Genomic DNA, 144179 nt, shown 5'->3' on the forward strand with positions numbered 1-144179 from the left:
GAACAAATAGCACACCCTTATTATGATTCTAACAAACTTTTCCTTTGTTTCGCGTTTCTCCGAAACAGTTATACCAAAGCATTTTGCAATTTGAGGGTAAGGTGTAGTAGGTGATTGAACAAAGAGAGCATAAACAGTAAGTCTACGTGAAGTAGGGTAAAAGGTTTTGAAATGCCTAAGATATTCCAAATAAATCTAAAGTAATAAAAGGTGCTGGGACCCACGGATCGCTTTATTGTACCTTGTTTTTGGATATCTCAGAAATTCCATCGTCCTCATGTAAGGAGTACTGTTTCCTTGAATTCTTTCCGAACCACTTGTATTAAAGAGTGGAACCAACTACCTGTTGACATTAGGAACAGTACAACATTAGCTGGGTTCAAAGTTCAGTGTAAAAATATCTATTAGACAATTTGAAATGAATTTGTATACATGTTAACATTTATTTGATGTTATGTAGATTGGCCAGCCTACTTTAGTTTTGAGTGCTTTGTGTGGTGTGGTTGTGTATGGGGGTGTGAGGGTGTGGGTGTGTGTGTGTGTGTTTATGGTCTCTTTTTTTATGTAGGTTTATCTGTTGCCATTGTATATACATTATGATTGTTCTGATATATACTTGTCATGTCGTAGTGTTAGTGCGTGAACTTACGTGGTACCTTGGTCTGCTGTCGGTGGTTTCAGTGACTGATCTAAATGTTCTCTCAACTGCTTATTATGATGGGGAATGTCACTTTACATCATTGGCGGTTGGCCTTTGTGCTGCTGAGTCCCAACTTATTCATACCTTGCATAGGGCCCCACTCACAAGCCTTGATTCTTTCGGGGTCCTAAAAACCATGTAAATTTTTGTATCAGAGATTTGTGTTATAATTGTCATTTATGTTCTTTTTTTTTAATAAATTGACATATTCAAATTTCAAAACCGATTCTCACCAAATAAACTTTTTTTATTTCCTCTAAGAATTGTATGCTCTGTATAACATTTTATAAAGTGGTTATTAAATATCTTGCAAAAATTTATAAAGCTGATCCCTAACCTCAACCAATGATGTACCATAACTTTAACATCAACAATATATTGACCTTTAGCTATACGTTGATAAAGAGAGTATGATGGAAAAAATAGCAGTAATTACGAATCCTTCCTATTCTGTTTCTGAATTGAATGAGTTCGAACAGATGGGGTTGAATCATGCAAAAAAAAAAAAAATAAGTGGAACCTACTTGTACAATTTGTAATAGCAAAAGGAATGATTTTTGATAAAGAAAATGGTAACGATTTCATATTCCGTACATGGATATGTGAATGCCATGTGTAATGAGGGTGGGGATATCGATGACATGTTTCATGCTAAAGATGAGTACAATAACTTGTGAGTCCGCATAGGGATGGTAGGTTTGGTTGAGATGGAAATTCAGGTTTTAACTTTTTACAAGATAATTAGAAACTTCTTACATGAAATATAGAGGCGTACAATTCAAAAAGGAATTCAAAGTTTATTCGATGAAAATTTGTTTTGGAATGGCTGAGATATCCAGAAACAAAGAGGGCTTAATAAAAGATGGGTCCCGCCTTTTGTTAGGACATCTTTTTTTTTTTTACTTTGTTTTCATATTCAGCCATTTCAAAACCGATTTTCATCAAATAAACTTCGAATTTCTCTTAGAATTGCATGTTCTTTTATACATGTATTTCTAAAGAGCGGTTACCTCGTAAAGAGTTAAAACCTGAATCCCCTTCTCAACCAAAACTACTTGATATACCATCCCGTATAATTGGGATAAATAAAATGGGAACAAGACAATTGTGACGCCACAAAGCATGTCTGACATGACGCGCACTGCTTCGTACCGTCACTTGCCCTGTGAAATGTCACCAATTTGTAGCAAGACAAATGTGACGTCACAAAGCCATTTTGATATACGCATTGCTTCGTACCGTCACTCTGTGAAATGTAACTAACAAAACAAATGTGACATCACAAAGCAATTCTGACATTGCGCACTGCTTCGTACCGTCACTCTGTGAAATGTTACAATTCTAACAAATCTATTGTGACGTCACAAAGCAATTCAGACATTGCGCACTGCTTCGTACTGTCATTCTGAAATGTAAACATTTGTAACAAGACAATTGTGACGCCACAAAGCAAGTCTGAAATGATGCGCACTGCTTCGTCACGTTACTGTGTGAAATGTAACCATTTATAACAAAACAATTGGGACGTCACAAAGCAATTCCAAGTCCAACATTGCGAACTGCGTCGTATCGACATTCTGAAATGTCTACCAATAAAAATGGTAACAAGACAACTGTGAAGCAAGTCTGAAATGATGCGCACTGTTTCGTCACGTTACTGTGTGAAATGTAACCATTTATAACAAAACAATTGGGACGTCACAAAGCAATTCCAAGTCCAACATTGCGAACTGCGTCGTATCGTCATTCTGAAATGTCTACCAATAAAAATGGTAACAAGACAACTGTGAAGCAAGTCTGAAATGATGCGCACTGTTTCGTACCGTTACTCTTTGAAATGTAGCAATTTTTAACAAAACAATTGTGAAATCACAAAGCAATTCCGAAAATTGCGCACTGCTTCGTATCGTCATTCTGAAAATAATGCATATAACAATAATATGGTAACGAGACAATTGTGACGCCATAAAGCAAGCCTGACATGACGCGCTGCTTCGTACCGTCACTCTGTGAAATGTAACAATTCTAACAAAACTATTGTGACGTCACAAAGCAATTCCGACATTGCGCACTGCTTCGTACTGTTATTCTGAAATGTAACCATTTGTAACAAGACAATTGTGACGCCACAAAGCACGTCTGAAATGATGCGCACTGCTCGTCATGTTACTCTGTGAAATGTAACTATTTATAACAAAACAATTGGGACGTCACAAAAGCAATTAATTCCAACATCGCGAACTGCGTCGTACCGTCATTCTGAAATGTAAAATGGTAAGACGATTGTGACGCCACAAAGCAAGTCTGAAATGATGCGCACTACTTCGTAACGTCACTCTGTGAAATATAACATTTTCGAACGAAACAATCGTAACATCACAAAGCATTTCCGACATAGCGCGCTGCTTCCTTGGGTCAGTGTAGGGTCCTCTCACAATATCGCATCTAGTCTAGCTTCTGGACTCTTTTTACTCGTAGCGGTGATTCAGTGTACGCGACAAGCCGTATGAGGGCGTGACACTCGAGGATTGCTATACGCCGAGAACTGCGATACCCGAGAAAAAAATGGAAAAGGAAAAGGGAACGGAGCCCAGACTTTATGGCATCCAGCACACGGCGTCTCGCCAGTTCGGGGTTCCACTTTGAGCATTAAAAGCAGAAAAAGGTCATCTGTACCAGCAGAGCATGTTGGTTTTTGAATTCACTAAGATAAGCATCTGTGATGTAATGATTATTCACCCGACAGCAAAAGCGGTATCTGACAATATCAATAGAGAGAGATTGTTAATACATTCAATGCAAAATAATGAAATGGATGCTTTCCAAAATGCCAATGGAAGGATCATTCTGGTCACCTTGTCTACGCAAGTCCATCCTTTGTTTAAACATGACCCTGATGAATTCGATAAATTGTTACGTTGGGCAAGCTTACTAGTATGTCTTCTGTCGCTTGAAACTAGTGGAGTGCCTAATTAACTAAGAAAGAAGAAAGGTCATTTGTACCCATGTGCCCATGAGCTAACCCCGAACTGGCTTATACTGTAAAGCCCTTCTTTTATGAACAGCAACCTGTCTATACATTGAATACGGACCAGCGTCTGTCCTTTTTGCTTTCTTATCATCATCTATAAGATGAGGCCACAGAATCCACTCACTCAGAGAAAGCAAACTTAATGTTTGCAACATTTCCATTTTGATTTTGCGAGGATGGGTAATTTAACAAAATTATTTCCGCTGTTCAAAGAGGAATGAAACCAAAATATACACATAGAATGAGTGAGCTCAGCAATATTGACAGAACACATCTGCAAACAATCAGTGGAAAGTTATGAATTTTTAAAGAAGTTGTATAGTTTTGTTTTGTTTGTTTGTTTGTTTGTTTTTTAGATGGAGATTCAGGATTTTAACTTTTTGCCAAGTAATAGAGACCACTCATATAAAGTAATAAAATGCATACAATTCTAGGAAGAATTCAAAGTTTATTTGATGAAAATCGATTATGAAACGGCCGAGATATACAAAAACAAAGTAAAATAAAATGATCCTAATAAAAGGTAAAAGGCGAGTCCCACCTTGTATTATGACCTTTTTATTTTTGTTTTTGTTTTTGTTTCTTTTTCTGATATCTCACCCATTTCAAACCAGATTTGCATCGAATAAACTTGTAATATTTCCTGGAATTGTATGCTCTTTGATATTCAATATCAGAAGTTTCTAATTATCTGTCAAAGAGTTAAAACCTGAAACCCCATCTTAACCAAATCTATACCGTTTTAATAACTATACACAGCCCTGTCGCTGTACACAAGTGTAATAGCGCACGGGGTCTGGTCGGGCTACCGTTTTAAGTTTTGGTGGTGCTATTGCTGGATGATAAAACTACTGCAGTTCCTGCCTTCAGGTAATTACCAACAGACAGAATTCCAAAAATTTCATTTTCTGAGGAAAGTTCACATTTGCCCGACTTGTCACCGACATACTATGTTACGGCAATTTTATTCCCCCTCCTTTCTGAAAGGGGCAAGTCATGTGTTCTTTCTTTATGCTAGAAAAGTTGATGTGTTGGAATTGTCTTTATAATTTTCTCTTTATCATTGTCCATACTTGCTGTCATAAAGTGTTGCAATCTTCTTGTCAAGCGATGGCTGCAATTTCAAAATTCATATTTTTTGAACAGATTGTCCGACTTTCCTAAAATTTCACTGATGAGTTCTACTAATATTGCTGCATTCCCTCAATTTACATAATCATACAGTGGTCTTGTATATCTCGGTTTCATTCTCCTTTTTCAAATAAGAGAGGATGAAATGGGGATACTAAACCAAATTGTAAATTGCATAAATATAGCCATTTATAATGAGCATGTATATATACATACATACTACCTGTCTTCATAAGAAATATATACATATATATATATGCATATACAAACTGGTAATGCATTTTTGACCAACAAAGCACGGGTTTACTCCACTCAAATTTTCGGCATCCTTTGCCTTCTTCAGGAGTCTTGACAAAAAGGAGAATAAATAAGTCCCGAAGAAGGCGTTGGATGCTAAAAATGTGAGTCGAATAAACTCATGCTTTATTGGCTAAAAATTGATTACAAGTTTGTTTCTTCATTTCTTTGTGGAGCCAATACGTGAAATCTCAACATGTTTATATATATATATATATATATATATATATGTGTGTGTGTGTGTGTGTGTATATATATATATAAATATATATATCACGACAGACTCTCACTTTCATACACACATATTTGTAAACAAATTTATGCTACATTGACAGATGGCATGAAGTCTCAAATTCTCTCCCAATATTTGAATATTATACAGTTTCAAAATACTAAACTTGACTCACATTATCTTTATATCACTTTTGACAGTTTATTACAAAAAAGAACTTTTTTTCTTTCTTAGGAATAATAACCATTTAATAAATGTTTGTACAGCTGAAAGAGTCAAATCCTTTCTTACCAGCAAAAACAGAAAGAACCCAAACGGAAAAAAAAAAAATACCAAAACACAGGAACAAACAGACACAGAGAAATTTCTTCTCCAGAGATATGTAAATGCAAATAGATTTTCAACATTCATACAGGTATACCAATATCTCCCTTGCATACATACAAATATTCACAAATAGATAGCAATAACAATTACCTGTGGACAATAACTAACCCGCCTGCTTGATTTACACAGGTAGATCACAGCCATGACATAATACAAAAGTTAACATGTTCAAGCTGTTGAATTCTATCCCCCCCCCCCCCCCTCACCCATCACAACTATATTCCCATTTTTATATCTTGGGGTTAGTATGTGGGCCGTCCCCCGTCCCCTGATGAAAATATCTTTTCGTCTACTGAAAAGGAGAAGATATGTGAAAATTATGCCTTCAATGAATGACAAGGTCTGGACTTGAACGTCTTAGTTTGGCGTATTACACAGGTTTCACACAAACAGCGAGAGAGAGAATTCCCTGTGTTTCATTTTTGCCTCCTAGCTGCAAATCCAGAAGGCAGTGCAATACACAACCAAGGTGTGATACGGGGGCTGTATACTCTAAAGCTATACACCATCCCTGCAGGTGAAATTTTGTGAAAGTCAGAACAAGACTGCTCAAGAAGGCACCATCCCTTTGAACAGGTACGAGTGCGACAAGATCATCAAGTTATTTGCTCTCAACAAAACTGTACCCTGCCTGAGAGATTTGTTCTTGCCCCTTCTCCCCCCCCCCCCTCACCCGATATCCCCCTACAAACTCTTGTACAATAAATAGTATTATCATTAATGACATATCTGCTACATATACAAATCAAAACATACATATAGGGTCATCAACCAGCCATCCTTGCATCGCATGAAAGAAAATCATATCAAAAGTAGCAATATCAAAACTCATGTTTGACTGGACAACCATTAGCTATATTTGACACAATGGTTTAAACAAGCATACAGCCATTCTCGCCCCACTTAAACACATCTACATATTCTCTTCAAACAAATGTTCTTCTATAGGACCTACACCTGCTGGAAGAAAACAAAAACAAAACAAAGACAACAAAACCTATATCATTATCACAGTGAGGCAGTCTCTAGTTGAACTATGCCATGGCAACAGGGCACCATTTTCAGCACTTTTGTTGCACCTCGTGAGCAGAAAAACATTTTTGAAGGTGAAGGGCATGGGGTTGCATCTCAGCACACACCACTATCTGTTGTTTCTCCATCAGCAATGAATTAGCTCCATGACCGCCTAGCAAACTTCTCTTCACATGACTGTCTGAGGCGATTGGCAAGTTTTTAATTAAACCATCAAACTTAGGCCATGTTCGAGCTCTCAAAAGTGAAGTGAAGCAAACTATACCAAACCATGCCAGACTGGGAGAGTTTGAGCACTCTCGAGAAAGCATACCTCATGAGTTATTTTTTGGGGACTCGAGTACAGAAGAGACCCATGTTTTGTAGCAACCCAATGCGCTTATGCTACATACATTTGTACAAGTGTCCTGAACAAAAAGAATCAACTTTTTGCATTCTGATGTAATGTGCGTAACGTGCATTCTTCTCATGCTAACTTTCGGTAGAGTACGTAATGCTTTTGGAACACGCAGTGAAGTGGTCCACTTTTGGCTTGACATAGTATAGTACACTTTGGGAGTGTTGAGCTCTCCTCTGGCATGGCTATGGTACTTTACAATATGCTTTAGGAGAGGGCCTAAATGTACCCGTAGCAAACTGTAATGGTGAAGAAATATGGGCAAAGATGGGTTACAAGAACAAAAAAAAGGGGCAGTAGGGGTGGGGCCAGGAGGAGAGGGGTTGGTCAGGTTTCCAGTGGAAATCTGTTCATCACCTGGACAATGTTGACTCAATGACCACCCGAATGCAAAATGCATGACAGAAAATAATTTAATGCGCATTGTCGTCCCACGATATTTCAGATCAGCCAGTTTACACCAACACAGTCGACCTCACAGTTTCATCCCCCCCTCCCCACCCTCATCAGAATGATACTGTAAAAGCTGTAATTGTAGCATCATTAAAATCATTGGGAAAACTAGCTGTGTCATTGTGTAAGATAGCTTGCACAGGTTTGAATCTCTGGCTTCAGCGTGTATGCTTCACTTGTAACTTCTATCTCATGCTCAAATTCGTTAGTGACTCTCTACCTTGTGATACGAGAGCAGTCATACCTCTTTTTGGTACCAATACACCAATCACATTCAAAAACTCTTCAATAAAACAATGGCAATAGTCCCCCACACTCACATTTTTTGCACAAGACTCCACAGAAAATTAGGCTTGAACACGGCTACAACATACGAGTGAGAAAAATATGTTATGTATATATAGACTAGGATCTAGTGCATTTACATCACATTTATAGTGCAAACAACTAACATTACGATGATACTACATAATCTCCATCAGCTATGTATGCATTTTTACCTTTTTTTCTCTCTTTCTTTATAGAATGGCGCTTAGCAAAAATAATGTCTCAAATTTTCATGCACAAAGTTTCTTGTGGTGCTCACACACAGCGAATTCACAATGTTTCACCAGATTATGTCAAAAAGGCAGTGTTTGCGATATATGAAATATTTGCTGCGACACTCGCAACGACAGGGGACATCCAAACGTGGTGTCTGAGGAATTTGTGAGGTGAAACTTATAGTGTGGCTTACACAGCCATCAACATTATCTCTGACTTCGTCACTTGCTCATCAACTGAATCAACAAGTAATCTTCTACTCTCATTGTTTTCAAAAGGACACATAACATTGCTTGAACCAATAATGTTCAGTTTAGGGAATAGACAGGGATCTTCTTTCCAACCCCCCCCCCCCCCACCAATGGCATGGCTTTCAAAACAAAGCACCATGCTGAGCTTGGTGCCATTGCTTGTTGGTTTATAATAAGTTACATATAATGGTATAGGCAAATCTAACTTCACTGCTGCTTGGCTGCATCAAGTGTGTGCTATTTGACACGCATTTATAACACAAACAAAAAGACTTGATCTGTTGATTACGAGTTTGATATTCTTTTTCTCAAAAAAAAAAGTGTTTCAAGAAAGATGTGTACTTTGAAGTATCATCACATTACCACACTGTCTTGCAAAAGAGGCAGACAAAGTCAAGAAAGTTGACAGATTACAACAGTTTGGCTGAAATGGGAAAGATTTGTTAAATGTTCATAATCAGAAGTTTGCCACCTTCACAACCTACTTCTCAGATTTTATATTACTGTTTCATCAAAATGGTCCCCCCCCCCCATGACCAATAATATTATCTACTGAATTTTAAACAGACAGACTGTCTTCAGATGTCTTATCTCATCAAAACTTGAAAAATTCTATGTTTCAAAGTTCAAAGTTTCCTAAAACTATTTAGCTGGGAGTGAGATTTCTTACTGATTTGTAATGCAGAGGCTTTTATTTTCTCTCAATAGAAGAAAAACAAAAACAAAAGAAGCCTTCCTTGAATTTTTTTTCATGTAAATACACAAATCCACAAACATGATTTTTTCAGGCAGTGTTACATTAGAAGTTTTGTGTGTCTGTGTGCACAGCATTACTGAAAAGTTGACACAATTTTTTTTTTGAGCATATGAAAAATGCCCTGTGTAATTACTTTTCCATTGCACCAATGGTATTACAATCAATCATAAATTATGATTTAAGAAATGAAACCTACGAATTGATCAACTTTGTGACAAGAAATGTAGAACAGGTGCTCATAAAAAAAAAAAAAAGTTGAGTTGAGAAAGATGAATACTTATAGCGTAAATTTCTCGTAAGAAACAAAATCTCTTTAATTGAACATACATTGTATGTTAGGTGTAGATATAATTACCTCAGCAAATTGCAAAAATGTATTCTTTTCAAAGAAAAATTACTGTAACTACCAATATTGACTACATGCAAAAGCTTACATCTCAAACTTTCCTTTATGCATTATTGGGCGGGGGTGATGGGGTAGTCACAGTGAATGTGTGTTGGGTGAATATACGCAACAAATACATTGATATAACAAACACTTTAACAAGTTAAGACCACATCCGAGAACCTGGTATACTCGGCAGGTGTGTCTGTGGGAAGTGGGTGCTACAGCAAAATCAGTTTGTCCTGAAAAGGTTATGACAAATTTCACTGGCTGAAAACAGGCCTTTGAGCATGAGGTGGACACCGTTTTGAGTGATATGTCAACGCACCACAAAAACATGAGGGAAGAAACGATACACATCTCCTGGTATGTACACTATGAAGAATATGATAATGTTTTGCTAACTCCACAGGGATTACCACGCTAGCCGGATAATCATTTCACTCTCACTCTAACGCTCTCTCTCTCTTTTTCTTTTTTTTAAATGTCATCACTTTCTTTTTCATGTTTATGTTTCATTTTTCATTTTCACACATGTTCTTTAAAAAAATAACACAATATAAAGAGTTGAAGACAATATGTGTGTTTTTCAGGACCTGTTCAGGTATAAAGTGAAGTGGTGTTACTCTTCTTATACTTTGGAAAAAGGGAAGAAATGGACAGACAGACAGACAGTGCAGACAAACACACAGCTGGCTGAAAGTAGAAATATAAAAGTAGATAGACAGATAGATGGACAGATAGGGGAAGATAAGATAAAATGCAACTGAGAGATATGGAGAGAGGCATAAACAGATAAACATAAAAAAAAGAAACAGATAGATAGGTAGATAGACAGAAAGACAGATAGGTAGATAAATAGACAGAAAGATAGACAGATAGAAAGCTAGTTAGATAGATAGAAAGATGGATAGATAAAAAGATAGATAGGTAGATAGATAGATAGATAGAGAGGGAGCAACCCAATTTCAACATCTGTGCACTAATGCCACTAGAGGCTACAGACTGCGTTCTCGCAAAAAACACTCGCTGATGCAAGGTTCGAAGAGGGCAGCCGCGCTTCTCTCCTCGCGACCACTTCTCAGAGATGTGTTCGGGCAAAGACCCATTCTCATCCACGATGGGGTCAAAGAGATGGCGAAAATTCCTCCGTGCAGATTGAAATGAAGTGCTTGGCAGCGTGTGAGCGTCTGAAATCTGGCTCTCCTCTTCACAGAAAAAAAAAGTAGCAGTTTTTTTGCTTTTGCTGGTGAGAGTACATTCCATAAATTGTTAACATTTCTGTGAATGTGTTCAGAGTGTGTAGTGTCACATGCTTTTAATACACATATAATATATGTATATGTACGAACTTCAAATGTGGAAAAACAAAAGAAAACAGAAGAGAGAATGACTGCATAGGATCAGTCTTATACGGACACTTCGTATGTCAGAATTTGAGTTCTGTCCTCTCCGTTGGCTTGCACTATGTGGCTAGTGTTGGAGCGTTTTGAGTTAGCCGTGTTGTGATTGTTGCGCCCAATGTCCGCCTTGGATGATTTGCTCCGCGTCGGCGCGTTGTTGGGCGGCTTCTCCTGGCCCCGCATCATCGACTCCGCCTCCTCGCTCATCTTCAGCGCGGTGACGAAGGAGATGGGCCGCCGCAGCCGCGACCCCTCCCTGTTCCGCATGGGGACGTGTTGGTGAGGTTCGCTGTGGTTGGGGGCACTGTTCGCTTTGTGATTGCTGTGCGCGTGGACGTTGTTCTCATGGTGGTTTACATTGTTTGCTTTCCCCGCGTGCACATTGTTGCCTCTGACGCCCGTGCTGTACGGACTGTGCATGCCCCCCGACGAGGGCGTGCTATTTGCCTCCCAGTCGCGGTGGTTGCGCCGGGACGAGGGACTGTTTATCATGTCGCTGCTCCCGTGCGACGGCGTCGTGGACCGGCTCTCTAGGCTGGCGTCGCGCCGCGGGTGCCTGCTCCTGCCGTCGACATGGGAGGAGGGGGAGGAGCGTGCTGTCTCCTGGAATTGGTGGAAGTTGACCTGGGTGTAGGGGTTGCCGGGGGGTGGGGGAGGCGGCTCCGCCTCACAATCCAATCCTTGACTCTCATCGTCCAGTGCCTCACGCTGGATGTCTGAGAAATATGGGACTGCATGGTTGTTGCCTACAGCAGCGTGTACCTTGGGGACAAAACGAACAAGAAGACATGTTAGAGAGGGTTACCATTGTGTAGCTGTTGTTGCCTTTGTCCTAGCAAAGTGAAGGATCTATTATGTTTTCGGCAATCAACAAAATTGTGGAGGGGAAAACAAACTTAAGGTAAATCTTGACCATACATACAATGTATGTTTTCCTTTCTGTAGATGTTCCTGTATAATCCTCCTCACTGAGCAAAGAACAATGTAATACTCTGTCTTTATGATTCTTCAGCAGGCTGGCTTAATGAGTAAGATCAGGGCCCTGTTTTATGAAGAGTTAAAATTGATTATATAGTTGATTTCAACTGTAAGTCTATGGCAACCTGTGTGGTAAGGAAATTTGAAATCGATTTTATCTTCTGATAAAATGGGGCCCAGGGCTGCTAACACTAAAAAATCAACATCAGCAAAGTCCCAAAGAGTAATCAGAGAGATGACTGTGCATTTCTCAAGCATTGGCTTTTGAATTGTTTCATTATGAATAAAGATATTGCTTATGCACACAAATCTCTAATGGGACCAACATTTTGACACATTTTTTTTTTTCGTAAATTAGATCTCCATTTCTTTTTTGTATATTTGCTATAGTTTACTTTGTCCACAGGAATACTTAAAGAAAAAAAACTCTAAAAAGAACAGCTGTCAGACAAAACAAAATCACCATGACAAACTGCAGTGATATTGACAACTCTCAACATCATCTTGTAACTATGCTTTTAAATATCTCTTGCAAAGGCACGGAAGAGTTTTCACATACAAACTGTAGAAAAGGCCTTTGAACCCAAAACCTGAAGTACATGTACTGTAGCCTTATAATGAATTGATGAAGAGATACATGTATTAGGTCTTACGGATGCCAAATTCATCAACCTGATACATTTGACATCTACAAGAAAGTTCTTTTTTTTTTTATACTGTAACTGGGGAAAGTTTTGCAGAAAGGAAATTTCTGTGCATTTCACCGTCTGTGATACCACCACAAAATTGACAATTGCAAATATCTTATTTATTCTGCATTGTCCACATGAATTCACACTCCCACCAGCATAGTGTCAACAGTCTGCAAAAAAATGTAAGCCAACAGATTTCATCCTACTCTACACACCAGAAAATTACTTGCACAAAAAAGAAAAAAAAATCTACTTTGACAATGTTGAATGAGTCAGACACAATTCTATGACAATAGACAATGGAAGAGAAAAATGACATCACAAATACAATGTACGTTGGGCAGTCAACTCGATGTGAATCTACTGGGACTTGATGATAAGCATAGACGTAGGAAATGTTAAACTGAAATGATGTGATAGACACACACCTGTCATACTTTGGTATTGTAGAGGATATACTTTCACGTACTAATAGGCAGAAACTTGATCTACAATGTATGCAACAATAAATTCTGCTGTGAAGATTGTATTTGATCTTCCAACACAATATGTACCATTTGATTTCAGCATGCTTCCCACCCATATGAGGGCATATTTTGATGGATGCAAAACTAGGAGCATTACACATAGAAAGAGAGAATTTTTTTTCATCTCCCAGCAATATACACAGCCACACAAGCATTTTATGAATATACTGTATGACACAAACTGTGTTGTTTGTCACAAAAGCCCCGACAGAATGTTACACTACAAGTAGGATTGTAGTGTGCAGTAGGTCGAGGAGTGATTTCTGAAAGAAGGTAACCTGAGATCATTCTCACTGCAGTCCCATCTATGCATATCTATGTAGCCTTTTTCTCTTCAGCCCTGAGATAAAAATGGAAGATGCACACACCTTCTAAAAATGAGCATGTAACAGTAAATCAAATATTTAGAATGATCTGCCAAATGAATTATGAATAGACCTTCTTTATGCTTGTCCAATGTCTGGATCATACAACATGGCTTCTTTTCATGTTTAAATTCCATGAAGCACTGTTGACATTTAACCTTTTGAACTGTACTTGCTGGGCTTTGCTCCAAGTTGTGTATCCATCAAATAAACTATGCAGACAATTTATCACCAAAACTCATCGATACCATGACCCTGTTTGCAAATAACTTGTTCATTAACACCACATCTTACAATAGTAATAACTATCAGGGCTTCATTCTGAAACCCCAAAGAATAACTGATTGCAGCCAACATTGCAACTTTGAAAATATTAGCATATACATCACTCTCTTATTACAATGTATTGTCACAGAGCAAGCCATACTTGCAATTTTAGTTGGAAAAAAAAGATAGAGAACTCTTGGTAAGAAGGCCACAGTGATACTGTAGCAGCCTCTCATGAGTGCATGTTTTTCAAGGCATTAGCCTACATTTTGATAATGAGCAATGCTTGTTGATGGGTTGGTAATAAACTTGAGAGCCAGAAGGGTGTTATTGAAACACTGTGCAAAGTCAATGGAGTTAGCTCCTTCTGGCTCTCAACATGAAAACTGGATCCTGTGCTACAGGTATTCATAACCTTGTGAAGATATGACCCAAGTCTACTTTGGTTTCACAGCATTCCGGTTAGCATCACTCGGCACACAAGTCATACCATATCTACACAATGTACTTCGCGATTTGAAAGACAGTGTCACAAGTTCTCTTGAATTTTGTAATCGAGGTCCATGCTGATAGAACGAGAAATAGATATTGTCGCTCTTCAAAGAAAACAGGCAGCTATTTTCTATCTCTGAGACGATTACATACACTGCATTCATTGCAGGAGGCAACATTTTCATGAGTTTTTGACTTTGGGCAACATCAGTTGACTCACAAATTTGCACAATTACAAGCACTGCAAAATATATTGTGTATACAGAACCTGCAACTTAATGAGCTGTATTCCACTGTAATATCCTAGGAGCTCCAAATTTACTGCAGTTTTCGAAAATACTTTCGACACCAAGGTCAAACTTTCCAGAGACATTATAACACAATTTTCTGAGGAAGTACAATCATAAAATATATATACTTGCTCTAGTTTCCAAAAGTGTTTACTTGCTCTACTTTCCAAAAGTGTTTACACTCCATAATTGACATAAAAATAATATCAAAATAGCACATCACTGGCCACGTTGAGTTTCCTCGAATCTCATTATAGGCAAGAACATACGTGACCGTGCACCTCAAAACGAACATAAAGTCGCACACACTGATTTTGCGTGAGGGCAGAAAATAAGTGAAATGGGTCAACCTAGCCGAACTTTACTTTTTCATATTTTCTGAAAGAGCGGGTCTTCTTCTATATTATGCTAAAATTTGGTATCATAAAACGGGCAGAAAAGTGTGTTTTTTTTTAGCAGTTTATCTCAAACATTTTTGGTAGAATAGTGTGATTAGGTGTGTCTTTAGAATCCCTTTTTCATTTCTGAAAAACCTTGTCCATGCTCTTCACTTTCAACTCTAATAACTTTTGAAAGGATAGTGCTACTGCTTTGAAAATTGGCATTAATTATGGACAGAATGTGTTAATGAGGCACGCTTAATTTCAGTTTAATCTGATAATCCCTTCATTGTCGTTACTCTGGTGGTTTACTTCCTGTTTTTTTGTCCCATTCATCGCACAGCCAGCACGGTTTGGTAAAGATTAAGCGCTTGAATAGACACTGTACTTCAGAGCCTCTTTTCTCAGTTCACACTTTTCCTGAGTTTGTGCTTTCTTTCCAATATTTAGATAGGTTAGGAGAGTCCATTTGATTTGAGTTATACATCATTTTAAAGCTTAAAGTCTGCTCTTTCAGAATATGGTCTTAACAAAAATTTCATGTCTGGCGACTTTTTGTTAGTATTGAGGTGCAGGGTCACATACATCCTGCACCTCACCAATGAAGGTAATGGAGGTATGACAGGTATTCAATTGTTTGTTTGTAAAAAAAACCCCTCAAACTCTTGTTGAAAGAAGCTCAATAACATTGCATCATAAGAGACCAATTATGATTGTATCACAGATGTGCAATACTGCACAACAGACACCCACTCCATTTTGTTAGAAGATCATCCCTTTTCGGGTAACTTAGGATGACCTTCTCATTAAAGGTAGGGTGGATATAAATAGTTCAGTAAGTTAGATTTACCTTCAAAAAGGCCCCCATCTTATCTCACAGAACCTGCTTAATAAACACTACATACACACCAAAATAAACCCAAAAATTCTCTCGTGTATATATTTATATCACTAATTTCCAAGGCCTTGAAACAATAACAAGGCACTGAAGAAATTCTAAGTTTCTACATAGGTGCATATTTTTGGAATGAATAACTTTGGCGTATGCATTCTGTATACAAAACAATGACGAACATATGAACAAACTGGCTAAATCTCTATGTCATCAGCCGAGAGTTTTTGCATTTCTCGGCTCAAAAATGCTAGTGATGCATAAAGTTCTGTCAAATGATGCGGAAATTTGAATATATATGCACATATACAGGGATTATACATGTACACTACTTAATTGCTTTGTTTTGTTTTTTTTTTCTGGTGACATACAAGATGGCTTATCTAGTTTGTATGAGACTATTAATAGGAGGCACAAATCAAGTGGTATTTCTAGGTAATTGATGACATAAAGATTGCTTTTCTAATACAGATATACAGATATGAATATGGATCGGTATCTTAGAGGGCTACACTAAATCAATTCTGATGTCTGTTTGAGATAGAATGCTGTTACTAATGAAATATGTGGAATTAGTTTTGTCTTCTTCTGCAATACTGATATGCTGAAACAAAGCTACATGAAGATTGAACTTGAATGTCTGTGGTCAAGGATATGTAATTCCAGCTGATGAATAATGGCATGGAAGAGTTGCCCTTTAATAGTAATAGTAATGACACATGGATCCATATTTGTCAGTAGCAATTCAATTTCCAGGCATCATTACATAAGGATTCTTTGTAATGACCATTCAGATTAAAGATGCACGTGAGATTTTTTTCCCCCTTTGCTTTTCATGTAAGTTTACAACAAGAAAATAAGAAAGAGATAGTGTAGGTGAATAGTGAATAGTGTAGGTACAGTGTGTAAGGACAATTGTAAAGATTTCTTAAATAATTTCTGTCATGGTTTCTTTTGATATTAATCTATGTCTACTGGCAGAGATATTTGATACAGTTTGTAAAGTTTCCAAATTCTATTTTTTCAAATTTCCTTATGATTTCAGTTCCTATGGGGCCTCCTGTGTGTTACCTTGAGATTTTTTTTTTTTTTTTTTGAAGGAAGAAATTTTGAACTTTAATATCCAATGTAAATCATCCATATTGAATGCTCCTAACTTCTATGAATCTTATCTCAAAAAGAACTCTTTTTGTGTGTTTTGAGAAAGGAGTTTTGAAGCTGAAGATCAATCAAAGTAGAATCACTCACATTTTTTCCCGACTTCTTGTAGAGGAAAAAAAAAAAGATTTAAAACTCAACAAGTGGGGTACGATCAGCCTGAAACTTGGCATAGTTAGCAAGAAATCTTTTATATATGATTACTACAAAGTGCTGCTGCGACTGCTGACCATTTTTAATGGTTCTGGTTTGTTTCACTCACATCTTCATTGTGTGTTTGCATCGCAAATGGAGAAAGGAAATCTCACTGGTTTATAAAAACTGCATAGAACACCATTTAGGCTTCATTTCATGCCGCTTAAGTTTAGATTTTGCTAGGAGGATAATTCTGACAGAAATAAATCCAAACCCCATATTGGACCTTTCTATGGCAAAGACATAGCACTTCCAGAACTACCAGAAAATCTGCACGTATGACATACAACTGTAGTAATTTTTCACGCGCAGCCCAGTAAGATGAATTTTGAGTGTTTTCATTTCCGCGGAATCAAAACATTGTTTAGTTTGACATAAAACAAGCAAAAATATTTGCATGCTTTTATTTTCGCTCTAATTCCTGGTTGTGCAAAATGCATGAAAATTTCCACTTTTAAAGGGACTGTACAGTATTGGTTGAGGTGGGGATTCATGTTTTGAACATTCCTAAGTGACATAATGAAAAGCCTCTTATGAAATATGAAAGAGCATGTAATTTTAAGCAGGATTCAACGTTTATTTGATGAAAATTGGTTTTCAAATGGCTGAGATATCCAAAAAAGTGCTAATAATAAAAGGCAACATGCCACAACTTTATTAGGATCTCTTTGTTTCACCTTGTTTTTGGATATCTCAGCCATTTCAAAACCGATTTTCATCGAATAAACTTTTGATACCCCTTAGAACTGCATGCTCTTTGACATCTCATAGAGTGGTTTCTGAATATCTCGCAAAACGTTAAAAGCTAAATCCTCACCTCGACCAGAACTGTACACACCCTTTAAGAGTACTATGGGCTTTATGATGTATTATTGCAGATTGTGTCACTGCAAATATGGCACACTTATTAAATGTCTCGAGGACCACTCCAGTGCTCTCCTTATTATGTGAACAGCAAACCGATGAGTGCGCTCCTAAAACACAGCATAACAGCCGCCAACCCAGTTACTGGTAGGTGCCATCCCCCAGGGTCAACTGGTGTCCATCACCCCCACAACCGGTGTCCATCACCCCCACAACTGGTGCCGATGTGCTCTGGTTTGTTGCCACGCCTACACTTGGTGGTGATAATGGTGGTGTTGCGGTGGTAGTACTAGTTGTGAGTAGTTGTGGCGGTGGTCGAGTAATAGGAGAAAACGGTAAGAAAAGGTTTGTGGGGACACCGACCTCACCTGATGCTGGGACCTATTGTTGCCCGTGTGCTGCGGCGTCGCGGTGCGCCCACTCTCCACGCGCACCTGCACCTGGCTGTCGGAAATTCCATTGCCCGTCTGTTGCACCGGCATGTACATGGCGGCAAGGGACACTGGCTTGCTCTTGAAACCGACGTATCTGGGGGGTAAGACAGATGCACACACACATACACAAACAATATGACAAACGTGGGTTGAACTTGATTGTCAGTGAAAAGAGCTTGTTAATTGGCTAGCTTGTGTCTCAATGTTTACATAGGGAAATATACAGAGTATTGGAAAAAAATCATTAAACATATTAAAGCTAAACTGCTGAAAACACTGTCACAAGAAAGCTTTTATATGCACAGCTGAAAAGGTAGAAGAAAAATGATTACTTTTAAGGATTGGAAACATCTTATTAAAAATGAAACGGCATGACAATGTTATGAATCACTTCTAAAAGAATTGGAAATGATTGCTAGATTGCTAGATACAGAAACAGTCATTGAGTGACAGCTGATAGCAATCTTACAATCGGTTGCAAATGGTGTGGGGGGGGGTCGACTGAAAGATAAGAGAGCGAGAGAGGGAAAAAACGATGAGATTTTAATATAAAATTTTAATCAAGGAGGGCAGTGGAGAAATATTTAATCATGGGGAAACTGCGCCCACGGGGGTCATACCTGGATGGCTGAGGTCCGCAAAAAACTTCCATGCAATTTCTAAAGCATCCCTTGTCGAAGGGGTTGTGGCCGCTCTGGAATTTACCCGTTACCTGTCGGTCGTGAGGACGTGGTTTGGATGAGGAGGAGAAGAGAGAGAGAGACAGGGAAGGGGCAGAAGGTATGAGAGCAGACAGATGCAGAGATTGCAGAGGATGAGGAGTTGGAGGAGGAGGAAGATTGAGGAGCAAAATGAGGAGGAAGATGAAGTGGAGGAGGAGGAGTAAGAGGAGAAAGATGTGAGGAAGATGAGGTTGATGAGGAAGAGGAGGAAGATGGAGAAGACAAGGAGGAAGATAAAGAAGACAAGGAGAAGGAGTTAGAGGAGGAGTAAGAGGAGAAAGATGAAGAGGAAGATGAAGGAAGAGGAGGAAATGAAGAAGAGGAGCAGGAAGAGTAAGAAGAGGAAAATGAGGAAGAAGATGAAGACGAGGAGGAGAAGGAGAAAGAGGAAAGATGAGGAGAAAGAAGAGGAGAAAGATGAAGAAGAAGATGAGGATGATGACAAAGAGGAAGAAAATGAAGATGAAGATGATGAGGAGGAGGAAGAGTAAGGAGAGGAAAATGAGGAGGAAGATGAGGAGGAGGAGGAAGAGGAAGAGGAGGAAGAGGAGGAGGAAGAGGAAGAGGAGGAGGAAGAGGAGGAGGAAGAGGAAGATGAGGAGGAAGAGGAAGAAGATGAGGAGGAAGAGGAAGAGGAGGAAGATGAAGAGGAGGAGGAGGAGGAAAAGGCAGAAGATGATGATGATGAGGAAGAAGAGAAAAAATAAGATGAGGAAGAGGAAAGAAGAAGATGATGATGATGATGAGGAGGAGGAGGAGTAGACGGAGTGAGGGTGGGGTGGGAGGAAAAAAGAGAAAGCAATTATGTGATAACATCACAAAATATTTGTTAATCTTAACAATCTGCAAACATACCTAATGGACTCGTCAACAGAACACAGCTACAATGTATAGTGTAATATGGAACAAATCAACAGACATTCTCTTCAAGCATTTTTTTTTTTTTCAATTGCAGACTTTTCCTCTCAAACGCCCATCTGTAGCCACTTGATAATCATTATTTTCAAAGATCTTATCCCTTTTCTTCAGGGCTACTGCACCCAGCTTTAAAAACCTTTACTTCATGTCTATGGGGCAAAGAATGGAACCTTATCTCCCTGCATACCTTCTCTTGATTTTATTCTCTGACTTATGCAGATACGAACAGTTACCTCATGACAGTACGCCAGTACAGCAATTGCCATATTATGTTAGCTATTGTTTTGTGGCAACATCAGGGACGCAATCCTTGAAAACAGCCTTGCACTATTCTGAGTCCCGAAGAGGCATTTTTTTTGTGTGTGTGGAAAAACAACATTTTTTGCCTTTTTTTGCAACAGACATATTCAATGTAGTAACACAATTTGAGAAAAATGTAGTAATTTGAAGCATTTTGGGCAAAAACGGTACTAATACAGCAAATAAAGGGAACAGCTGGCATCTCTGTATTAAACATGTATACTTCATCTCAGATTGAACTTCAGAAGCTGTAGTTAATCTATTAAAGCTATAATCGATCTCTCTCTTCAAACTTCTGTCCTGCTTTCCCACAACAAACAGAGAACCGCCAGCTTTTAACCTTTCTCATGCACCCTACTTTCCTACCAGTACTTCACAAAGCAACAGAATAAATTACCGAACAATCAAACTTCAATGAATATTCATGGCCATTTTATGCCCTCAAGGAACAAGGACCCACTGAATACCTGGAGGACATCTTTCCCATTTGGTATGTCGACGTGCAATCAAAACATGTCTCAAATTGTCAATGGATAAACTTATCCCCCCCCCCCCCCTACAAGAAGATGAACCAAAATCAGCCAGGGGAGTTGAAGTGAATGACAAGAACCAAATTCTTGCTGAATGTCACGAATATCAGATGGATCTGGAAATTGATTGCGCCGCAATATCACGTGTCACAAGGGCTTTGGCACAAAAAGAAAAACAAACACTTCATGCATGCATGAATTGTGCAATCGTTTCTGAAAGAAAAAAAAAAAGTTGGTTTCGATTACATTGCAGGTTCTTTAAGACAAAAGAGCAAATAAATGACAAGAGAAAGGAAAAAAGATGAGAGAAAAACAAAAACAAAAACAAAGCAGTGCAGCACAGAAATATCATCTTCATATTTGTGAATAGCGAGTCCCATTTGCCTGCAGCAATTGCATCAAAACATTATTGAACTGCATAGAATTTTAAACAGATGAACTGTTCTTGGTTTTGGACAATTCTCCATTAATTCACTTCATGCGTGAATATCTTGATGATGGGAATACATTTTCCACAACAGAGATATGTACCCTTTTCTCTATTTCTCTTGATCAGTATACAATAGCTGACCTCTTGTTGGGATATAGAGCCCTTGTTATTCGAAATGTTATTCGAAATACGAAAATGCTACAAGTTTCTTGCCTGATCAGGAAAGAGAAATCTGGGCTTCACATTGATATGAGAAGCTACTTTAGGTCAATGCATACTTTGGTTCTATTCTTAAGGGGAAGCATTTTTTCTTTCGGGCAAGTAAAAAATATGAAACTTGATGATTTTTACCTGCCTAATGGGGGCAAGTGAATGTTAATGTCCAGGATTGGCAAAAGTATGAAACTTGATGATTTTCCCTGTCTGATGGGCAAGTGAATGTTAATGTCCAGTCCTGCATACAGGATTGGCAAACTCTGCGGGCATGTATGTCTCATTGCAATGGACAGACCTCGGGCCCCTTTCAAAAAACTTGTCATCAGTGACAAGTTGTCATAGATGTGACAAGCTACTGAAATCCTTGCATCTGATTGGATGAGAGCAAATTTGTCATAGAAATGTGGCAGTTGTCACTGATGACAAGTTTTATGAAATGGGCCCCAGTTCACTAATGCACGCAAATTTTATATGTTCCTTATTGGTGACAAAATTTGAAAAAAGAAGAAAGAAATTTGATGGTAAAAACACTCCTTGGCATTTTCCCACTACAGTTATAATCTTTAATTGCTGTTGCAGTGAGAGAAAGCCTCTAAAGGCAACCCAGTCACACAGGCCTCGAGGATGCCAGGTGGCATGCTCCAGTGTACCTCTGCCCTGCATAGCCATGGCAACCTACGTGAGGGCAGCAGACAGGCACAAATTCAAATGCACATTTATGGCAAAACCAGTCTGCAACGAGGGTGTGTGTGTGATGACTGGCGGCACCAAATCTGATCCGTGTGTGAGCGTGTGTCTCAGCGATGAGACAATTTAGAGAGTATCCCCATGCCCCCATCCCAATCCCATCCCTCCTTCCCCCCACCCCCCCCCCCCAAAACAACCCTGTAATTGGGAAATTGGGCCAGAGGGCGATGCCCTTACCTGCTCGTTGGTCGTGCGGCCTTTACAGACGAGGGATATGTGGAACACGGTGAGGACTATGACTGGAATGAAGCAGAGGGTGTCTAAGCTCATCACTACGATACTGAAAGGGTCATAAAGGGGTCACGCAAGGTCACCACAGGGGCAGGGTCAAGGAAGAATACAGAAGAAGCGACATGAAAATAGTGCGTTCACAGCAACATGTACAATACTACATGTACCTGTTCTAAATACACTGTATGTATAATGGTATACATACAATGTATCATATCTTGGTTGCAAGCAAACATTCAAAAGAATCAGATCACACAAATTGGATATATATATATATATTTGCACACAAAGCAATTGATAACATTCATAACTGAAAGGCTTGAATATGACATCAATCTGCCAGCTTTTGTAGCACCATTTACAAAATTACAAAGTAAAAAATTCTTATGCATGCAAGGATATATGATCAACATCATTGCTGGCATGTTCACTATATTAAATGCCTCTGCTCAAGAAAAGAAATCAAGTAGCAAATATTACACACAGGAAGCTTGGGATAGGTACGGTAGACTGCTTCAATATGATACTTCCGAGAAACATAGTTTGCAATGTGGTAATCATACAGACAGGCACCAGTCACACAAATACTCGGCTTACATACATCAAATTCAAGCAAATACTCAGTTGGAATTCAGCAGAATGGAAAGAAAAAAGGGTATTTACAGATTAAGGCAAAATAACACACACACACACACACAAACACACACACACACAGACTCTGTGCTTAATGGAAAAAAAATCTGAATCGCACTCGGCCAGAATCACGATCATAGGGAATACTTTCACAATTAACACTGATGCAACTCAAAGGCATGCAAAAAAAGAGGAAGGCAACTGATTGATATTCCTAATAAGGCATCATGCAAATATCAACACGTTGAGACAAAGTCCACATTTAAAGCAGCAGGTGCAGAAGAAAATACACGCCAAAAGTATTGCAGGTGAATGAAATGCATCGTCGAGACCCGAATTCATAAGCTGTGGAGAGGTGCAACAACGTACGTACGTACATAATTGTGAGTGGAGAGCGTGCGTGCTGGGGAAGAAAAAAAACATACCGAAACACACAAATACATAATGAGCATGTATTAATAAATGATAAAAGTGAGACCAGTATCAAAGAGTAGAATTGTGGTGAATAAGGAGAAGAACAAAGGGTGGCACGGGGGTTCAAGCAGACTTTTCCGGACTCGCCGTACCTGCTCGTAGGTCGTTCTGCCTCTGGACGAGAGAGAGATGTGGAAGCCGGTCAGGCCAAAGACAGGCAGGAATGTCAGCCCTACTACACACATGATGACGATGCTGAGGTTAGCGGTTAAGTGCAAATTGGTGGTAGCAAAACACTACACAGATTGCAGTTATGTGGGACTACGAGTTCTGGAGTCCAGAATGGGTTTTGTCATTTTAACGTCAGAAGACATGGTGTGTTACATAATGGTGGAAATGATCAAGTGTTAGTCATGAATTATTGGGGTTAGTTTGATGTCTCAACAACAAAAACAAAGAGGCAAATGACATCTGTTACGAGGGCTGGTATGAATTCAAGACACAGTGTACAAAATGACACTAAATACTGCTTCCAATCATCATGAAATGACATCTTTTGTTTATGAAATGAACTGATGGAATTTCTCACGTACTAGTGAACGTGCACACACATACACAAAAACACACAGCACACACTATTAGACACCCATACAAAACATACAAACACACACACACGCACAGTACAACAAAATATCCATACATAATGTTCATATGAGTGATTTCATACATGTGACCCATCAATACATTGCTGACGATAGCCCAGATACATCATGTACATGTACTCAGAGCTGAGAAAACTGTAAAAGACATGTGATGGCGGAAAAATGTGAATTTCATATCTAGCAGATGCAATAAACACAAGTATGTAATCACCTTCTTCTATCACATGCAAACTGAGGAGTTTTCCTCCAGCTTTCTGTTTATAAACTAATCAAAATATCTATTTAAAAGACATCCATTAATCACATAAATTATGACGAACAGTCCCCTAAGTCATCAAACCCTCAAAACCACAATATTGTGCTTTGGTGTTGTATCTCTCTATTCTATTTCATATTTCATTATTATCATAATATTATTGTTTGTTTTTATTACTATTCATTGAAAAACTTAAGCAGCATGTACACGTAGTCGTATTATTGTGAAACTGAGTGAATTGGACAAGACATCATCTGCCATCACAACATTTTTTTGAGGAAATATTGATCCCCCACCCCCTGAAAAACCTTGTTTCAGTTTTGTTGCATTATTAAAGTATTCTAGTAATCCCAATGATGCCATCCTCATCACGTTTCCTAAGTCTATTTTCAGTGCCTGTGCTGAAGAGGCATCAAGGTTATATAATGTACATCATTTGTACTTTAATATCTCTGTGCCCACCATGGGTAATCTCATCACATACAACACCAATGGCATTTTGAGATGGCAGTTCTTGGAGAGTTTACCCTTCAATTCCTCAGGAAGGGGGAAGGAGGGCAATGTAGACATGTCTATCACAATCACAATCAATAAAGGCACTAACATATTCTCCATGTTACGTAAATGAAGAGTCCTACTGGTGTCACAGTCATCAAATGTGATCACCTTGTGATATCTGTCTCATTCTGGATATTTTTTTTTTTTTGACGTCCTTAACTTTAAATTTAAACTTAACTTTATACTTATAAACTCAAAAACAGTCATAACCTTCAGGAATACATTTTTTTTTTCCAATAACAATCATTCCCTTTACATGTAAAGATCCATAAACTTTCTCCCCATGTATGACACTCAGAACAACACTCTATCTCCCCCCCTAGCTCTTCCTCCTCCTCTCTCCTAACACATTCTTTTTGTATACGCCTACCAACATACCTATTTTTTAGAAGTAAATTTAACTCTGAGTGCTCACTACTATCACACAAAGGTGACAGATACATGTAGACATACACTGGTTTACAACTGAAATGGGCTGCGACAAAAATCACACATGTATCACTGAATCACACATTGGATGATGCTCAGTGACGGCTACAAGGCATGGCTGTGGAATACAGTGAAGAATCTTGCAGTAGGCCTGAAACTTATTGTAAACCAGAAATGATCACATGCATTTTAATTTCCGAAAATTTAATGTCGCAAAAAAAAAAAAAAAAAAGGACCGTCGTGTCCACTTTCGCGAAAATTTCATGCCGCTAAAATATCTTGCCTTACAGTACTCTGGGGAAAATTCAGTACGGCAGCAGAGTATTACAGAAGAAGGAAGGTTGCAGAGAGAAGTCACATCAATTCTATTCAAACGATCAAGAGAGGGAGATAGGGAGAGGGATATTTCCTTTCAGGAAATCTCATTATCAAATATACATAATGGCCTACAGTGACTACAAAACTGCACCTCAATGCCATGATGAATCAGGCCCTAAAAAGGAATGATATCTTGGCAAGTGACCCATTTTACAGGTGCGCTCCATACAATGCTTGAAGTGATCAAGAATACAGTGCTCAGTAGGCAAGGGCTCCTTTAAAATGTTGGCTTTCATCGAGCAGTTCATCTGTTGGACAAAATTCATACATGCATCGTAGATATGTTTGCTTCACTTTGCTCTCATCATGAACTCCTACATATGTACATGTATACCATATCATCAAAAGAACTTATCGGTTGCTTCACTAGTTCACATCTTTACAATGTACCATCAACAATGGAATTGCTTTAAAAAGACTGACTAGAATGGTTTCTAAAAATATTTCACATTATCTGATCATATGAGGTGTTTATTCCTCGACAATTTTCAGTTTTGCATTTTTAACCTTCACAGCTTTACTGCTGTCTATATTCATCAGTACCATATTTCTTCCTAGCCAAGATGTAGCTAAAAAACATTTTAGTTGGTCTTCAAGCCTAGGAAATGTCACATTTACCACATTACAATTCAGGAAAGGATGCTTGTACCTAGTGCAGATGAGACCCATTACTGACAAGGCCAAAGACCTGGCTCGCTTCTGACTAATCTTTACTTCGACCCATCTTGTTTTGGGCCGTTTTCACAGCAGTTGAGAAAGTCGTAATTTGAATCACATTTGGACTTATGATTCAAATCCCCCTCCGCGATTCCATTTTGCATTCCTATGGCAAAAATACGTAGACTGAATAATGATTCTAGCAATGTGTCATTACACACTCTCCGTGCATGTGAAGACGGAAAGAAACCACATTGAAGTGGTTCATCATGACAATCCAAAAGTCTCACAAACATGACTGTCCATCACTCCATTTACCAATCCTGCTATGGTATCACTATCCTTTAAATAATAGATGCTCAACCTTTACCCGGTGTTTACATGCACTTTTAAGAAACCGGTGACGTGCGTCAGGAAATGAAAGACAGACAAGACGTTCAAGAAAGAAACAAAACAACCCCCCCCCCCCCAAAAAAAAAAGAACTATGCTGCTGCTTGGCAGCTTTTACGAGTATGAATCAGAGCAAAGTCAAGGAAAGGCAAGCCGACGCTGTGTGGCTGTATGCTATTGTACACTGTACTTTAAATCTTAACATCGCACATTCATGACTACATTGTACATGTGAAATATAAAGTTTCTGTATTTCAGTCAGCTCACAGTCTTGACTGCCAAGTCATAGCCCTCTACTGCAAGTCTTGTTCTCAATCTTGTATTTTTTTTTTAATAATCTTTAAGTCTTACTGTTTTCCTCTACTACTTTTCATCCCATCCAGCAACTGATTGATTTGTGATTCTGATACACCCTTGTTACTCATCGAATGTTTTTCTTTTTCTTTTTTTCTTCTCTCCATTACTCCCAGAGACTGTATGTAGAATGCTTCGATCTGTTTTAGATCGTAGCTACAGCTGTTGGCTATTTCCGCGCTTCGTCATTTTGCTGATACTTTATAGCAAAATCTATGACTTTAACTCAATATACATCATGTCTACTCCATCAGACAACATTTGCGAGGACTTTTTTTGCATGTGTATCATGTTGTATGATTGGCAGGAGGACTCAAATTCATCAATCAATCCCGAGTCTGAATATTTGACATATAACGACACGAATGACAAAATTGGACAGCATGATCACCACGATCAAAACCTGACCCTGCATTTGGCTAAAAGGAAAACAGAGAAGGAGAGAAAAAAAGGTCATGCTTGACTAGGAATTGATAAACACAAGTGTATTCTCCCCCATCATGAGCTAATTCAGCACAGCTTCCGTGCGGTTCCAGGCCACACACATTCCTCGCACATTTCAACTGAAATGTGCCTGATGCGGCATACCACAGCACGATACTCATATTACGGAAGTTCATTTTCCCTGCCTCATTAGGTCCTGTATATGTGCAGGTAATTGCATACAAATGACGTCCATCCCCCTGAGAATAAAACAATACCGCATAACCAGTCGCCTTCAGGCAATCTTTTAGCATGCACACCTATAAAACCTCAACCGCCCCCTCTCATTCATCAATCTACAGTGAGTTATTTTCAGTCTACTGATACAAAGCAGATATGAAATCAAACTGGAGTTCAAAAAAAAAGAAACAAAACCCACAATAGTCATACTTTGTTGTCACGTGTATTATTAGTAAAGCCATCAATCAGGTGTGGTACTTTCATACTACAAATGTATATTCATATTCATAACCCTCTGAAAGAATTTGGTGGAAAAAAAAATTTGAAATACATAAACACTATCAAAGTAGGGCTATCAACCTGAAACTATACGTACATCTGTTTTATATCTAATGCTCTGTATGTTTTCGTTGCATGTACAATGTATTCCTATCTACACCTCGGAGAGAATGAAAATAATATGGCACTACAATTTATAAAATGCAAAATATACATTAGGAGATGAAACTGTATACGAGTATGATTATGAAATGATGCATCTCATCTACAATTTTGTATACACTGGGATATAAAAATGCACTTGATACATTTAAACCATAATAGAAGATTAGTTAGAACTCACCCCCTCCCCCCCCCCCACATTGTACATGTACAGCAATCCTTGAAACTGTATCATTATGCCAATTTGTGGTGTTTTTTTCCCCCCTCCACATTGGCACATATCAACGGGTGGCCGATCTCCAATGATTTGATACCATCCGAAGCACACTGATGTATACACCATTTGGTGAGAGCTGGAGCTCTGCTTTTGATAGACACCGAAATTGGACATGAAGTCTTTTGGCACCGCGCTGGGCGAGTGACAAAAACAATTCCAAATTGCCGGGCAGACGCGATTCATTTGATCGCATTTGCCGCAGTCTCCCGAGTTCCGACACTTCTGCATGCTGTCGGCTTTGCGTCATCCCGCAAGACGGGGGTGATGTGGGAGGGGGAGGGAGGAGAAAAACAGTCTCATAACTGTCATATTTTGCTGGTTTGTTTTGCTCCGTCGGAGATGCAAGACCTTGGGATGCAATCATTTTGCCTTTTCTATAATTTTTTTGTTTTGTTACGTTTTTTTTACCACACTATTGACAAAATATAAAAAGGATTTTAGCCCACTGTGGCAAACAGCAGCAAAAAAAAAACCAACCAAATAACGGCACCTACTGCCTCACACAAGCTTCTGCTAAAATCAAAACAACGCAGGATCACAAGATTCAAGAATTGTATTATCTATGGCAAAGTTCCCCCCCCCCCCATCTCACCTCATAATCATACAGAGATGACAATATAAATGTTCTAGTGAAATTATGATCCCATCGAAAAAAAAATGACATCAAAAAAAAAAAATCCAAATTTTTGTGTCAGCTGATTGGGAAGCCCTATGGAAACCCAGTATGAGGTATCTATTGCCGAGTATCAAATTTTTATTGTGAATAGCACTGACTGATACTACATTGTATGAATGAAACATCGGCTTAATACCAACTTACCCCCTTTTCAGACGCATGCCATTTTATACCAAAACTTGATAACGAAACGACGTATAAAGAATCATCGTATAGCCGACAGACCGTTCAGACATTAATTTTGACCGTTCTGGGAAACGTCGTATAGATGTGCAGTTTCCCACTACGCATGCTGTTATAGTCATGAGTGACAGCTGTGGGGTCACCTTTCGTGCGCGCTCCCATTAAGCCCCGCCCAGTTATACCGTTCTATGGTCGCCATACGTTCAGACGGACATGGAATGCTGATTCGTTATCGAGTTCTAGTTCGAAACGATGCTCTGACCGTCGTTTCGCTATACGTCGTTTCGTTATACGTCGTTTCGTTAGTCAGCGTTCAGACGTATAAATTCATCGTATAGCTATACCGTTTTGGTATAGCTGTACCGTTCTAGTATAAATTTTTTTTGCGTCTGAATGCCCTATAACATTTGAAAAGCTCAGGTGACTATTAAAAATCTGCCCCCCCCCCCCCCATTTAAAGCATTGTAAAATCTGATAAAGAAAAACATGTACAGTACCTGTCATTTGTGAAAAAGAAACAGTGCACTGTGTAAACAGGTGCAGGTACACACACACACACACACAGACACACACCCCGCAGATGGTAGGAGGAGAGAAGTTACAGTGGCGACAGATTTTCCTCGACTACTATAGGCGCCCGAGCGAGGCGAGCCTAAATGGATTGGTCAAGTTCTCGCCAGATGGCCACGCCATGTGGGGAATACCCTGATTGGATTTTCCCTCCCGCCACCAGACCGAGATTTGTTGGCATTGACGTCACCACGGGTGAATGCACGCATGCTGTAATGGCAGGGGGGGGGGGGAACGGGTTAGGGAGGGGGCAAAGAGGAAAATTCGCCCCATAGGAAAATAAACGAAAGGAAATGAGCGGCTGTTGTTCTTCACTCTACCTATTCACATTGACATCCTTTTTCATTCCATTCATTCTTTAAAGTGTACACCTCTCCATGAGTGGTAAAATCCATGCAACCTCAAGACAAACCATTCTGCAAACCGCATTGAACCTGAACTGTCCGTAAGATTATCTTGCACTGAAGGATGAATCCTGCGACAATCTCTACTTCGTACTTGGTAGAGTGCTCCAACCAGAAGTTCAACAGTTACTCCATTTCTCAAGACGCACGCACCTGCAACAACCACGTTTCCATTCCCCTATAAGCCCACCTTAGTCCCAAAAACCACATATTTGAGGTTTGCTGCTGTTAACTTGAAACTGTGATTTTTCACTGTTTACGGTGTTTTAGAAGTACAGTGAGTGTTCACACACACACACAGAAAATTTTTTGAATTTGAGCCCTTTGTTGTTCACATGATATGTGAACAAGAAAGGGCTAAAATGAAGACCTTAAAAATGCTGTAAACCTATACAAAAGTAAATCATACTTTGGGATAGCTTACAGCATCATTGAAGTCTAAAAATTTAAACCAATCCTTTAAAGTGGTGAAACATTAAATGAAATATTCAAAACTACTATTTTTCTTTCAAATTGGAATACTACATCTAATTCTTCTCCAATGCACTGTACATAAATTACTTTTATAGGTTTATACACTAAGTACCATACATCTTGATTTAGTCCCTCTGAAAGCCCTTATAAATAATCTTTCATGGCGCTTCACTTTGTTTTACGATTCAGTGTTGATTTCCACCCATAGTGGGATCACGTTGTAACGAAAGAACGATCCCATTAAAGCTGATAAGCAAAAGTACATTTGTATATCAACGAGAGTAATACACACTGAGTTATTTGCTGAATGCCACACGTGGCATGTTTGATGCACTGAAGTTGTGCTGTGTAAATATTTGCACGGCAAAATGTGATCAAATGTGACCGCAAGTACAGACTCGTGGGTAAATACTGCCATGAACAACAGCAGTTCATGTGGGAGCTAATGAAAATGTGCCAATTAAGTGGCAACATCATTCTGTTTTTCAGCAAATGCACATCCTCAGTTCTGGTTCGCAGAGCAAAAAGGTGGTACATGACCTTTGACCCACCATCCTGCATTGCCTCTTCACATCAAAGATCAGCGAAGCAAAACTAAGTAAAAGCGCAATGTTGCGACTCACAATACGCTTCCCATCAGCAGCAGTCATGGGCCTTAAAAACCTGCCTTAAAACTCCTTATAACAATGCACATCTTGAAAGTGCTTTGAGTCCCACTTCATTTCGGCCGGTCGTTAGATGGCTACGAGGCACTTTTTCGCACAGGCTCCGCAAATATAGCAAATGCCCTATATAGATTAGTCATACAGATCTCAAAATGTATCACTTCCTAACCCCGTTATCATCATAATCCTCAGCAAATTTGCCAAACACTGAGAGAAGTTGGGGGGAGGGGGGTTAGGGTAAACCGCCAACCGATACAGGTCTGAAAATTTGGAGGAGCAAAACCTCAAGCCCGCAAAATTCATCACCAGTCTGATGACGGAGTATCACCAGAAAACATTGAACTGGCAAGTTTACAAATAAGGTCATTGTTGTTGTCTTGATGATAGTATGGCTCTCTGTAGACAACATTTGCCCAAGCAGCAAGTAAATGACCAAGAAACAATCTAACAAATTAGTAAACAACCAAAAAAAATATGTCCTGCCATGAAAAGGAGAAATGAAATGAATTAAGTACTGTTTAATATCAAAGGGCAGGTCTATTCCAGGCTTTGGGGTGCCACAAACCTGTTGTTATTGTTGTTGAGAAGATGGAGTATATAAATGAAGTCTTTGGAAATCATGATACCTGTCAGGACATCAATGAGTTCTCTTCATCCAAGATAAGCTCTGCAATCATTTATCCCCATTTTATGAATACACATCCTGACAGCAAGTACATTATTTGTATACTGGATTGAGGAGAAGTTCATCATGCGCCTGCCAAATCCACCTGAAATGCTCACAAAGGGTAATGAACAATTTGTATGTCACACACACGATCCAATCACACGAATCCATGCTTTACCTTTAGAGCAAAATGGCGTGTTAAATCAAACAAAACCTAACCAAATGAAAACAAAAACAATACCAGTTGTATAAAAAAAAAGAGTGACCTTTTATAGGAAATCCTGGATTTCAGCACATTTTTAAACAATATTGTCCAGCAGTAACCTCTTGTATACTTTGCCACCCTTGCCCTTTTGAGGACATTGGCTACAATTGCGTAGGATAAATCTATACAGCCCTGCATAATCTGGCGCAATCCCCCCTCCCCTTCTATCTGTCTGTCTGTCTGTCTGTCCCTCTCTCTCTCTCTCTCTCTCTCTCTCGCTTTCCAATTCTGTCCCGGCACTGAAAAGATTATGACGAGGGATGCCACTGTATCCACAGTCAATAGCCCCACAGGAGCGAGTCACCCGAGTATGCACACACACACACACACACACACACACACAAAAAAAAAAAACACTGAGTGATCCTACAAACTGCCACCGGCAAATATGACACCACAAGGCATCCGCCAGCCCAATTCCTATCGGCAAACTTGCGTCCGGCCGATTCAGACTCGATTTGGAGCGGGTGCGATCTAATGCTTCCCATATCTGCGGGAGAGCCACAGTGTGGGGTGCTGCGACTCATAGGTTTAATATTCTGTACTGTTTTTAAGCCTTGGCATTGGGTTCCTCGCATTCTGGCTTTCTTCTCTTCCGCTAGAAAGTGTTGGTGATGCTTCGAATAACCGACCGGCCATAACGCACACCGCCTGGGGCCTGTATGTTAGCAGTCATGATGTCTTTACGCCAATGAGTAGCGACATGTCGGTAATTCACACCTTGCACATAAACTGCTGGTAGTAATTACACTCAGCATAGTTACACACAGATTCTTATACATGGGACCATTCTCACAGGGGAAACGTGATGCTGACGTGACCTTTCCGTCTGCGCTTGGATGGAAAATCGTTGTACACATGCAGGTTTGGCTCAAATAATTACAGCAGGCATAGACGTTATAAACACATAACCTCTATGGTTGCACTGAACTACAAATTATGACATAATCATTAGCCTGGCTGGCTAGAGGGGTGGAGGAATAGAAATCATCTCTCTAAAACTACACTTTTACACAAGTCCCTTTATCACCAAAGAAATAACAAAGCCTGAAGAATTCTTGCTAAACCTAAAGAAATGTCACCAAAAATGTTGACAACCTGCTTTTCCATGCCTCCCCTCTAAAGTTGGGAAGCACCCACCTCCCTCAAACACTTCTCGGTTTCCATTCACACCCTTGCCGAACGAGATAAGGAATCGATGCAAGAAAAGATGTTTACAGAGCACACATGCCCCTAATATCCACACGACATTCCCACATTTGCCGCGCGAGATCCCACCACTGATAGAGTTCACCCGAGGGTAATTTAAAGAGAGCTCCACGTATATGGTACATGTACTTATCGATGGCAGTTGGAAGGAGACACATAGTCAGTTTCATAGATGTCTCTTCTCTGTGCGCTCTGCATGGATTGCCCATTTAAGAGGTTGATGAGCTTCTCATATTTTAAGTATACAAGACAATGCCCTTTTGTTTCTCTCGCTACATTATATCTACCAGACAGTTTTGTTCAGAAAGGTACTTGTAGAATGTTGAAGCGAATTGCACAGACATTAACTTTTTCTGTTACTTGCACTTGACATACACTTCAAATGGTTTCAAACTGCAACACACAGAATTCAGTTGTACTAGTGGGGCAGTGTATGTATGTGAATATGATGCTCACTTCCAACGGAGAGTGTAGAATTTTGCATGTAATACAGGGGTACAATTCTGGGGTCCTGATTTTAAAAATTGCTGGATCCAAGAGATCTGACCACTGGGTTGACCGCCATCTTGAATTCCAATATGGCCGCCATGAGGAAACATTAAAAAGATCCCTATCTATCATTAATAATCCAAGATAGAGATCTGTTAATGTTTCGTCATGGCGGCCATATTGGAATCGCCGTCATCATCATCATCATCATTAATTATCCTCGACATTATCGATGACCAGTGGGTGTCAAAAACCAGAGCTACATTCTTTGCTTCATCTCTCATTATTTCCTTCTCATCCCACCAACAAGTTATAATATAGAAACAGAGAGGAGAGGAAGAGACAGAGAGAGCCGCTGTGCAAATACTACGACATGAATGCTCAGCTGCACCTGTGCTTGCTGTAACTCATTCTTTCTTCTTTTTTTCTTTATTCAGGGTTGTTATACTCAGCGCTGGCTATACTGGGACTTCCTTCCCGTCGCGTGCCGAACAACGAACCGTGAAAATGGGCCGTTCATCTTCGGGTAGGGGTGCGCGACAGAGCCAGGGAATGCCGAGATTGACTCCCGTCACGTAGCGACGCTTTGAGTATTGCGAGACAGAGAGCAGCTGCACAAAGGCAGCATTGCCTTGTTACCGGATTGCTCGTAACCTTCGGTATCAACGCATTGCTCAAAGCCCAGTCAGTGAGTACATGACGGACGGCATCTCCTTCCAATTATGTCTATAAATCCTCAACGCAAGGACTGGGCGGGCTAATGCAAACTATTATGGTGGCATCCGCAATTGCCAGGCACAGCAATTGATCTACCAAGGATCCCTTGATTAAAGAGTCAATACGCTAACCGTGGCCACTCGCGGTAAAGGTATACAGAAACATATCCTGGTGGAATAAAAAAGAACAGTAAAATTTACCATTCACTGAAACCTCATGTTGACTTTAACCTCATGACCATTATGGTGTTTAATAATTTCAAATAAAATAATGTAATATGTTATGACATCTTCCAGCAACCTGGGAAGAAACGCTAGGCAAGACAAAATGACTTCATAATAAAGTGTGGATGATTTTTTGAGATGATGAAATACCTCACCTCAGTTTAGTAAAGATGTTTACATGCACGAAAAGTCCTCAAATTGCAGGGGAAAATAAATGCCCCCCCCCCCCCCGAACAACAAAATGGCCAGACTACATTATTTATTCATTTTATAAACTCCACTGACAAAAAAAAGGAAAGAAAAAAAAAATCACTGTAAAGCCAATCAGCAATTCATGTCAGCAATACACACTGTGAAAAAAAAAGTGATTCTCAATGACCATCAACTCCAGGCAATTACCAGAAAGTAGGTCATCAAATCCTATCATACATGCACAACGACTCCTACATTGTAGAACACAGTGCTGTTTCTTGGGTACTATTTGCGGATTGTTTTTGTTATCCGATATACTCGGCTATCTTTAGTGTTTAATCAATAACTATGACATTTTCTTTGTGACTTACACTCAATAACATTATATTTTTATGATTTCACCATAAAAAGCTTGTCAAAACACACGGCGCACCAGCCTGAAGAAGCTTGATGACACATGAGAAGTGAAATGTTTAAAGTCCTCCCTTCCATCCCTCCCCACCTCGAAAAAAACAAAGGGAGGATCAGAAACGCAACCATGGGAAGCGGTACAGCATAATGGGTTCATTACGATCAATTACCGCCAAACATTCACGCAGACATATTATATTGTATACTTGAAAGGATAGATCACACAGGGTTGTTATCGCATCGAGCGACAGCAATTAATGCATTTTAGGCCCCCGGTCGGGGCAATTAATACATTAAAGCTATCAATCACAGCTCGAGTTTCACACCAGCTCTGCTACTGCCGCTCAGATTACAACCATCGCACTCATAGTACCGCCCCCAACCCCCCAAAAACACATTTCCCCCCTGGAGGGCCTTCTTGCACAAACCGCTTTGCACGCTGCCATTTGCATTCCCTCGCACTGTCAACAGCCCAGGTCATGATATTTTGGTAAATAGCAGATATCATTATACATTTGACTATAAAACATGCCAATGTCTGAATTTACTAGCTGCCCCCTCCAAAAAAAAAAAAGAGAAAGAAAATAAAGACAAGAAACCACAAAATGCACATTTGATAACAATTTATATTGAGAAATTTCTTGTCCAGAGAGAATAAAATTGTGTGTATGCTGTACTATCAATATTACAGAATTTTTTGATATTTTACACCTTCTGTCTCTCCGTCTTTGGTTATACCTGGTAATCATTCCTTGTCTGAAGGTGACACGAGTAAGAAAATAGATATCATTCACTAAAACCTCTTGATGTTGGATATAAATATGATTCTGAAATCATGAAATTCTAACATAACGTAAAGATGACAATTTTTCACAACCTGTTTACTGCAAGACGGGCACTCAAACCTGTTGAAACGTGGAAATCTTTGTCCATGGAAGATCACAACCTATTTCTATGGGTCTGTATTGTGAGCTGAAGTGGTCTTTCCACAAAAGGTCATTCTCTCATGGCTAATATGTAGAATGATGCAATACTACCAAGAATACTACAGAGCGGCATCTCTCTCCCTTTCTCATGGTACACCTCTACATCTCATACACTTTCTCCTTTAATATGCTGGTAAAAATTTCAGCTTTATTGTTGAAACACACATCTATCAATCTGTCTCTATTTACATTGTATATCTATTGCTCTCTCAATCTCTATTTATCTATCTATCTATCTTTCTACACTCAATCTATCAATCTATCAATCTATCTATCATCAGTATCTAATCTATTTTGTATCTTCATCTGCAGTGATATGGTCATAACACTCCCACAATCTTTTACCACCTGATAGTTGAGTTAAGCTCATTTGACCCTCAACGAAACCTGTGTTGCTAGAGCTCATACACATACAGACACACAGAGAGATAGACAGATAGACAGACAGACACACATACATGTTCAATCCCTCTGTTTATGGACTCTTCTAGGCCCTGAAGGATCGAAGTTACATGAACTAACGCACAAAATATGAAATATACAAACGAATTAATGTTTGTAAGATAGTAAGACATCCTACCAGTTTGCTAGAAGAGATGAATCATGTACACACGCACACACACACACTCATACACGGGGTATATTTGCCTTTTCTTTCATCAAATTTGTACATTTGCATGCGTGAGTCCCGAAACATCTGTGTTCCCACATGTTCAACATTTGTTTCATAAGAATGAAAGTGCAGTGTACTGTCACAATGAACCCTCTTGAGGGATTGGCTTAACACAAACAATTAGCTCCGTACACATCTCGACAAGTGCTTTCCAAATCCGTTGGTAATTGATTCATTTGACAGCGCACACACAGACCAGCCGTCCTGTAATTGCCAGTTCAGAAATTGACTCCTCTGGAAGAAAACAAACACACACAATCACACATCCACTCACCCACCCACCCTCCCCACACACACACACACAGACTAAGAGTAACGGATCAACCGAACACCCACAAAAGGATACGCTATAATTGTCTCGTAGCTCGAAATCTGATCCTTGTGTCGCAGAACGTAGATTAGACTCAGCACGAAGACGGTCACCATGTGCATGGTCAGCGAGAGTAGGAAGAGGAAAAAGTAGCGGTAATTCCTCCTCCCGACGCAGTTGTTCACCCATGGACAATGGTGATCAAACCTCTGTAAGAATAAAGAAATACGTAATGTCAACACAAAAAAAAAAGCAAAGAGAGAATATAATACTAATTCACAATATAAATTCCGGTATCCAGTACAGACTTAAAAAAAAAAAATCAATACTTTATTGATTATTTTCTTTTCACAGCAGTTCTTACATGAAAGCAATCCTGTCACTGTTACAAAAATCAGAAGTTCTATACTAAACATGGTTTAGGACTTTTAAGTGCAAACTGAAAGTACTGTTCAGGTATGTTGTATACCCCATCATGCTTAAAATTGATAGATTAGCATCACCAATGACAGCCAAGATTAGCATCAGCTGTTCATACACGTATGACACCACAGCAGATGCATAATCCCAGATATTGTATGTGGTGAAATGTAAAATGAGTATTTAGTCACTCCAAACATTATTATAATCTAAACTCATAAGCTTTCTACAGTGCAAAGGATCTTGTGACCAATTCAAGCAGACTCATTGGTTTTAAAGGCCAAAGTCGATACTGGGACTTGCTCACAAATACACCCCCCCCCCCCCCCACACACACACACACATACATACAACATACGGTACGAAGATAAAAGCTGCGAGAAGAAAGGGCTTTAATCTGTAAGTGAAGGATGCTATCTCTAAATGTGACCCACCACAAAAGTCGCGGGCAGCTGAGCCGAGAAAACCGAGTTTGAAGTGAGATCATCAAAATTCGTCAAAACGATTGGATTTCTGTTTTTGGCATGATTCTGAAGTCTAATGTATCATCTATCATCTGCCGAAAGTTTGAAGCTAAATGATAAGGAAAGGCAATAAATCAGTGTGTTTCTGGGCCATAATTTTCCAACTTTAAACGTTACAGAAATGTGTTCGAAGATTTGGATTTGGCGCCACAGACAGACTCCGCCCCCAGCAACGAGGGAGTGACCTTACTGGCCAGTGCATGGCATCCTGGTTACTGATTGGTCATGCGTAGACTGCTGGCGCTAAGCTTGAATGAACATCACGGAGGTTTCTAGGAGCATGCCTTCTATTGTCATGAGGTGAAAACCGTCTGCATCCCTTTGATCATGATTGCATCAGAAGGGAAAACTTTGAAGGTGGCTTTCTCGAAACGCTGATTTCTCTAACCACTCGAATTGCGCTACTAAAATCATCGATATCTCTGCAACCGAGTACTTTTATGATTCGTGTTGAAATTAAAGTGGAAGAGTAAGGGAATAATGTCATGTCATTTTCAGAAAACTGTCCTCCTCTGACTTTCGGATCCTTTTGTTGTAGCGGGTCACAAATTACCTTGTTTTGTTTTGCCAATCATACAATTATTTTCAGATCAGGGTCAACATGACAGATTAATTTGCAAATGAAATACTGTATACGCCATATATTTCGCGAGTCTAAATTTTCGCGAATCGGGAATTCCCGACGACTTCGCGAGTGGTTAAATTCGCGATCGTGGAGTCCCCTACTGAACGGAGTAGAGTACACGCGTATGTCACATTTACATCGGGATCAGAGTCAATATTTTCGTGTGTCTTTAATTTCGCGAATAGCACCCGACTCGCGAAATTCGTGAAAATAAAAACCTCGCGAAATATTCGGCGTATACAGTACTAATTATTCATTTGAAATTAGTTATTTCAGATGAATTTTTTGAAAACAGAATCTGCTTTATCTATACTCTAGCAATAAATACACTACCTCAACACAAACCCAGGAGCAGGTTGGAAACAAACCCCTCCCAGTATAATCACAACAAGCAGGTCATTAATCACTCTACAGATTTCAACCGCAAAACTCCTGCATGGTAAATACAGGGGAAGTGGCACTTTGTTTGGGTGACAAGTTTGGACGATAACGACGCGTGGGTAATCCCGCAACATCCAGCCATTACAACTAATCATCATTCATGAATGCATTTTACCACTGCCGGGGAAATTGATAATGGGAGTAATAAAGGAAATGCAGAGTGTCCACGACTTAAAATCTTTGCTAGCTCTCTCAACATGGAACAAATGATTAAGAATACAAACAAATTAAAAATGGCAAAAAGAAAGGAACATCAAAATCTGAAGTAATTTCAGTAGCCATAATGCATCATCCAGGAAAAAGTCTTTAGAGTTTATTGTTCAAGCAGACTGTTGTTGGTATCAAAACCACTTTCACATTTACCTTTAATCACCATGACAATTTCATTCACACCCCAACCCCTCCCCCCACCAAAAAAAAAAAAAAAAAGAAAAAAAAAAGTGTTCTAGCCTTGTATCACTATCATGCAGAGCAGAGGGTTTAATTATCGGCTAAATGTTGTGTGCTGTGATCATGAATGTGATACTGGAGAATGCCTATTGACATGAACAGCACATTGTGAACTATTAAGCAAGCTCAAATGGGTTTTCTGATTGAAAACGCTTCACTGATTCACCACTGGGCGCTGGTGATTTTCAGTGGTAGAAGCCTCCACTTACATGACATAATGGCCAGAATTCACACAGAAAGGTCTAGAAAGTGTTGCGAAGCTCAAATGTCTGAAGCACTTTACATATCGTACGTTCTGTTTTGAATCTGAAACTCATTAAAAAGCATGCAAGACATCATCTGTCGAATATGATGAAAAACTGCTACCTCGTGTGACTTCATCGAATGCAAATGAGAGGGAGAGAGGATTTCAAGATTCCTACAGAATCTGCGTAAAATATCCTAAGCCCTAAAATACATACACGCAGCAGTAAATGACATTTGCAATATTACAGCATCCAAAACATCTATCCTTCTATGACATTTGAAGGTAGGAACCACTGATGGTTTTCCCCACATTGTCTACAGTATAATCTATATAACAGCAGTGAGATTTATGTATCATACATATATGATGCAAACTATGATTTTTTTTTTTTAATACAGCCCCCACAATCATTCAAGTCTATAAAATTTCTATTCCAGTATGGAGTCAGAGGATCCTTCAAACAAATTGTTTGCCCTGGTTTTTCTGACAGCATCAATATAGAGTTACAAATATGAGAGGGAGAAAGGGAATTAAAAAGAAAATCTTCCTGTTGTTTTACCACATCCACACATCCTATGGAACCCCACGGCAAAGCGTCCGGAACAAACAACGGCAAAATTCATGTCACCGGATTTATGTTACAATGATTGCTTTTTTTCGCCTCCCTGGGGGGAAATAAAACCGGCCACAGCTTGTTGTACATATCCCCCCACGTTATCATCGCGTTCCAAGAACAAGGCCGCATGTGTGAGTTGGCACATCCTGCACGATAAGTAGCAAGCGCTATATGTAATATGTGATTGTGACGCTGCGGCGGGATTACACTGCACTAGCACATATGTACAGAATTGTATGTACACTGTATGTTTGCATAAATCTGCCAAATCCATGGCAGCCTAAATCATACAGTACACGCTCCCAATGTGTACTATAAATTCCATTTCCAGATATATCATACCAGGCAGCGGAAAGCTCATGTGTCACGTTCAGTCTGCTTTCTGCTTAATTTTCTTTCAACACGGGAGAGATAAGAATTCTTTGGGATTTACCTGCGTGTTTGTTTGTCTGTTTGAGGTTGTTTGTTTGTTTGTTTGTTTGTTTTCACTACATGCTTGTGTCGGTGTGGTATCCGCCACTGGCTAAATCTGCGTGTCTTTCCCATTGCCAGTGTTTTAGTGTTATGCCTATAAAGGGCTTTTTGTTTTTTCCTTCAGGCAACATAAAGTTTTATTATTCTGTCCGGGACCACCTGATATGGATCATACAATACACATGTAGGCCTACATTGTATGCTGATGTCTCAATATAATATTTGTACACACTGTACATTGTATTAATACTAATTAACGCAACATAAAAAGTTTTATTATTCTGTCCGGGACCACCTGATATGGATCATACAATTATGCACATGTAGGCCTACATTGTATGCTGATGTCTCAATATAATATTTGTACACACTGTACATTGTATTAATACTAATTAACGCAACATAAAAAGTTTTATTATTCTGTCCGGGACCACCTGATATGGATCATACAAATGCACATGTAGGCCTACATTGTATGTCTCAATGCATAATATTTGTATTATTAAATACTAGTATTAACATCAGTGCTGCTTAACTTTTCAGAAGCTGCTATAAAACCTAAAAATGCACAATAAATGAGAGAGGACGATGAAACGAAATATATGTTTAAATAATATTGAAGTAAAAAGTCCTTTCTTAAACCTATCAGCTGAGTCTCATACAATATAAAAGACATATGAAGGCTAGAGTACTGTATATTTAGCAAGACTATTCTTTCGCGAATCGGGACTTCTAGACAGTTTTGCAAGTGGTTAAATTTGCTATCATAGAGTACAGGACTGAACGGAGCAATGTATGCATGCATGTCAAAATTCATGTCGGCATCAGAATTGACATATCTGTGTGTTTCCTGGTTTGTGAATAGCATCCAACTCGCGAAATTCAGGAAATAAAAACAACCTTGCAAAATAGTTGGTGTATAGAGTACCTGGTATCATTATATAGGTGATTGTGACTGATATTCACTGTTGTGTGATCTCATGTTTGAAGCTATAGTCACTTTCCATGTGTGTCGCAAAATCACGACAGCATCACAAAGTTTTTGAACTCTTCCCAGAACAACAGCTGTTTGAGAGAAGAAAATTATGAGTGTGAGAGCATGTAGAGCAGACCGAGCGTTAAATCACGCTGCATTTTGTATGGGAGCATCCCCAGACGCTGTCACTGTCGATGATTCAGCCTTCATGTATTGTTTACGAGCACCAAGGCTTTGAACCCAAGCCTACCGTCCAGACCACAAAGTGCCGCCTTCTGTCCCCCTGACAACCCCCCTTTCATCCCACAGAAGCTTTCACATTTCTTATACTATGCATATCACCTAACATAACCACTATTCCTACAAATTTCCGATTCAACTGCAAAATGTCTGCCCCAATACTTCAAGTACTACTGCTGTTTTAAACAAAGCTGATCGAGATTCAACAAATATCAAACTGCACTTCTTGTCCCCCTTGAGCAAGACTCTTAATAGACACAAGCAAAACCTTTAAAAATCCGGGCTGTCAGCTCTGAATGCAGTATCAAAGGACAAGTTCACCTTCATAAACATAAGGATTGAGAGAATGTAGCAATATTAGTAGAACACATCAGTGAAAGTTTGAGGAAAATCGGACAATCCGTTCAAAAGTTATGAATTTTTGAAGTTTTTGTGCAGTAACTGCTGGATGAGAAGACTGCTGCAGTGTGTGAATAACTTAGATGTCACATGCGTACAACAATATAAGGAAAATATAAAGAGAATTTCACACAATTTCATCTTTTGAAAAAAGTACATGTTTCCCCGTCTCGTTACCGGCAAATGTTATGGGTAATATTATTCCCCCTGCCTTTAGAAAGAGGCAAGTCAAGTGCTCTTTTATTATGCGAAAAAAGTGAAAATATGTTGAATTTTCTTTACATTTTCTTTATACTGTTGTACGCATATGACTCACAAGCTGTAGTAGTCTCCTTATCCAGCGGTTCCAACACAAAAATTTTAAAAATTCATAACTTTTGCATCGATTGTCCAATTTTCCTCAAACTTTCACTGATGTGTTCTACTAATATTGTTGCATTCTCTCAATCCTTATGTTTATGAAGGTGAACTTGTCCTTTAACTACTGCATTCATATGATGTACTGAGCACATTTTGTGTGAATGCTATGTATTATGAATATTTATGATATCTCTGGAAAATAGATTACAGTGATATTGACAATAACAAGAATAATAATAATAAAGAATAATTAATGATAGCTATTAATGATGTTTAAAATGATGATTATGATGATACATGTATTAACAGCTATCACGATAATAACGACGTCTGTGTATAGTACAGGGGAGAGTGATAGATGAAATAAAAGTCATTATATAGTTTTGGTGTTACACTAACCAGGCCACACTGAATCCCCCCCCCCCCCCTTGCATAGTGCATTCATGTGCCCTCTCTTCAACATGTATGTTGTATGTGAATGGTGTGTGTGCGTGCATGTCAGGTAGTGAACTTACAATTTATGGTTATCGCATTGACACCTAGAGCTCCCCATTCTCGGGGCTGCTGCCGTTTTGTGAGCAGTGTCTGGTGGTAGAAGCAGCGCGCTATTTTTAGGTGCATGATTCAATACCTCATTCTGCTTTAATTCATCCGCCATTGAACTGTATTACAGCCGTAACATGGATCAAATCAAGTCTACTACGCCAACCTCCTTAAAGGTCCCCTGACATCCATTCCATGCTGACTGCTGCTGATGTGAATAGTGATAACATTAGGTATCATTAAACAATATCTCAGCTAACTTACTGATAACATCAAGAAAGGGGAGAAGAATTCTTCCGGGGTGGTGCTTAGTGGATGAAGGAAAAAATAAAAAAAAAATGTAAACAATTAAAGCATTTGATACATATTTTGAACAAACAATCCTGAATGTGTAAGGCACTTGAAATTTCTGACAATTGGAAAAACATTGAGACACTCTGTACATCTTTTCCTTAGATGTATCTTCTGCCTGTATCGAGCAACATTCTACTTTATATTCAATAGTTTAAGACAATTTCTTTTCAGGATTCTTACTGTTTAGAGATTTCACTCCAGGCAATTGTTACCCTTTAAAGATATCCCCCAAACATTCTGACGGTATTACCACAGTGGTAGCACACAATAATGAGGGCTGCAGAGCCTGCTACCATCGTTGTGGTTACCATGGCAACAGTTAAGCCGTTCACAGTTGATTGGCTGTGGTCTCACTTAGACTCTGCTGGCTGAAATTACTGCAAGTTGCCACTGCTCAAAGTGCTTCACAAATAAATGAATGCCGATTTTGTTAGCTTGTTTCTATAACAGAAGTTTCAAAACTTCTAACTACTAAAATACAGTACCGCCACCCCTGCTGTGAAAAGACATAAAATCTGAACTACAATGCACTTTGCCTTTAAGAAACAAAGGATAAATCATAATTTTCATTACTGCACCTGGTTCAAAAAGGGACTAGTTACTGAAAACAGAAAAAAAAAGAGAAAATGGAGATGTTACAGTAACCTGCATTATGTACACAACAGGCATATCCATGGTAACAGAAAACTGCCATATTTTCTCACATTTTCAATATAGAGTTGTTGCCAATGACGTACATGGGTAGATGTACAGCAGGGTTCAACGAACCCTAGAATGCACCAAAGTACAAACACATGGCTTTCCCCTGTTGTTTTCAAATTTGGGAGGGAGGGGGGAGGGGGAGACTCGATGTAAATTTTCCAATATTCCACAAATGAACCAGGTAATTATGTGGCGACATCATCCCCTACAATTTATTATGCTATTTACACAGCGTCGACGCATACTCATGACTGGCCAGGAAATGGGTCGTAACAAACAAGAGTTTCCGTAATGATTGGTCATAATGCAATTTCTGACCTTTCAATTTGAACCACCTGAGGAGAGTGTTGAAAACAACCGAACACCGCTCCAGACACAAAACTGCAAAGTGGGAACACCACTCCACATTCAAATTGATTTGAATGATAAGGTAAACTTAGGTTACAATTTCAGTAAAAAAATGAATACAGAAATGACAGAGTTACAGAATTCATGTTTTCCTAGAGAAATACTGGTCTTTGGTTGCATCCATCATATAATCAGTTAAGGGAATAATACACTTTTTTCACCATTATGTCACAGTTCCCCAATGGCCCAAATTCACGAAGGTGGTACAAATGAAACCATGGTTTAAACCATGGACAAAAACCATGGAGCGCCAAGTGTCGCATGGAATATTTCGTTACGAATTCAGTCATTTTGTCGATGAAATGATTACTTTGTAACGAAATGAAAACATTAACGTTAACGAAACGGTCATTTTGTCGACGAAATGACCAATTTCGTAACGAAATATGTCGTGCGACACTTGGCGCTCCATGGTTTTTGTCCATGGTTTAAACCATGGTTTCATTTGTACCACCTTCGTGAATTCGGGCCCTTAGGTTTACATAAAATATCAGACTTTTTACCAAAAAGTTAGAGGATATTGTAGTAGATATGTCTTTACCCTTTAAAAGGTGTATTGACTTGTGCTGATTTATAACACCCGGATCATCACAATTTAATGTGGCTGAACAAATAATTCATCTGAATATGTGCCGTATATTCTATATCTATTTTTTCTATTATTTTTCTTCAAATTACATGGATCTGCCCACAAGAAAAGCTTCCAAACCAAGATTCCATTGATTACATCGTCTGCCTACCACTGCTCCTGTAAGTTACTGAATGATTAACACAAGATATTGGAATGCACCTTCCCTGGACTGAGCATAGCTTGTAATATGTTTCCCTACAATGCCTTTTGTTTTAAAATCATATTTAGCAATTTACGTCAATCAAAGTTCCTTTACAAGTGGTGCAAGGATAATGTCAATTGTCTAGTGTACCCACCGACACAAAAACACATCCAAGGCAATTGTATTAACCATCACAAAACACTTCCCCTGCAATTGTATTAAGGCTTGCTGTTTGCTGATATATTTCAAACATATACTTAAATTCACTCAAATACAGTGGTAATCTATGGAACTACTTCATCTTTTAGTGCTATCTGTGTATGTTCATGCGTGAGTTGTAATATGGAAAATGCAGAAGGAGAGAGAGAGAGAGAGAGAGATAGAGATGTTGTGAGAGAGACAGTGTGTGTGTGAAAGTGATGGGTGGTGCAAAGCAGTTTGCATAATGAATCATTGTGCGGTGGTATACAACATACATAAATGACAGGAACAGCTGCCATTGCGCAAGTCTGGACTACACTTGGAAAACAAACACGGCTGGTGGATGACAAACAACATAACACAGACATCCCTGGCTTTGTGTCCCCAATAGCCGAGTTCAAACTCCAAGTTCATCGCTTACTTGCGCGTGGCAAAATCATTTGTAAATCAGTAAGAATGCTTGAATGTTAATTGCCAATCAAGACGAGTGTTTCTCTCGAAGCGAAAAGGACGACCAGGAATAATTTCACGGCGTGTCGCAAACTTTATTTCCGCGCATCAAATCTGTCTGGTTGTTAAACGCTCTCCTTGCGTCTGACCAGCATTCTGGGTGTAAATGGAAGGGGGAGTCATTAACCGAACACTGCTGCATAAATTGCCATTTAATGATCCATTATTGCCACAACTAAAAGTCTGGCTGCCCACAGAAGAAGATGTGGCTGCAGGGGATTAGTATTTCGAATGTCTTGTCTCGAGTACAGAATGCAATTGTAGGGAAAAGAGAGAGAGAATTTATATTATATTTGAAGAATCCATTTGTGCTGTACTGCATGTTTACATCCACCATAGGCAGCTCATAAAGTCAACTTACGCACTCGAAAAAAAAAAATGCCTTCTTTGTAATGATGCGGTAATCATGTTGGTCCAAATGTCAAGTTCAATTTCCAGATGGTAAAAAGTAGGAAAAGAAAACATAAAATAGCATATAACAAGCCTTTAAAAGAATGATGAATTCACAAACATACTTAGCCTGAAATTATACAAAACTGCGATCATGAAATGCTTCGCGGTGTGACAATCTTTGTGAATTTCACACCCCTCTGAACAATCCAGAAAAAAATCAACGCGTAAATAATTTTGATGACACATGGACAAATATTACCAAGAAGCTTTTTAATAAAAACAGTTAGTTGATAGTAGATTATTTCTTTCTTGTTTGTTAACCGCCTCTCTGACTGGGTCAAATCTAAAATTCACCCTGCCCTTGCAAACAGAATGACCATGAAATACAAACCCCCATACCGAAATACACTTTGTATGCTTGTGATCTTTGGATTTTCATTTTCGTGGTCACTGAGGAAGCACTTGAATGCTTATGAGCAAACTAAAGTACTACAGGACCAAAGTACTCTACAAAGGACTACACAGTGAGGATAAAATCCATTGTATAGGGATGCAACGGCATTCTGCCATAGGGCTTGAACCAGGGACCTCATAATTGAGGGTCAGAGTGGTCTAAACCATTGAGCCACTAGAGCTCCTCACATGAACTTGAAAGGAAGAAATCTGCTTGATTACAGAAAGGACGAAACCAAGCTTCAAAATATTTAAGGCACGGTATTTCCCTCTGTCTGCTTGATAGGGGAAATCAATTTTTTTTTAGTACGAGTCATCCCAATTCGTGCATTAATGGAAAGGCCTACTAATATCAAATATCCTTCCTCATGATATTGTGTTCTTTGTGTTCCTTTCCAACAGGCAGTTCACTATTCAAATTCATGAAATTCTTCCGTTGAGATGTTTTCATTGCAACTGATTGACAAATTGCCCTACATCGACGTAAATAAGCACCGAATTGATCAGTGGTTTAATAGTTGCCACGATAAAACAAATCATGGGCGTACATGCTCGAGCAGGATTCAAACCTACGACCTCCTGATCTCCGGACAGGCGTCATTACATTGATGTAGGGCAATTTGTTAATCAGTTGCAAAGAGAGTTCATTCTCTACTAGTAAAAGAAAAAAAAAAACCTCAAATCCCCCCCCCCCTTTATGAGACAAATTCTTTCATCATGAAGGTTCACACAAACTTTGACATTACAAACCATGCGCTTCGAATAAAACTTGACCAGCTTGTGTGTATTGACTCAACAAAGACATCACACCCTTCCACGAGATTTGATGGACTATTTTCTGATGAAACGAGAAAGAGGGAGTTGGCTTATGTCAGGCAGAGGCTTACAAATAAAGGCGGGGTCAGCAGGACCATCCAGAAGTTTTGATGGCCCTCCGTCTCCCCGAGATGGATCGAGTGAGATGGAGAAACGCAAATGGTGTTACAGCTCCCACAGTGCCAAGGTAACGTCCGGGAGAAATGTTGACTCATACATTGTATGCGACCTTGTCAACCAAGTGGCACAGCCCAAACCCTCGCCATTTTAATACTCTATCCCGAAAATCCCTCTCGCTGTCACTGACGAATGGCCATAATGAGGTGACATACCAACGACATGAAGATGTCTCCTTAGCGTGGCATATTGGGTGGGGTAGGAATGGGGGAGAGGGGCGGATCTTGCATGACCACTGGCTCCGCCCTTTCGATGGAGAATGAGACTTTTCATAATCATTCGATCACATCTATCTTCTGCAAGGGTAGTAAAATATATACGGTGAAGAAGTGATTAAACATGATTAGGAGTGTACCGATGGCTGTGCAGACAGACAGACAGACAGAAAACCCCCAAACAGAATGTTTCTGGCCTCCCTTGGGATTGGAGGCATAAAAATAAAACAACAAACAAACAAATGCACAGGGCCCCCTGGCCACAGAATATTCATGTTGGGCAGGCAAACAATAGCGTACCTCAATACAATTGTTGCAAACGCTGCAATGCGAGCACCGCGGGGGGCGGTAGAAGCGGCACGTGGAGCACCATTTCATGCGGACCTGGATGCCCCGAATTTGGACCGTCTTATACAAGGGCGCCCTCAGGTCATCTTCTCGATCCTCGTCGCCAACGGCAGCTATAAAGCAGCAGGACAAAGAAATAGACAGAGAACCCATGTTAAGAATCTCACAAAAAGAAAAAACAGAAAAAGAAGATCTTGTAAATAGTGTTACATAAAATAGTCTATTACGAATATATCTTGAGGAACTTTTGACAACTATCCACAGCACGATGAATGGTGTTAAGAATTCTGCAAAAGATTCACAGACTGAACTTAATGGGATCGTATAGTTTTGGTTGAGACCTAATTTCAGGTTTGTAACATTTTTTGGTGAGATAATGAGAAACCTCTTACGAAATATGAAAGAGAATGTAATTGCATGAGGAATTAAACATTTATTTGATGAAAATTGGTTTTGAAATGGCTGAGATATCCAAAACAAAGCAATTCTAATAAGTGTGGGACCCACACTATATTACCATCGCTTTGTTTTACTTTGTTTTTGGATGTTTCAGTCATTCCAAATCCGATTTTCATCAAATAAACTTTGTAGTCCTCTTAAAATGGTATGCTCTGTACTATTTTATAGGTGTTTTCTTGGTATCTCGCAAAAAGTTAAAAGCCCAATTCTCATCTCCACCAATACTGTACCATCCCTTTAAAATGCTCTTTGCCACAAAATGTTCATTTGTCATAAAATGTTACACTCTGACTACAGCTTGAAAATTGCTCAAAACAGGGAAATAAAAAAAAATAGGTCATTCTACCACGGGAAGCTATTGAATCGTCATTGCATCATTGCAGACAACTGTAAGGCCTGCACATTAACCATGCCTAATCACCCATGCAGTGCACTACAACTAGGAATTATATCGTTTATTGGGATATCAACCTAAAAAAATTTGATCAGAAGCAGAACAAAGTCAGCATTCATCAAGAATGAAACATCTGCTAGTGATTCCAGAATTGTTAAGAGGAACTGTACTGATGCAATTTTGCATGTAAAGTTCTCATTAGAATGAGCACTAGTTAGCAAAAAAGTCCAAGAAATTCTTCATTATTGGACAAGCTCAATTTCCATAAAATTTCAGAGCCTGTTGTAGACTGCACCATCACAGAGATTACTTTTATGGGCACATGGACTATTGTTTTTGTCATCACTCTTGCTATTGACAATGTGCGTGCGATCAAAATGCCAAATTCTGATCCTCAAATGGTCTTTTTCAGTGTGAAAATATACATCATGTGCTGCTGTTTGCACGTGACTGTGTATCAAAGTACTTTCTAATCATGTGCTGTACAACTTCTAGCTGCTTTCAACATTGCTGTCTTTCAAGTTGCAAGAACAGACAGCTGAAAAAACAACAACAAAAGGATTATTATTTCTTTATGCTCGTAAAAAAAGAAGAAAAGTTCCATGTATCAATTTCATCACAATTCATTCAACTGGAGTCCATGTCCCACAAAAATTCTAACCCATTTGCCATGAACACTTACTTCTTGGAAAAACACCTGGATCTACAAACGTCGCTAGGAGGAAATTTGAAAGCGCGACGAGGAAAAGCAGGGCATCGAAGGCAGCTATAGCTGGGTGGTAGTCTAGAATCAGGAATCTCAATCTGCAGATGAAGACAAAATATGATATGAGAAAAATATGGTGACATTATTTGGAAGGAAATACAAATGACAAATGACCAAAAGATCTTTCAACTGAAAAGTTCAATTGCTTGCAACAGCCACAATAATGCAAACAATCAATCAACGACCATTTTATGAGCAATCTATTATTGCAATGTACTGAGCAAATCCATCAATGACATCATTTACTACGATAAAAACATTATTACTGCTGAACTACTAGTACTACTACCAGTACTACTACTACTATTACTACTACTACATGTACTACTACTACTACGTATACTATGTAATATACGACACTACAAATCATGACATTCATCTTCCTACAATACATAAACCACAAAATTTGGCACAAACTATTTAACTGCGTCCTGCCAAACTTTGCACAAGCCTGACTTGCAGTATGAGGTCAACACCCTTGACTTGACGCAAGTTCTGCTTGTTTTATTGATTCCCCACAGCTAGACTTTGCAATAACATGACGGTAGTGTTGTCGAGTGGGAGGGTTCAACGCATTGTTTCGCCTTGGAGTAAACCTACAGCAATCTAATATACACTGCAGCTCAGTTTGCACAACCTACATGTATCTGACTTGTGTTGGACTCGGTTGTGCTTGGTATCATAATGTTGGAATAAATTGATTGCTTATGCTCCAGAACTTTTCGATTGAGGTACCTATGTAGATCTAATACTTGTACATTCCTAAATCATACAAATGTAATCTGTAATTTCAGTTTTCTAGAGGTTCACAGACATTCTTGCTCAAAGTCAAACATCTTAATGCAAAACAAACAAAAACAGGTTCAGAGAAAGGAATGCTATATGATCGTATGTGCAGCAAGTGTTTTTAATTTTTAGAGATCTCTGCCAATTCTTCAGAAGGAAAAAAAAAAGCCAACTTCAGAAGTTGTAATTTCTACACCGCTGTTAGTTTGAAATATGTATGACCTTTATCAATCAATTCTTTCAAATGAAAATCTCCTGCAATATCATTGATGGATACTTTCTATGGGCAGACCCAAAAACCAACAAGGAAATGCGTCAAACTGTATACCTTAATTACAGTATAAACACACTGAATATCCTAACGAATACACATGTCTCACCACCCCCCCCCCCCCAAAAAAAAAAAAAAAAAAAAACTATGTCACTGCACTGTTATTATATGGCAGGCCCATTAGATAGAGAAGGATTAAAAAATCATACCACAGTTACGGTATCAACACACTGAATCATCAAAACAATTCAAAGAAACAAACACACACACAAAAAAAAACAACAACAAACAAACAAACAAACAAACAAAAAAACACATCACTGCTTGTCTTCAGGGGTCCCTTCACATTTTGAGTTGGCACATGTGCAAAAACACACTTCCAGTAGCATTTAGAGAGAGTAAAGGGCAAGCAAGCACACACACACACATATTATTTATAATCAAATGTACGTACATTGTACACTATGTATACAAACACACAGCACTTTATACGCTCATGTGATTGTCATTGCGGTGAGTGTGGTTGTGGAGTTGCGCAATCCGAACACGGTCATCTCAACCCATGGACCTATCCATACGATGTCTCAACCACAGTGCACTCTATGTGCACAATCTGTGTTCATCATTTGACAGTGACTCACTAAGTACACTGTGCACAATATTGCCACACAGTAGGTCACACTTTTAGCATTTACAACCTAGCACAAATAGTTTGAAATTGTCTGATGACATGATCAGGAAATAGAGCAGCCTGCAAGGTTGTATTGATATCAGAATGAAATCCCTCATCGCAGAGCGAGGCAGCTTCTCCAATAAACATTGAAGCAAAAGAACAACATGAGCACTAAATCGCATAATAGCAATGGCCGCTCAAATTGCACAAATCTACACTCATCAGAAAATGATATTACTTCCTCCCTCACAAATATCCAGTTCTCATATCTCCCACTCATGTGACTATCAAAGGTAATAGCTTCAAGTACACGCTACATGTAGCTGTACAGATACAGATATCATGTGTCTACTATACATGCTCATCGCTGACAGAAGAATGTACTGACACAAAAAATTTGGCATTGTGAGGGGTGGCTGATCATATCACGAAAACAAACACCAAACAAATGCACATAAATCGTTGTTCAGTTGTAATGCAAGTTCAATGAAAAACATTCTTGTACTTCAATGAAAAACACTCTTGTACTTTGTAAATGTACATCTGTAGGTGTATTAAAAGTAGGCCTACATGTATGATAGCTTTTGCCTTGAATGAGATCGTATGACGTTTGAATTGTCATGACAAAAGGAACCACTTATCATCCTATATCATCATATTTCATAATAATGTAATGCGTTCGTCTATTATCATCATCAAAGTGTACAATGTATTAGTGTACAACTGGATGTCCTTGATTTGTTACTTTGTATTTGAAGTAATAGTTACTTTGCATTCATTTTTTCAGGGGGGGGGGGCAGGGCCCCAAAGAATAACAGTGTATAAACCAGTGATGCTACCCTGGGTAAAGAATAATGAATAAATAGACAAAGTAATATGAGATAGAGCCACTTGACATACATCACGTGGTATAAAATCTTTCTAACGACCCAACAAGTATTAAAAGACTGATGAAAATGTCAGAATGGTAAAAAAATGAAAGATAAAATTGTTGTTTTTTTTTTTGGTCAAAAGTCTGCAAGACTACGAAAAATAGGCTCAATGCTTGATAGGATAATCATGAACATGCATGGCAATTTTGATCCTTCACAAGAACATTCCATACTGCATGTTCAATCAAAAAGGCTCATGTACTTGTACATGCGGGGCACCAATCACAGAGAGAGAGAGAGAGAGAGAGAGAGAAGTCAATTGTATGCATTCTCTTTCTTCATAATGCAGGAGAACAAAGCCACATTTGCCTGTAAAGAAATGCCAAAAATACACGTATAAGAGCAGAAAAGCAAAGTGTGCAAACAGTTTCGTTAATAATGCTATTGAATGTACTCGAGGTTTGAGTTATTAATGTGTGCCTGTGTGTGCAAATGCATTTTGTTGCTTTGGTTAAAAAAAAAAAAAAAACGAAAATAAAAGAAAAGAGGACCACATCACCCCAGTGCCGTTATTCCAGTTTAAAGTGAACTTCTAATATTGATACCCTAGAGCCTATGTTCTTGTATACAACTTTATCCTTGTGTACTCTATATTTTGATGACAATTTTAGTGATAATGATTTCATTTGTACAAGTGGAGGAAAAAAATAATAAACTGACACTGAAAGAAAAAGAAAAAAAAAAAAGAAGAAGAGAGAACATGACATGAAAAGGAGGGCACAATCTAAAATATCCGGTTGGTAAACCAGGGAGAAAAGGGTATATTACCCAGACATAAATTTCTGAACACTACCACTGGTGACTGGGCCTTGCCAAATGAGATAAAGTGGACTGCCATGAAGTATGTACAACAATTTTCTGCCCGATTGCACCAATAAGGGGTTCCAGTCTGCGACGGCTATTAAAGTCACACAGTTGTTCCAGTCAATTTGCCCATGTACACAAATCACGCCAACGTTGTACAAACTGTGCCCATCCCTGCATGGACACGCTGTCGCCGTTGGCAACCGGAGAGGCTATCCTTGCAGCTGCTGGCAGTCGTGCGCACAGCGACACTTTGTACCGAGGTGTACGCATTCCATTCGTGTTACAGACAGAGCGATGATGTGGCTAATGTGGCATGCAGTACGTACTCAGCATTTCACACAGTGGATGCGAGAGATTAGTCTCACATAGTGTGTCTCTCACACAGTCATCACCATTTCTTTTACACACATTACACTCCAATCTGATATGTACAAGACTGCTTGAAACTACATCAAAGTTAGACTGTGGTCTGAATATAGACAAACATTTGCAACCCTTGTCAATATTGTATTAAAATATGTATCATAGCAATGCCTAGCATCATGAATATTAAAAAGATGACTTTGTACCAAAAGCCATACACAGTGTATACTGTATCATCAACAAAGCTCGAAAATATAAGCATTCTGAATTGATTTGATTTGATTTGATTTGTTCTGGCTTCTGTTTCACCATCATACATGAAGTAAAATTGATAATAATCATGTTATCGGGAGAAATGCAATTCTTTTGTGTACAATAATAATGTAAAATGATAAAGTTGCCAAGAAGTGATGAACACACAGAACGGTTTCCAGGAATTAAGGGGCTGATGTCCTACAAGTGTAGTAGGAGTGTACATGTAATGAACATATAATTTGCAAGTTCCAAATAGCTGAAGGATTTTTAAAACTGAAAAACTTGGCATACAAAGCAACATCCTTCCCTTAGTTTTCAGGGTGCCCAACAACAATTTTAAACTATATCCGTAAATTCATACTGACGTAGGAAAAAGAAAAAGAAATAGAAAACCACTGAAACTCAGAAGTTTAATATTCAGTCTCAGAATACCATTTTTTGAACTGATTGAAACCAATCAGTATTAATGCATTTATGAAAAGTCAAATACACTGTACATATAAATGTTTGGTATTCAGTCTCACAATTACAGACTTTACTAAATCATTTAGCCAATGAACACACACACACAAACACACACACACACACACACAAAACAAACACACAAACAGAACCTTTGAAACGGTTGATAAAAATTACTATGATGAAAATGAGTATGGTGAGGAATCATTTTCACATCACGTCCAAAGACAGAAACGCCCACAGTGCTGGAGGCAATATTCCACTGCTGACTTCGTAAATTTTCCACAATTTGCAGCCTCCTGAATACCATTTTCCTTCTGGCACTGCTACAAAGCACAAGGGCTCTGTAAGCCTATTTGACACAATTCCTCATACAATCAGAAACAAAAGACTAAAAGCAAAAGTCTAACCACAATTTAAAAAAAAAGGAAGAAAAGAGAGGGCAGTGTTGCTCATGGCTAATTAATCAATAAAGTATACTGGTAAAATCTCCTACGTATAACTGAAATTACGAAAACTTTGGGACTTGATGAATTTAATAATTCATCAAGTTCCAGAATCCACAATTTTGTCGTTTGGCACTGAATCTTAAATTAGTTTGCGATTCATTGTTTGTTTGTTTTTTTGTTTTATACAGAAGAATAAAAACTCAACTTTCATTGGAGCCCTTAATTGCTCATATAATAAAATGTACAAAGTATAGCTGTTTGTTACATTACCCGAGTTTTCAAAAGCCCTGGAATTTTTTTTTTTTTTTCAAAGTAGAATTGGCAACAGATGTTGCAAGATTAAAGTTCTTTTTTCTTTTCTTCAACATATTTAATATTTTACAAATTTATTTTGGATTCATGCATATTTAATGAATTTAATCAGTTCAATCTCGTCTTCACCCCCCCCCCCCCCCCCCGCCCCCAAAAAAGATATCATACACTGACTATCAGAGTTGCCAATTTACAACTGTAGCAGTAAAAATACAATTTTGTGCACAGCAAACTTCACCAAGGATTTAATGGGTGAAACGTTTCATTCTAAGAAAGGGGTGGGTGGGGAAGAGTGGTGTGTGGGATGGGAAAGACGTACTGCCATTTTTGGTTTCATACCCTCTAAAGAAAAAGGGAGCAAAAAAAAAAACCATGGATTGACGTAATTCCGATCTCCCTATGAAGTCAACAAATTCATCACAAACAAGCCTGATGAACCACGGAGCCCGCCGAATCGAGGCAACAAGTGCTTGGGATGTGGGGCATTGTGTCTGCAGCAAACGAGGTTGGTACTGTACGCAATCCTGCGATATTTTGGGAAGGTGATTCCGGGAAGATGCAAAGGGGCACTAATGGCTCATTTTCATCTTATTTCATCTTTTTTTCTTTTTTTTTTTTTGAGGGGGGGGGGTGGTTTTTATTGCTGAAGGTTACAAAAGGAAAAGGCAAAGGTACCAGAGAAGCAGGACACAGCCAGCCTGAGGTTTGGGAGAGAGTTGTTGCAGGCAGACAAAAATACTGTCTGGGGTATATGTTATACTCTATGGAACATACGGTACATTTATATGTAGTCAACTGGGAGCCCTGAAACCTCAGCAACTGACCACTGCCTGCGTAAGAATTTCTTTGCGTAATTCCTCTCACCCTCTGTCTTATATATTTCATTGTTTTGTGTACAAATGCAGCCTTTAAAACTACTTTTAGCATCTACATTTGGAATATGAATTGCAAGAGATGGTAGTGGAAGAATTTCCTAATCACACAAACTCTTGTTACACCAAAAGATCACATAAAAATATAAAGAAAGCTCGTAGACAAAACAAAAAACAAAAAGACATCAAATCAGATTTAGCCTTTAAATCATATCTGCTTTTATCTTTCTGACAATGTACAACTATACACAATAATCTTAAAATGCGATGTGCTATCATTGTGATATCCCCTCTGCACCAAGCTTTGTATTAAACTTAAAGCTCACGTGACATGGGTATAAAATTTGATAAACATCAACACACACCGAAATAAAAGGGAGAGATCCACAAGCACAAGTATACACAGAATGCAGAGAAGAGGAGGGGGATATATGCGTACTAGCAACCTCGTGGGACCCATTAATCGCTAGCATCCAGTTTTAGAATTCTATTCGGCAAACGATGATTTATGCTCTGATTGGCCACAGCATGCCAGTGTTTTTGCTGCGCTCTTCCCTCCCAATCACAGCGGAGACAGACTGAGGCACGGGTTCCCCCCCGAAAGCAGTCGCCACCGGGAGTGCCGTCGAGGAAAATCTCGAACGCAACCGCTCCCTATAAATCGTGCTGCCTTTGTGAGCTCTATGAGCACATCCGACTGCTAAGAATCCACATTGTCAATTTCATGTTCAGCCTGTGATTTTTCACTGAAATACATTTTAAAGATATCACTGCATGCCAACGTTGATATGTAAAGACCAGAATAAGGAAGAATACCTAACCGTTTCATTCTGAAAATCAGACAAGAATAGAATGAGAGTCACAGAATTCACAATGTCGACACCAACTTTTCTCTCTGGTGGCCCGTTCATGCAACTAAAATCTTAAAACCTTATATTTTGGTGGCCCAAAATGCAAATGCAGTTGCCCACAATTAACAGACACATAACAATCAATTCCGGATCTTACTGTAAATGCCGGATCGGGCCACCAAAAGAAAACTCTGGTGAACCGTCATTAAATTTTGGTGGCCCGAAGTCATTGGGCCACCGCTAATGTCAATGGCGAACCCTGATGTCAATCATACATGTAGTCACAGATGCAAATTAGAAAAGATGACATCATCACTGGAATTAAAGAGAAACATCCTGTATTTTGTATCATATATCATTGCAATCAATTACACAGAAATGAACTGAAAGCAACAGATGCAGTAACGAGGCTTAGATTAAAACAGCCATGCACATGAAAATCATGGTCACCACTATGTGTCTATGTGATTTAATTTGAAATCTGCTTTATCTCTTGTACTATGCTCCAAAATGCATCAGTTCTGAATTTCACCTACAATGTACAGGGAGTACCTGGAGACTTGATCTCTCATATACAACCAGTACCGGAAATGGATGTAGGTGAAACATCCTTGATTTTATAGGGTATAGAAGTCCACACTTGCATAAAATGTCACTATTACAATTTTATGCATGCCCACATCATTTTGCAAAGTTACATGTATACTCTTGGCTCTCAATTTCATTCTTTCATGTAGCCCAAACTACCCATATCAGCCTATTAGATGCTGTACACCCTTTGACAAGTTTATCAGATTCAAAGGTAGCCATAATGCAAAAATGAGTAACTTCATCAAATACCCAAAAGGTAATTTAAAAAGGGGTGGTACAGTTTTGGCTGAGATGAGACTTCAGGGCCCCGTTTCATAAAAGATGTTAGGATGTCAACTCCTGCTGGAAAGGCAACTTCCAATAGCAACAGCCAATCAGGAAGCTAGATTCTTGTCGTTACTATGACAATTGCCATTCCAGCAAGAGTTGTTATCATATCAACTTTTTATGAAATGGGGCCCAGGTTTCCAACTTTTTTGAGAGATAATGAGAAACCTCCAATGAAAGAGCATCATGTACAATTCTAAGAGGAACCCAAAGTTTATATGAGGAAAATTGGTTTCGATATGGCTGAGATATATCCGAAAAACAAAGAGATCGTAATGAAAGGTGGGACCCATCTTTATAATAGGACCATTTTGCTTTACGTGTACCTTGTTTTTGGATATCTCAGTCATTTCAAAACCAATATTCCCCAAAAAAAATAAACTTTGAATTCCTCTATAGACTTAGAATTGTATGCTCTTTCATATTCCATTGCAGGTTTCTCATTATCTCTCAAAAAAGTTGGAGACCTGAAGCCTCATCTAACCTAAACCAAACCATTACCAGTCCTTTAACATTTCTCCTTCTCTTCCTCAAAGAAAAAGAAAAACTTTATGGGGGAAAAAATTAAAACGAAAACGAATACATTGCCTAGGGGACGTTTTCATGGGAAATTGGCCATCCCTACCAACAGTTCCCGCCGCCGCGGCCGAGTTGACGTCAACGTCCATCGCAAGGACCATTCTCTCGAGGCAGTGGTAAATCTCTGTGAATTATCTAGAGCTACTTGTCGGGGCGGGGGCGATTAAAGCGTCTCACAAACAAAGCAAAGTGGACAGGAGGCCTGTACAATGGTAGTGCATGGCATTATAATACAGTATAAAGTATGACTACTGCCATTTACAGATTACATTAATTTCATCTGTTATCCAGTCTACTTTAAACTGAAATGGTTTCTAAAGTTGATTGACCGCATGGTGTGGAGGAGGTAGAAAAGCTGGTAATACTGAAAACAATGATGCAAGCGTGCGGCAAATAACCAAAGAAAAAAAAACAATCCTGTGTGTGGGTGTGCACGAGAGTGTGCGTTTTTTACATAAGACATCAGTTTCATTAATCTCAACAGTGTAATAGTAAAGCCTATAATTTCCTGGTCGCTCATCCTGACTAGCCCTTCTTCGCCTGAAGAATCATGTCCAATTTAAGGACATAACGAGAGGTGAATAAAAAAGAAGGGTAGAACCAAACTCAGTAGCAGAAGCTCTTGACAGCACGTTCACCATTTGTATGCATTTTCAGGAGGGTATTGGGTAATCTCTACGGACTTTACGTCAAGAAATGCTAGAACTTCCATTTTCTTCTAATCCGTGGAACACAGTCAGAGTCTCCGTGATTGCTTGCCTCTCGCAAAGTGTCTGCCATCTTGGGTTCTTGTTTTAATCGACGTCAAACAAGTGAAATGAAATACTCGGCCAATCCTTTATGCGCTTTCAAAGTGGGCAAATTCAAATTTTAGATTAATGCATGTACTTATTGTAAGTTAGGGCATGGATGACATCTTTCATACTTTTGATTGATGTTCCGTAAACAGTGATGAGAAAGTGTGCAGTTATCTCTATTCCTTCTGTAGCAAAGACAGACAGAATTTGAAGCAGCCATCATCTTCATCTGATTACAGAATTAAAATTCATGCATCTTTATCTGCAAGTACTATAAACAAGGAATGCTCGCATGCATTTTAATTTTGCGAATTTCGCGAGAACCAAAATTCGCGAAATTAAAATGCACACAAAAGTTCTCATTTACATATTATACACGCATTGAATGTTAGAGGCAACTCACGAAAATTTCATGCGGCGAAAAAGGCTGTTGGCTCCAATTTGCAAAAAATTAATGCCACAAAAATATCGTGTTTTACGGCAAACATTTAGCGTGAACCCAGCGACACAACAATGCTGCGTGTCCTGCTTTATTATGAGCACAGTAATGATAACATCAGCAGTGACTGCTTTGCTTATTTGTTTGTTTTTTTGAAGTGAGAACTTCAATAGATACATGTATCACTTTTAGATAAACAAGTGTTGATCACATAAACCAACAGCAATACATGTGTGATAACGGGAATCACGTTCAAAACATGTATTGTCTGTTACAACTGCAACAATAATTCTAAAAAGTATATTTTATACCGCTATGGCTGGTCATGCGATCCAAAAAGGATAACTTCGATCAAAAAGGATGAATTATGCTGATGCTGTTTTTTATATCCACAGTGAAATTTGAAGGACATGAACTGATTTGCTATCGTTCATGTTCATCCAGCATTATCTATCACAGCTCAAGGTCGATTGGACCAATTTATAATGTGCATTGTATGTGCGCCACTGCCGAGCAATATTGATTCAATCTCATCAGCACAAGCCAGCGATCACTTCACAGATGTAGCACGGAGCAAAGAGGGTGCAGAGGGAAAAAGGAGGGTGCTTGTAGACTACAGGGGTAGGGGGGAGTGAAGGCAGGGTCACTGGGGCAGTGATGAGGGCGAGAGTGATTCTTGAAGAGGTAATGGGGCATGAGGAAGGGGTAAGAAAAGGATGGGCAGGGGCGGGAGGGTGGCTGTTCGGTAAGAGATGGGGAAAGGAAGTAAAAGGGAATAAAAAGAGGGTAAAATGGATAGGGGAAAAAAGAATTCAGCCACTTCCACTAGCCTTCCATTAGCATTGTAACATAAACACAGTCATCACCATAATGCCAAGCAACTTTGCTTTGTTTACAAAGGGTTCAAAATATGGTAATAACTTATAAAAATGCACATTTTACACCATTCAGTTAAATTCACATTGTCATAGTACATAACATAAACTGTCAAGAGCACCTCTGATCATCCCTAAGAAGTGGCAATGAGCTGTACTCCATATCTATACTGCTGACAGATTGGAGTGGAAGTAAAAAGAGAGGACTCATCTTCATCTGATGTTGATGTAGTGTACATCAGCAATTGCAAGGGCCTCCTTAGCTCCTACAGGTCTGCAATCAACTTGTGAGCCACCATAAATCTTGGTTATTAAATCTCAAACTCGCCTTGCATCTCCTCGGGAGTTGCGCGGTGAATGAAACGAGGGAAAGGAGCAAGGATTGCTATGGGTTATTTTTCGATGGGTCAATATTGCTGTATACATGCGTTTCTATCAAGTTCTGGGAAATTGTATTGCAGAAAATAATCACCCTGTCATCACTGAATTTCACCGGATACAGTCTATGTATCTGATATTGGACAGAGATCACATGCTACTGGTTAAATTCACCATATTTGCACAATACCAGTCAGAAATTTGCATGAGATTTAAAAACCTGGAGAGGAAATGGAAAGTCCAATTTTCTATAAAATGTGCCAACAATTCAAGATTCAGTGGTACGTTGCAAATTAAAAGGAGACGGACCCAGAATTTAAGAGGGCGTTGTGGCATGGTTCCATGCTTTCTTGGTAATACAGATCTGCCGTGTTCCAGAATGGGTCAGAATAAAAATCAAATATCATATTCACTGTGGGAATGTTGAAAATGGTTGAAACAATATCAGTCTCAGTTCACCCCTTGATTCGGCCGGTTCTGCCCACTACATAGACCATTCAAAGACAAACATTTGCTTGCTAGTTGGCTGTGGAAACTTGCGTGTATCTATTACAAAGTATATGAATAACAGGTATGCAGTAGTTGACAGACTGCTGTGTAAGCATAAGACTACATCTTGATCTTTACATATATACAATACTTTAAGATCAACGATGATCTGGCCAGTCCAATATTCACGTACAGATTGTACCATGCTCTATCACACTACATACAGTGAATCGTGATGAGCATTAACCCTACACAGAAGAGATGGCACATAATATTCACCCGCAAATCTCATTTAATTGTTTGTTTTAAAACTAGCTTTATATCATCAATCTTCGTAATGACAATGGGGGCAATTGGACACCAGTCAACAGTGCCATCTTGCATCCTATAGGTCCGTGCACCTTTAAGAACCTTTCCATAATTCTGCAACCCGAAAACAAATGGTGTGTGACCAAAATAGGGCTCAATGAAAAAAAAAAAATCCCTCTGCTTTATGAAACACTTACAGTAAATGATACAGAAAACAAAAATTTAGCACTAACCCACAAAAATGTGGTTTCTATATTGGACTTTTTTTTGTATGGAGATAAAATTAGATAAAAAAATACACTTACATCTGGAAAGCTCAAGAGTCTGAAAAATTTAAATTACATACTGCAGCACCAAGATCAGGAAATTGATGCACAGCAATTCCATCACGCTTTGTGGTGATGGGTTACATTTACACCGCGGGGAAGAACTGACAGACATCAAGCAGAGAATGGTACACAGGGAGATCGATATGCACAGGCCTCGGAATGTGGTTTAAAACACATGTTAACATTCTTTATGTCCATTCTTTTTTTTTTTTTTCCAGACATGCTATCTGTACAGTCTTTTTGAGTCACAAGCCAGGCACAGCTGAGGTTATATACTATGATGTAACAGAATAGAGAGAAAGAGAGCAATCATGCTTTTACACACAGCAAATATCCTGCCGTGATGAAACAAAATCTTGGTGTGTGCGTGAACGCCAGCGGCTAGAAATGCTGCTAAACCCGTTTGGGCTCTGGAGAGGCGCAAGGTCACATTTTGCCACGTCTAATGGACAGATCAAATCATAATTTGTCGGCCCCAATCTCCTGCGTCAATCAATAATATTGATGCTGGGCAGCGTCGACGATGGCAGGTTGGTTGGTTTTTTGTTTTTGTTTTTTTGCGCCTTGTTGACTCATTAGTTCTCTTCTTGCTTCTAGTAATATTCATATCACACTTGCAGCAAGTGAAATCATGTAACTCCACGCCGACGGTGCACTACCTGACAAGTATCACCGACACGGATTCACTGGTGCTGAAAACCAATTCAGCGGTGAAGAAAAGGAAATGCAATCAGTGCCCAATAGTTTCCTTGACTCCTATAAAACAAGATTGTGCACTGTCTTCTGCCACTATAAAGTGGAAGCTGCTTTTAACGGAGAGATACAAGAGTTAGTGGGAGAGATCGACAGGAAGCTTCGAACAGATGATATTTCAGGCACACTTCTGTCTTTAAAAGCAGAGTGAGTATTCTGCATTGCAATGGTTAAATGCATTCAATGATGGCTAATTTTGATTGCTACAGTGTACACCGGTAGCTGAAGTTTGAGCCATTCGATGACTGTGTTCTGCGCCTTGAAGGAAAAGCTTGCTACCAGACACAGCTTACATTTGTACAGATTTAATGCAGCAATATCTCATTCAAACCACAGTAGGAATGAGTAAAGAGAGACAGAATCAGAAACAGGAAGAATATGTAGGAAAACAAAGAAAATGGAGAGACACACAGAAAGCTGTGCATGTTCAAACTGCTTCCATGACATTTGCTCCTGCGACAGTTGCTCCAATTAAATATCTGCATGCTAAAGCCAAACACAAATTCTACCCTGAAACATAACCCTGACCCTTATCCTAATCCTCAAATCAAACTACATAAACCTAAAGCCCTTTCACAACCCCAACCCTAACCCCAAGTCCTTGGAGAAAATGAGACCAGAGCAATTGTCATTGGAGCAAATGTTGTGTCACCGTTCAAACCAGTAATACCTGGTATTATCATTATTATTACTTCTACTACCATGATCACTTTTTTTTATAGAATATGATTGAACTCCTAATGATTATTATCATTATCAGCAGTAGTAGTATTAGTATCAGTAATAGTGTTATCACTCATATTAAAGTAGTACATGTAGTAGTCGTCGTCGTCGTCGTCGTAGTAGTAGTAGTGTAGTAGTAGTAGAAGTATCACAACTATCATCATCATCATTATCAGTCTGATGCAAGCACTACCATAACATCTTGACATACCGTAGTTCGGGCGAGAGCATGCTCTGCTCCCAAGCGACCACATTGCATAATTACGTTTCCATCATATGTTTGGCCATGATGGGGGAAAGGAGGGAGACAGACAGAGACAGATAGAGAGAGGGATGCGGGGCTAGCATCACCAGCAGCCAGCAAAAAACCAGCAAATAATGAATTAATGAAGCCACTCTCTCGCATAGGGACCCCCTCTTTCTCCCCTCACCGGCCGCCACCACCAGACCAGCAGCAGAGCGCATTGCCCGAGGTGGAACCCCTCATATTTGTGAAGGAGAAAGGGCATGGGGGGGGGGGGGGGAGCTGGGTATGCTATTCTCTACGTCGCCATGTGTGGGGGGCGAACAGACACTGCATCCTACATAGCCGGAATTGTATTTCATTACAGATATGTTGACAGAATAAAATCCATGGAGCAACATCTCCGGGTAATCCCTGACATTGCAGCTGATGACGAAAGCAACTCAAGGTCTCCAGGAAAAAAAAAAAAAAGGAAAAGCAGTTTTGTTTCCATTAGCGTATTTGTATATCTGGTTACCCCTCCCCCTCCCCCTTTCCCAACCACCATCCAGACTAGAATACTTCAAAACAAATCATGCCCCCAACATCGCTCCTATTTAGAAAATCAAAATCATTCTTCTCACAGCTCTTGACTGGGTTAACTTCATCGCATGAATCAAATCAAAATTGCAATGTACGCTTCAGAATACACTTGCACATGTACACCATGTATACAACTTGGTTATGTCAGAAACGAATTTTTTCCATCTGAATTCACTTGTACACAATACTATTAGATATACTTTCATTACCGTCAAACACTAAAGGTATATTAAAGGGTGTGTACAGTTCTGGTCGAGGTGAGGATTTAGCTTTTAACATTTTGCAAGATATTCAGAAACCACTCTATGAGATGTCAAAGAGCATGCAGTTCTTAGGGGTATCAAACGTTTATTCGATGAAAATCGGTTTTGAAATGGCTGAGATATCCAAAAACAAGGTGAAGCATAAGAGATCCTAATAAAGTTGAGGCATGTCGCCTTTTATTATTAGTGCTTTTTTGGATATCTCAGCCATTTGAAAACCAACTGTCATCAAATAAACGTTGAATCCTTCTTAAAATTACACGCTCTTTCATATTTCATAAGAGGCTTTTCATTATCTCACTTAGGAATGTTCAAAACATGAATTCCCACCTCAACCAGTACTGTACAGTCCCTTTAAAACAAATGCAACCGCATACTTTGTACAATGGTAAGTCGGTCCCATTTTGTCCTTATCTGTCACTTTGAAGTGGTAGTCTTATAGTAAAGTGAAAACATCTAATGTTGAAATTTACACTTGCTTTTAAGAGATAATTTCTATTATTGTAGGGTCACTCACATGGACACAGAAACAAATATGTTGAATTTGATGAAAACTGTCGGGTGCTAGGACACTATTAAACTGCCACAAAATATGTGATACAGGACTGTAGACGACCACAACAATCACAGATAGAAGTGTCTGTCTTTCTGACTTATGGTGATGTTTGCGGGGATGCTTTGCAATGAGGACATTAGCAAAGAAAAATAATACTTTGTTTAATATGTTAACTGTACTTCCCCAGCACTTAAAATGTAACACAGGCAAATTCTACTCTTCTTTGGAGCATTGTTGACACCAAGGTCCCATTTCATAAAATATGTTATCAGTAACAACTGCCACATTTCTATGACAAATTTGCTCGCAGCTAATCAGATGCACGGATTTCAGTGGCTTATAACAGCTGAATATTGTAACAATAACAAGTTTTATGAAATGGGGCCCAGAGGTTTCAATCCATTGCTACATTATGTACATGTGTATTCTTGATAAATCCTACTATAAGCATCCAATCCCTTGTCTATAATGTAGCTATTTATAATCATCAATAGATTGCCTAGACTGATACTGTATACGCCATATATTTCGCGAGTCTAAATTTTTGCAAATCGGGACTTCCCAACAATTTCACGAGTGGTTAAATTCGCGATGGTGGAGTCCTGTATTGAATGGAGAAATTCGCGATGGTGGAGTCCTGTATTGAATGGAGAAATGTATACACGTAAATCGCATTCATATCGGCATTAGAGTCAATATTTTTGCATGTTTTTAATTTCGCGAGTAGCAGCTGACTCGCAAAATTCGCGAAAATAAAAACCTCACGAAATATTTGGCATATACAGTAACTGCATTTGTTCTACTAAATGTATGCTATCCTGATGGGCAATCTGTTTAGAAAGAAAAAAACAAATCTAAAAGAAAAAAAAAAAGAAGAGAGGGAAATACAGCTGGAAAGATTTTTTTTATTGTTCTTCAAATTATAACATGTACATGTACATTGTATGTAACCTGAAACAGTCTAATTGCCAGAAATTCTTTAGTCAAGTAGTCTTCCACAACCTGAGCTGAATACTAAATGTTTTTTGGTGCTTTTTTTTTTCATTTTTTTTTTTTGTGGTTTTTGTTTTTTTCAAGTGCTCACAGTTTTGATTTGAGATGACAAATACAATAAATGTGTACTTCAGTCATTGTTTATTGCTCTTAAAACCCCTGTGTGTGAGTATACATGTATGTGTGTATGTGGGGGGGGGGGGGAGGGTTACTGTACATGTGTGTCTTTCCTTTTCTTGTCACAGCTATATTGTGGATCCCTGTATTCCATAGGTATCTTGAGTGTAAATCACACAGAGTCACTACAACTTTCAGTCATGGGGTTTAATAGAATCACATGACGAAATGGAGTGTTTTTATGGTGAGCCAACAAACTGGCATTTATATTACAGGACACAAAAAAAATATATATATTATGGATGCATCACAGATATTTTGGATTTTCATGGCCAAATTCACAAGCACTTTGATCATGAACTTGATAAATGCTATTCTCACACCACCTGACCTTTTGCAGAAGTCACAAGCCTCCAGACAGTAAACTACATACACCCGAAAAACAGCTTTGTTTGACTTTATCACGCAGGCATTGAATGTTTCTACAGAGCTCATTAGAAAATATCCTTTCTCAAGCTCGCGATTCACCCATTTATGTTTCTTTGTTTTTACTTTTTTTTTTGTTTAAAAGGGGAACAAACTGTTGAGCTCATTTGAAATAAAACATGCTTCATCCTTCTGGTAGTACTGTAACATTAAAGGGTCAGTTCTGGGGGTCCGTTATACAAACATGTACTCAACTTTAAGTTCTGGTTCTGCATCGATTACCACCAACTTAAAAGAATAAAAAAAATCCCCCAACTACAATTGTACATCTACATTGTATATTCTACAGAATTGGCAGATACGGGACAAACCCAAGGCGACCAAATCTGACAAATCTTGTTTTCATGAAATTCTGGTTGAGCACACAGAATAAATTTCACATCCCCTTTGTGGTACAGGCAGGTACAAATGCAATTAAACAGTGACCTCAAGAATATTCACAATCATAGCTCAGATGTACAAATGTAGCTTTCGTGGATCAACATTTATCCCTATGTGCCCCCTTTGATCAGCGAGCATAATTCCATTGATACACTGTATGTCACCACCACAAATTGCATCTATGAACTGCAAGCACCATCTATGTAAAGTACAAAGCTGCTTGTCAGCAGTTGGTGCTTCTAACTAATCCTTTGTTGTTTTTGTTGTTTGTTTGTTTCTTCTCTTTCCTTCTTTTTTTTTTTCCAAGGGGGGGGGGCGGGAACCAACCATGAGTTGAAAAATATGTCATAATGTGGATGAATGGTTTAAGTTCCTGGTATAGGAAACCACAAGGCAAAATATCCATTTTAAACACCCAGTTGCCCATCACCATGGTAATACTCATTTTGTTGAAACTGCTTCCTTCGAACTGGGCAATGCTGTTGTTGTTTTTTGTTTAGTGCCATTTTCTAGTCTCTTTGAGGGCTTTTTACACTTGTAAATTTTTGCTTAGCCCCGGACTATCGGTGGGGCTAAGGGGGGGCCTTAGCCCCACCGATAGTACGGGACTATCCTTAGCCCACTTTCTGTTTACACTCGTTTTTGCCAAAGTGGGCTAGCCCCACCGATAGTACGGTACTATCTGGCCCTGCAAAATAGCAGGGGTTAGCACCGCAATTGCGGTGCCAAGCAAGTGAGTGTAAACAGAACGAAAAAATAATCCTGGGCTAAGCGACGGAGACGAAGTGCGACCCTCACTGACCAATCAGAAACGAGGTAATCAAGTGCTGCCGGTGCGTGCGTGTACGTGTACAGTACACAGCGTAATTATGAATATTCATGTGGTTTGGAAAGTCCGGGGCTAAGAAAGACGAGTGTAAAAAGGTCAGTTTTCTCCTTAGCCCCGGACAAGAGATAGTACGGGACTAATTGGCGAGTGTAAAAAGCTGAAAAAATTGGTACGGGACTAACGATAGTCCTGGGTCAGAGAAAGTCCGGGGTTAAGAAACACAAGTGTAAAAAGCCCTTTAGAGTATTTATGCCAAACACTGCTCTATAAATTTACTTTCCTTTTCTTTTTTCCACACACACAAAAAAAGATAAATATTGTAATAGGGGTCCTTAGTCAGCTGTCAGTGGATGCTTTACTCATGATTCACTCATGAGTAGTCTTTCACAAGACTTACACTCACATTTTTAAAGTGCATAACGTAGCATACTTTGTAAATGACATACAATTTAGTGTACAAGTGTAGTTTTCATCAACAGAGTGCCATAGAAAAATTTACATGAAAAAAAAGAAAGAGAAATATGCCAAAAACCAGATCATGAATAAAAATAAAGGCAGAAGGATTCGAAACACTTCATGAAAATCAATGGCAAAGATGTTTGTCATTGGCAAATATCAGGGACTGATATGGATTATTGAAAACAAAGTACACCATGGCACACATTATGTACATCCGATGCAAATGTGGGCACCACATCAGAATATCACGTCAGTTCATTATATGAAGGTCACCTACACTACTACCACAGAAGGGCAACCACGGTCTACTCGAGGGGAGTAGGCACAGTGTAGTATCACCGCCCTTTTCAATATTCTAAACAATCACTAGGAATAGAAATAGCCCATCACCATGACAGCAAACACAGTTGGTCACAGGTGCTCATGGGGCACGGAACGGTTTAATAGGAAAATTGAACGCCGAAGACGATAGAATTCTTCCGTTGCTCTGAACGCCCTAATTGCAACAGTACAGCTGTAGCAATGCTTCAGCTTTGAGCGTAATCCGGAGGTAACCTTGAACGAGGCTATCCAATTGATGGCTGTAACTAAAGTATGACTACGACGACGAGGAGAGAAGGAATTCATTTACAAAAAAGCCACAATGTTGCGGACGACCTTGCTCATCTCGTCACATCCTGTGCGGAAGGACGCTTGGTCCTGTGTGTGTTGTAGGGGGGAAAAGCACGAAACATACTTCTGAAACAGGTGGTGCTCAGAACAGCATTACCAGGGCTCTCGAAGTGGACTCATTCTGAACCTTTTACCAGTAAACAGAGGAACTCGTGGGATAGATTTGTGTCCTTACACCTAACGGAGCAGTTCTCCTATTTCTTCTGGCTTCCTCTTTCTTAACCCTTTTTTCCCTCTGGGGGCATGGGCGAGGGCACGTAAACAAACTTTCCTTGTTTTTTTTTTCTCTCCCTGAGATTTTGATGTTGCATAGATCTACAGGAAACAAGCATGAATTAACCTGTAAAGTACTTGTATGAACAGATCATGAAGTAAATGTTAATTACAGTACATTATCAACCACTTCAATAAAAATCAAACTTCCTTCTCCCATCCCCATCCACAAATAAACATCAAAGCAATAATCCCAACAAAATCAACAAAGCAAACATGCATTTGCACACATGAACTGGTTGTACTCCCAACACTGAAATACCAGCTGTTTCATGAATGGTATAAAGACAAGGTACCCCGAAGTTTGTGAGCATTAAAATGAGTCGCTGGCACATCCTGTACGTATGATGTGGCATTACACACAGCACATACGTTGTACTTCAAGTTTTACAAACGGCAACAATCATTCAACATGCCATGCACTATCGCCTCTCAAGACGATCCCTCACCCTCCAGGGCCAACAGCCTCTGGCCCGACCACTTCCTGGGAAGAGTCCATACTCATGAATATTTGAGACGAGCTGCCTCCCCATTAACAAGCGACATCTCTATCGGGGCTTTTTGGCGGTTCTACGACAATGACGCAGAGAGATCATGGCTAGGATACATGCCCTCTTTATACTGAAGCACTTCACCACCGAGGTTTCTCAACGGGATGAAAGATGTCTGTCCTCAATGATGATCCCCACTGATGGTATTAATGATGGTTGATGGGGGCATCATATCACTACAGATTTCAATCTTAGCACTACAGAAGCAGACACACACACACACACACACAAACAACCTGATGGATACGTACAAATGTACATTGTACATACATGTACAAAAAGTGTACACATGTATAATGTACAAACACTGATGAACACAGACATGATTCACTTTTTAACATGAAACAACAAAGCTTCATAATTCATTCCTGCTGTTCATCATGCACTGTCAGCTCTTTTTTTGCGAGTGAATACACAACACAGATTCAAACAATGCTGTCATTTCAACACAAACACAACAACATACACATCACACATGCAGATCAATACGAGGCACATCGTGTTCAAGGACAGTGTGGTCCATTCTATCATGCCCATAATTCAAGGCAAAGACCAGCATGTACGAATTCAGCAAATGAAGTCGAGAGGGCAAAAGCGGGGCTTTTCAACTGAGAGCGGAGCAGAGATGCTGTCCACTACCAATGTGAAGAGTGCTGTGTGTATCAGTGTGTGTGCATGTGTGTATTGCTGGGTCACTGCCACGGCCGCTTCTATCGTCATCGCATCGCCCGCAGGAGCAGGAGCAGGAGGACAGTGCAATAGTATCACGGGGCATGGCCCTAATTTTGGATGCGCCTGCTCTGTGATACAGAGCACTATGGAGAACGAACACAACCGAATCACAGATCGTCCGAGCAGCACACTACACTACATCTCTGATGCCACATGTACGTACATGTGTACGTATCTCTTTCCACAACATGGTCAGCAGATGGGGGTTTCTCTTCTGTGATGCAAACGTCAAGAGAGCAAAGTAAATTAGCAACTCTGCAAGACACCTCTCCAGTGTACAGAGGTGTGCGTGTGTGTGTGTGTGTGTGTGCATGTGTGTGTTGGGTGTATTTTGTGCAATGAAGAAATTTTGATAAACAAATGAAATGTTTGTGTATGTTGTTTGTCTTTGTATAATGCTTTGTGTTGATTTTGTGAATGTGAATTCTGTGGCACTGAATGAAATTTGAAGAATTAAAAAAAAAGAAATTTTGTAATTCTAAAGTAATATTACATTAACGTCTGTATGTATGAATCAGCTATAAGTAAGGCACCTCACTACACTGTACATACATGTACATAATTTTGGTGCATCCCTGTCCAAATACATGTAGCCTCTTTCATATGTTCACCTTGATATACAGTGTACTTTTGTTTATCATTTTGTTGGTTAGGGGTTTAAATTCTCTAAAAGATGCTGTTTATTCATAGTCACATGCATGCATGGCCGGAACTGCTCATTCATTCATTCCTTGATTAAAGGGGAAAGGAAGAGGGTGTTTGAGGTTGGGTTGGGAGAGCTGCATTAAAAAAAAGGGGGGGGGGGGGAGAAAGAAAGGTTGATTGATGATGAAGCAGGAAGATGAGTAGTTCCAATATTTTTCTCCACATTTTCCCCACACAATTGATGTGTCTAGCCACAGTCTTGTGGGTACAGGGTGTCATCCTTTACAGTATGTGTGTGTACAACAGTACAGTACATGTGTACCACTGGTACAAAAGTGTGCATGTGCATTACTATCTATGGATGTTTCTTTTGCCTTTTGCTACAGCCTAGTAATGAAGTATTTCATTCACCTGCTCCCATAGGCAGGAATTCCAGTTGTAAACTTGTTGCTACAGGTACATGTAGGGCAAGCATCCTGCAAGGTTTGTGGTTGTTTGGGGCAACTTTTGTGAACAAAGCATACATGTATAAAATCTGAATACAATTAAAGAACCCATTCATTGAGCTGTGTCCCTCACTGCTAAAACTACCCAAACCTTCAAGAATTTGTGACCTGCTGTTACAATGTGCCATTTCACTTGCTCATAATTGTTTGTAATGGAATGCACCAGTACCAACCAATCTACATGTATGGCACAGCCACAAGGAGGAGCCTGTCCCCGAAAACTTATAGAATTTTGTGAATCAATGTCTCGCGAAAATGTCAGTGACCTCATTCATGAAAACATCTGTACATGAAAAAGGTCAGCTTTACAGTTCAAGTTTGATTTGGTTTGTAAAGAGTATCATGGTATTATGGCAATATTGCACCTTGAGCTCTGATCTTCCATACATGTATCTTTGGTCTCCATACTATTAGTATTACTTCATAATACAAAGAAAAAAAAAGGACACAAAAGACAACATTTGAACAGGACTTGGCACACCCTTTGCTTAGAGTTCCACAAAACACATTTCAACTCATTTGCAGCAACAGCTGTACAAATGTTTGAACATGTATTTTTATAAGTACCCAACAGAACAGTTAACTAATCATATCCAGGTTTGCACATTTCACATGCATACATCTTTGTAAAAACTACATTGTATTTCCCCCCCCCCCCCCGACAACCAGAAAGCTTGCCCGAGTCTTTCCTGACAAGAACTACGAAATATGTGCATGCAAACTGAACTCCCAAGTATTGAAATGCATTGCGCACATATACAGATTGTACGAGGTGAATGAAATATATTTTGTACATTGTAACTTGTATTTAAACACAATGTATCCCTGGAGGCACATTAGCAAACCTGCCAACTACAGTAGCTGTTTAGTGTCAGCTTAAGTTTTTCTTGAGACAGATTATCTTGTCTCTACACATCAGACTGTACCATCAGTTGTCATGGGAACAGGTTTGTACAGCTGGTAGACTTTCAATCTGTGAGTAATGGGGCAAAACCAGCAAGTGTGACGGATAGGAGGGAATGTGCACATCCACAAAGCTGGCTTTTTGTTTTTTTTTCTTCTTTTTTTTGTATTTTAAGAGCTGGTAGATAAAAATGCATTCATGACAGACATCTACGAGCACAAATTAACAGGTGAAATTTTACATTTGTAAATGTATAATGTATTACTTTACTTTGTGATTTATGGCAACATGGTCTTCCACAGTACGGTACTCATAAACACAGATACAGGTCATGTAGTAGAATGTAGTCAGCAGTCTTCAAAACAGTGTACATGTACATGTACGGTGTATAAATGCTTCCTCTACACTGCATGTATAATACCACTGGTGGGTTGAATGTGTTCTGACTTGTGTATCACAAACCCATTTGCTTGTATTTTTTTTTACAGTCCGACTTAATATAAAGAAAACACTACATTAATTGTGAATTTGTCCTCAAATTTGTTGATGGGTATCTACAGCTGTACAACATGTAATTAAAGCTATCAGAATCTTGAATAAAAAAAAAAATGGTTCAATGCACAATGTGGGACATCTGTAAGAAAATGTAGATGATTTTACAAGGTATAGCCTACTGAAATACAAATGTACATTGGTGTCAAGTGTGATATTTGTCCACAATAGTGCAGAACATTCCTACATGTATCAATGCTGAATACATTTCAAAGAAGCCAGTTTCCTCTTTTCCCCCAATTGATACACAATGCACGAAAAGAAGTAAATCCAATTAAATATTTATGGTCTGAAGTATCATTCCTATACACATTGAATACTGCACATGCCATACAGTTTGTATATTTCACGAGGTTTACATTTTTGCAAATTTTGTGAGTTCGGGTCTTGTAATCACAAATTTAACGACATGCAAAAAAAGTATTTACATGTACTCTGATCCCGACATGAATACAACTTACACACGTGAGATGTATGTTTCTCTGTTCATAAGTGTACTCCACGTTTGCGAATGTCAACATTAAAGATATTCTCTGGAAGTCTCAATTCGCCCCCCCAAAAAAAAAAAATAGACTTGCTAAATACATGCGTACATGTACATTTGTATGGCGTATCACATACAGTACTTGTTAGCATTTTCACAGCTGTTCCTTTCAAAAAGGAGCAAATATCACACAATTTGTACATCCTTAATTCATCTTACATTTGTATAAACCAATACATGGTCAAAAGATGCTAGTTTATTGTACATTAACTTGAGTTCTCACATCACATTCAAAACAGAAATCCACCTGTGGCAGATTCGACGCTTGAAGTGCATACAACTTAAGTACACTATCTGACATTTATACTGTACAATGAAGTGGCCGCCAAAACAAGACCAAACTGTGAGCAGAAAATTGCTAGCTCTCACAAGCCAGAACAATTGGCATGGATACTGGAACAGGAAGTGTCTGTACTTTAAGGCACCAAAACTGTCACAGGCTGTAAGAAGTTTTGCTGTTTCAGATGTGATATAAATGTTTGCATTCTTGTGTGTACACATTAGTTACTGTATATTCACACGCTGTTCCTAAGTTTAGTCACTGATCACAACCACAAGACATAGGGTTGATGCTCTCTATCCACAAATTGCGGGGGGTTCCCATTCATAGTTTTGCTCCATTTGGACACAATAATCCAAGAGCTTGTGAGTTAGCATGAACCTTGCTTCGCATTTGCTTCCGCTTCAACTTCCAGCTGAGCTATTTTGAATGGGCATTTAAAGGTCATAGCGAAGACTCTGCACTCAAAGTATCACGAGCAGGATTCGCTTGTAAGTTGTATGAATTTGTGAGTGGAGCTAATCATCGCAAGTTCTCGACCTAAACTTTGAGTTTGGCAACTGTGTGTCAATGCGACTAACATTTTCTGCAGTTTGTATTTTGACTACATTCTCGATACAAAATGCAGTCCATGAAATCCACTGACTTGTTTGTGCTACACGTAGTCCTGGTGAAATATTTATACTCAAAGAGTATTGAGTGTGGAGATAGAGAGAATAAATCCACCTATATACATGTAGTTCAAATCATGAGTTTTATTACAAGCACTCTTCAGAGATTCCACAATCATACAAAATACAATATATACTAAGTGTCCTATTCATGTAATGTAATTCACCACAAACAAAACTTCTTGAAATTCCATATTTTGATTTGTGTGTGTGTGTTTTTAGTATACAAATGCCGCACCATGATCTGAGTGCGTCAGGCAGAATTGTGTGCATAAGGTAACTATGGAATGCTTAACCCACGAGGCGAAGCCCAGTTTAGGCTCAATTCCATAGTTACACCTATACCGCATGCACACTATATTCCGACTGACGCATGAAAAGACATGTGCATCATCTGTTTTACGGAATGGGTAATTTTCTTGCCAAAAACCCATTTTTCTATCGTGTCACCCAATGACAAATTTACTCGGTGCATTTCCTTTTGGCTTGCCACAGACGAGAGCCCGAAAACCATGCATCAGTTTTTAATGGACGCATGGTTTTTCTTCAGAAACATGCATCCAGTAAAAATTGATGCATGACTGTTTTAGCCAATAGGGGTCTCGTACTGAGTGCGCGAACATTTATTTAGTGTGCGAACCTTTGTTACAAGTGCGTGTACTCTTGCTAGAAGTGCGCGATAACGTTTGGTCTACCACTGTGACCCAGCATGCGGCCAGTACAAATCAACACATGGCTCTCGACCGATGAGAACGCAGGATTCTCGCTACCCATTCTATAAAGTCTACAATTAGCCCAACCAGACGCCGTACAAATGAGGCCTCGCCATCACAATGAAAACCACAACACAACTACAAAGCTCATGTAAATTTATACCTTCCACCAAGAATTGTTCATTATACTCACACAAAGTCCATGGAACAAAAAAAAATGGCACTTTTTAGCACAAACCCTGACCATCGGAGTTCATCGTTGCAGAATTAAAAATATGTGTACCAGATTTAAATGATGCAAGTTGTGCACTAGTCTGGCTTCCAGACCCTCTGCTCGCACTATTTTTCTATACAGGATATTCCCTTTGACTTCGTCTCCACGAAGGGCACATTTTCAGGGTTCGAAATTGGCGATGGTCCGCTGGCCATTGGCCACCCGCAATCATGTCGGACTAGCTAAAAATTGTAAAATTATGAAGTTACTAGTCCGTCTGACTAGCCAAAATATTGCTTCAGTGTCAAAATTAATTCTAAGTAGTCCGCCTGGCTAGTTAAAAAAAAAAAGTTAAGTGCAACCCCTGATTTTGTAAAAGGAGTCCAGTTAGCAAAGGGTCTGGAAACCAGACTAGCTGTGTGCAAATGCCTAGCATAACTAGGCGTAAATATTCACAATTGAATGATAAACGCCTTAAAAATCAAGTCACAACAACGACGTGATCAAAATCTATACAGTGTACGTACTCCACATAGAGTCCTGTGGCGTGCACTGCTCGCGTATCGCAGCACGATCTACATTGTGACCTTAAAGTGCAGCTCCGAAGTTCCTGATTAATCAAATATGGCCTTGCGAAAGACTGATTTTCTGTTCACACAAGCTGCATAAAATCTTCGTTTTTGGTAAGTTGTGAATTGTGTACGTCAATATCAATAATGTCAGTTACAAAAACATGAAGTCCAATCAATAAAGATTGTCCTGAATGAGTCAAAGGTGATAAAAATGATGTCAAAAACGAAAACTCAACACGATCGACATGTTCACTTTTTGTATGGACCTTAATCCTGGTACACAGCCCTGTCGCGTTTTTACAGTGACTGGGCTGTGTATAAATTTTACTTTAACTGTTAGATATCTAACGTTACATTTACAATCATTGTGTTGTGCAAGGGAGTCCTTTTCAAACACTATACCGCAACCACGACGTTGGATGCACAGCTCAGCATACTGATGCTTACATTCAGAGTCACACATCAACACACAGTTCACAGAGACTTTTGACTACTGTAGATGTCCACCGAGTTTGTGTTTAACTAGCACATAAATACACACGTCATGCAAAGGCCAAAAAGCATACATAATCATTGTACTGCACATATGAAATTGGTTCTACTACATTCAACAAGCACACGCACACTGCACTGACACTATGCACGACTGTGTCACTGACTAACATGTTAGAGTGCTCTCTAGCCTCTGTGACCACTGATGACATTTCAACTGTATTGGCAGATGGAGATACTTACGGAAAAGCGAAAAACAGAGCAGATGTACCGATGAGAAGGATATAGGCTATCGTCACAGGGATATATCTCGTTGAAAGTTTACATTTTCCTTTACAGCAACCCATATTGAAAGATATGTACACATAGATTCTCGAGAGAAACTGGCTTCTCAGGCTAAGAATCGCCCATCTTTTTTCACGGTAACATGTACGATGTTGATGGGTTGTGCTGTCAAGTTCATTCAGTGATTGATATCAGTCCGCGTCAAATAGCTAGTCCTTTAAGCCTCTTGAAATCATCGCTGATTACAGGATTGAAATATCAAATGGATCATAAAACAATTAAAAATCAAAGCTATAGTAAACAAGAGAATGATTTGTGATAGGTTTTAAACATTTTTCAATCTAAGCGGATGAATATAGCTGTCAACAGGTGTGAGAAGCCATTCAGGAAATACGATGTAGTATGGGTAATTTAAAGATGGCGCTGCCCATGTCGTGAAATTTTTCAGGAGTTCCGGGGTGTATTTTGTTGTTACCAATATACTATCTCGTCTTCATCGGCACTATGGGCGGACAAGAAAGTAAAACTGAAAATAAAAGTCAAGATCGATATGACGCAATCAAGAATGATAGAGCGTCGAGGCTATACCGCGTAAGATAACCTTTTACATTAGTGTTTACGTATGACTCAGTCCGAGACGTTAATATTTACGTTATGTTTAAATGTACTGTAAGCTGTGTAAGTGGTACCCGCTGTGGCGCTGGGTATTCAATCGGCTATCACTCACTGCTGCACTGCCATTGGTACCACTTGCCAGTGAGCAATAGATCTATATACACGGTATATATATATATATATATATATATATATATATATATATATATATATATATATGAAGAGTTTGTTTGCAAAAACCGATAAGTCCATATTTGCCAAATGGAGATATTTGCGATTAAAGGTCAAGAAAAATGAAGAGAATAATAAGAAAATTTTTGCTTCTTTTGACCATAACTTTAAAAATTTACCTTTATATGTAGTGACCGATATATCATTTAAAAGGTATTATTTTGTACTTTATGACAGAGACCGTAATTCAAAATCTTCAAAAATGGACTTATCGGTTTTTGAAAACAAACTCTTCATATATATATATGCACATGCACATGATGCACATTTGTTTATTTAAACATGTTAAATAAAGATAATTTTTTACTGTTATATAGACCCTCTAAAGCTTTGGTAAGACCGCATTTAGAATACGCCCATGCATGCGGTATGGAGTCCTTATTTGAAAAAATGTATAGTAGCTTTAGAAAATGTCCAACGGAGAGCCACAAAATTAGTACTGGTATGTGAAATAAGATCCTTATCTTATGAACAAAGATTGAGGCACCTCGGACTTTCACTCTAGCATACCGCAGGGCGAGAGGTGACATGATCGAAGCTTTTAAATTATTTCATAAATATGATCAGGAAGTAGTGCCTGACTTTGGTTTAATAAAAAAATGCACAAGAGGACATAGTAAAAAATTATATATTTTTCGATCACAAACCACTACAAGAAGAAATTCATTTTACATGCGTATCAGGAAACCATGGAATAGTTTACCTAGAAATTTAATAGATGCACCCAGTGTCTTCAGTTTTGAAATTGGTTTGGATTAATTCTGGGACAACGAACCTATAAAATTAAAGTTTGACGCCACGCCACCTGGTCACGACCCAGCTCATCGTAAGGACTGAACCTGGATCTGAATATAGAGGCTCAGCCTGCGTTCAAAAGCTTCCATAGTGTGTCCATAGTGTAATGTAACTTGATGTCGGTCATATCAAATGGGCGGAACCAGGAATTCTGTGGGAGGGGGAGGGGAGGGAGGGCGGGGAGTGGGGGGAGGGGCGCAATCGCAACTAATATTTCTGGTGCCACTTCGGGTTGCATTTCATTTTTTTTTTTCTTTAGTTTTTAATGAAAAATAAAGGGGGATGTGCATCGGATCCGCCACTGCATAAGCATAAATAATTAAATTTGAATTTAGATCTACTTCAATAAAGTTGCAAGCTCACAACATGTGCAGAGATGCCAAGTTCAAAAAATTTTTATGAGTGAGACTTTCATGACTGGGCGTCTCGGGGCGAAGTGACTGAGTGAAGCGAAGCGACTGAGTGGGGGAAGGTGCGGGAGGGGGGAGTCCCCCTCCCGCAGTAGGGAGCTTTTTCAGTTTTTAGCTCTTAATGGTGCACTTTGGCGCATACTTGAGTGACTATTTTTTACTTATTTTGAAAGACGAAAGGGAAATATGCCTTCAATTGCAACTATCACTTCAATCCTTTGAGCTATGTCCCGATGCGTGAGAAAAATGGGTACCATGCATGAGACGGACCCTAAATTTGTGAGTCTCACGCAGAATGCGTGAGACTTGGTAGCTCTGCATGCGTTCTGAGCTGTGATCATGGTTAGATTTTTATAATGGAAAACTTTCCACACGCTACACAGGTCACAGTCACAGAAAATTAGGCATTTTTGACAACAACTTCAATTCAGTTCAGTCAGATGTGAGAATATTTCTACAACTCTAGACAATGCAGTTATAGTGCACATGCGTGTTGAAGCTGAAGGTTATGTTCGATGTTCTGAATTTTGCTTATTTAAATTTACCACAAGTTTTGGCATTTTATGCAGGGATAGTCTAATGTGTGATGATATCAGAACAAGATCCTGGTATATATCTAGGAGTACATCTATTTACACTTGAAGAGTTTGTTTGCAAAAACCGATAAGTCCATTTTTGAAGATTTTGAAGTACAGCTAGTCTCTGTCATAAAGTGCAAAATAATACCTTTTAAATTATATATTGGTCACTACATATAAAGTTACATTTTTAAAGTTATGGTCAAAAGAAGCAAAAATTTTCTTATCATTCTCTTTATTTTTCTTGACCTTTAATGGCAAATATCTCCATTTGACAAATATGGACTTATCGGTTTTTGCAAACAAACTCTTTACTTGTATAATGTTATTTTTATTTTTTCTAACCAACTTGGTAAAACATAATCTCAAAATAACTCTCCAAACATACTGTCGTGGGAATAGTCCCAAAAGTTTGTATTTTGCTCAATGATCGATACCTTTTAAAATGGGAGTGTTCTACATAATATTCCAAGCTCTATGGTTAATTCTTACTCGGTTGTGAAATTCTACTAGCTCAGTTGAAAAATTCTAAGACCTCTGAATTTTGTATTAATAAGGACCGTGTTCCATGTCAATACAAGCAGGCAAGTCAAGTTAATCTTGGTTTATATTGACAGTGATATACATTTCAATTTCAAATGTACAAGTAGACCCTCCCCTATAGGCTGCTGCAAAGGAGGAAGAGGAGAACTTCTTGAAATTCTGTATTTGATTTGTGTAAGGTGTGTTTTGTTTTTTGTTTTTGTTTTGTTTTTGTTTGTTTTTTGTGCTTAGAATGGACTATTCAATGTGAATATAATGTGATGTCAATTATCTAGATTTAACTTTTGTTTATTTATATAGAAATTAGATTTCTCTTGACTTCTGTATTTTGGTCATTCACAGAGAATTTGTGATGGTGGAGCTACTCTTACATCACATCAGTTAGTGGTAAGTACTTGGAGTGTTATCATAAAAGTCTTTTATTTTTTCTTCTTTTTCTTTAAAAAAAAAAAGAAATTTGGTGAATCTTGTCGCAAATAAAATTAATGTTCTCTTTGATCTTTAATCTAATCATGAGTGAATCTCAGAGTATAGGCTAAGAATTCATGAAGCAGTTGCCCATTTAATGTTTCTTAATGCCAGTACAAATTTTCATTGTTGGTTGATCTTGATTAGACACAATGAATCTGTAATTGGACCATTAAAAAAAAAAAACAGTTTTTGTCCCAGAGATTTAGAAGCCCTGAAAGAATGGACAGCTTCAGCTCTGCAATGTTAATCCTATGATGTGCCTATTATGAAGGAAATGTTGCTTAGCACCTGCGTGAAAGAGCTGTTACCAATTAATCTCATGTTCAGTTTTCACAACAGTTCTGAGCCACAATACCATCCACTTAATTGTACTGTACAATGCAGCAAAAGCTTGATTTGCCAAAATGTAGAGTCACAATCCAAACAATTTCATGCAACATACAGCAACAGACAAATGAGCATGCTAATCTACCTTTCTGTATGCCGCATCTTCTTGATATCTAATGGCACTGCGCTACTGTGTAAACTTGACAAAGCAGCCCAATGTGGCTAAAGAGTGGAAAATAGGAAAAGCATGACTGGTCAGAATCAATTTTTATACAAATGAGTGTATGATCCATGCATGCAATGTTTATTAATGAAATACAGTACAATGTACAATGTAAGTTTCACTATATTTTGAGTCCAGATTTTTTTTTTTTTTTTTTTAAAGCAAGTTTGGGTGATGCTTCATAAGTTGTTCTGCAGATGAGGAGTTCAAAGTTTGCATTCTTTTAGTTGATACATTAGACATTTTACAGGAGATCCCATGTTTTGTCTAATTTTTGTGATTGATCCCAATTGAAAAAAAAAAAGAGTGTTATGGTGCTTTGTTATTTTCATTGTTGGAATCATTATGTTTTGTTTCATTTGCTGCAATCTTCAGTGTATAATTGTATGAGAGATGTCTGGTCCTTTGCAATTTATAAAATACATGTATGCATGATTTAGGAATATTCTGAGTCCAGTCTGGTTAAACTTTCTATTCAAACGTCCACTGACAAGGCAAACAGTGCCATTGTTTGCCTTTGTACAATTTGTAACAGGCTTTAGCCATACAGTATGTGTACATTATTTTTCTAAATGCCTACCTACTGTTTCGTCAAAGCCTAACCTGTGTGATGTGGTCACATGCACGGAGTTACCCAGTTGCGATTGTGACTTTTAAGATCTAATCAGTTATCAAAAGCAGATGAATTGTGTAGCATGCTGGCAATGAATTATCTATCAAATTATGTTGTGGTATGCATTCTTTCAAAGCATTTCATTCGAACTTCTCATCCAATTCTATAGGAAACCGTTGGTATCTTTAACAATGCTAGCACAATTTTCATCTGTCATTCTTTTAAATAAAATCATGAAATTTTGAAATATAAACACTGGGTCTCATAAATAGAGAGCTCTATGAGCTTAGCAACATTCACTATTTTGACGTACAAGTGGTTTTCAAAACTTGTTGAGTGTGTACCTGTTTTTGCAATATACAGTGTGGGAACATAGAGTGTAAGAGTTGAATTCTGCCACGTTCATAATGTGCAATTTTGGTCCATTTCCCCCTGCACTGCATCAGGAATATTTCCCAGAGTGTGGTCGTGGTCTGATATCGTGCCTGTTTGGCGTGTGGGACATTGATCAAGACGTTTTGATACCCGAGCAACACTTCGTGGATGTGATTGACAAGGTTTTGGCTCCAAGATCGACGTCGTCCCTGGCACGCTTTTATTTCGAAGCTTTCTGTGGCACTGGGGTATTACAAGAGCAAAGTAAGCGGTGTTCAGCTGTTCTGTTAGAGATGTACATTGTATTGAGGGGTGCACATTAATCCACTTTTTCTACTGGTCCAACCTGTCTGTCGGACCAGTAGGTTCCCAATTTTTCCATGATTGACTGGTCCATTCCTGAAAAAGTTACTCTTCCGACAGTGATTTTTACTGGTCAGGGACTATCGGACCAGTGCCAGTGTGCAATGCCAACGAAAATCTCATTTCGGCAAAGTGTCTTGGTATATATATTGTAAATAACATGTTTGATATGACAGTGAGACCTTCTGATCCAAGAACTTGGACATAAAGCGATTACATTCCTGTGCTGTGTTTGTCAGTTCGATATACCAACACTCAGACATTTGGCTTACGTGCAAAGCAAAGGTTTTTATGTTGTATTTCTGTTTTGATTGTCAATGTGTGGAGTGACAAACACACATTCTGTGAGAGCTCATTGCACGAGATTAGAATCAACTTTGGATAGCAACTTTGGATATATATGCTAAAGGATTGAACAAAGAAAGTTGTATTTTTGTGCAAAACAGGGACTTCTGATGTATTTGTATAATTAATGTCAATAATGCATGAATGTTGAAAGGCTCAAAGTTAAGCACCCCATATTAAACCCGTCTACTTGATATCATAGGCAATTAACTCTTGTGCTTTAAAGAGATGTTACAGTATTGGTGGAGATGAGAATTGAGCTTATTACTTTTTGCGAGATACCAAGAAAACACATGACATAGTACAGAACATACCATTTTAAGAGGAATCCAAAGTTTATTTGATGAAAATCGGGTTTGGAATGACTGCAACATCCAAAAACAAAGTAAAACAAAGCGATCATAATAAAGTGTGAGTCCCACACTTTATTAGAATCGCTCTTTTTTTGATATCTCAGCCATTTCAAAACCAATTTTAATCAAATAAACGTTGAATTCCTCATAGAATTACATGCTCTTTCATATTTCATAAGAGGTTTCTCATTATCTCACCAATAAATTTTAGAAACCTGAAATTAGGTCTCAACCAAAACTACACGATCCCCTTTAAAGTCTACCTTGATTAAGCATTATAGAACCTTTTGCTTCAGTCAAATCTTTATGTTAGTGGCCCATACTTAATGTGATCAAGATCAGGTGATGATATTTTAGGAAATTAATGTCAGATTCTTTTTCAGCATGAACAAATTAATGTAAGTGGATTATAACACAAATTCTTAGACCATTGTCTGTCAGAGACACTTAAGATTTGCGGCCCAACAGTGATTGGCAAAATTAAATTTGTGAAAATCAAACTCTCACAAAGTAACTGCTTTTACAGTAGTTGTCGTTCTTTGATTACAGAAGTCGAGCTCCTGGTGAGGACCGCCTTCTCCCTCTTTCTGGTAGCAAGTGGGTTGTCGCAGAATGTGGCCAATGAGGATGTCACCAAGAAAGATGTTACCAGGGTGACCCAGACGATCCTCTCCAAGGGGAGCAGTGGGGCGGGGCTGGACTGGATGGAGACCAGCTGTCCTGAGCTGCTCATGGGAATGCATCAGTGGCTGACCGCCCAGCTTGCTCCCAGTGATGATGTGGATGCTGTAAGCTCACAGTAATTGAAAGTGAAACAGGGAGGAATGAACTTATTATACCCATGCATGCTCTTTTATAGCTATGACTTGCTATGCTTTTGAGTGACATTCTTCAATGCTTTATATGTGTGTATGTATCAAGGGCAGGGGAATGCTTTTTAGGGTGGGATGGGGGGATGGGGTGGCTATTGCATGGGGGGGGGGGGGGAGGGTGGGGATGTCCAGCGCAGAACCCTGTGGAAAGTCAAATTGTGTTGTTGTTTTCTTCTTTTGTTCCTTTTACCCCCTTTTTTTTTGGGGGGGGGGGGGGTGAGGCAAAAGTGTGGGTAGCTGCAGCCCCTCTCCCCCTACAATGCATAATCTGCACTGCCCAAACACTGTGTGATGTGAATCCTACATTTCTGTACTATTCTTCACTTTTGTAGATCGGGATCTTCAGGATTGTCCTGGACATTTTTATCTTTCATTTTCTGTTCTCATTATCTACTGTAGGCCACAGTACCAGACTATACTCTTCCTGACCACGAGGGAGCTGTGCTCTCTGTTGCAATGTGGTGGATGCTCTCCAGCAGTCTTCCGTCCCTCTACACCCAACCAACATCCAGTACTGAGGCAAACTCATCGGGGGAGGCAACTCAGAGACAGGTAGGTCCATTGTTTGAAAGTAATTTTCAAAGATGGTAAACGGAGTTGAAGATAGTAAAACCATTTTGATGTGTCTCAAGGTTTTATGTTACTGTAAAAGTAGAAATATTGTGCATGATCTGTTTGTTTTGGCTGGGCCAATTTCGGTCAATTTTGTTGGTTGAATATTAAAGAGACTGTACAATACTGGTTGAGGTTGGGATTCATGTTTTGAACATTCCTAAGTGAGATAATGAGAAACCTGTTATGAAATATGAAAGAGCATGTAATTTTAAGAAGGATTCAATGTTTATTAATTTGATGAAAATTGGTTTTCAAATGGCTGAGATATCCAAAAAAGTTATAATAATAAAAGGCGGCAGGCCACGCCTTTTATTAGGATCTCTTTGTTTCACCTTGTTTTTGGATATCTCAGCCATTTCAAAACCAATTTTCATCGAATAAACTTGATACCCCTTAGAATTGCATGCTCTTTGACATCTTATAGAGTGGTTTCTGAATATCTCACAAAACATTAAAAGCTAACTCCTCACCTCAACCAGAACTGTACACACCCTATAATTTCACGATGGGAGTATTTTTTGATACCATTTGTTATCTCCTGAAGTCTTTGCATTAACACATAAATATTGATGGAGATGAAGATATTTGTCTGTGCTCCCGTTTGTCTTGTCTGCCTATTTATTTTTAATTTTCTTTCTGTTCGTCTTTCTTCAGCATGATTATTTCTTGTTAAAAAAAAAGTTTTACACATCTGAACTGAACTCGCAAAGAATGACTTTGCATGCAATGCTTTCTCCTCCCTCTTTGCAACTTATTCTGGGATTGCTCTGCTGATGCATTCACATTTGCTTCCAATTCCCAAAAAGGCATTTAACAAACGCCCATGGACGTTGCTGTACAGCAGCAAGGATCACGGGCTGAGTGTGAACAGGCTCCAGCATCACGTACTTGGCTACCGGGGCCCGACGGTACTCATCGTACGCTGCGAGGGGGACTATGTGTATGCTGTAGCTCTGGATACAGAGTGGAGGTATTAAAGTCAGCAGCTTTCCTACCCTGCAAATAGTAATGAGGACACACCAGTAAGAATTAGAGGGATGGCATAGTTACCTCCGCCAAGGGAGGAGGTTATGTTTTTGTTACCGTTTGTTTGTTTGTCCGTGGGCAAAATATCTCAACTCCACAGAATCAAAAACATTATGGAATTTATCCTACCCGGCTGAGCACGAAAAATTTATCGCACAAAGCTATCTACTTTTACAGTATGACAATATCACTGATATCGTAATCCTATGATGCATTGCATCATGTCAACTCTATTGCTTCCAACCCCCAAATTACAAGATCAATAACCACAGGTTTCATGCACAAATTATGAAGTGAATGAGTGCATCAGAAAAAAACAAAAAAAATTCTGATCAATAACCTTCTGTATCACCATGGTTACATCGACAGGGAAGGCACGACCCCTTGGGGTGGAACCAGTTCTGTGCTTCTCAGGCTCTCTCCAGATTATGGCATCATAGAAGGTAAGGGGTGACAACTTTTCTCAAATTTTTCATCTTTATCTTCAACTTCAAATGTGAATATTTTCTCTTTTTTTTTCCCCCAGCATTTGACATAATAATAAAATTACAGTGTGTATGTATATGCATGAAAATGATACACAGGGAGTTAAATAGCATTATATCCGTGTCTATAATTGACTAAAAAACAACAACATAATAATAATAGCAACGATAATAATAATAATGATAATGATAATAATAATAATAATAGAAATAATAATTATAATAATAGTAATGATAATTATAGTAATAATCAAAATTGCATTTACATGGCGCTTTATACAAATGTTTCTGTAAAGTGCACAACAACACACATACACAGTACATTCTGCAAAAAAAAAAAATGAAAGGGCCCACTCAAGAGACTGTGCTTGTAATATGTGGGTCTCTGAGAAAGGAAGAAAAAAGGTGAACTCTTCTCTCCTCTCTGATACATATTACAATTAAAACACTCCGTTTAGTTTGGTCATTTGTTTTGTATATTAAATATCAATGCACTCACTCCTCGAATTCCCAAAATTAAATGCTATGTATGCATTTAGTACGCATTCCAACGCATGCACTTCCCTAATCTCACAAAGTAAAGACTACCGTGGAGGGTGGGGGGGGGGGGGGGGGAGGAAATTTTTTCGTATTATATTCAATATTTGTAATGATTTTCTGATTTCAGAGGGGGACAAGATGGTCCTGTTCAACGACAAGTCACGCAATCTGCCCAAAGGGCTGTTCGTTGGCCGTGATCCCAAGAGGCGGAGCTTGTCCCTAACAGAGGGTCTGCAGACAGTAACCCACAGGGGCTTGACTGGGAGTGTGGTTGATGCAGAGGTGAGTCAGTACTAAGAGCTGGGGAACATTTTTTAGTGTGAGGGGCTATGAGATGATGTGATATCAAGGGTTGAGGCTGCATTCAGTGCCGGCGCACTGTTTTCAAAAGTGTGGGGGCCCACTTCCGGGTTTCATGAGCTAACAAGCAAAAAAAAAAAAAAAGGTCCTCAGCTCATCTCTCCCCGTCCACTTCCGGGTTTCTTCAGCTAACAAGCAAAAAAAAAAAAAAAAAAAAAAAGGGGGTCCTCAGCTCATCTCTACCCGTCCACTTCCGGGTTTCTTCAGCTGACAAGCAAAAAAAGAAAAAAAAAAAAACAGATCCTCAGCTCATTCTCTCCCCTCCCATTGTAGTGCCTCTTACGTACTTCCGGTTGAAAAAAGTGTGGGAGGCCAAAGTGATGACACCTTATGTGTTCCTTTGTATGGTGCACAAAAAGTGTGGGGGCCCGAGCCCCCATGGCCCCCACGGCTGCGCCGCCCCTGGCATTTAATGAGAGTAAGAACTTTTTTTTTTTTTTTTTTAAGTTTTGTTGTTGTTGTTTTAAGTCTCCCTTCTAGGCTGCCAACAATTTAATGTTTGCTGTGAACGATTCTCCGGTTTGCTTGTCTTTTTTTTTTTTATTCAAAGAATGTTCATTAGCAAATGAAAGAAATCTTCCACTATCTGCAATAGCTAGCAAAATCAATCTTTATTGTCATGAATAAGCTATCTGTGTTTGCTTGTTGTTGATGTTTTTACCTCTCCAAATAAAAGTTGAGTGAACCTCTACAATGTAACTTATACACTTGAATTTGTTTGGTCTTCCATTCCATTCCCACATCCTTTTTCCAGGGGTGAAAAATGCTTCCCCTCCCTGACAACAGACTCCCATAAATGTGGGATTTGTAGAGGTTAGTTTTGTGTGAACCCAAATTTGGCAAGTTTTCCTTTTGTTTGTTTGTTTGTTTGTTATTTGTTTAGGTGTGGGGTTGTGCGAGTTCTGATGCCAAACTGGCTCAGGCCAAACAGAAGAAGGCTGAACTGAAGGATGCTGAGCGAAATGCAAAGGTACGTCTCCGATATCACTAATTCTCGTTTCCACCCATAGATTATATCATGTCACTCTGTTCGTCTGAGTGTGTATGTGTCATTAAAGGACAAGTTCACCTTCATTAATATAAATATTGAGAGAATGTAGCAATATTATTAGAACACATCATTGAAAGTTTGAGGAAATCGGACAATCCGTTCAAAAGTTATGAATTTGTGAAGTTTTTGTGCAGTCACCGCTGGATGAGAAGGCTACTTCAGTGTATGATGTCACATGCGTACAACAATATATGGAAAATATAAAGAGAATTTCACAAAATTTCATCTTTTGAAAAAAGTACACATTCCCTTGACTCGTTACTGACGTATGTTATGGGTAATATTATTCCCATTGCCCTTAGAAAGAGGCAAGTCAAGTGCTCTTTTATTATGCGAAAAAAGTGAAAATATGTTGAATTTTCTTTACATTTTCTTTATACTGTTGTACTCATATGACATCACAAGCCTTAGTAGTCTCCTCATCCAGTGGTTCCAACACAAAAATTTTAAAAATGCAAAACTTTTGCATCGATTGTCCAATTTTCCTCAAACTTTCACTGATGTGATCTACTAATATTGCTGCATTCTCTCAATCCTTATGTTTATGAAGGTCAACTTGTCCTTTAACATGGGGGGAATTTCAGTATAATGAGGACTTCAAAGACCATGATAGTTACCTTGTTGTATCCGGTTTCCCACTTTACCAGGGCACAAAACCAAAGAAATATGAACTGAGTTGGGACCTGCAAAATTGCCTTGTAATGAGAGGGTTTTGTTATATCCGACCTCTTTATAAGAAAGTTCCACTGTACATAATGTGTGTTTTCTTTCAGTTTCTTTGATAATTCAGAATTTTGCAATGGTTTAAAGTATTTCTGAATAATTAGATCACGACCATGTCTACTGAACCCTTTGTGTGCTTTGAGGGCCAAGTGGTACAGAAAGCCTCATAGCATTGTACGCAATTTCCAACATCCCTGGTACAGAAAGGGTTCATAGGTCTCAAGTAATTTGTCTGTCCTGAAAGTGAAAAGCGAGAGTTTCGAAGTGATGAAATCATCACCTCTAATGTTTGATATGCTAGTGACCAATTTCATAATTTGGGGAAAACATGTGAAATTTGGAAATTCCATAACTCTCTTATTTCCTGTCTCAGTGTGCTGAATTTTCTACCGTGCTGGTCACACAAGGGATGGTATAGTGTTGGTTGAGATGGGGATTCAGGTTTAACCCGTTGAGGACGAGTCCCGAGTACACTCAGGCAAGTGTCTATGGGAAATGAGTGTTGTAGCAAAATCAAACCGTCCTCAACGGGTTAACTTTTTGCGAGATAATTAGAAACCAAGGCCCAAATTCTCAAAGCTGGAATAACTATTCCGCGGAATAGTTATTCCGGGGAATAAGTTATTCCACCTCTGACAATAGATTCCGGGGAATAAATGGCGTCATTTTACGTCACAAGGGCCTGATTTGCATAAGAGGCGTAATAAATCGGTGGAATAAGCGGTGTAATAAAGTTATTCCACCTTTGAGAATTCGGACATAAGTGTATGAAATATCAAAAGAGCATAGAATTCAAGAGGTTTTCAAAGTTTATTTGATGAACATTGGTTCTGAAATGGCTGAGATATCCAGAAATAAAGAGGTCTTAATAAAAGGAGGGGCCTACCTTTTACGAGGATCACTTTGTTTTACTTATTTTTTTTTTTTTATGTTTCAGCCATTTCAAAACCAACTTTCATCTAATGGACTTTGAATTTTCTTAAGATCGTGTGCTCTTTTATATTTCATATGCTAGTGGTTTCTAATTATCAGGCAAAAAGTTAAAACCTGCATCCCCATCTTAGCTAAAACTTCATCATCCCTTTAAGAATTGACACACTGGGAGTCATTTATGGTAGATGCCATCTATAGATGAAATTATGTGGACAATGCTATGATTTAAAAATGAAGGTAACTGCCATGTACCCTCAATGTGCTTTGTTGCAGATTATCATGTACATTTGTATGCTGGAATGATTTCCTTGCCAGTTGACACAGATGTTTGGAAACTTGATTGTTAGTGACCAGAGATTACCTAATCCTCCTCATCCCAATATTGTATTCTTGGAAGGTTTCCATGGCAACAGGCATAGTTTTGGTGGATTTCTGTTCCACCATGCACCAAATTCTGAAAGTGGACCAGGGAATCACCAAAGCAAATCCCAATTGTTGTCACCATGGTCTTCCTGTTGGATTGAGGCACCCAATGCTACTCCTGAATGTGATTGCTATACACTTAGTAGGTCAAGTTTAGATGGATTACTGAATATACTGATGAATTCTGAGCACGTAAAGGGTTAAAAGTTTTCCTTCTTTGTGTGCGTAGGTCAAGTTGCCCGGACAGTGGGACGACAACCCCGACAGGCTGCTAATAGGGTGGGGCACGGCAAGAACAGACTACGCTGACGGCTTCAGGGAGGACAGGAAATGAGTGGGCGTGGTCCGTCGCCGTGACAACAGATCAGAGGATGGTGCTGCAGAGGTGCAATCTATCTATAAGTGGATGAGTAAACCCATCAGTGTGACTGGACCAACTTGTCGTCCAGAGCAGAGACAACTCAAAGGCACAACAACAAAAAACTACACATGACAATGTGTAGGAATGTAAAATGTCTTTCCTAGGGAGCGCATCTCTTTCATAAAGAAATGAATCCCTAATAGGTGTACATTGGTCACCACAGTCATTACAGCAAGTGTCATCTGGGTCCAAATTTTCTGTGTTGACATGTTAACATGCAGTTGATATATTGGATTGTACATATACATATCGATTGTCTTTAAATATGGGTACCGGAATCCCACTGGTCCAATTGATGGTACATTGTATATCTTAAAATCAAATGCAACATGGTGTTCATCACAAGTGGAGAACACATTCAAGTGGGATGGTAGTGTCTTGGTATTGTGCATTCTGAGATTAAAACCTCATTTCAGCAGCCATCAGTTACATGGTGCATGAGATTCAGGACCTAGGTTGAAATATATGTCATTACATGCAATTATTTCCTGAAGAATAATAGGGAGCTTTAGATTTTAGACGCGCGGACGTTCAAAGAGAAAAAAACATGATCTGAGTGTGCACAGTAACTTGATCCGCGCTACTGCGCACGCTCAGATCGTGTTTTTTTCTCTTTGAACGTCCGCGCGTCTAAAATCTAAAGCTCCCTAATATTTGAGATCTCTTGGGAAGTTCAGCTGCAGTCTTCTCCAGAACCACCATTAACACTTATGACTAGAGTTTTGCACAGAGATTTATTGCCATGGAAGCTGACATTCAGTACTCTATATGAACTCAAAAAGCATGTGCAGTATAAGTATTGGTTTATGTTTGATCTGTGTCAAAAAGTATATTGGAACATTCAAATACTGCCATCAATTTAAAGTGTAAACTGTCAGTGGTTTCGTTAAAATCTGCATGATTTACAACACAGAAGGGGACATATTGAAATCAATCTGTTTGACAAGAAACAAAGGGATGTATTAGTGTTTGTGTGGTGAGAAGTATATAAAAGCATGCTTGAGTACAGTAAAACCAGATACATTTCGCGAATTGGAGCTGATGACATTTTTTGCGGCATGAAACTTTCACGAATTGCCATGAATGGCATTCAATGTATTGGGTATAGAAGACGAGAACTTTTGCATGCATTTTCCATGAATCTTGTCTCATCATGAAATTCATGAACGTTTTGTGAGGGAAAGACATTTCAGGTTTTACAATGTAATGTAACCTACATGAATAAAAAAAATATATATATTATATATTATATATTAGATGCCTTACAAGAGACCAAGTCTAGGATCCTCAAAAACTCAGGGCCACATTATGGAGATCTTGGCCCTGTATTATGAACAGTTGATATTGATTATAAAGTTGATTTTTATCATAAAGTCTATGGCAGCCTGTGTGTTAAGGAAATTTAGAATCGATTTTAACTTTTGATAAAGTAGGGCCCGGGTTGCAATCAAAGATACAACGTATTCTGGAATTCATTATTGTGTAACTTACAATCAGAAGCACTTTCTCTACTTCATGCAGATCTTCTCAATTGGTTTTTAATTTGAAATTATCAGTGGCTTGGGTGAGGACAGAATTTAATTATGCTGACTTTAATATATCTATAAAGAAAAAAACAACGAGAAAAATGTAGCACCACTGCCGAGCTTCTTTGTGTAGTACCATGCCATCCCATCTTTCTACCAGAGCTTTCAACTTCAAGTTTCATTCCTCATGCATTTTAGTGAGGACACCAAAGAACATTGTCAGTGCAATCATCATCATTGCCATTACCGTCATCATCATCATCATCATCATCATCATTATTAGGCGCGGTCAGACTGGCAAAAGATCGAGAAGTTTAAGATCGCGAAGTTTGGGCCATTGGTATGAGTGTAAGAAAGAGTGTGCCGTCGGATGGCTAGTGATAATGACGTAAGAATGCACATTTGTACATGACAATGGCCTCGTGCTTCGGAGACACCGTCCGCAAATGGATCGAGAAGTTTCGCGGGGAGTTTGCGGTCACACTGGCAAAACTTTGAGATCTTAAAGATCGCGATCTTAAACTTCTTGATCTTTTGCCAGTCTGACCATGCGTATTGTCATCATTATTACCATCATCATCATCATCATCATGTTTAGAATAGTGGAATATCAATATAGAGAGATCTGATATAACAAAATATCTGATATGACAAACCAATTTCTCTGGTCCCACTGAATTTATTTCCTTTGTTTTGAATTGTTTATTGACTACTGATATAGCAAAATGTCTGATATAAAGAACAAATTTCTTGGTCCAAGGATCTCATTTTACTGAGTTTCCACTTTATCAGCATCATCACCATCCCCATTATCATCATTGTCATCATCATCATCACCACCACCATCATATCATTATTATTATCATCATCATTATCATCATCATTCGTATCATCATTATCATTATCATCACCATCATTATCATTGTCATTCTCATCATCACCATTGCCAATATCATCGTCATCGTTATCATCATCATCATTACCACCATCACCACCACCGTCACATCATCACCATCAACATCATCATCTTCATTGTGGTATCATAAAAGAGAGAAAATATGACACAAACTGATATCACTGACTTACTTCCACTCTGTCAATTTTCCACCAAAGGCAGTGGCAACTACATTTTCACATGCAGAAGTCAATGTCACAACAAGGGGGAAAAAATACTTTGGTCTTAGCACTCAAATTAAGCCAATCACATTCTTGAATGCTGCCCTCTTGTGGTTAAAAATGTGTACTCGTACAGTGTATGTGATCCCCTGAATTTCTTTTCAGGAAGCGTGTTTATCATAGTGTTTATTGGTAGCCATAACATGCTGAGAGTAAAATGATGTACTTCAGTGGTTTTTAGAAAAGGTCCTGTCTGCTTAATCCATTGAAGACGAGCGGATTTTACTACAACTTTTACTACAACTTTACTACAATTTTCCATGAACACCTGCCGGAGCATATTCGGAACAAGTCTTAGTGCAATCATACTTGCTCCTGGGTATGGTTTGATCCATGAGAGGTCAAGTTTGTGTATCAAAATCACATTTTTTAGTGCCAATGAAATTATGATTGATAGAGTAAGCATGGAATGTATTAAATATTTCTATGTTCAAAATTAGTAATATTTACATATCTTTTTAATACAACATTCCTTTCATGATAATCTGCTTATAAGTTATTCATGGTACACTCTGGTATTGTAAATATGTATTAAGTGTTGAATTCTTGCCAGCTGGATAATCCTCACCTACCCAGAGTTGCAAATGATGGCTTCAGATGATAATTAACTTTTGTGGAAAATTACTCTTCTGTGATGCTGCCTGGCATGATTGTGCATAAATTGATCAATGTCAAAAAAAAAAAGTTCAGTTTATTCATACTGGCTGTTCCCAAAGATTTTCCAGTACTCAAAAGTACTCAAAAACTTGCTCTAGCCTTGGCTTTGATGTGCCTGATTGAGCAACAGCCAAAGTGCCAGACCTCTTTACCATGCAAAATAAATTTCTTAGACTATTTCTAGGTGCATTACTTCATGGCTTTTACATATCTGTGCTATTTTAGTACTTACAGTATAGTCTGAGTTGAACCTCTTGTGGATCATTACCATGTTTTGTAATGCAGCCTTTGGATTTTCATCCAAAGACATTGGACAAGTAATTATTTTTTATGGAGGATCTGGGAAATGAAAATGCTTTTTGAATGCAGGAATTTGGATGATGATTGCATTGCTCGTATTTATGTCATGAAATATGGAATTTTCATTATATTATCCATGTTTCACTGAATAAATCATTTGGTATCGAAAAAGGAGAAGAAATGACGGACAGGTGTTTGTGTTCGTGTGTCTTAAAAGGCAAACCCGGAGCAAAGAGCGTGGATATATCAAAGTCTTGATATAACAAACAAGATTTATTTAAAACAAGCACTTGTTTAATACAAAGTATCTCCTCATGGGGCCTTCCTGCTTACGGTATTAAAAGAAGCAAGGAAAGTATAGTGGACTCCCGTTATAATGAAGTCCTCGGGGACCATCAGCTTTCTTTCATTATTTTGAAATTTCATTATAACCGATCAAGTAAATGGTAAAAAAAAAAAACATAGAGCAGATAATGTTGCAGCTGGAATATTTACTTTGTTGTAACCGGAATTTGGTTATAACCGTGTTCGTTATAACAGGAGTGCACTGTATACATTACTAGAAAATCTCCCCATTGCATGGTAGTGTCTACAATCCACAAAATGAATCCCAGAAGTGAACCTTCTTTCATTGTTCTTTGTTTCATGATATGTCAAAGCTTAGAGTGGGGGGTCTAGCCTGGAATATATCTCCGCCACAAAAAGGTGAAAATAAAATCAGCAGGATATTATCTGGGTTCGTGTCGGCAGCTCCAGCTTCGATCGTCCACGTCAAAATTTCGCGCCGCTTGGTGGTTGTCGGAGTCTTTCATTTACGATGAGGGCTCTGGTGGCGTACGCGTTCAAAGAATGCTGCCCTCTGTTGACGATTGGATCATAATCATAAATCGGTGATCTTGCAAGAGTGTGCAGTACCAAAGGAGTTTCTCTGGCTGTCTGCCTATCGTTTGTCTTTCTGTCCATCTGTCTTCTGGCATTCTTCGGACTTTCGATGCCTACCGATATTGAGTGACGAACCACCCAATGTAGAAATTGACTCTGATGAGTAGAGAAAAATAAAACAAAATGGCAGAAGTGTTGATGATTAAAGTCAGATATTATGTAAGAAAAAGGTCGCATAAAACCTTTTTATGATAAAATGGTTTTGCAAGTCCCATCTCTTTATATTTATTGTACCCTGATACAGTGAGAAATCTGATGTAGCAAGGTGTAATTGTCATGATTTTTCGGTCCTTGTTATACATGTAACATGGTTCCCGTGCATTTTGTACATCAATTCGGAGTGACTTTCTAGGTCTGAGAACGAGTATCCCGCTAACGATTCGCTGCCATGAACATGATTATTCAAATCCAGGCAGGCTGAATGACCAAGGTACTAGACAGATGATCTCATAGGTTTGTAGCCCGCACAAAATGATAACATCGACGGCGCCAGTTGTCAAACTGTTCGGGTGCATGGTTCCGATGTTTTGGTCCAGCGAAAATGACCGCTGACCTACATTGTATGAGGGTTTTCCGCGCAGACGAATGTATGTTCTGTCCGACTCAGGGGCACTGACCCTTGACTGTGAAACCCAGGAGAGCTCGAATCCTGTCAAGTGCTAATTACCTTCGACGAGATGTTTAGCCAACGATGTCCCTCTCGACCCAGGTGTAAAAATGACGTGTCCCCTCGTCATGCCATGGCAATGATAATGGCAGGGTCCTCTGGAGGAGTAGTGCTAAACTGGGGAGGCGACCCTGGATTAATCAATGAGACCATGTTGTTATCATAATTATTTCCATCAAAGAAGTTGAGTTTCATTGCAAAATGAGCTAAGCGCCATTCTTAAACATTTCAAAGTGAGTCCATCATCAGATAGAGCAAAATGAAAACTTTCTAGTAATACCTCACTTGTAACATAACAATTGATATTCTAGAAGTTATGAAAAAAAAAAATATCCTGTAATTTTTTTTTATTATTTTCGTTGCTTTTTAGCAGCTTTAATCACAAATCATGGAGTTGGCTCGTTTTGCGATAAAACTCTTCAGTTGGAGAACAGTTGCATCCTTGCATGGAAATTAAACTGCAAAATGTTTGCAATTTTGAGACACATCATGTATGCAATCATTTACAGAAAAGAAAAGGTCTAAAAGCAACAGACAGAACAAAAAATAAATTCTTGTAGAAGTGGGAAGAGCGTTAGGTAATGGTGTGCCGAATATTTAATCGAAGATACACTAATACGCTTGTACAATGTATGAAATAAGAAATCTTGTACAAAGGTATGTGTGTGTGTGTTTGTGTGTTTCAGTGGATGAATATCCGTTAATGATGTACTGTAATCTAAGTAGAAACTACAGAAATTGAAATATTCACGTCAGCAATCGCCTGTGCTTTCAGAAGTGGGCCATGATATGCAGGGGATACTGCACATCGACAAATCGGATTCAATTCATTTCATTCCTTCTGCGCGTGAAAGGACAATAAATCACAATCTATTATTGACTGACCGGACCTACTTCAAGGGGAGCGGGGAGGCGGGGAAGGCATCGGAGGACAGCGTCCTATTAACAACGTTGCACATCCGTCTTCATCTAATGCCATTATGTTCCTGCGTACCATGTTAGTGGAGCAATAATTTTCATTTCCATCTCCCCTCCCTCTCCCCAGGGCAGCCACACTAATGTGTTCCTCGATGACGTAGCAAGTTATTATTTTTTTTTCCACCTGATGTGCTGTTAAATGCAGTTAAATCGCCCCTCAAATATAATCATTTGAAAGCCCTCCCATGCAGTTATACAGACAACTGCAGTTGTTGATGATAAAGTTTCCAACAGATGACATGTCATTAATGAGTTTCCAAGGACGCATTAGAAAATCACAAAAAGAAGGAAACGTGAGAGACGCAGTTATTGGGGGTGGGGGGAGTGGGCCGAAGATTTAAAAGTCCGTAACAGGTTGGGATTGTTCGGAGCTTCCCCGTCCTCGTCCCACGGTGAGTCATGCTAAATGTCACATGCCTTCCAGACAAGACACTCATTTCTCTCCATTAAAGGGCAGCTAGTGTCTGGAAATCTCAGGAAAGGAGAAAAAACTTACACGTCAAAGTTTCCGACACAGAGGACCGATTCACAAAAGTGATACAATTTTAAACCATGGGCATTTAAAACCTTGGTCTACTTAGCTCTGGTACCAAATTAGACCATGGTTTAAACGGGGTCATCCCACAAGACGGACACCCACGAGTCATCCAGCCCACGAGTTCCACACTAGGCAAATAATGTCCATGAGTTCGATCACACTACGTAAAAAGCAACCCACGAGTTCGACATTACAACAAAGGGCTTTAATGTGTCGGTCTCGTGGGCCTTGTTTGCTTAGTTTGTGGAACTCATGGGCTGTACGATTCGTGGGTGTCGATCTCGTAACGTGCACCCATTAAACCACGCTTTAAAATTGTACCGCTTTCGTGAATTCGGACGTATATAGGACTCCCAGCTGGAGAAAAGGAACTCATCGTCGTCGCTATGTTTGCTACCATCATTGTCGCGATCATTTTTAAGGTTCCAGAGCAGTCATCATCATAACAACTATCATTCGATGCCCAATCAGATGTCATTGTCGACACACTTCGTCGTCATCACCGTTCTCATGTTCTCATCATCCTCGTCATCGGTATATGAAAAGTTGGAGATGATGATACGGGAGCTTTTGATTTGATAGCGTGTGGTTGGATCGAGTTTACAACCATCTTACCTAAGCATTTTATGAAAAGGAGACGATCCCAAAATTGTTCCATGTTTACATCACATCCTCATAATACTGCCGCATATATTGTTTCCTTTAATCTACAAGGGAAAGTACTGGAGAAATAGAGTGATGACTAAATATGAATTACAAACTTCAACAGGTAGACAGATTAGTAGATAGGTATAGTTAGATATATATTTATAGATAACATAAATCAATAGATTTATGGAGAGATTAAAAATATATATAACATATAACAGAAAGGGGGTAGGGAGGGATCTAGAAAGGAGAAGCAGAAAACGAAAGATAACAATAGCTCTTGTTGAAAAGACATGTTCATGACACGAGATAGTTGCAGTCAAAATTCCGTCACCTGTAGACTTCGCAGGTCTGTAGACGAGAGGTCTAGCGATGTAATGCCAGTATGATTGAGGGTACCGCCTTTCGTCACCCTGAGGATCTGCAGCTTGTTTGTTCCAAAAGTATTAACAAATTCGCCGAATTTTGCCTCACATATGTCGTAAATGCTGCAATTTCGAATCTCGTGACCGTCCGGTTGATTCTGATTCTCCATTGTAGAATGATGTCATTTTAGTGCGCGCGATGCATTTTCTTCGCGCGGCTTAAGGGCACCTCAAGATAGGCACCCCTTAACTCCATAGGTAACACACATGAATTGCACAGTCATGCGTCGTGTTCGGAATTTACTAAGCCGATGTGTAATTGAACCGTGTTTAGTTTGGTTTGTTGGTTTGTTTATGAGTTTGTTTTTCGTATCTTCGTTTTTATCATTTCCATAGCTAATGGCGCTTAATCCCATCCGTACCTTTTTGTTCTATATACGCAAACAGCCATGATACGCAGGGTGCCGATGTCAAGGTACCCTGCCGATACTTGGTACCCTTACCATTATGCAGTATGCATCACGCTAAAGTCCATTATCACACGGAGTTGTTTTGAGGGTTTTTTGCTTGGTGATTAAATTTGTTTCCAGCAAACCAACGAATTATCCTCCCAGCAGCAGCTGCTGTGTGAGTTTTTAGGCCAGTTTCCCTTTCGCAATATTGACACCCTCAACGCAGAAAAAGTCGGAATGATTTTGAAGGATAATTGACATTATTCCCGACAAAATTCTTGGTTACTGAGGATATCTAGGTTAAGGTGTTGCTGTCAGATCCATATCTGCCTTCACCAATAACTATCGAAGTGCTAAGTGGGCTTGTCCCATCAAGCAACAGCTGACGGTCCGAGACACGGTGTATTATGAAAGTGGAATTGTAACACCAAGTCGATCAGAGGATATAATGCAATGTTCTATGTTGTTGCCGAACAACTGACGTTGTGTGAAAGGAGTGTCTTTGTGAGGGGCGCCCTTTCGCATGAGTCATGCCTTCCGTCGTTGCCATAGTAACGGGGAGGACGCGTGTGCAAGTGACGAATCACCACCCTGGGACAATAGCACTTTGTATTCAAGGTGGACAGTGGCCAAACTGTCACATTTTTAGCCCGTCTTTTCGAAGGGATAATGGTTATCTTTTTGTTTGCAGTTGTTGATAAAGCTAATGTATTTAATACTTGAGCTCAAGATGTTTGTATCTTTGTTTGTTTGTTTGTTGTTGTTTTTTCTTTTGCCTAGTCCCGCTGGACAAGTTTCTTTCTTGCCTGAAAGGAGACGTACCAATTCCTTTGCATGGAGATCGCCTCTGCTGAAGTTCAAAGAAATCTCAAAATGGTAATCAATGGTTGTCATTGATGATGCCGATGATGACAATAAAGATAGTGACAGTGGTGTTGTTGATGAAAACAATAATGACTTCGTTGTCGTTGTTGCTGATGATAACGATGATTACTGACGACAATGGAGCTGATGGTTGTGGGGCTGTTGATGATGTCGAAGTTGTAAAGCCCACGATTGCGATGGTGAAACTAATGTTCCTCATGCTAATCAGAATTTCAGCGATGTAATTATAGGATGACTTTTGAGTGTAGAGGCAGACGACTGAAGTACTTCAAAAGAGTTTTTTTTTTTATTATCTGTTGTTACTGAACTGCATTTTTTTTTCTTAAGAGGTGGATACTGGGAGGAGGTCCATTTACTTCTTTACAAAACAAAGGCAACATTCGTGAACACATAATATCACGATCTACAGTCGTTTGTTTCCAGATTTGTCCCTTCTTGCCGCTGTTTTTTTTTTCTCACTCCGAAACAATAAAAATGTTACATAGTATCAGCTTGACTGGATGCATAAGTGCATGATTCGTCTCTATGATACAAAAGAAAGATGCCAAAAGATGCCATATTGTTATACCGTTGGCAATGCACCGTTGCACACTCACATACGCACCTGTGTAGGAAAATCAGAATGATATAACGGCATCTTCTCCCCCAATCAAAATTAAGAAACCATTAAGGGACACGACGTGTAATGGAGAGAAGTGAACCATATCTCCTCCGCAAATGACTGTATCCTGTCACCGTCTTTTACTACCCCCCCCCCCCGCGATCTTACTCTGCATAGCGCCATCTACGATACAGAACTGCCAGCATTGCGGCTAAGCTCATTCAACCAAACTCCCTGATAATGTCATTATCACCAATGATCCTACTTTATTATTAACCACAACTGCTAGGTTTCTTTTTTGTATTGAAACAATCACTGCTATCATTTTTTTTAAATCATAATCATTATCATCGTTCTGACCATGTCTATAAATGTCATCATTATTATCTTTGCATGCAAGAATTCTTAATGTTAACTACTAGAGCTAAAAATCACTCTTTAAACCTTTACATGGACAATAGAAAACAATTAAGATAAGAGACAATGTCAGCAACAACTTCGCGAATAATCCTAGGACGGTTTAAATTAGTGCAGACAGATTTATGCAGGGGAGAGATTTGCGGATTAAGGAAGTCAACTGCCAACCGTGGTTTTGACGCAGACAAACAGAATGATAGTTCAAATGCTTACCATTCTGGGCGCGTGCGCGTATTTAAACACGCTTTATAAGAATGTGCCGTAATGAAAGTGTTGTAATACCAGTCTGATATGCCAAGTTCGTGACAGGCGAGATTTAAACGTTTTTCATATCAACGACTGCCAATCAAAAAATAAATAAATAAATAAATACTGCGCCAGGAATTGCCGATACAATTGCGCTAATCCACAGGGAAGAAGAGAAAAAGCATAATACGTGATGCATGGTTTTCTTTTCTTCCCCTGGGCGTTTACAGCAAAATTAGATTATACTAACTCGCCTTTGTCTATTATTTCATTACATTAGAGCTAGAACAGGCAGTTTGCGTATTTATCTTTTTGGATGCATGTCATAAAAAATGTGCCTTGTCTTTCATCACCGATGGTCGTGACAGACCGATGCCACGTCTGAAACGGTTAGTCACGTTGGGCTATGATGAATAACCAATAATTCATATTTCTGTGATAATATGTATATAATTATGTATGTATGTGTGTATGTATGTATGTATGTATGTATGTATGTGTGTATGTATGTATGTATGTATGTATGTATGTATGTATGTATGTAGGCCCATGTATGTAAGTGTGTATTGATATACATACAAATCAATTGTTTTATAATATGATTTATCGTCGAGAACTCTGACGGAAGTCGATAACACAAGAATGTGATGTTTGATATGATATGAAATGATATTAGCTGACCATTATTAAAACGCATCTGCATTATATGGAGACGAGTCTTCAAATTGCATGCTGCTTGTCATCTTGTCAAAGTTCAGGTTATTTTGGAGAACGACAGGATTGGCAGCACACACTAAACGCAGAGATGATTCAATGGACCTTAGCCCATCAAGTTTTGTTTCCATCTTTTGAAATTTCTGGATGATTGATGACATCAATAACGGACTGTCCTTGAAAATCATCATCATACGCCTGTTTGCTATGAACAACAACAACAACAACAACAACAACAACAACAACAACGACGACAAAACAAAAACAACAACAACAACAACAACAACAACAACAACAAACGCCCATGACGGTATAACGCTTTTCGATTTCTCTAAATTCATGTCATTTTACGGTGCAGTTTTATGCTCAACAAAATGTAATGCTTGGAACTAAAATCGCGGTTCGTTGCAACTGCATGGGGGGGGGGGGTAAGATGATAATTACGGCTACACAAAGTCTGTCATGATGGTGAGTTCTATAAAAGAATGATTCGCCATGCACTCATCGACTTGCTCACGAAGTGACTGACAGTGGTTTCCGGAAGAAGGGATTTTCTAATAAAGAGAATGGTGAGATGATACATTCAACCAGGGAGGTGGCACCTCCCTGATTCAAACGACAACACCGTATTGCTTTGATCAGCTCCCGCAAGTTGCGTACAAAAGACGGGAAAGCCCAGTCGCAAGTCATTACTATCAATGTTAACCACGAATAATATTCATCTTGTTCTACCGGATCGAGGGAACCGCTACTTTCCGGAACCGCCCTTCTTGTAACCTCAACTGATCCCCCCCCCCCCGACTCCCCACCTCCATCGCGTTCCTCACCCATAATAAGGTCGAAATTTCTTCTATCATCTCATTGGAAGATGAGAAAACAAAATCATGGAACGCAGAATCTTTGCAACGCGTGAATTTGATACAAAATTACTACTGTAAGAAAGCGTTATAGGCATGCAGCTCTACAGCCGTTAGAAGAATTGTGAAAAGATGTAAATAATCATATATATATTATCATAATCATTATCATTATTATTGCTATTGTTATTCGTATCATCATCGTGATTATTATGTATACTTTATTATGGATGTGAATGTACTTACATAATTTATGTACAATTTATTCGCATACAGAAATATATACAGGTGTATCAATAAAAGATGCTTCAAAACTTTATCTTTCTACCGTACTGCTATTTCTGATGATTATTCCCTTCTGATCAATATTATGAATGGTTGATTCCTATGAACAAAAACGTAAAAAAACAACAACCACAACAACTTTGTTTCTCATCTTGAGTTGCCAACTCATTCTATAGAAGGCACGTAAATGTAAAAATAATGTAGAAACGCAAAAGAGAAGGTAAAAGAACAGAAAGGAATTAACCAATAGGGAGATTGGAATATATTAGTTGGTAAACACGTACGTCCATACATTCGTTTATATTGTCGTGATCGTCAAAATTATTTTTAGTCAGTACCATCTCTTTGCAGGTCGAGTGGAACCGAACGAAATGCACTGTCAGTGTAGGTATTCGTATAGTGCGGGCCTAATTATGTAATTGAAAGGGTACGAAAGTGTGCAATAAGCACGTGATCCGTGATGCAAGGTCTGTCCCTTTTTAATTTCTTCCCGCTCTCATTTTATCCTCATGGCTGCGGGCATCATCAGGCTCATCCCTCCAAATTAGCAAGGCACATCCTGTCCCCTGAAGCTCGCAGACGATCAGCAGGTCGTGTCCACCGCGCCCTCACCAGGCAGACGAGCTAAAAATAGGCGGGAAGCACGCTTCCTCCCACTTCAATAGTCGCTGCATCACCCGCTCCGCAGTCTCGGCGTTCAGCGGTTGGCACGAAGGGAAAAACTTTCCCCCCAAAACCGCAGGCGATATGACGCTGAGCAGGGGGTTGAGTTGACCGGAAGTGCTACTTTGCCCCCCTCCCGTCCAACACTTATTTACCTCCCTTTTTAAACCTTATGCAATCTAGAGGGGTAGAATGGTCTAATTGGAGACATACTTGTTGAAGTTGTAAACAAACCCAGTTTCACTCCAGAGATACGTCACGAGCCAACACGACCTGTGCATGAGACGAACTTAACGCTGAAAGGTTTCCGAGAAATCCCAAAATATGCACGTAACACAAGTAGCTCAGGGATTATGTCCTGTTGAAGATAACTGAGAAGGCAGAGCCAACAAAATAGGACAATTTAAGCACGGGCAACTCAAGTGAAAAGAGCAAGTAATGGACTATGACTATGTAAATTACTTTCTCACACACACCCTTAAAAAGTCATGACTTCAAGCTAGTAATCATATATGAAATAAAAACTGAGCATTTTCCCCTATGGTTTGGTAGTTACGACTCCCTGAATGGTTAACATCGCATATTATTGCTGTTATAGTGATTTTGATTCTCCTTCAGCAATTAATAATTTGCTGTAGCATGTCTTGATAACGCATACACTATCTATTTTCGCTCTGGATATTTTACGACTCATCAAGCCAATACCCAAACTGGAAATGATATATTTCTGTTGTCCTTTAAAGTGATGACACACAGTGCAATTTTAGGGGTGCTGTTCGTTATTCCGAAGGTTCGTTATTCCGAAGGTTTGTTATTCCGAAGGTTCGTTAATCCGAAACAAGCAAATTCCCTATACCTAGAGGTTCGTTAATCCAAAAATGAAAAAGGGTTGTTAATCCCAACATTTTGTGGCATTATTCCGAAGGCTCGTTTATCCGAAAATGAAATAGGGTTCGTTATTCCGAAGGTTCGTTAATCCGAAAATGAAATAGGGTTCGAATATGGTCCGTAACGAACCTTCGGAGTAACGAGCTTTGTTTCATTTTCGGATTAACGAACCTTCGGAATAACGAACCTAATTTCATTTTCGGATTAATGAACCTTCGGAATAACGAACCTTCGTAATAACGAACTGTAACCTAATTTTAGTGGTGTTTGCAAGGTGTAAAACGTCTTTCAATTTTCGTAACAACAAAAAGAAAATCAGGGTTAGCATAGAAAATAAACAAATTGAGCCAAAAACCACTAAATGAGAAATATTCAACTTATCAACAACAACAAACATTAATTTTGTTAGCAATTATATTATTTGCACTTCAAATGTCATCAATGACAAAGGGATGGTAAAGTACTGCATGGTTGAGATGAGGATTTAGTTTTTACATTTTGGCAAGATACTTTGTGAGAAGTCACTATATGAAATGTTGAAGAGCATACAATATCTTGGAAGATTTCAAGTTTATTTGATTAAAATCGGTTTCGAAATAGCTGAGATATCAAAAAAGTAAAACAAAGCGATCCTAATAGAAGGTGGGTCCCACCTTTTGTTAGGATCGCTTTTTTCTGGGTATCTCGGTCATTTTAAAACCAATTTTCATCAAATAAACTTTGAATTCCTCTTCTTTCATATTTCATTTAGTTTTATAAGAGGTTTCTCATCACAAAAAAAGTTGGAATCCTGAAGCTCCATCTCCATCAGAGCTAAACTATCCCTTTAACGGAGTCACGACAGCATGTGTCATGCACGCTTAGTTTCCAAGACAACGTGTATTCTTGGAGAGTCATTATCCGTCTACATGAAAAATAGGGTCAACAAGACTCTTGCCTCTTTTTCGCTTGATGGAGAGCAATCAGGTGAATTTGACGATGTACCGGTAATAAGCGAGTATTTCCTAAACCGATAACAGCGAGATATCATGAAAGACGTTATAGCTCCCACCCAGCATCACCTCCTTTGAAACAAGGAATTGAGGAATTTTATTTGATTCTTCGTGTCATTCATTTTTCCGGGGGGGGGGGGGCATTAATCTTGCATTGACTCTGGACTTCTCCGTCTTCTTCTTCGTCTTCTTCCTTTCTTCATCATTTTTATCATTAACATCTTCTTCTTAGTCTTTGCTATACGTTCATAATTGAATCACGAACACGCGTAATGAGAGCACGTTCGCCCACTCACCACCACGCTCAGGCGATTTTTGTGACCAAAAATAGCGGGAGTTTTTACGAAGAAAAGTGCAGCGAAAGACAATTGTTGATTGATGCAGCAGCACATCACTGACAACATGTGGGTGGGATAGAACATTTATTGCCCCTGCTCGGAGATGGCCCTATTCACCACAGTGCTCATGCGAGGTACATGACGTCTTCATGTGGTCTCGTCGGCTCTTAGATAAGATAGAACGTCCGCACCCCTCCGCCTCCCCCTGTGACCACAGGTTAGCTTGAGAAAAACAAGCAAATAACAAACAGAAAGGCAAACAAACAAGTAAAACCATACAAGCAAACAAGAAAATAGATGAATAACATAATCAACAAGATAGGACCAGCGTCCCGATCCAGTCTGGCCAATATTATTGTGAAAAAAATTCCCGTTTTTCGACCATCTTCATGGTAGATATTGGGGGAAAATAGATTGTAAGGTAAAGGACATGCAATGCTGTGTGGAACGGTCAACACAGGTATCACGGAAACGTGAGCAATAAAGGAGGTACTAATCCTTGGAGCAACTAACACCTTTAATAAACAGAAAAATGCCAATATTTCCCTGCTCGAGGTTTGGGGACACCCTCTTCCTAGAACCTATAGCTCGGTCGCTCCTATCCGCTCCGTCATTGAGGCCCATTTCACGTATTAGCTAAACTTTCGGTAGAACTTCAGTTGCGGGTATGAGCTGTCTTCTTCTTAATAATTCCTACCCCCCCCCCCCCATCAACTAAATGACCTATTTTCGTCTTAACGATCAAAATGTCTTTTCACATCATCTCACCTCCGTGGCTTTAATGGTGCCGTTTTCAAATCACGTGACGTCATCACTTTCCCGTCTTTCTCTAACCAATCAGTTGATGTTCCTCCTTCTTACCCACCCACCGGTCCATCCTTCAATCGCTTTCCATGGATAATAAAGCCCCCCCCCCCCCGCGTCCTCATTGTTCGTCATGCAATGTGGTCAGTCGTACGCGCCACATTATTCTGAAGTTCAAGGGCACACAACTTCACGCTTTCTTGACCACCAAGGTCAATGCTCCCGTCGCGGTATACCACAGCTGAACGCCTGTCGGCTGATTCGTGCATGCGCAGACTTTCATGCCCCCCCCTTTTTTATACTAGTATTATTATTAGTACAGTACGATGAGAATGACATCACGAAATACTGCTTATAAGTGGCTGTTAGGGAGGTGTAAATGCATGACATAATCTGTTTATGTATGACATCATAAATATTCATTCACTTGACCGAAAGATCGGTCTGTATCTTGCGGGGAGACTGCGTCTGGCTCCCGGAATCCCCTTATACGGAGAGCCGTAAAAATAGAAAAAAAAAAGATTAAAAAAATTTCTCCGGACAGACGGATTTTTCTGTCAATTGATCCGCACACTCTTCATTGGATTTTTGTTTGTCATCCTCTCTAGTTTCTGATTGAAGTGCGAGCGTACTATTGCATTACTTTTGTCGATATATTCAGTTAAATGAGTGACTATTCAAGTACTGATATCTAATAATTGTTTCTATTTTTTTTTCTGCTTACTTCTGCTTGTCATACAAGGCCTGTCAAATTTCAATGAAAGTGTTTGTGTATATTGCACACAAGAATCTTTTAGCTATAATCCATCTCGAAGTAAGTTTGAGAAGAAAAAAAATAGAGAGAAATTAATGCGTTTATTGAGATTCATTTTTTTTTTGTAAACGCATAAATAAATTGCATATTTGTTGCTACAAACATTACTGTTTCATGAAAAAAGGTGCAACTCAAAAATTCAATAATATTTTGATTTTGATTTTGCTTTTTATGAAGCTTCTACCGCTCTTGTTTGTTTGAACCATCTCTCATGTTATCACCTTTAGAGTTGCCCTTTAAGCAGATAGAGCGATTTCACTTTAAAGAAAAAAAATCCATTCCAAAATGTTATCATTTTCATCAGAAAGAGAAAAAAAAAATCCTGCAGAACAGTGCAAAAATGTTCAAAATCGGATAAGAAATTACGACATTCTGAAATTTCAATTTTTTTCGGAAAACATTTTTTTCTCACTAGTCGGCGTTATGAATATTCAAATCAGCAAGTTGATGATGTCATGCTGTCACAATTTCCTGTTCATTTCATATACAGAAATGAAAACAATCTCATATTTCAGCTGTATAAATACAAAACTTGCCTTAAACTTACCCAAAGCAAAAAACAAAAACAAAAACAAAAACAAACAACAACAACAAATGATACCTCTGATACCATCTTGCCAAGGGAATATGCTTTTACCTGAATTAGCTGTAAAAATAACAAGTTTTCGAATTTCATATATAATATACATTAAAAAAATGTGAGAGCATGACATCATCAACTCGCTCATTTTAATTTTCGTAAGGACTGGTCAAGAAATGTTTTTCGAAAAAAGGTGAAATTTTAAAATGTCACATCTTCCTTATTTCTTATCAGATTTTTGTCATTTTTGGAACGCTCTGTTAGGGATTTTTTTTTCTCTTTCCTTTGAAGTTTATTGTTATCTCTGGGGGTGGATTTCCTCTTTAAAAGTTCACGCTTCCCCGATCCACCACAGCTAAGTTTTTATACATCATCGATCTATACCAGTAGACCACACTTTTTTTTTTTTTTTCTTGGGGGGGGGGGGGGATACATTTATGGTCGCTCTTCCCCAAGCTACCTTCTGTAAGAAGGAACCGTCACCGTTCAGTACATGTACCGACCGCATCACACGATAATTCAATTACTGCGTATCCTCTTTCTCTGCGTTGTTTAAAAAAAAAAATGCTCCTGTTTTGACAGTAACTTGTTGCGAAAACAGAAACAAGATACAACTTTTCTCATGTTATCGCGTACGAGACTGTCATTCGTTCCAGACGATTGTAGCCTGTATTTGTCGCCCTGTCAGAGATCCAACCTGTGAGGATGGAGAGATCTTAGGGACCTTTTGCATCTTACATCTTCAAAGGTTAACGGGAATAAAATATTAATGTCCATCAAGTTCAACGTTATCACAGAACTATGAACTTGGATGTTACTTAGCTAGCTCGCTTATATGTTTGTTTGTTTATTTGCTTGTTTGTCGAGTTAGATTCGTATCCATGGACATTCTGGTGGTTTTCATTATTTCGAAGGTTCGGTAATCCAAAAATGAAAAAAAAAAAGTGCATTGCAATGAATAATCGGAATTACGAACCTTTTTTTCTTCAAAATTTCGGATTAACGAAACTTCGGAATTGTGAACCTTCAGAATAACAAATATTTCGAAATAACAAACTGTAACCGAACATTTCTGAGGATTGCCTTTACCTATGATACATCCTGATTTTAAAACTATATTCGTATTTCTCTGTCTATCCTGCTTGTTCATATTAATGCAACTTCGAAGTTTGTTTTTTTTTTTAAACATTCCTCGTTTGCAAATGCGTGTTCTGTCATTATAGGAAGAAAATGCGATAGATGGACAAAAACATGGTACTTTCTTGTGCATTTTCGCACTTTCTACCCTTTCCAATATATCTTTTTTTTTATCGTCTCATTTTTTTTGGGGAGGGGGTGAGTCTTCGCTTTCCTCTGTCTTCATGATTTTCTCCTAATTCTTGAAAACTGTGGTCCACAAGTTCACGTCTCCTACTGCCTAGTTATAGTATGCATTTCTTTTCTCTCCTACCTCTCCTCGTTTTTTTTTTTCTATTTTGTCTGATTTGTTCCATTTTTTGTCTAGCTTTCTTTTTATTCTACAGTATACATGAAAAATTCTGCAATCTGTAGGCTGTTGATAGTCCCCCTTCTCTTTTTTTTTCTGTGTGACTCCTTTCTTGTCCTTCTCTCGCATACTACTTCACCCGCCCTATATCATGTATATGGATTTTCGGAAAAATGATTTAATCCTACACGGGACGTTCTTTCTTAATCTGCCGTCTGTCAAAAGCCCCATGACATGGATTTACGAAAAACCTGGCTGTCTGCTTATGAGAAAGCCGTATCAGTTATGTGAGTTTGCGAATTTGCGACAGAGAGATTAGGCTTTAAAGTTTCCACTGAGGCGCCCGAGATTTCGTTTCTATTATCTGAAAAATACAGCTGATATTTAAACTGCTTTTTTCTTCCAAAAAAAAAAACCAAACAAACACCCAAATCAAGGCATTGATTTAAGGGGGGCGTTCATTCGACTTCATGCGGTAATAATATGCGTATGCACCCTTACCTTGCAAGATGCAAAAGACACACATTATCATGATTATCATGAATTAATGATGTTTGTGAACTCCACAGGAAATGAAGATAAAGGGACACCTTGATAGGCTTCAATATTCTGTAGTCTGCTTTATCTATGAAACCACATGCCCTTTGATAAAATTCTTATGATCTTAAAAATACCATTATTCTTTCTCTTGAGACGCCTTTTTGTACTTGTGGAACGAAACTAATTGAATGATACCCTTTTCATAAACTCATCCTCCAATTATCCGCCTAAGAATTATGCGGACATTTCAATAAAAAATGCGTTCACAAACTCTGAAAATTACCCGCACTTCTTTTTTTTTTTTTTACGAGCGCCCGCCCTGAAAAAGGCGGATAATCGTCATGGTGACTGCACACGTCCCTCCTGTGACCACACCCCGGCAATTGTATCGGCATAACTTTGGATTTGCGTTCACAAACTCCAAATCTAGTCCCGATGCTGCTATTATGCGGATAATAGAAGCGTCGAAAAAAAGCGGATAATTCTTGCCCCGCTCCGATATTACGACCAAATTATGCGGATATTATCCGCATAATTGAGTTTATGAAAGGGGAATGAGTTCATCTCAATTATGACTTTTTTATTATTTTTTGTCACTTTATCATTGTAGCTTCCCACTCTCTGATTAATCTATCGTCGTTTGCACCTCTTTAATGACCTTGTTCAAATATACACCGCCCATGCCGCTTGAGTTACGACATAACGCTAGACTCTTTGAAAAACAGTCTGTGCTAATGAACAACCTCATACAACCTCATTCAAAACAAACAACATTGGAAAGGTCAGTACCAACCTCCCCTAAAGATTAAGAAAAGCCATCGTTGGATTAAATCCTGTAATGAATATCTCCGTCTTCGTTTTCTGCATATAATCCAGGAGGAAATTCATCGCCAGACGTTTAATTCAGGGCTGAGAACTTTCGACCGTGTAGGCCTTTAGTCCATGTACACTTTTTAAGTGGACACCTTGAACGTGTGTCTTCTGACTATACTTAACGTTGATGATTTTCTTTTTTTGACGTAACTCTTGCAGACGACGCGGAAATTCGTCGTGTCGGTCGTGAGCTTAGCCTGGGCTGTCAAGGGCAGAGCTATTGACCTCAGAAGGGGTGAATCACAAAACATAGACTTCGTAATCCCCAACGAAGCTGTCAAACTATAGAGAGTTCTGTCCAATTTCTACTCAAGATTGTTTACCACCTTTCTCTTTAACTCGCATTCAAGTGATTGGAAATTGAGATCAGAGAGAGAATATTGTGTGTATGTATGTGCGTGTCTTAATTTGTGTCATGGTGCTTGTGTGTGTGTGGGGGGGGGGGGGGTGGAGAAGCAAACTGAGCGAGACTCACTTCAGGACTTGGTGGCGTCCTTGCAAGCTATAATTCTTTTATGACGTCGTTGCTTGCGGTTGTGACGTTCGTTCCCATCATGTTACGTTTCCCTTACCTGTCAATTTCAATGACCTTTCGCTATATAGGTTTCAGATCCTGGGGTAGAGAATATTTGTTTTGTAACTCTCTAAACTCTTGATAAAAGGAAAAAAACAAGGTCATTTTGAGAGTATTAATAGTGAGTATATAGCAACGTAATGATGACATTGACTTGTATTTTCTTAGTGGATACCAAGGGAAGTTTTGGATTAAATTCGGCTGAGTGGTTGAGTTATTTTTTCTTATAACATTGGAACATAGTATTACCAATTCCAATTTACCATTTTCTGCGTTTACGATCTCCTTTAGCGGTAAGGAAAATGAAATGTTTTCAAAAAGTCATTCCAGAAGAAGGGTGAATTTTATTGAGAACAGTGTAAATCTGACTATCTCAAAATCCATGTGAATTGAGTTGAGTTGATTTGAGTTGAGTTGAGTTAGATGAGTTGAGTTGAGTGGAGTTGAGTTGAGTTGAGTTGAGTTGAGTTGAGTTGAGTTGAGTTGAGTTGAGTTGAGTTGAGTTGAGTTGAGTTGAGTTGATCGACTTGGGTTGAGCTGAGTTGAGTTGAATTGAGTTCATCAGACCAAGGTTACTCACTTGAGCCAAAGTGAACTATACGTGTCGAATTGCTGGCAATTTGTAATTTTACTTTGCCCAACTTCCTTGACAGGACATGAGAACATTATCATCCAGCCATGAACCGAAATGTTATGATTTAGAATAGCTGTAGACAAAAAGAGATTTCATAACCATCGTTCCCCTGTCGTCGTCCTCAACGCTCCAGATTCTCCACAGCTCCGCGAGAAAGACTGCCACCTACGTTCAACAAGTGCACAAAAATGACAGATGAAAAATCTTCACGGAATTGTGATGAAGTGAAACTGTGGAAATTCTTCTTATGTCTTCCTTTCGTATGACGTACACGCTGTGCTCGTTTGATATCCGCTTGCTGACGGCTGCTAGTCGCTTGGGACGATGAATGTATTTGAGGAGTGTGTGTGGGACGGGACGGGCTCCTACCCACCGGTATGCTGGGGAAGGTGCTCTTGTTTTCGTGGGGAGTTAAGTGGCATCTGTTACATAATCATGATGTAGCTATACTGACGTTTTTACACACGGGACCGCCATTTCGTGTCCAGAGTGCAGACATGGTGATAGAACATACAACAGAGTTAACCTTGATTATTAAAACAATGGTCTCTAACGCGAGACATAAAATGACAGGAAAAGCAGACCACGATTCCACATTGAACGCGATATTCATGAGCGTTATTGTCTTTGTTAACTTGTATCTAGAACTCACTGCTCCAACAGTGATCGTCACACCCGATGTTAACTATAAACATACGCATACCACAAGTTGCATTTCTGTCACCCTGTCCGTCTAATTATATTAGTCAACCTGAACACGAGGAGTATAATTGTTCTTTAAGTATGACTTAAGGGTTCTGCCGAGAACGCTCCAGCTAGGCAAGTGGCTTTCAAGAAAAGAAATTTATGAAAAAGTGGTTACATTTTACTAAATGTTTCTGATTGTGTTTTCTTATGAAATGATTTGTCAGGTAATTTTCTGACACTTTGAAAAGAATTTGCAATTTATAATTGATTTTTGTAACTGTTTGCTGTTCTTATTGTATCTAGAATGGCCAAGAATATCATGTGTTAAATATGCATGTCCATACATATCTCTTTTTGTATATATTTGTGTGTATGATATTATTTAATAAAGGAACCCTGTGGAAGGGGAAAAAAAGAAAAGTGGCTTCCAATGAGGTTTCTAGGCTCTGTGACATATCATCCACGAACTGAAATTAATTCCCAGGTTCCCAGATGGTGTTGTTTGGCATCCACCCAGAAATCGCCTCGATTTCCCAAGTTTTCCTTTCCCCCAAAAACACAGCCCCATGCCGATGCCAATCCCCTAAAATCAGATATACGCTAATATATCTATAATCACGGTATTTTTTTTCTATCAAATCACCGACGTAATCGTACGTTATCCTCCCTTGATTTATGTCGTTTCGCTTCCCGAATCTTTCCATTTGTTTTGAATTTAATTCATTGCTCTGACGTCAGAAAACAAACTGATTAATATCGGGGTTCCAGCGCGCTCTAGTATTTGTTGTATTCTATCTTTATGTCAACTTGCCCGGTGATTCTAGCCCGTGGTTACGTGGTCGCGACGTAACAGCAGCTCCTATCAAACTGCATAATGACACGCCTTTTCTTTGATTTATGCTGTCTTGTCTTTGACTGTTTTTCTGTTCGTTTGTCAAGTCTTGTTTCTGCCTGAGTGCGTTGATCCCAGAGTTTATTCCCCGGATAATTTGCAGTTATCCGCTTTAGTATAGTAAGCACAGAAAATACCTTGCTTGAAAAATGTGTGCTCTATCATAACCCCGTTGCTTTTGGTTACTATTAGTCTCTCCTATTCAGCTAGATTTTCCAATCATTAAAAAGGTATGAAATCCATGGACCCTCACGCGAAGAAATGTTTTTCTTTACTTATGATTTCCCCTTTTTTTGACAATTGGTGTTATATGGGCACATATTAACATAAAAATAAACAAAAACATAAGAACATTTTGTTGGAAAATAAATAAATGAAATGAACACGTGTAATTATAATTACACTTTCAAGCTGTTCATTACTAACTTAAATCAAATATTCGTGATTCTTCTTCTATTGTTCATGAGCGTGATTAGAGTAATTTGTTACTTTGAGTAACAAGGAATGTAAACAGATTTTCAACAATACTTTATCAATTAGTGATTCTTTAGATTAAACATGCCAACTGCGTGATAGAAGATAAACAAAATGATTCTCTTGGTGCATTGCAATGTCGTTTAAAAAAAAATCACGTGATAACTTAATAATGCTGTTACGGAAATTGTGGTAACAATAATGATAATATGAATATCGATGGAAAAAAAAATCAAGCGTTGAATTAACGTTGTGTAATTTAGACCGCTCTGGATCCTTATGAAATAATTCCCCGGGGTTTGATACATACCAACCAATAGAACAGTATATGTTCTACCCCACGACGTCCCTCTTTATTCTGGACGTTTATAAAAAGAAAAAATTGAAAGCTGGAGCTGCTGCAGCTAAAATAGCAATTATGACAAAGCTATCGTCAAAAATAGCAATAAATCTGGGGATGCTACCCTGAAGATATAAATCCTGAAAGGTAAAAATAGCAAAGAAATGTCCCCAGGCCAGTATTAAACAAAAAATGAAGAAGAAGAAGAAAAAAAAATACGAATGCGTTCGTGCCGAACTCCATTTCACCTCGAAAAGAAACGTCAGTAGTTAAATGCACGTACAAAACGGTGCCTATCCTTGCTCAAGTAGACAATATCATAGTGGGGGACGTGTCGTGTAACTGTGGTTGTATGAGCTCGACTTTTATCTAACGAAGAAAAAGACCTGTAACCACCTATCCTGCTTTAAACGTCAATTCCTCATTTGTTTTGTATAAAATGTGGAATCAATGAATGCCGAAATCATAGAATTCGATATAATGTTCATTTTTTTTTTTGCATAATGACGGAGCACTTGACTTACCTCTTTCAGAAAGCAGTGAGAAAAGTATAACCCTTAAACGTCAGTAACACGTCAAATTAATAATGCCCTAACCAGCTGTGACGTCACGAATTGTTGAAGTCTTCTCATCCAGCGATGTCGGCAGTTGGAATTAACCAAAACTTAAAAACTTTTGAAAGATGCTGTCCGATTTTCCTCAAATTTCACCAATGTGTGTAAAATCTGCATTGACAGAGTGTATATACATTCAAGGTATATATCCCTTTAAGTGGCCTATAAAAATGACCCCGTTATGAAGAGCATTAATTACCACTCACGGTTGTATCCGCTATCTCATGTCAAGTCCCGCTCTGACAGTAAAACCCAAACACAAATATGACACTCATCTTTCAGCTTTCATTCGATGATTTTCAGGGCAGACGGTGTCATTCGTTAGCAGAAACTGTCTACCTGTAAATTGAATTGCTGACGGGTTCGAGGACGCTGTGTGTTTGGGCTGTAATCCAAACGGCGCGTTCCCGCCGTCCCGCCCCAGGTCAGAGGACGGGTAGCTACATATAGCAGGCGCACACTAAAGCTTCCGTGGTGCCGAAGACAGCACGCCATTTGAAGCTGTTTCGCATAATAATACGCCTCATTAAACTAATTTCCTTTGATTTTGACCACCTCCTTTTTCTCAACGTTTTTCAGTATCAGCCCATCTGTCAAAGGCCTTGTAATCTATGACGCTACAAAATCAACCATCTTCCCAACACAGACCTGCCGACGTTTATTGGGAGAATTGCAGTGAGATGTAAGGCCATAATTGTCGCTAAAAGCATTAGATGACAGTGACAGTGTTATGACAGGAATTTTCGTCTCTCAATTTTCTTTGACAAAACACTGTGAAGATAGGGGAAAATGTATATTCATGGCCTGCCATAATATTATGACAGATGACAGAATCAACTGACATTTCTTCTTGGGGTGGTCATGGTGGTGATGATGATTGTAGAGCGAATATTAAGTGGATTGTACTGAATTGTTTTCACATGGGAAAATTTTAGCCGCATAGTACTTTAGCCTCATCTTAACGCTAGTTTCCAGATACAAAGTTAGATGTCACGCCAATAGAAATGATTCCATGTGGCCAAAAGACAAGAATAAAGAAAAAATCTCGAGTGCCCTCTTGTGATGAAATCTGTACAGGTCTTCGCCATTTTCATTATTGCGGCAGGATTTCGCGCGACTTCTTCGCGAGTGACTGACGGTGGTGATCATTGCGTGTCAAAAATATATAGAAAGTACTCTTATCTGATCACGTATTACCCTGTATATACTTTTACGGAGATGATTGTGTATTAGTCATGCAGGCATTAATTGCTCTATGTCGTGACCGTTTGCTGTTCACCCCGTTAATTCGTCTATTGAACGCACCCGCTTTATCCTATAGAATCATTGTTACTTTTTTTTTTACTACTTCTTCGCTGTTTTCGTCACACTATAGCGAAAAAGCACAGAAGATAACCATGGATAGACACATCTTGCAATGCCAGATTCTAAACTCTTGTGACATTTTGTGAAAGCACGATACACACACTATAATTATGCGCCTAGTGGTTGGCATGAGGACGAGAATTTTGTTGTCGTTGTTGTTGTCGGATGGAATTCTCTCCAGCACAATCACATCGTAATACAATTTTATGGGAGTGTTTGTAGTGATAATAGAATATGATGGAAAAATATACGAGTCCAGGATTTAGACTAACGTTGATCAGAGCAAGAAGTGCTAAATTCACTCCATATCGCTGCAAGCTGGCCGAATCTTTACAACAACAACAACAACAACAACGAAGCCTCTGAATTTCGAAGTTGCTCTTTTTCTGTTTCGTGACAGGCAGAATCCACAAATCAGGGTAGATTATGAAATCATGAAACTGTTTATGATATCGTGAATAACAAAACAAGAAGCAGAATGATAACCAGACTTGAGGCAATTTTCCCTTTCGATCGTATCAAAGATTGTACAAAGGAATGCGTCTTTTTAAAAGAAATGGAACTGTAAATGTTCATTCTGAGCTATTTGTAATAAAAATTGAAATAGACAGTACATATACACTGTCCTCTTTTTCGGCGGGAGGAAAGTGTACATGGGAGGGGAAAGAGAGATGATTTTAAGGGTGAATAATCCCTAGGACTCTCGATGGGTTTTGATTTAGAAACTCGAGAACATTTTGATAGAACAGATATTCTATTAAGGTCAAAGTCGCGCCTTTGGTTACCGGGGAAAGTTGTGTCGCATTCCCACTGATTCCCATCGACAAAGTGCATTTTACCAGTCGTTTTTCAGGTGTCTGTAACTGTATATTACTGCTGCGCATGGGGGAGGGGGGGGGGGGGGGGAGGGGACAACGCCCACGCGGTGGGGTGGGGTGGGGTGGGGTGGGACTAGAGGGGTTATTATTACGACCATGTTGATATGAGTGAATGACGACGTATTTCCAGGCCACTAGCGAGAAAAAGCGTCTTACATGGAGCGGCTTTTGTTTGCACTTGCAACAAAGAAATGTCATTCTTTGATATCGTAAACAAATTGGATGGAGGTGCTATTTTTCTTTCTTTATGAGGAAGGCAAGAGAAGGGGAACCAGTATTTTTGTAAAGGAAGCTTCGCATTTAACCAACAGTTACTGACAAGAGAAATAATGACACATTTTCTGGCCCCCTGTGTGCCTATTGGCAAAATAAGTCTCAGCTTGTACACAGCAGCTACTAATTAAAAAAATTCCCCGATATACCGGCTGATAACAACATTAATGCGGTTTCTGACGTAAATATACCGCATATTTATAGCAGAACAAGAAATATAAGAGCGGCAGAATTGCAGCTTTGAATGACTTAAACATTCTCTTCTTGATCCTGAAGCACAGATAAGGTTGAAATAAACACACACACACACACAAAAAAAAAAGACATGTATGCAAGAGCGATGATGACCGTCTGGATTTCTATCGTAACAATGAGTCCCAGGGTTTGTTCATGACGCAAAGTCAAGCGGACGGAATTTCACTGTGCGCTTTGATGCTGCGAAAAGCAATCATGGCAACATGTGTCCGCATATGGATCGTTTAATAAACAAAACATCCCAGAACGAACTGTATACGGTGATGATCCTACACAGTTTGATGTAGGGAGGACTGACGTTCAACGGATGGGATAAGCCAGTGTGGCGTCACCGTTTCTATGGCGTCGCGGGAAACGAAATCGTCAGCTATGAAATATACGGTTATCGGCTCAAAATCCATCAGGTGACCTATACTGGGCCAAATCCCGCCGTCCTCGGAACGTGACACATGATGTCATCACATCCGGGCGTTCCTGGATATCGTCTGAAGTTACATTTTAGATGATTTGAATTCACCTTCCTTCCTTTTTTTCAGTGTCAAATGATACAGTGTTGATCACTGAGATAAGACGTAACAGTCCGATGACTATTGTATTTTGATGCACGACCTCAGGCGTGTTCAAACGGGAGTTGCTTGAAGCATCAACAGCTCTGCGATTGCCCTTTTTCTACTCCCTATTTCAAGAGTTGGATACGGTAGAACATTTTGTTCGAGAAGAAACGAAATTCGTTGTATCTTATCATGTGTATTTCTAACGCCATTATTCTATAAAATGTACATTATATTTCCTAATTTGTGTCTTGAGCAGCAGTTGAATGGAATCTCTTTCTTTTTCAAAATAACGCCAGTTCGTCTCTATTTTGTACTATCAAGAAAAACAGTGCTGTAGGCACCCTACATTTAAGTCAGTCACTCGCCCTCTTCTATGTATTTCCTCTCTACTAATGTAACTCAATAACTTAATGTTAAATTAACTTTATGTTATATTTTTGGATAAAAAAGGAATGCAGAAATCATATCAGATAAAATATTAATGTGAGTTTTCTGTTGTAAAAAAAGACAGTTTCATAAGTAAATGAAGTCTGACGTAAGTTCCTTTATCACTCTACATTGTGGCGGGCTTTTGGATGTCATTAAAAAGAATATTTTGATGAAACCTTTGCCTTGAATCAAATGGAGAAAAAAAAAGAAAAATAACCCACCTGAATTACTTTTAACCAGCTCTGAGCAAGACCACATAGACTAGTGACGTAAAAGAACTAATTGTCAACAATGCCGAAGAAAGTAGGTCCGGCTGAGACCTCCTGCGACGTCATCGCAGTTCAAATTAAAGAACCACAAATGGACAAAATTAAATTTCCATAAAGGTTACCTGATATCCTCTTTCCGACTGCACGACCTCCGCTGGCCTCTTGTCCAAATATGAAATGGGTGTTCGATTTCAAAAACAAAATTCAAGCAACTCCCACTTGAAACAGAGGTCAATATCACCACCTGAATTTAAACCCACCGGCCTTCTTTTTCATAATCCAAGTGTCCGTAAATATGAACGATCTATTTTGTTTGCCGTGATCTGATTGACTCTTTTCATATTTATGATTCTTGACTTGAAAATAAGCATTAAATTTTGGCAAAAAATGAAAACAAACAAACATATATAATTCATTATATTTCATTTGAATGCATAGATATCTTTATGACCTTAGCCGATCGTTTTTACGGCAATTATTGTTTTACTTAGTTTTTTGTCCATTGTTTGTTTGTTTGTTTGTAGGAAAGTTGAGATGTTTACAAGTTTACATTCTTTAAACCAAACTCCGCTTGTGGTTAAAGATCTTGTTTCACTGTTAATACTATATTCGGCTGGTGTGCAAGGTTCTGTGTACATCATTTGGTTTTTAATAACCTTCAAGTCACATGAATATACCAGCAGTCTTTCATACGTAACATACATACACAGAAGTTGATCCACCGATGCCATAAATTGTAATGCCTCAAAATCTTCTCCTGAATTTATCCTTTGACCTACCAATTTCCGCCGTGGTCAAATTTTTATCCAGAAAGATATCAATGTTACCATATCTTATAAAGAAAAGAAAGATTAATGTAATGGGAAAATTGAAACATAAGCGAGGAGAGGATTTAACTCGTATCTTCTCGTGAGTTACCGCAAGGAAGTCCCTCATTATCTCGCCTAATTAAACACGGGATTTTCCCCGAAGATATATTAAGTTGGACCATCGCTCGAGCATTGACATTTTAACTCAGGCTGGGAAGAACTACTTCAAATGTATGTGCTTAAATCCTCGCTTTATCTGTCTGACTAACTTCGTATCATTAGCTCTAGTTCATTCAGTTTTATTTTGAATGCAGACACATACTAAAACAACACATGTAAGAATTACATACACTTGGACTTAAACGATTTACAATAAAGATAGATTGCGAATACAACAATTAGTAAACTTAGGGACCATGGTTACTATAAATTGCGGAGCAGAATTCAGTGGCGAAGAAATACTGAACTGTATGTTTTTTGTTTTTTTTCGTCTGCAAAGTCGAAGAAAGGGAGTTTGGAAATGCAGAAGATATCATAGAATCAACGTGCTTACAATTTGAAGTCCCCTTTAATAAATAATGATGCTTAGTAACAACTGGTTGCAGATTTCAGATTAAATCTATTATTATTATTTTTTTTTTGGGTGCAGTTTTCATATCCCTCCCGAGGCCCTGGATCCCATTTAAGATTGGAAGAAATAAGCTTTTCACGTCTAACCACACCACAAACAAACAAAATAAAAAGCGAAAAAGTCACTTCGTCTGATTTCCAGTCTGATGCTTTTTTTAGAGGTACTTTTTAATGAAAGAACTACATTTGCTCCTTTTTCATGACCACAACCCGAAATCGGCAAAATGCAATACAGTGCCAGCACTGACCTGTTACAAATCTGGGAATAATTCAATCTGAGTCATTCACTACCTTCATCATTTGGATATAAACCTGACCAAATATATATCATATCATATGCACATATTACACTATAATGTTTATAGTTTTGTGTCTGCGTGAGTGTGGGTTTATTTGGATTCATGTATTAGTTGTCTAAAATTTTATATTGGTTAGAGCATTGAATGATTTCAAAACCATGAAAACAAATTATGTCATCAAATAAAATGTGTGAAGGTAAATATGTGAAGGCGCATTGCAACCAACGTCATACTTTTGCTGGTAATGGAATAAAATGAAATGAGATGAAATCAAATCAAATCAAATCAAATCAAATCAAATCAAATCAAATCAAATCAAATCAAATCAAATCAAATCAAATTAGGTATAAGGTTAGCTGCTTGGTCAAATACGGTCATGTCGCGGAAATGTAAATGCACTTTTAAAAGATAAAAGTTGGTGCCACCAACGTCATTAAAAATAGAAAAAAAAATGTTCCCACCGGAATAGGACCCGAGGCAAGCCTTCAACATCTGTGTAAGAAGGAGGAGGAGGAGGAGGAGGGGGAAATCAGATCAAATTGGCAATAGCTGTTTCCGGTGCCTTCATACGACACATGTTGGGACCATATGCCGCATTCAGTCGTATAGCAAACATCCCGCTAAGCCAGTACAGTCCGCTGTTCAATAAACTGATTTCCGTACTCATTATATATTTCTGAGTGTCCAACTCGTAGACCTAGAACTATACAACTCATGTGGTAAATACAACAGCCGGAGATGTCAATTTTCGTCGAGGCGCAATAAAATATAGGTGACTTCAATATAGGCTGAATGCGAAATTATTATGTTTTATTCATTTATTTAGATTTCATTTATCAATTGCTTTGTTAATTCATTCATTTACTTATATTTATCTATCTACGCTGATCTACGTATAGTCTATTCGTACTTTATCTCTTCCTAACAATTGCTTCTTTATACAAGTATTCAGTAATGTATACTGCATGTCAATTAACGGACTATCCTGGCCCCCTGGTCTATGCAAGTTCATCCTTTGTTTGAACGTGATTGATAAATTCCATAGATTGTTACGTCGGAGAAGCTTATTCATTGTGTAGCTCTAAAACGAGTGAAATGCCTAACCAAGTGAGAAAAAACAAAAAACAAAAACAAGAACAAAAACAGAAGGGTCATTTGTACCTATGTGCACATGAGCTTACTCCGAACAGGCTTTTTTCTTTCTTTCTTTTCTTTTTTAATGTGAGGCACACAGCTGTGTCGATTCATCAAGGGCCGAGTTCGACTAAGCCGACTTTTCTCCCACCAGCGACAGTCATCGCTGAGCAGTTTAGTGCAGTGCCGGGGGACTCCAGTCTGTAGGGGCACCCACACCAACGGAACACGTTCCCGGGAGTGGAGGACAATTCATCCGCTTGGCAGGCTCCCAGTCACTGAATGATGGTGGCAAGGGGGAAAACATGCACTGGAAATCAGCCAACATGCTGTAACATCTATATTTCAGGGGAACACTCCCCCCCCCCCCCCACACACACACATACACACATACAAAGACACACACCATCACATACACATATTAACATACATACGCAAACACGCACGAAATACAAATGACTAGGGTGGCTTTTGAGGAGGCAATTTTAGGTGCGGTATCATCGAAGGAGACGTTGAAAGATCAGACACATGCGCGTTCATTTTGGGGCTATACTTGGCAAGTAACAGAATTCTAGGGATGCGATGAAGAACTGATTACATACGGAGAAGTAAAACAAGCAAACGAGCAACTTTACGGACAGAATGCAAAGTTAAATTTGTAATTTGTGATATCGAAAGAACTGGTAAAATTAGACGAGAGGTTTGCCTTTTAAAGAATCGTGGTTAGGCATACGTATTTACGTATTAATTAATCAATAGATTGATGCATTTATGTATTCATCCATTTGTCTATTCACTTATTTATTTATTTATCTATCTATCTATCTATCTATCTATCTATTTATCTATCTATTTATCTATCTATCTATCTATCTATCTATCTATCTATCTATAGTGAGGCAAAAAGACGTAAAGTCAAGTTGTGGAGGAGGGGAGAGGAAACATATTGAAACGATGTGGTGTAAATCTTGAGCAGATGGCCATTTTTTTTTTTTTTTTTTTTTTGTGTGTGTGTGTGTGCCATGCTACGATTTCCGGGAATCACAAAATTGTATATTACAACACCTCTTTCGTACCCTTTGGGGTTTTGTCTCCAACAACGTTTGGAAATACAAGGTCAATTAAACACTTCTACTCACAGAAACGGACAAATCATGAACATGAGGACTCTGTGAAGAAGGCTATTAACTTAGAGAGACAGCATTGTTGGGAATAGCTTTCAAATTCTATGTGGAAAGGACACAAATGGCGGGCAAATATCAAGTAGCCACTTACTGATGTTATTTTTGCGAGACGTCTTGCATGGAGTTCCGGGCACGCAGGAAGCAATTTTAAAATTGGCATGATTTGTAGAGATGCTTTAATACTTGGAACAGAATAAGAGCCACCCACGTAATCGTCGAGCCATCGCAGTGTATCTATATGTCTGCAGCATGTATAGTGTTCTCCTTAAATAGTCGATGATAGCGTCTATGAATAGAGGACGCATATAAAAGGCAGCGTATTCGAGAGCCAAGAAGCAAAAAGTGACCAAACAAAATGGGGGGGGGGGGGGCGGCGCGCTGTCAAACGGTGACGCAGATTTCGATAATCGACCCAAATAATCAGGTGGCGTTCGGTGATAATGGGATCAAAGAAAGACCTTCAGTCAATATCAGTCTATCGATATTAAAGTTCATTGAGATGTTTGGACATGATTGTGTAATCGTGCATCGTCACTGACTTAAGAACCGTTTCCCTCATTTCGGTCTTATTTGACTGAGGTGCCTTTTTCAGACTCAACTGCATTTGAAAAAAACAAAACAAAACAAACACGGATGCTAGGGAGCAGCAAACCTGAAAACATGACAATTTTTCTGTCACAAAAGTGGTAATTACTGAAGTTGACACTTGTGCACACGAATGCAGTGTTGATTAATGATAGGACATGCATGTCATCAACGATTACTATCCATGTTTACTCTGAAACAATGTGCGAAAAATGGGGAAAATTAGATTACTAATCACATTCAGCCTGCCAAAATATTTGGTTTCTCTTGTAAAGTATTTGCATTTTGCAAGTGAAATTGCTTGAGCGACGATTTCCCATATGTTTACTACAACTGCACATGCATTGTTCTTGATTGAAGAGAACTACTACTAGTATCTTCTGCGCATGTACTTTTCAGATTTTTCAAAGCGAAGTAGAACGATCTGAAGCACACTTTTTTTTTGGAATATTCGGAAGATTGTCAATCTCCAAAGTGTGCCGAGTCTAAATCTATTGATAGGAACCGACCGTGGAAAAGGTAAATTAAAAGAGGATGAGGGAACTTTTGAATTGATTTGAGTGCCAGATCTGAGGGATGCACACTTTTTGATGAAATGCTGTATTCAGAAATTTGTCAATCTCCCAAATGTACTAGGTATATGGAAGGGGATTTAACAGGGGAAGGTGCGGGAGGGAGTAACCCCCTTCAATGGAGGAGGAGAGATTTTGCATTTTCCAAAATAAACAATCTGATGGTTTTCTATAAAAAAAAAAAAAAAAACATTTCGGGAATTATTGCAGGGGGGGGGGGGGATAATATGTTTGACCCTCCCCCAATATTTTCGTCGGGGGGGGGGGGGGGGAGATGAAGGGGGTAATTTCCTCCCCCTGCCCTCCACCCCACCCCCGGATTGTGGACACCGTTGCATAAATTAATTAACGAGTGATGAACGTCCATGTTCAGTAGGTCAATGTTTTGACATAGACCTAATGGCCCGAATTTACGAAGGTGGTATGTACAATTGAAACCATGGTTTAAACCATCGACAATTTGTATGGAGCGCCAAGTGTCGCATGGCCTATTTCGTTACGAAATCAATCATTTTGTCGAAGAAATGATCATTCAGATGCGTGTTTCTTCACTTTGTCTCCCTCTACAAATTAAATTTGTTAAGATCGCAACTGCTGATCTGTAAATTAACAAACATGTTGGAAAAAAAGGAACCAGTGGGACTCGAACCTGCCATCTACTGATAATCATTATTCGTAACGAAATGACTGATTTCGTAACGAAATTTCAATTTCAATTTTATTTTCGTATTTCTCGATGAAGAATACATGATATAACAAAATACGATAATACAGAATGTCCAGCTTGGATACACATAAAGAAATAGGAATACAAACATAATACATAGCGGTCGATGTGTCATTTTCAATCAAAGTAAAGGATGCAAAGAGGAATACGATGGAACCTACTAAAAAGCAAAGCTTTTTGAGTGTAGGTCCCAACAAAAGCCTAGTGTGGGGTACAGGATGAGGAGCACGGGAAAAATTAAAGACCAAAAGTAAGGATAAACAAAAGACAATGACTATTAATATTCGGGGGTACAGAAGGTTCTTCTCACATATATATTATATGTATGTGTGTGATAAAGTGAGAACAAGTAACCACATGCTGCACACTATAGCAGTTGCTCTAATAGCAATTTTGACATGGGAGTGATGTTGTGAATACGACATAATGTTAGGGTTTAAACATTCCGGCTTCCGTAGACACGGGGAAAGATTCGAAAAATGGAAAACATGAACAATTGCAATTCCTATATGTGATATACCAGCCAGCTGCAATGCCGCATGAAAAAAAAAGGAAAGAAAGAAAGAAGGGGAAACTATGGACGCTATGCGACACGACCAAAGGTCTTACTAGAAGTGGAAGGAAAAACACCGATGGGCAGGAATTTGAGAGAGCATGTAACTAAATGTATATATGCATAAGTCTGTTCACATGGCAACAACCGAGTAGTATAACAAAACAGCCATGAGCACAATAAAAAGGAATGTTAGTGTACTTGTGTGTTGTAGCTATTCAATACATGCTGTCTGAGTTTACGCTTAAAGGATGATAATGACAAACAGCTTTTAACTTCTGTTGGGAGATCATTCCAATATTTTGCACCTGTATACATAATTGTGTTTTTAGCGAAAATTGTTCGAGTACGTGGAAGGTGATAAGCGTCACTCTGGCGAGTTGGATAGTGGTGGACAGAATTGTTTCTTATGAACATCTGTAAAAAAACATCAGGAAGATCTTTTGAGGAAAATTTATACATAAAAATACCTAAGTTATAATCAAACAAGTCTATCAATTTTAAAATCTTATTTTTCAGAAATAAGGCGTTTGTGTGAGATAAATACCCAGCATGATTAATAGTTCTGATCGCTCGCTTTTGAAGAAGAAAAAGCGAATCCAGCAAGTATTTGGATGCGTTACCCCACGCAAGAATTCCATAGTTAAGATATGGGGAAATCATGGTTGAATATACAATCTGCAAAATATGGTTGGGCAAAAAATGTTTTAGTTTGTTTAGGATTCCTGTGTTTCGTGACAAAATTTTGCTTAAAAAATTAAAATGAGTTTTCCAGGAGAGGTCGCTATCGATGTAAAGTCCTAAAAACTTGGTACTATCTACTCGGGTTAGATTAACATCATTAATCTTAACATCATCAGGAATAACTTGCAGAGAATTGCTAAATAACATATAATGTGTTTTATCAACATTTAATGATAACTTGTTAGCGTAAATCCAGGACTGAACAGATTTCAATTCATTATTCATTATGTTTACAAGGGTAGTGGGATTACGGTGAGACAGAAATAAATTTGTATCATCAGCGAAACAAATAAAAGAAAGAATCTGTGACAAATTTTGGAGATCGTTGATGTACAGGATGAATAAAAGTGGACCAAGAAGAGAACCCTGGGGGACACCGCAAGAAATTGACGTTATACTAGACTCATAACCATTTATGTAAACAAATTGTTTTCTGTTTGTGAGATAGTCTTTAAACCACTCTAAAGCCCTCCCACGGATACCGTAATGGCTTAACTTATAAAGCAAAATGTAATGGTCAATGGTATCGAAAGGCTTCGAAAAATCGAGAAAAACACCGATGGTGTGGGAAGCATCATCTAAAGCATGAGCTACTTTATCAATGAAGGCTAATAATGCGTGAGTTGTGCTATGTTGTTTTCTGAATCCAAATTGGAAATTGGAAAGAATATTGCAATTAACAAGAAATCTAAGAGTTCGTTTATAAACAAGCCTTTCCAGAATTTTCGAAACTGAGGTTAAAAAAGATATCGGGCGGTAATTACTCACAAATTCTTTTGGACCCTTTTTGTATATGGGAACAACTCGAGCGATTTTCATTTTATCTGGGATTTTGCCACTAGATAAAGATTGATTGAAAATATAAGTAAGTGGAGAAATTATTTCATTTATTATGTTCTTCAAAAGAAAAGCTGAAATACCATCATTGCCTATACTTTTCTTAATATTTAGGTTATCAACAATTTCTTTGATTTCTTCTTCAACAATAGGAATGAAAAACATGGTTTGCGCATTCCTGTCTTTTAAAAAAGAATGAAAAGTTGTCTGGGTATTTGGTATTTTGCTGGCAAGTTCAGGTCCTAAGTTAACAAAGTAATCATTAAATGCATCGGCCATTTCCTGTGGATCATCAACTTGATGACCGTCATTCAAAATATGAGTAGGGGAATTTGTAACAGTGGTGGATTTCAAAGCTGTGTTTATCACCCTCCACGTACTCTTAATGTCAAACTTACATTTTTCAAACTGATTAGCAAAATACAGTTGCTTGGCTAAGCATAACGAAGAAGTAAGTATATTGCGGTAACGAATATAACGGGATTTAGTTGCATCATTTGGAGATCTTCGGTATTTGCAAAACAGTTTATTCTTCCTATTGATAGACCTAAGTAGGGACTTTGAAATCCATGGTTGTTTTGGTACTTTCTTATAATTCGATCTGGATCGTCTTGATAAAGGTATATAAACATTACAAGTACTCATAGGCCATGCGACACTTGGCGCTCCATACAAATTGTCCATGGTTTAAACCATCGTTTCAATTGTACCACCTTCGTGAATTCGGGCCGATATATGCACACAAACATTGCATGGCATGGCGGCTATATGCATCCACCTGTTCCCGTCTGGAATGAAAGACATGTGGACCATTTCCTGGTACCATAGTATGCTGTCAACAAATTTGTTTCGTTTTTAAAAGGCTCGCACCGGTAAATATTTCATCATAGAAACGTGTGTTGAAATTCAAGATTCAACAAATTCCGTAAAATAGTTGGGAGAAATGAGGTGTTTTATCTTCGGCAACCTGAAAAAGTGGGGTATACCATTTCATCCATCAAATTTCCAATGGGGGTTCTATAGCTCAAACTCTGTCCAAGGGTTCGCAAAGCCAGACTACGCGTTCTTTTCACTCAAAAAGTCACCTATTTTCTGTACATGCACCCAATGAAATATAGTCCCCTCAAATTCCATGAGAAAAGCTTTCATCTCCAAACCAAAATGCAGTTTGTATAAAGAAATTCATACTCAATATCTGCAGCTATTTAGTTTTTTTGTCAAACTGCATTTCTGATTAAAAATCATTTTTCTTCATTTATTTTATTATAGTATCTTTTGTGAAATTTTGTGATGTGGTCAGGGATATTCCATTATATTTACACCCTATAGTACGCCCTATAGTAAAGGTCGCATTTCTTAAATATATATTTTTTTAATCACAAATGTGTTGTGACTATGGACATAATTTCTTACAGTTACTAAGCACCACGGGGTACTCTCTAAAAAATCGAGTGAAAATATTCACTCTTGAAGGAGTGAATACAAAAAGGGGTGAATTTAGAGTGAAATTGGAGTGAAATTGGAGTGAAAATATTCATTGTCACTCGTTTTAGAGTGACCTCAGGGATCACTCCAAAATCTTCTGAGTGATCCCTGAGGTCACTCCAAAATGAGTGAAACTGAACATTTTCACTCAAAATTCACTCTAATTTCACTCTAAATTCACTCTTTTTTTGTATTCACTCTTTCAAGAGTGAATATTTTCACTCTATATTTTTTTTTTGAGAATATGTTTGCTTGTTTGTTTGTTTGTTTAAATCTGACGGTTAAGGAACATTCTTTCCAAGAATGGTCAAGGGCAGCTGTAGACCAAAGATCAGAATACTTTAAAACGTAAAAACAGGATTGGACCTCTTACCGCATCCAAGGATATATTATAGGAAATATCCTATTGTCCTTTTTTTTTTGGCAAAATATTGCAAATGCTCCATGGCACGTGAGCTCATTGCCAGTGAGTAAAACTGGATGAGTTCATGTTTATAATGGCTGCGCACACTAATATTTGTTTTTTCTTGTTATGAAGGTTGCAGGCTGGCACACCTACCCTCAACTTTCTTTCAGACTTCCCAGGCGCCGCTCCCCGTGATCTCTCCTATACACGGGACAAGTTGATTATAATAGGCAATCTCCTAAGCCTATGATCCAAGTGAAAATACGTCACTGCAGTTCGATGTTTTGGCAAACAATTGGTTTATGATGGTTCAAGTCATTGATTAAATGCAGACGAGATTAGATTACAAGTACTTCCGACATACAGCACAGCTCAGAGGGGGTCTTCTGTATCGGAAGTCTATGACCAGAAGTGTCATTATCGAGATCAATTTAAAACTTAAAGAAGATTCTCTGTGCCACAGTATAAAGCTTCCTTTCCTGTCAAGCTTACCTGTGACGTAAGCTAATCTCCACTCATGTTATAAGTAACATGAAAGGGAAGGACAGGACAAGACACAAGGCTTTGCCTATGTGTCCGTCCTCATTCTTTTCCGTTTTAAATGGACGAAAGCACTGATGGTGTCATAATGTGTCTTCATTTGTCAGAGACCTATAATCTTTTGCACGTTTGCTTCAGTTGGGTTTCTCATGGCAGGTTACACGTGTTTCCGTCTTCATGTTATACGATCCTCACGTACCGTTTAGAGAAATCTGCTGTCTTTATCTTCTGCTCACCCCCTCGGCTTTCTTTCCTCGCACATCATGTTTTAATCTTCTTGTGTGCTCTTCTCCCTTCTTATCTTTCCTTGGTTCTGCTCCCCCCCCCCCCGTGTTCTTCGTTCTCTCCTCCCTTTCTTCTTTCAATCCTTTAAAGGTCATCGCATATCTGAACGGTTGTGATGTACGCCTCCTCCTCCTCCTCCTCCTCCTCCTTCTCCTTCTCTTTTGCTACTTCTCATCCCATCCTCAATCTTCTTTTTCTTGCTGTTATTATTGTTCTCCTCTCCTTTATATTCAGATATTTTGAGTTTCAAGGAGGTGACTCGCCATTTGCTCCTGCGACGGTTGCTTACGGTCTTATTTTCTCCAAGGACTTAGTGTGAGGGTTATTATTGTGGGTAGAATTTATGTTTGGCTTAGTGTGCAGATATGTCACAGAAGCAATTGTCGCAGGAGAAAATGTCGGGAAACCTTTTCGTCTTTTACCTTTTCTCTAGTTTTTATCCTGCGTGAATGATTTCTCCCGTCTTTTCATTCTATCTTACTCCGCTAGCATTGGTTTGCATTCAATCGAGGTGAGGTTCTATTGGAGGCGGAGGCTTCTATTTTGGCGGAAATTATGTCGCTGTATTACTGGGCTGGGTTGCCGGGAGGGATTAGACATTGATATTTTACTGCAACAGTTGCCTTAATCCATAGCATCTACCAGATCCCCAGCTTAATCGCATGCCGAGAGGGAGCTTGACCTTAATCATTGTCCAGTGGAAATTTCGGTGGCGCCCGCACCACTTGTTAGATCTGCCGTAGTCCACCTGTTGCGCTGGCAATTCGTCTGTACAGGAAATAATGACAGGATGATTTGGGCTCTAGTCATCTTGTTTAGTTTCCCGAAAGATAAGCATGATCGTGCTCCATAGTAATGCTTCGTATTAAGTATCATACATACAGTCATATTGTACATTTGTGGATTCCATTAACAACTATTGACTCGACATTACATTCGAATATCATTTTGAAGTGTTCGTTCTTGAAGAAACTCTACGAACTCTCATGGAATCAACTACTGAGACATCTTTGGCATCTGGGGTCCTAATCAGTTACGTCACCTGCATGTAATCCCAGGACAGCTCCACGGAAAACGGGATTAATTCTGTGTAGTATAAAGAGTTTTCGTGTTCAGGTCAGCCCCTCACCTGCTCACGTTACCAGCAACCAGAGATGTGCCCAAACTCAAACACATGGGAACACACCGCATCTGTCTCCTCCCTTTTCTTCAAGACTACTTTAGTATGCCTCTAAGAGTGTTGTCCTGTCTCTTACTTGAGTCTCCCACCGTCTACCTTTGTTTCCCTTTCTTCCCTATCATCTGCGTCAACCTTCTCTATGTCCCCATGCTCCTCCTCGTCATCAGTTTTCTTCTGACGCTTTTCGTCACCCACATACACCTTATCTTTTTTTTTCACACCAAATCTTCACTTAGCTTCCAACTCAACTCTCAATATTCATATCAAACTATAGTCTACTCTTCCTGTTACACCTCCTCGTCACTCTCTTCGTCGTGCCCAGCTAGTCAACCTCTCTGCCACATCTCATCACCCTCGTCTTCGTCATCCTCTTCATCATCGTCATCCTTCATATTCGTCACCCTCTTCAGCATTCTCCAATCATGTAGACACTTCTCTTTGTCACTCATACTGCCATGGTTACCATGGTTATCACTCTCCTCCCGGTCATTCCCTTGTCTGTCTCCTTCTCGTCATCCTTTCATCTTCCTTCTGATAGTCACATCCTAGTTTCCATCCCTGGCTCTCTCATTCTCGTAACACTCCATGTCACCCGATTCGTCACCTTTGTCTCTTTGACATTATCTTCCCGATTGTTGGTATACTTAGCGTAATTCTCCTTGTCGCTATCCTCCTCGTCTTCTTTTTCGCCACCTCTTCGTCAACCTCCGCCTCACTAGCATCCCTTCTTCCCAGATGTATCTCTCGTCATCGTCATTATCATTACTCTCATCCCAGCTAAATACTACTTGTATTTCTCGCCACCCGCACGACTCGTCACTGCCTTTCTCTTCTTCTGCCCCTCCTCGTCATCCTTTCGTCACTCGTTCCGTCCCTCCGTTTCGTCACCGTCTCTACCAAGCTTAATCCTCGACGTACTCCTCCTCGTCACCTCCCTCCTTCCTGGATCGCCCTCCCTTCCTCGTCTGGTTCCGTACCATGTAGCTTTTTGTCCAACACTCGTCGCCATTACCTCCATCCATAACTTTGTGCCCCTCTATTCGGCTATCACCGACAGCTGACCGAGTCCTCCAGTCACTCCGTGAATCATCCACATTCCATACCCTCCTCTCCTGCGATCCTCTCTCTTCTCTTTGAGAACTGTGACCTTCTGTCTTTCAATGGTCCATCCCTGTCACATCTGTCCTGTCACATCTCGCTTCAGGTCTTTCTGCTACACAGACACACAGACACATACATACACACACACACACACACACACACACACACACACACACACACACACACACATACACACGTTGTCTTTTCGTCTGTCTGTCCATCCTTTCTGCTCGTCGATACCTCCATCGTGGCTCGAGTCCAAGTCCCCCAACAAATGTCGTTACGTAACCAGCGTTACTAACTATGAGATGTCATGTTGAAGATTCTGCGCGTTGTCACAGAACATTCAAACTTTCCGGCCATCTGCGGCTTAGGCGCACATGTACTAATCACTTTGTCCAGGTGTACAAATTTTGATATTTCATTTCTTTCTATTTGTGTGCACATGTACTAGGTTTAATCATCTTGCACATGTGTGCACAAGTATTAATCACTTGGTCCAGGTGTTCATCTTTTTTTTGGGTCATTTTTGCTTGTTGCTTTTTACTGGTAACGTTGATATTGCTTTGAATAATATTCCCTCGTTGTTCATGTTGCCGTTGTTGTGGCTTTGTTGTCATATTTTTGCTACAGACAACACAGTGCGTGATACATCTTCTGATTATGTTGTTGGTGCAAGGGTGCACATTTGTGCACAAGTATTAATCACTTTGTCCAGGTAGTGGTCATCTTTTTCTGTTTGTAAGTTTTGTTTGTTTCTTTTTACTGGTAACGTTGATATTGCTTTGAATGATATTCCCTGGTTGTTCTTGTTGTCGTTGTTGTGATATCTTTGTCACAGACAACGCAGTGCGTGATAAATCTTCTGATAACTCTATATATTATGGTGTTGGTACAAGGGTACCGTTGGAGAGGCAATGGTGCGGCAACGAATCATAGCCGTATGTTGCCCGGCTGTTCAGTCTGACTCAAATCGCCGAGTTGGCAAGGCATGATGGTGGGGATGTCGAACGGGGAGTTATCTTAAACGAAACAATATCTCTTGGCACCGTTTGGTGACCATTTGTCTTTAATAGTCACAAAAGTGATATCTAATGAGTAATATGATTATTAAAACATGCCAGCAGACCGCAGCTTGCCTCCGAAGGGACAGTGAACCTGTGCTGCAAAGCATTATGGGCAGTCTCTGATTGAGTGGACACATCTCGATGTATGATGCAGAGTGCAGCATAATGCGGCCCAAGTGTTGATAACTTGTTTTCAAAGATAGTTAATTCGTAGATCTCTGGGGAGAATTTTTGTTAGAAGGATAATCAGTTCCGAAAATCGTTGAAAATAGAACAGCTCGCTGGGAACACTATAAAACATTCAGAAGACATTACAGAGGTATAGATGTCCAAGTTGTTTGAAGAAGATCTGGCCAATAGCAGGCGTCCGTCTAAAGTTGTTTTGTTGTTGTGGTTGTTTTGAATGCTTGCTTCCATCGTTTGGGGTTTTGGTTAGCACTCAGATGAGGACCGCTAAACTCGAATTCTCCTGTATACATTAACCTGCACTTCAGTGAGTGACTTCTTGATAAAAGGAATGATCGCATAACTGGACCATGGACTAATAAAAAAACGAATGAATTAATGTCACAGACATATCATTAGGATACTAACTAAACATCAGACACTAACTGGTAGTTACTGGCGTTGGTGCGATAGGCTGACTGAATAGCGTATAACAGTTGGCTGCGATTCCTAGTTGATACGCTCTATGATGGCCAAGATAGGAGCTGAGTGACAGGAACGGCTACAATGTTCAAAATTGAAAAGTCCGTGGGTGATGGCCGCAGGGCGAATGTTCAAGCTGCTGTGACGGCTGTTAGTAGTGGTCAAAGCCAGGCCGTCAAAGCAAGATTCTCAAAGCAATCTCTTCGGACGTGGGAGCTTCACCCGAGTTGAGTCCACCAATCCGACACGATTAACGATTAAGTAGCTACAGATGTAGGGCAAGCATGTAAATGACCACACCCTGGAATCCAATCCAATCCCTTCGTCCTCTTTCCTATCCGTATCCCTCCCCAATCATTAACATTCCGTACACAGCCCCCGGATAGGTCCTGTGTAGAGACGATGGGGGTTTCAGTGTACAGCAAAGAACGTGTTAAGACCTGAATGAGCTGGGGATCTGTATCATGGACTGTTTCAGAACGGCAAAAATAGGGGATGTCATTATCAATATGCATTTCAACCTGATCCATCTAGCTCATAGCTGAAGTTGCGAAGGAAATACGGAAACAATGTGGTCTATACAAGGAATGTTATGGAGATGTGTCGTCTGTGGCAGAGAATTGTCCGCTTTATGAGATAATAAGAATAGATTTTATTACACATGTATAGCAAAATTGTTCACGTGACCATGTGTCTAGTATCCCCCTTTAACTGGCCAATTATTTTGGTCGGACGTGTCGGTGTGTGGCGAAATATATCTTTACAGCCTTTTTTTTTTCACGGTTATGTTTCGAAGCAAATGTTTGTTGCGAATCTTCGTCGTGCTATGAATCACACAAAAACACAATGCTCAACACAAAATGTTGTACTTATTAGTGTTGCTCATTTGACAATGAGATTAGATGATATAAGGAGAAAATATAACAAGTATAAAGATCATTTCTTCGTCACTCATGCATAAATATCCCCTAAAGGTCAACCATATTTGAATGCCAAAAGGAAGCTTATATAATCCAAATGTGCGTCGCGGGCGTTGGATTGTTGCCCAGCAAAATCACATATCACTAATCATCCAAGAAATTGTGCCCCTAAAAATTCACTCCTTAATAATCATCTGAGGGCAAATTGAATAATTTCCGTAAAACTAAAAGTAGCATACTTCCTTTGGCAGCCCTCCCGGTATCCGGAAAAAAAGAATCTAACAATATGGCATTTGTTATAAAAGTAGCAAGAGCGACAAATTCAAAGTTAGGCCACTCCCACAGCAAGTGAAAATTATCCTCTACAACATTGATTACATGTTTTAGGGTGTCTTTCAGTTTTAAACCGAGGTTGGAACTATCCGTATCAGAGACGTACAGTGTGAATGTTCCTTCCGTGTGAGTTCTTTTTTATATGCTTCGAGATGGAAAGTTTCTGTTAAAGACTAGCCATAATATTCGCTGAAATGAAAGCTATATCTGGTACCTATCGTGCCTACGGTCACCTGACTGTTCACTTGTGTTAAACGCGCAGAAAAAATCTCGACAACAACAAAAACATACTGTACCATCAAAACAATTAGAAAAGACAACGAATTTAATGCCATAATGACAGAAGTATTCACAGTTTTAAAGGAGATTAGAAGGCCTCCGTTTTATCAGAAGACAAAATCGATTTTAAATTTCCTTACCACACAGGCTACCATAGACTTACAGTTGAAATCAGCTATATAATCAATTTTAGCTCTTCATAAAACAGGGCCAAGGTATATCAATATGAGAAAAACATAGTTTGCGTACTACTGAACATTCACTGATATACGAAAACTTAAAGGGTATTCAGAAGGATCATTGGATAATCCATAATTATGTGTAGCATTGGGGCCGGTCTGGAATGTTTTCCCGACGCAGTTGTATCGACTATCATGATTCTAAAGTTTAGCTGCAATCACCGTGATCACAGAACAGGCTAATGAGTTTCATGAGAATCAAACTTATCTTCAGAACTGTGTAAGAGTTTGTGTTCCTTATACAAGCCTCAAATACCTCTGGCAAAATCATTCCCCCCGTAAGTGGGCCTTTCCATTGTTCAAACGTTTTGCTTTGTTATACTTTGTGCATGACATCATTATGACTCTCTTGAAAACCTACTTGTCGCAAATATCAAGTCATTGTCAGACCAATTGTAGTACAATACGGGGCCCCTATATGGAGGTGTTTCTATTCACCATTCCTCCCCCCCCCCCCCCCAACACACAAACGTGACAAATAACCCAAGGAAGCAAGCAACTATTGCTGGGCCGCCCTCAACGTTATGCCAACGAAGAAAAGTGTATATTTGCTATTCCAGTCAATGTTTTAGTCGATTTGATAATCATAATTATAGGATAAATTAAGACAAACTGATTAATAGAAGTTTCATCAAAGACGGAAATGAAATAATAAATTCATGAAACATTCATGTTTTACATATTTTTGCTCAACATCGATATTGGTTGCAACCACATACGTCAATTGGATGAGGTGACTTTTTTGTTTGTTTCCAAAAGCATATTCCCGCCATCTTAAAGAGATTGTACAGTTTTGGTTGAGACCTAATTTCAGGTTTCTAACATTTTTTTTGGTGAGATAATGAGAAATTTCTTATGAAATAATTATGAAAGAACATGTAATACTATGATAAATTCATTGATGAAATTTGGTTTTGAAATGGCTGAGATATCCAAAAAAGAGCGATTCTAATAAAGTGTGGGACCCACACTTTTTATTGTGATCACTTTGTTTTACTTTATTTTTGGATGTTTCAGTCATTCCCAACCCGATTTTCATCAAATAAACTTTGAATTCCTCTTCAAATTGTATGCTCTGTACTATATCATAAGTGTTTTCTTGGTATCTCGCAAAAAAATTAAAAGCCCAATTCTCATCTCCACCAATACTGTACCATCCCTTTAACCATGAACAACTGTCTGTTGCTATGGGTTTCATGTCTATGGTAAATCTTCATAATATAACCGCAGTTATGATATGTTTCGTTTTTTAATGAAAAAAAAAGAAAGAACGGTCCTTTATTTGACATTCTTGTAACGAAATTCTATCAATTTTGAAAGTCATCATTCTACAACATAAACATGATTTAACGCGAAGGTTGTAAAGCTTCCCTTTTTTCGTATGTCAGTCAAAAACTTGTGAACCTATGACGTCATCACACGATAATAATTTAAGTATAAAATTGTGACTAGTATCACATTTTTTCGAATATAATATGTGAAACTATAAACTGATGTTCCTGATCTTGGTTTTAGTTTTTGGTAACCAGTCCTGTTCCGCTTGATTTAATTCAGTGCTAAATTGACCATGAAGTGGACTTGTACTTTAACGGTATAGAGCCCATCCGAACCTCTTTAGCATCTACAGTTGGCTGGCGTCTTTCTGCTTCTTGGTTTTTTTTTTCAAGTACAAGAAAAGTAAGAATATCATTCCAGGTGTTGTTCAGTATGATAAAGACATTGAACTTCACAGTTACCCTCTCCCATGTCGAGGTCACGAAGGAAAGGATAATAACGCCACTCATGCCAAACACGCAAATGTTCCACATTTGTGTTCACACGTTTCTGTCTCATTACTGGGTCCGCCATGCTCGTATTGTTTTCTACCATGCCTCTAATTTTTCTTTCTTTCTTTTTTCTTTGGGGGAGAAGGGATTTTTATTTTGACCTCCAAAATGCCTGCCAAGAATTTCGTCTAACGAAGATATCGAATTTGGACGTGAACGAGGCTTAGCAGCCTAGTAAGAATTGAGTGTTGTTGTTTCTTTTTTTTTTTTTTACCAGAACGTTCGGAGATACATTTTAAAATCATAATCATCATTGTATTTTGAAGTACAGCTTATGCAAACCTACACATCCATTTATGCCTTTTTTTTGGGGGGGGGGGTTTAAATTAACATTCTGATCATGGAGGACGATTTTATATGAATCAGGGTTGACGTTCGTTGTTCCGGAAATGAAATCGTATTCGTTATATAGTCCGAAAATGGAAAGAAGTTGCGTACTAATGAACCTCTTGAATTACGAACCTTTGTTTTCGCAAGAACGAAGCTTCGGAATAACAAACTTTTGCAATAGCGTACCTTATATCATTTTTTGATTAACGGACTTTCAGAATTAAGAAATCCACTGGGCATAAATACAACAAAAGACCAGTCACCCCACATGTTTTTTTGTTTTGCGAACTATGAGAAGGCCAGTATTATAAGAACGGAATGATCTTGAGGGAATGTACTGATAAAAATAGAGAAGTAGACTATTATACTTGGGGGCAGATCTATTCAAACAATGATATACAAAAAGTAACAGCTTAAATTGAACACGGTACAGAATGGGTAACCATTGGAGAAAAATGTCCTTTTATGTGCTTGTGTATACGTGTGGGTGTGTGTGTGTATGCGTGTGTTGCAGTAGGGCTTACTGTCCAAAATGGCTACCTTCTAGAGTATGACTGTAATTGGGCCTTCAATAAGGTCTGCTATTTTAATCCAGTGAGTTAAAAAAACAAAACAAAACAAAACAAAACAAAACACGGTGAGATTCCTTGTCCAGGGACAGTAATAGGCAGCCACAAAGTGACTGATTTCAAAGATCGCCAAAACACAAGATTTTTTAGTTAATTGTTTGTCTGCGACATGGCAAGAAAAGAACGTGGATTCTGAGTAAACATCCTAAGATATTTATGGTCTATGCCACTACTGGTTGGTGATTTGTCAGAATGCAACCACGTGACTAATGCAGCAAGGATAGAAAATCATATTGCGAGTAGTGACGTCACGTCAGGTAAATAACTCCAGAATCTGACTATTTGCCGATGTGGCGAGAATGAAATGATATGCACTGATGTAGACCATAATAACAAATATTGCCTAGTCTATCGTTGCTTAGTATCAGACTTGAGAGTGCTTTGGGAGTTATAATTTCCCCTCTAGACGAATCATAATTTCTTTGGGATAGTATAACTCCTGCGGCGATGTCAAGTTTTATGTTACAAGTTTAAAAGGAAATGTCTTTGAATATTAACGCTAATTGATCCAGTGTGAACAAGAATACGCCTGTAGCCCTCGGACGCCAAGGCATTAGAAATATCATACGAAACAGACACATAAGTGTCCGACAGCGTGGAATATAGCTCTAAATTCTAATTAAAATCATTGGAGACCAATGTAGACCATTCCGATCTGACGTAGGAATATTGTTTCATGTGTGCTGAAAGATTTCCTTTTTTTAAAGCAAATAATCGTGAAAAATGAAGATCGTAATGTTGATAACTAGGAGTAGGAAAATACTGACGTTGGGAGCAACGGCAACAATTGCCATTATGACAATAATTATATTGTATACCTATGATATGGTAAGTACTTCCATTAATTTATACAATACCATCACAATAATATCTTGATTCAATGGCATACTACATTCTAAATGATTCTTCTTTTTTTTTTTTGTTAATGTGATATCAAGAATAAGGCTTTGCCGAATACCATGAATACTTTTTATTAGTACAGCCGAGGTTAAGCCTTTCTCGTTAGGTGTGGATTACGTTAATAACAATAATAGTCCATATCAATTAACAAAATCAGATAGAGTTACAATTATCAAAAGAAACTTGGACAGTCTGTTCTTACTATTTTTCAAATTTTTTTCTATTAAAGCAGTATGAATTCAACTATCATTATACACTCACGGTTTTTGGGCCGAGAAATAGTAGTCTTACAGTGCAGCTGAGGTGATGGTTTCTCATTACGTGATACACGATCGCCATAAAACAGGCCTCTTCTTGGGGGTTATGTTGCTTTGAATGTAATACTGGCTTTTATGTACCGAGGCGAGACGAATTAAACGTTAATGCTCCGACTTAATCCCACTCGCAAACTGCGCATCACGTACTCCGGTACTCGGGGCAATTTTATCTGTCACGTCTCTCTAAAGTTACGCCGATGATTATCGGCCGTCTTGATGGGCTCTTTGTCTATCTATGGGAGGTATCATTTATGTACAAAATCACTTCTTCTGGGTTTATGTTCCACTTTCAAGGGTCGTTGAGCGTTAAGTCGTGTCAATTGATATTGATTTTCTTAGACAAGACATGAACTATTTTATGGACCTAATATCCTGCAGGTCTACATGTATGTCTTTCGAGGAATTACATGTAGAAAACCTCTCTTGAAAGCTTCAGGAAAACATCCAGTGCGAGTCATCATTATGCAGAACATAAGTATAATGCGGGCAGATCAATCATGTGTAACCGAGCGAAAATCGTGACAATCGTGAAAAGGTTATAAGTTTTCAGTCTAGTGTTTTATAATTCGAAGGTCCATCCGTTGTGTACCCCTGCAAGACTGTGTGATCACCGTATTTAGAATTCAGATGGTACAAAACTGTTCCAACATCCAATCAAATTTCAAATTTTTCTTTGTAAGTGCTGTTCCAAAAATTATACAAATTAGTCTAGAAAGAGTTCTTTCTTTCAATGCCTATATCTTTATCTTCAAGACGACAAAAAAAAAATCCCTCCCAAAAACATTGATGCTCACAAAGAGTCTTGAAGAGAAATGGTCGCAGGAAAACAATGTATTTACAGAACCTATCAGGATGTCCCATTTAACGACACAACCCCATAAAGTTCTTTTAAATTAAATAATCAGGAATTGACTTGTTCAAGAATTTCTTAAACATTGATATACGAATTCAGGCATTATGTTTTCTTCTTTTTTTCTAATGCCCATCTAAATGTAACTCTAAAACTTGATAACTTTGTTACCGTGCAACGGGCATCAACTAATCAAGACACACAATATCATTATCTTCTTTTGTGTTGTCCAATCTGCCAAGCTGTGTACTTGAGGTAGCTCCAGAGACGATTAATGTATATGTAATCCAAACACAATTTCAGGGTATGAAAATATATCTCATTGCCCAATTTTTTACAAAAAAAAAAACCCATTCAATTTCCTTCAGTGGTGAAAGAGAAATGAGGATTTTTGTAGAGCATGTCAGGAATCTCTTCCCTCCAAGTTCTGTCTATTGTGCTCACACATTAATAATATGCAGTTCCAAGAGCATATTTGAAGACCCTGAAGTAGCGTATAGATGGTTTAATCATATTGGGTGTTAACAATGTGAAAATCCAATTGTATTTTTTTTTAATTCATATTATGTGAACAAGAAAGATACTAGAAAGAGACAGAGACACACACGAGAGAGGGAGAGGGAGGGAGAGAGATGTACAGTGTATGTAGGATATGACGCAAAGAGGACATAATCCGAGACAAATTTGGAAGCATCGGTTAACGGCAGGAACTCTGGGATCACGCTCTTTCTCCTTTCTAGCCCTGAACCAGTTTTTCCTCTTCCACGAAAGTGATGATGAGCGGGATGCGTCTCGCTGGGGGTCCAAAGCGGGCGGGAAAAGGGAAGGCGAGCTCGAATGAAGCGATTCCTCTGCACCTGCTTACGATAAGCTCTTTATAACCGGCTCGTCGTCGTTCGAGCGATGTAAAGTATATAGTCGGACTCGTGATATGCAGGTTGTTTTGAAGCACTCATAGCGGAAGACGGTTGTCTGGAAAGTATACACGATGTACGTGGGAATTTGACAGTTTCGATGGCCCTATTTACATGAAAATTAAAGTAAAGAGAGGTATACTATCTTTGTAACTAATTTCCGCATGCAGTATAGCATGATCTTTTCACCTGCGCAGTTCTGCGTTGACAACGGTGATCACAATAACAAATGCCGTAGCAATTTAAGGGTGCGGAGGAGAAGTGGGGACGAATCTAATGGGACATCTCAACAGTCTGTCGGTAGATTTTCGATGGTGCAGCTCTTAAGAAGCTTCTGTCTTCCTTTCATTATAAATGATCTTGACTACCAAATGAACTCATGTTGTTCTGCTTCGACGAGCTGCATGGTTGCGATTTCTCAAAGGAAGTCCGTCCCAATTTACCGCGTAGAGTTCCAAGGTTCATCCCCTCTTTTTCCCATTTCAAAGTGAGAGTTTAAAAAAAAGCGCTGAGACACTTTGACAGGAATTGCTGTTAATTTTTACTCACATGCAACCGACTAACCTGAAATGAGCCCGTTAGGCCAGAACAACACACATCAAATATTTGACATTTCAGTCATGTCAGTGGAGAAGTGACGAGTGGACTTGTCGTTAGTTGGTTTTCCGCCTATTTAGAAGCCTTTTTATTCAGTAGGGCCTACTACTCCTAGGATCCATGCAAGCTGTAACGCCGATTAAGCATGATGAAAGTCTATAAGAGTGACACATTCAAATCTTGTTTGTCGGAGGATGGGGGGGGGGGGGCGTGAGGGCTCACCGATTATGACCGATTATGTCGCAGAAAACACTGTCGATGGCAAGCGATCGGGGGACATGAGAGCGAAAATTATAAGTCGTTGCTAGGTAACTGTTTAGATGTTTGGCTGGGCGTGGTTTCGCTGGATGTTGACGATTTTGCAGCAGCCTCACAGCTGGTCGGATGATGTTCCATACTTCGTATGTTTGTTTCTGTACACGCCTTGTTACAGAAATCAGCTGCCCAGATATTTGACAAAAAGAACAGAGTTGTTTGTGTTTAAACCATGAACTTAAAAACTTAAGATCAATAGTATTTAAAAAATATGCAATCAAAATAGAGGTGCAGTTGACATAAGGAAATAATAGCCACATGTATATTGTCAAAAAATCTAAACTTTGGAGGAAAACAAATCTTGTATCTGAGGAGCTGGAGAGCTTTAATGATAATAATAATAATAATGATAATGATAATAATAATAATAATAATAATAATAATAATAATGATAATAATAATAACAATAATAATAATAATAATAATAATAATAGTAATAACAATAATAATAATAAAAATAATAATAATAGTAATAGTAATAGTAATAATAATAATAATAATAATAA

General features: G+C 38.9%; 2 protein-coding genes across 2 annotated transcripts; one reads left to right on the forward strand and one right to left on the reverse strand.

Annotated features, from left to right (window-relative positions):
• Nucleotides 1-10509: 10509 nt before the first annotated feature.
• LOC140227231 (uncharacterized) lies at nt 10510-78409 on the reverse strand. The gene is made up of 8 exons (XM_072307656.1): nt 78236-78409; nt 51056-51177; nt 49473-49633; nt 37892-38064; nt 22574-22676; nt 19154-19245; nt 18468-18627; nt 10510-11761 (listed from the first exon to the last, which is right to left on the reverse strand). Exons 1-8 carry the CDS (start codon nt 78337-78339, stop codon nt 11006-11008), a joined length of 1671 nt encoding a protein of 556 aa, XP_072163757.1. The 5' UTR covers nt 78340-78409; the 3' UTR covers nt 10510-11005.
• A 5081-nt stretch (nt 78410-83490) lies between these two features.
• LOC140227847 (uncharacterized) lies at nt 83491-91971 on the forward strand. The gene is made up of 8 exons (XM_072308239.1): nt 83491-83722; nt 85069-85307; nt 85791-85943; nt 86813-86976; nt 87402-87475; nt 88185-88339; nt 89301-89387; nt 91777-91971. Exons 1-8 carry the CDS (start codon nt 83491-83493, stop codon nt 91879-91881), a joined length of 1209 nt encoding a protein of 402 aa, XP_072164340.1. The 3' UTR covers nt 91882-91971.
• Nucleotides 91972-144179: the final 52208 nt, after the last annotated feature.

Source organism: Diadema setosum, chromosome 4 (assembly GCF_964275005.1).
Source record: "Diadema setosum chromosome 4, eeDiaSeto1, whole genome shotgun sequence".
Taxonomy (NCBI): Eukaryota; Metazoa; Echinodermata; class Echinoidea; order Diadematoida; family Diadematidae; genus Diadema; species Diadema setosum.

Coding starts and splice junctions, on each gene's coding strand:
- LOC140227231 (XM_072307656.1), bottom strand. CDS start 78,339: ATGGGTTGCTGTAAAGGAAAATGTAAACTTTCAACGAGATATATCCCT. Junction 38,065..49,472: donor TTTGCAACAATTGTATTGAG/GTACGCTATTGT, acceptor TTATTCTTACAG/AGGTTTGATCACCATTGTCC. Junction 18,628..19,153: donor TGCGGACCTCAGCCATCCAG/GTATGACCCCCG, acceptor CTTACCCCCCAG/ATACGTCGGTTTCAAGAGCA.
- LOC140227847 (XM_072308239.1), top strand. CDS start 83,491: ATGTGCAATTTTGGTCCATTTCCCCCTGCACTGCATCAGGAATATTTC. Junction 83,723..85,068: donor TGGGGTATTACAAGAGCAAA/GTAAGCGGTGTT, acceptor CTTTGATTACAG/AAGTCGAGCTCCTGGTGAGG. Junction 85,944..86,812: donor GGGAGGCAACTCAGAGACAG/GTAGGTCCATTG, acceptor ATTCCCAAAAAG/GCATTTAACAAACGCCCATG.